General features: G+C 39.7%; 2 protein-coding genes and 1 pseudogene across 4 annotated transcripts; 2 read left to right on the forward strand and 1 right to left on the reverse strand.

Annotated features, from left to right (window-relative positions):
* Positions 1-28,437: 28,437 nt before the first annotated feature.
* LOC148032346 (uncharacterized) lies at positions 28,438-53,102 on the forward strand. Of its 2 annotated transcripts, none has more exons than XM_087682977.1 (5): positions 28,438-28,713; positions 36,225-36,337; positions 50,105-50,685; positions 50,771-50,864; positions 52,954-53,102. In XM_087682977.1, exons 1-5 carry the CDS (start codon positions 28,648-28,650, stop codon positions 52,991-52,993), a joined length of 894 nt encoding a protein of 297 aa, XP_087539103.1. In that variant the 5' UTR covers positions 28,438-28,647; the 3' UTR covers positions 52,994-53,102. The 2 variants fall into 2 exon arrangements, with proteins under 2 accessions (XP_087539103.1, XP_087539104.1); XM_087682978.1 differs by lacking the exon at positions 52,954-53,102 and adding an exon at positions 51,171-52,545 and having other exon boundaries at positions 28,441-28,713.
* A 10,454-nt stretch (positions 53,103-63,556) lies between these two features.
* Positions 63,557-85,064, reverse strand: LOC148032347 (photosystem II 22 kDa protein 1, chloroplastic-like). 2 transcript variants are annotated; one of them, XM_087682979.1, is made up of 4 exons: positions 84,822-85,062; positions 84,567-84,703; positions 64,182-64,466; positions 63,557-63,960 (listed from the first exon to the last, which is right to left on the reverse strand). In XM_087682979.1, exons 1-4 carry the CDS (start codon positions 84,964-84,966, stop codon positions 63,898-63,900), a joined length of 630 nt encoding a protein of 209 aa, XP_087539105.1. In that variant the 5' UTR covers positions 84,967-85,062; the 3' UTR covers positions 63,557-63,897. The 2 variants fall into 2 exon arrangements, with proteins under 2 accessions (XP_087539105.1, XP_087539106.1); XM_087682980.1 differs by having other exon boundaries at positions 63,604-63,957; positions 84,822-85,064.
* Positions 81,776-82,981, forward strand: LOC148032348 (uncharacterized; annotated as a pseudogene).
* Positions 85,065-144,179: the final 59,115 nt, after the last annotated feature.

Raw genomic sequence — 144,179 nt, forward strand, 5'->3', positions numbered from 1 at the left:
TCATATCCTCAACAAAGCATCCATGAGGATTAAATCTGACCTGCAAGCCGTGCTCAACCATTTGACCAATAGAAACCAGATTCTTGGTGATATTCAAGACATGAAATACATCTGACAGGTATTTCTTTTTCCCATCCTGCATAGACAAATGAATTTTTCTAATCTGCACAATAGGATGTGCAGTATCATCACCAGTCTCCACAAATCCTGGTTTTTTCATTTTTCTTGCATCCTCCATCCATTCTGCATGACCTGTCATGTGGTTTGATGCACCTGAGTCAACATACCAGACATCGTTGCTTTCTTCTGCGCTTGTTACAGAATTATTCATGTGTTGCACCATAAACAAATTCTCATTTCTGTCATCACCCTATCTACTAGAAGATGCATAGTTCCCTTGTTGCAATTTTCTATTCATGATGTCATTCTGCTTTTTATAGCAGTCTTTAGCCATATGACCCATTTTACCACAGTAGTAGCATTCAACATTACTGTTTACATTTTGGCCTCTTTGCCATCCACCACGACATCTTTGGCTCCCCCTGCCTCTAGAGTTACCAGTCCTCCTCCATAGGACTGGTTTTCTTGAGTCTACTGCATATTCTGATTTCTACCATGGCCTCCAAATCGGCCTCCTCTACCTCTGCCTCTACCTCTTCCAGCATTTGAGTAGAAGACAACTTCTTTTGAAGTTCCTCCTGAAGAAGATGCACCACCATTTCTCTGCTCCTCAGAAATTAGAAGAGCAATCAACTCCTCAAAATCTGGAAATCTTTCACGGACGGAAATGGATGTTCGGAACTGTGCATAATCCTTTCCTAGACCATTCAAGGTCACAGAAACTAAATCATCATCTTCCACTGGCGACCCAATGGAAGCAAGTGCATCTGCAATCTTCTTCACCTTCATGTGGTAGTCATTGATACTCATACTTTCTCTTTGCACATTATGCAACTCTTGCTTGAGCTGCATTTTTTTGGCTTGCGTATTTGTACTATACATTTTTGACAAAGTATCCCATGCCTCCTTTGGCATACTTGCATCCTGAATATGCATAATCATAGAGTCTGAAATACTGATAGACAGCCAGTACATAACTTTCATGGCTCTCTCATGCCATGCTTTGAATGCCTGCATTTTAATGCCTACAGTTTTCCTCTTCTTAGTTGTGTAAGCCAAAAAGAAGTCAAGTACAAAGAAATAGAAGAACCCTATATATGGGTCTCAAACCAAACTCAACCAACTAAGGTGGTATACTAACTGAGCCACGAACTAGAGTAGATAAGGATAGCTATCATCTAGCTATTATTCATGGGCAGTGTACCAACCGCATCTGCAACTGACACGTCGGTGACATAAATGCACAACGGTCACCCTGGCATATCACGAGTGGAGCTCGATATCTCAACACTTACAACATAAGAGAATTGTTATATCCCCTTCTCTTCCACATCAAGCATGATTGGGATGGTCTTCTTTTTTGCAATGTCCAAGGGGAGTGACGATGCTTCCATAGTGATTGTTGTTTTCTCAATGCTGCACGGGCTCTGGGTGAGGTCTGCTAGGGGGGAAAGGCTGCAACAAAGGCCCATTTCCTTGTTTGACAAGATAGTCTTGTGAGACCAAGGTATCTGGAATATATACCTGGCCAGTCTCATGGTCATTGTTGCAATGGATCAGCATGCTTTGTATTCGTCCATTCGCATGGGTGATAGCAAGAACATGATAGCCATTCCCATTGCAAATGTCTTCCTTCTCAAACCACTTGTGTAGTGCATAATAGGTTTGGCAGAGAGGGCATATGCATATATGTAAACCTCAGTGTTTGGCATAGCACTTGATGCTAGCTCCATTTCCAAAGCTATCTATATACATACGGATACACATGTCAGATATCGTTGATAGTGAAAGACTTAGTGTGGGTGTGTATGTCATATATGAGAGAGAGAGAGAGAGAGAGAGAGAGAGAGGAGGATATATAAAGTGATGTTAAGCAAGCAGTGATCAAAGTCAAGCCTCTCTCACAACCCAATAATGAGATGTTAAGAAGTGCAATATAGGGTATTGACTTTATTGACTTACAACACAAAAACGAAAATTTTTAATGATTTCACAACACTACACAACCCATATATGAACCCAAATGACCAGTGCCTCTTGTAGCTCAAAACAATCCTCGACAATACACTTCAGGTAGAGGATCAAACACAAACTTCAAACAATTGCAATTGATTCTCATACCTTGCCAAATGTTGTTACACAACAAGTTGAAAACCTTTGTGTCTTTGAACTCAAACTCCAATATTTATCATGTCCACAAGGAAGGTGATTGGTCATACCCGCACATAGGTATAGAAAAGTGAAATGAAGTCGAAGATATGAAACATGTGATCTATTATGTCCATCAATTACTTCTCAGAATGCCTACAAATTCATATATTTGATGCTTCGAAAACTACTTTTGGTGAGACAAACATTGCAAAAAATGTCGATTACGATCATGATTATACTTATCAAATCAGACCGCTACTGCGAACTAGATGGGAAATTGCAAACGCCTTAGGCAAGGTGATGGTGGTTGAATTCAAGGAGTACTTGGTGGCATTTCTTCTCTATACCGAGCATCATTGTAACTCAATAAGTACAAGTTTGCTCTTGACCTTTCCGTCTACACTTTCTCTTCACAATCCTCGCTTGTTCTCCTTCATGTGATCTTAATTCTCATTCCCTTCCTCTGTTAACTAGCTACAATAATGAAATGTCAAATGAAAAAAATCATCTGGTTTGTAATCCATGATGATAATGACCTGCTTCTTTGCTATCTTCATGCATGAGCTAACAGTCTACATTGGCCCTCTAAGTAGTTGCTTGTAATCAGCTGGGAAGTAAAATTGCCTCTTCCTGCAATAAATGATGATGGTCTTTTGCAATTTTTTAATGCCATTCACTATAGCAATACTCTAGTGTTATCGCTCAAAACACACTTGCTCCTTTGGTTCTTGTAGTTCTCTCTCGATCCTCCTGGATGAATAAAACTCCGCACCTTCTTTTTCCTACGTGTCTCCCTTCTTGAAACTCATATTATATAACTTGACACCATATCAAGTGTAGAGCCAAAAACTTCGAATTATCAGAGACAAGCATGTTCCATTTTAATAAATCCACAAGTCTTCTTGTCAATACCCTAGGATTAATTCAACTCAATTCCTCTTTAATTTTTTAATGCTCTCTTGCAAGGTCATTAACCCAAATAGGCATGGCAGCAATAAACTTTGCTTTGAAGGGCAAATATTGAAAAAAAAAATCATGAATAGGCTTACCAAACCCAACCACTAGCATCTGATCAGTCTCATCAAAAACCACTTATTATAGCATTGAGGTTCAAAGCACCTCATTTTAATAAGTCACCATTTTGGTAGATGTGGCCATTGTAATATCTACTCCCTTTTGATATTGCACGATTTGACTCACAACCTTCAGACAATTGAGTATTCTCCTTTATGCTACTATCAAGATAACAAAGGCCTAAATCTTCTAAATTTGTCAAACCTCCCGTCCAGTCTTCTAAGAATGTTGTTTTCCATTGTTACCTGCTTTTAATTCAGTGCAATTGTGCCCTTTTCAATAAAATATGCTTCAAGAATGTACATCATGATCAACCAAACATGATTTGAGAGAAAATGCAACATCAAATCCACGCGATGCAATCAAACAAGCAATGCTCCACACGAAAATAATGGATGCACTAGAGAATTTGTGCCTAGCCTATCTACATATGTTCGTGCATCATGCAAAATGCAAACATAATTCCTTGATTATGTTAAATCCTTAACCTCACCTCTCAACACTCAAAAAAGAAAATGTCATACTCCACTCCACCCACCCAAAATCTCACTATCACTCAATAAAATATTGGTCCTCATGATGTCGACCAAGAAAACAACCACCTTTCCCCCTCAACCAGAAATTCCTAACTCAGTGTTGAATATCCCAACTCTTGTGCATGCAAGTAATAGTGTGTCACAATGATAGGTGCTCTCTCAAGTGTGCGTGCAGCTAAGATTTATAACATATAGCTATAGCACGACTTATGCTGTGCTAGTGCTCAATGATGGTGCAAAATGTGCATTAACCCAACCCATTGCATGGAACTAATTGATAATATCATGAGACAACCCCTGAGTGCAGTGAATCCAACAAGTGAAATGTGAAGTGCTTTTGAACCCATAATCCATGTGATGTGCAAGAGTCTTGGCAAGAAAGCATACATGTTTCACGATGTTTGGCAGCTTCTAGCAAACTCTAGCTCCAACAACCTATGAAGAGAGAGGGAGGGGAGGAAAGGGAGACTAAGAGACGTGTCCCATATGAAGAGAGAGCTGGGGGGGAGGGAGGATGTTTGACATATTTTCCTTCATCGAATATAGGGGCACTAGCAACCCCTTCTTTTTTAGCAAAATGATCCCCGCCCACATACACACTTTCTCTCTTCAACCATCCTGGTCCACATGCACTCTCTCTCACATATCATAGACCCTAGACCCAAATAACTAACATAGATGCGGGCATCGATGACCCCACCAATAAAACAATCCTAACCCACACGTGCTCGCACTCTCTCTTCATCTCCTCCAAGCAAAACCCAAATAACTAACATATCACTATACTATCATATTAATTATTATACTAATTAATTAATATCAACATACGTATCAATGGAATAAGTAAATATTCCACAACTTGAGAGAGGGAGTGTTATGTCATAGGGGGTGTGTGACTGGCCTTATATAACCACATTGAGATAGTGGAGAATTTTATATATATATATATATATATATATATATATGGAGAAAGGGAGACTCAGAGATATGTGCCATATGAAAAGAGAGTTGCGAGGGGGAGAGAGGACGTTTGACATATTTTTCTTCACCAAATATTGGGGGTGCCAATGACCCCTTCTTTCGTAATAGAATGATCCTTGCCCACATATTCTCTCTCTCTCTCTCTCTCTCTCTCTCTCTCTCTCTCTCTCTCTCTCTCTCTCTCTCTCTCTCTCTCTCTCTCTCTCTCTCTCTCTCTCTCTCTCTCTCTCTCCAACCATTCTAGCCCACATGCACTCTCTCTCACATATCTTAGGCCCTAGACCCAAATAACTAATATAGATGTGAGCACCAACGACCTCTTTCTCGTCGGCAAAACGATCCCAACCCACACATACTCATACTCTCTCTTCATCTCCTCCAAAAAAAAACCATATAATTAACATATTACTACACTATCATATTAATTATTACACTAATTTATTAATATTAATATATTAATTAATATACAAATTGATTGATATTAATATACTAAGATATCACTTCATACTAATTGATTACTATATTAACATACTAATCAATGTGCTAAAGATTAATATATTAATATATACTAATTAATATTAATCATTATTCATGTGTATATTAATTAATTATAATTAATACAAAGTAAGTACTACTATTAAACTAATTAAAATACTAATTGATTAACTAAATAAAATACTATCAATATAAAGTAAATAATATTAAGATTTAATTAATTATAATAAATTGATCATTATTCATAAACTTTTAATATTAATATATAATAATATATTAATTAATAAAGTAGTTTATATACATTAACTAATAGATAAGCTAATTAATATCAATTAATTAATTAATAATCTAATTAAGATTATTTAATTGATAAACTAATTAAGATTATTTAAGTATGTTCTTCCAATGATCTAAGATGTTGTACTGAAAAACTTGTTGCCACAACTCTCTCATGCAAGCCATCATCCTCCTCCCCTCATCATCAATGATGATGGCTCCTAACCTATCATTGACTAGATATGCATATCCCCCTGGGGTCTGTTTAAGATGGGTCCTCTCCCATCTGCGTCCATGCTCCTGGGCATATCTAGGAGACCCCTGTGCATTCGGTGTACCGATTGGGGTAATATCTCTCGGGTGCTAAAGTAGATCTAGCAGAGCACCCTGACGAAGACCGAGACAGCTCTTGGTCTGCCATATCTTTGAATCTCGCGATCTGGTCTGGAGACATGCGTGTGAAGATATCCTGTAAGTCCTCATCGCTCATTCCTCGACTCATCCTGAAAATGTCACCTGCACAGACAAAAAATGATGTTAGAATAATCAATTTAAATCATACAAAGCACACTAATATAAATCCTAAAAAAAAGATCTCACTTAAAATGTATATCTTTTGTACCCTTATAAGCGATTGGTCAACGAATTGAGTAAGTGGATGCTCCAAGTATGAAGTATCCTGTGGTCCCATTTCAATCTCCTGACACAACTCCGCATACACTGGAAGGTCGATAGACATGTCACCACAAAAGGATGAGTCCACCTCGTTCTCAAAGAATTCTTGGACTCCTGTATTTCCATCATTGTTAGCCGATGCTGGATCCAAGCTTTCGGTGGCCTCCACCCCTTGCAATATCGACCCCTCTATTTGCATATTGTCTTAATATAAGCTTGGAACATTGCTTTGATCATATACTCTCGTACTTTGGGGAATTGAAGGTATAACATACCACCATCGAGGTTGTCAGGGGTTTGGATAGAAGATTACCTGTTCACAAACACGTACAAGAGAGCTTAAATCATTGTGACATGTACCATGTCGTAATACAATTAACAAACAAATGAGTTCATGCACCTGTTCACAATGGGCCGACAACACAAAGGTGTCATGCAAATCCGTCCATTTTTTTTCAGAATCTATTTCGAGAAATCCAGATGGACCTCGTCAAATTGTTGCTCCAACTCCTCCAAGTACCACTTTGAACCACTACACATCGAATAGTATCATGGAGAAGCTACGATAATCCACAGTAACAATACTTTGCAAGTTCCCAAAATACTCCATCTCATCCACAACCGTATTTGAATCCGTTGCTCGTCACCGGCTCTCTTGCTCGAACCTTGCCATGATACCACAGTCCATTGTGGAGCGCATTTTGTCAATACGCTCCATGCAAAAATGCCGTTCGTGTGACCACGTTGCACTATATATTTTGTATTGTACATTGAAACACTCAAATTAGATGTCGCATATAAAATTTAGATATGACAAATCCTAAACACCTCATCACCTTTGGACTATATCCCCTCGAGAATTCCCACTCCTCCATTGAGACCTCTGTCCCTTCGCGAGATGCTGCGGTCAAAGCTCCATGCAACCATCGCGTTGACATGAACTGTGGCATCTCCTCCATGCCCTCGAGATATTGAATGGGTCGATGACGCATACTACATCGGAATTTAGCTCGCGCTTCCTCTCAATCTTGCCTAGCAATCCGGTACTTGGTGAGCCACGTCTCCATAGAGTCATGGTGCAACATACAAAAGCGATTCATCTTCTCCTCCGTTGAGGTATCCATTCTTTTTTCTACCCCATTTCCAACCACCACATCTCCAGTCAGTCTATCATCATCCTTCACTGACCATAGCATTTCGTTGTCTGGATCCACCATTGGTAGCCATTGTGAAATATGCACTAGCGCCTCAGACACCAACCAACCTTCAGCCATGCTACCTTCTGGTCGAGCTCGTTGTCGCACAAAGCCTTTCAGGATTTTCATGAAGCGCTCTAAGAAGAACATCTATCGCGTATGGACAGGTCTAGCAATCTCCACTTCATCTACAAGATGCATAAGAAGGTGGATTTGTATCGTGAGCATGCTGGTGGGAAGGTATTTCTCAAAGTGACAAACCGTCTCCACTGCTCCCCGCCTCGCGAATTCAATAGAGGACGTCTTAATCTCCTTCTGTGAGATCCATTGCACCAAAGTCGACAATCTGTAAATGGCCCTGCATATTTCTGGAGTAAGACATCCTGCGATTGCCATCGATAGTACAAACTGCCACAAATGAGAAAGCATTATGAATAATGGCTATACTCCAAATAGCAAAATGTGCACGCCAATTACAATCCATTCATAGTAAAAACCTAACATATCTTATGCCAGTCATGGGATTTTAGCCCTGATAATTGATCGTCTTTAGAAAATGCAGACCTAAGAGAACGCATCATACCCGTCGGAGTGCGGATAGACTTGACTACTTGCTTCACAATGCGCTCTTCTTTAGTGGACAAAACCCAAGCAGCGCGAGGTAGCTGCATGCGACCATCAGCACTCAACTGCGGCCAAAGCGCCTCCATCTTACCTACCTCCTTCAAATCCATTCGTGCCCCTATAGTGTCTCTCTTTCATGTGATGTGGTCCCATAGCAAGCTGCCCACATTCTTAAAAATATGCATGGGATTCAACAAGTGGTTGACCTGTAAGTGGGTCCAATATGGCAACTCGTAGAAAACTGAGAACCGCCGCATTCTGTTTGGATGTGATTCCGCGTGGACCATTTTTAGCTCGTACCAGCTTGTGGTGTTCATACGTATTGAAGGTCATCCAAAAAAACCTTCCCTGAGTTTATGATCCTCTGGCAAGAAAGCAGTGTGTCCTTGATATACCATCTTCTTCATGGTTCGTGACCTTCGGGAGTCTAACTGTGGCCCGCACAAAGGACATGCATGATAACTTGAGGTAACCAGACCTGTTTCAATGCCACGACCCAGTGAATACAAGCTTGAATGAGATAAAATATAGATATTACCAACGAGAACGGAGGCCTGTTCACCTGAGCACTCTCCAAATCCCGAAAAGCCATGCATCATCCACATGAGAATGGCTCAGGTATGGTATTTACAGGCCCTAATATATGATATTTCAATAACCTGAAAAAAATCATAAACACCTTGAAAAAGCACAAATGTTTTTAATAATAGTGCTGAAAAAAAAATCAACGAAGCGTATATATAAGGTACTTGAACAACTCGATCACACTCGTATCGCTCCACCCGTATTTTGCTTGCACTAAGAGTGCAAGCAGTGGCTTCAAGCGAGATACTCGGCACCCATCATATATGGTATGGATGCTTCTTCTCTAAGCAGATTAGAAGTCTCAACATCCATGGGAATCAATGCATCGATCATTGCCTCCATCTCTGGCTCCAAGATTGTAGGTAGGTCTGGAAAGTTGCATGTCTCCTCTGGCATTGACGATATAGATTGGCCTTGCAAGTGGTGGATTGGCTCATGCACTCCATCCATCGTACGCCCACAAACTCTTCTAATTGGCCGCGAAGAGTGCACTCCTCCTTGGGACGAGACATCACTTCCCTGGATAGAAAATTTGCCAGTGAGACCCAATCTTATTGTATATAGTATTCAATTAGCTTGCAAGTACAATGCATGATTGATATTAACTTTTCTTACCATTTGCTGAAAATCCGCAATCGCCTGATCAATTATCTCAGATTGAAACTCGCCAAATCGTCGTGCGTGTTCTATAGACAATCAACGTTTTCGTCTAATTGCCTGCTTGCATTGAGAGCAAGGATATGGGACACACTGATTAAGATACACCTCACGATCTTGAACAACAGGACTTTCATCGTTTTCCATTTTGTCTACGTTAGAACAAACAATTTGTTTTTGTTATTATTCTTTTTTTTTCTTAAATTGTTATCCTCTCCTTCCATCTCTCTTTTTTTTTCTTTCTTAAATTGTTATCCTCTCCTTCCATCTCTCTCTCTTTTTCTACGTTACGACTACAACCATGACCATGACCACCACGACCACGATGACGACTATGACCATAACGACGACTATGACTACCACCACCACCACCACCATGACTACGACCACGACCACGGCCACGACCACAACCACGACTACGACTACGACTACGACTACGATGACCACAACCACGACCCACGACCATGACCACGACTACGATGACCACAACCACGACTACGACCATGACCATGACCACGACCACGACCATGACGACCACGACACGACTATGACCACGACCACGACCGCCACGACCACAACTACGGATACGACCACGACCACGACGACCATGACTATGGGTAGGTTGCACTCCTACAGATTGCACTCACTAAGAATAGGATTGGCGATTCACCTCATCTTCTCTCCATCATCAATAGAATTATCCTTTACCATTTACAACTCACCCATCTTCTCTCCACACTATTGTACACTACAATCTCTATGAGGGCATGAGATTGGGATCTCCACAGATACCAAAGCATGATCTCTAGCTTGATGATTGCATATATACTACTACTACTACTCATGGAATAAACCTTAAAATAGTTATTATGCTCAAATATATGCTTGTTAGAGCATAAATTTGTTCCTAAGACTATTCTAAGGAAGAAAGAGGGTTAATAATAAAAGAGTGTCCTTCCTTGCAAGTGATTTTATATTATATTTATTAATTAAAATTGATAGTTGAAGATGAGTTTCCTAAGAGATCTTGTGGTGATGTTGTTTTAGTTTTGCGAAGCATATATATGAATGATGCTGTTTTAGTTTTCTGTATTTGTCTTTTTAAGAAGATATTGATTTTTATGGAATATCCAAAGTTATTTTTGGGATTACGTTATGAAAAATGAATGTTTTTCATACTGATAGGCTGATTGCCTTCATTGTATATTTGCATGGTGGAGGCTAGGACAAGCCCCATGTATGAGAGATCTCTTTGCAAGAAGAACATTATGCGAGGAGGCACAAGTATGCTAGGGCTCTCTAGCTATATATCCCTTAGGTTTGTTGAGGATCGGCCTAACCCCTATGAGCCTAGGATGAGCTTATTGTAAGGTCCTATTTACTTTTCTCTCTTTCTCTCCCTCTCTCATTTCCTCTCCCTCCCTCACCCTGACCTTCTCTTTCTCTCTTTCCCTATTAGGTTTAATGATTTTTCTCTCTTTTTCTCTCTCCTCTCTCTCTCATATTTTTTTCTCTCTCCTCTCCATCTCTCATTTCCCTTTCTCTCTTTCTCTCCCTCTCATTTCCTCTCCCTCTCTCACACTCACCCTCTCTTTCTCTCTTTCTCTACTAGGTTTAATGATTTTTTTCTATTTTTCTCTCTCCTCTCCCTCTCTCATTTCCTTTTCTCTCTTTCTTTCCCCCTCTCATTTCCTCTTCCTCCCTCACCCTAACCCTCTCTTTCTCGCTTTCCCTATTAGGTTTAATGATTTTTCTCTCTTTTTCTCTCTCCTCTCTCTCTCTCATTTCTTTTTATCTCTCCTCTCCTTCTCTCATTTTTCTTTCTCTCTCTCTCTCATTTTCTCTCCCTTCCTCACCCTAACCCTCTCTTTCTCTCTTTCTCTATTAGATTTAATGATTTTTCTCTCTTTTTCTCTCTCCTCTCCCTGACCCTCTCTTTCTCTCTTTCTCTATTAGATTGAATGATTTTTCTCTCTTCTTCTCTCTCCTCCCCCTCTCTCATTTTTTTCTCTCTCCTCTCCCTCTCTCATTTCCCTTTCTCTCTTTCTCTCCCTCTTTCATTTCCTCTCCCTCCCTCACCCTGACCCTCTCTTTCTCTCTTTCCCCGTTAGGTTTAATGATTTTTCTCTCTTTTTCTCTCTCCTCTCTCTCTCATTTCTTTTTCTCTCTCCTCTCCCTCTCTCATTTCCTCTCCCTCCCTCACCCTCACCCTCACCCACACCCTCTCGTTCTCTCTTTTCCTATTATGTTTAACATCTTCTCTCTTTTTCTCTCTCCTCTCCCTCTCTCATTTCCTTTTGCTCTCTCCCTCCCTCTCCCTCCCCCTCTCTTTCTCTCTCCCTCCCTCTTCCTTTCTCATTTCCTCCCCCTCTCCCTCTCCCTCTCTTTCTCTCTCTCCCTCCCTCTCCCTCCCTCTCCCTCTCTCATTTTCTCCCTCCCTCTTCCTTTCCCATTTCCTCCCCCTCTCCCTCTCTTTCTCTCTCTCTCCCTCCCTCTCCCTCTCTCATTTCCTCCCTCTCCCTCTCCTTCTCTCTCATTTCCTCTCCCTCTCTCAATATACACAAATTATACAAAAATAAATTAAAAAAAGAGAGAATACACTCTCCCTCCCTCTCGTTCTCTCATTTCACCCCCCTCCCTCTTCCATTTCCTCCCTCTCCCTCTCCCTCTCTTTCTCTCTCTCTCCCTCCCCCTCCCTCTCTCATTTCCTCCCTCCCCCATTTCCTCCCTCTCCCTATCTTTCTCTCTCATTTCCTCTCCCTCTCTCAATATATATACACAAATTATATAAAAAAAAGTAAAAGAGAGAGAGAGAATGCACTCTTCCTCCCTCTCCCTCTCTTTCTCTTTCTCTCCCCCTCTCTTTCTCTTTCTCTCCCTCCCTCTCCCTCTCCCTCTCTCAATATACACAAATTAAACCCTAAACAAGTAAAAGAGAGAGAGAATGGACTCACTGTAAAGATTTGCAAGAGGGTTTGGCGGCTCCTCTTCGCGACGGCGGCTCCTCCTCTCCTTCGCGAATGGCGGCGGCGACTGCAGTGGCAAGCCTTCTTCCTCTCCCTCTCTCATCTTCTATGCAAAACGGTCACTCTCTCTCTCGCTCTCCCTCTCGAAATGTTTCACGAATGCGTGAAATGAAACGCGCTTGGGTTTCAGCTCGCTTTTTTTTCTCTGTGGAGCGTCGCTATTTATGTCGCTATTAGCGTAATAGCGACGCTACTATTCCTGCATCGCTACCCACCACCGTCGCTATTCCTTTGTTTCCTTGTAGTGCACCCTCATGGCCTTACAACAGCCAGGAGCATCTATAACTAACTAATCTAATTAATTAATACTCCTAAATGCTAATAATTTGTTAGTAATTAGATAGTATTAGTAATTAATAATATAATTAAATATTTATTACTAATAATTTAAACTAAGTAAATACTAATAATTGAATAGTAATTAGATAATAATAATAAATACTAGTTAATATAATAAATATTAACTAAATTAATATATTTTAGTAAAATTAATACTAATTAATTAAATTAATACATTATTAATATTAACATATTATAAACTAGTTATTAAGAAATTTAATTAAATTAATATATTATTGACATTGATTTATCTTATCTTATTATATATTATTTGATATTTAAGTAATTAATATATTATTTATTAATGGAATTATGATTTAATACTAATAAATTTGTTAATGTATATATTAAGTAACTAACATGTATATATTAATTAGATAATTAATTTTGTGTGTGTGTGTGTGTGTGTGTGTGTGTGTGTGTGTGTGTGTGTGTGTGTGTGTGTGTGGCGATATGTGTATTCATTTCCACGAGGAAGGGATTGTCAATAGCCCCTTTCTCTCGGTGAATAATAATTCCAAAGGTCTCCTCTTCTAGACAAAGAAGGTTACATGGAATTATTTTTCACCGAACAAGGAGGTTACATGAAAAAAAATGCATCGAGAAGGGGTTGCTGGCAACCCCTTCTTGGGCAACTTTTTTTTCCACCTAAGAAGGGGCTGCCGAGGACCCCTTCTTAGTGAGGAGAAAAAATAGTACATATCACATGGGCTCTCTCTCTCTCTCTCTCTCTCTCTCTCTCTCTCTCTCTCTCTCTCTCTCTCTCTCTCTCTCTCTCTCTCTCTCTCTCTCTCTCTCTCTCTCTCTTTGTAGGAAAGTCTGTACTTGGAATTATTCCTACCTGACTATTGTGTTAATGTATATCACAATTAATATTTGAGTTTAGGAAATCAAAAAAGTAATATATCTACAAGAAGTAAATATTAAACCCTCCATCATGGCTAGATCTGATTTCAAAAGACAAGACCATGTCACCCTTCTCGAGGGTGATGAAATCATAGGAGAAGGTTCAGTCCGTCAAACGTTCCCCTCACTGAGCTTGCTCCTTGGACAAGTGGGAGTTTTTGTCACCGGCCATTCATTGGAGAGGTGTGAAGGCCCATGGCATAGGTAATATTGAGATTGACTTTGAGGAAAAATTGTGCAATGGCCAATGGAATTGACAATTAGCAACTCCTCTCAAAAAATTTGTTATGGTCACTTTATCTCCCTCTCTTATCTTATTTTGGATCGTTGTTTGCAAGAAAGAGAGTGATGATTGAAGGAATCTCCACAGGACTTTGACTTGCCTCCCCGACCTAGAGCAAGACAAGCTATTGTCACCACTAGCAACATGAAATCGCAAGGGTGGGGAGTCACCCTCCAAGAGCAAGTGGAAGAGTAACACAAATGTGATCATTGATATCTGTTGAGATACAAGCAGCCATTGCAATTGCATGTGGGAAAGGAGTGACATCAGGAGAAGATAGACACGCTTCAACGATGCAAATGAGGAAGGGTAAGAGAAAGCTCGTAGTATTAGAGAGTGATACCAACAATGAGAGTAATGACCATCAAAGCATTGAGTCATTTAGTACACAACAAGAAGGTGGTTGCACACAAAGCAAGAAGAAGCAAATGCAAAGAACTGAAAAGGAGCGCATGACAGAGGCTAGCGAGACTACTCTCACAATCACTTGTGATAAATGTATTGTGTAAGCTTGCATCAAAGATCAATTGGAAACATTAACCATGAGTGCTTATAAGAGATGGTGACATAATATCGATTATGGTTTTTATTTCTTTACGTTAATGTGGGTATTACTTCATTGTTTCATACAGATGCAGACATCCACCCCTTTGCCACCCATCCCATTATGTCATTTGGTTTCCATGCCTATCACAAGACAAGTCACATCAAGGTACAAGCAACTCTCAAAGACCTTTTTCAGCAATGGGTCCATTAGGGGATGGGTATATTCATAGTATCATTAGAGACCTCAAGGCACCAATGTAGTGAAAATGATAGTGAGAGAAGATGTTATGCCCGACTCTTGGAGTATTTTCAAATATAATATGCTTTAAATTTCTCATTAATAATTAGCTATTCATTCCAAAAGATTAAGTCACAATAATCTTATCAATCTCTATCTTACTATGATATCTAGTCACATTGGGATCATATTTCCATCTATAAACACTCTCACCATCACTTTCACTACAATGTTAGAAGATATTGTTAGCATTTTCTAGAGAGGAAAAATATTTGAATATGTACTTAGAGAATAACTAGGAAAACAAAATCTAGATATTTAGGAAAACTAGATGAGATAGATCTAGAACATGTGAAGGATACTTCACTAAGAGAACCTACCATATCCACACCTTTATTGTATATATATGTGTACTATCACCTATTCCAATGCAAGTGTGTAAGCAAACGAGCATTACAAAGTGTGTGATTCATTCTCCATCTCATTGTCTCATTGTCTCTACCTATTTCTCTCACAACCATTTTCGCTACAACCAGTGCAAAGAGGTTGATGATACAAATAGAAGAGTGAGACTCCCATTGGCTAAAGAAGTATGAGGAGTTTGAGCTAGAAATTAATGACACCAATTGGGCCTTTTTATCAAATTTCATATTTTATGTTTGGGATGGTAACCATCAACTCACAGCATGGATAAATGAGATACGCACATGTGAGTGGCCCTAAACCATAGGACCTTAATATTTTCCAATGTGTTTGTTGCCTAACATATTTGATTTTTTGCAATAGCCTAAACCATGTGAGTGGCCCTAAACCATAGGACCTTAATATTTTCCAATGTGTTTGTTGCCTAACATATTTGATTTTTTGCAATAGCCTAAACCATGTGAGTGGCCCTAAACCATAGGACCTTAATATTTTCCAATGTGTTTGTTGCCTAACATATTTGATTGTTTGCAATAGCCTTTCCAAATAACGTGGGGTAATATATGCATGAAAAAATAACGTGATGAAAAAATATGCATGAGATCCTAATGTAGAATGTATATAAGCTAGCATAAAAGGGGGTTGTCCATACCTCGTATCCAAACCTTGTTCGCAAAGCAATGATGCTAGGGCGGGCTAACCACACAACTATTTTTGACAAGTTAATTGATTATGCAAAGACATGGTGCAAGCACACAAAAAGCTAGTGTCCATTCTCACATGGTATAAGACACCATTGATTGCACTTACCCATGTTATGTGGAAGGTAGGTAGTTCTTCAAGCTAATTTAACTATTCGTTTCACCCTTTTGCATTTTTCCTCAATGCAATAATGTTGTCCTTAATTACCAAGCACAAGATGAGTATGATATGGCAATGCAACCAATCAAATAGAAATGGACATAGCTCTCTAACTCTAAGTTTAGAACTAAGTGGGGTGAGGCATACTATAGTGTTAATGAAAAGCTCATCAAGAAAACTTGATGTTTGCTAAGAGTTGTAGACCCCAACATTAGAGAGAAGTGGTATCAATGTTATGGCCTCTCAAACCACAAATTAGAACACATAAAAAACATCAGATTGCTTGAAATTACCATGTTGTTACAAATAACTTCCCGAATCAATTCATAACCCTTTTAGGCATTTAATATTCAAGAATAATATGTAGACATAAAAGACATATTATATTAATTAATGCAAAATTATTGTTCTAAAATATATCACACAATTTACTATCATCACGATCATTCTTGATTAAATAACTTGAAGTGGACATCATTAATATTCAAGAGACCAACACATGTAGATAGAACAAAATATAAGTGATCGTATTTTTAGCGCTACCCTCAATGATTTTGCATTTTTTATCACGTAGGATCTGAATGGTTACAACTTCTTCAATCATAGGACATATGCCTAGACTTCAAGTGAAAATAATATGAAATATAAAGTCACTTTACACATGATGATTATAAAAGCCTACATGCATATAAGTACTAAGGTATAAAAGTACTAAATAAACGATATAATTCGAACCCAACACCTGGCACAGCCAGGTGGATGACTGGGACAATTAGGACTTGAACCCACAAGTATGCAGTTAACTATCAAAAAGCATGAAAACTAACTCAAAGAACACAGTTATACCTTGCCAGAGACCTTATATAAAGGACAATGTCCATGCATGTGGACATCTGTACAACTAAATCATCAACACCACGCATTGTGGCAACATCATGATTCCTAGCACTAAACTCATGATTAACTTCATGAATCACCTCTACAAATACATGTTCTTTGTTAACAAACTTAAAATCCTTTTGCTGTAATGATGATGCCACATAAGCCTCACTTTGTCTTTTTGCTTCCAAAGCATTTTCCAACCTAGCATTGAACTCCATACACCTAGTCTCCAACTCAGTCACCCTCTGAGCCAATGCATCTTTCTCTTACACCAATGCATCATGCTCTGTTGAAACAAATATATCTTTAAGCATATTATACGGCTTGGATATCACACCATCAAATTTCTCAACAACCAACTTCCATGCATTTTTAACATCACTCCACAAAGCATTTTTAATATCTTCAACTTCAAACTTCAACACCACAAAGGCATCTACATCCACCTCCACATTCTGCAAGATCCATTGCCCCACCTCCTAAAGAGACTGGAATCTATCTAACAGTAGTTTATGTTCCACTTGCAACTTTTCATACATTTTCATGAAAGTTTCCATCTTTGTTAGGCATTTAATCCGAAGCTCATTTGTCCATCTTTCAAACAAGGCAATAAACATTTTATTCTTATCTATCAATTGTTGCATTTCTACAATTTTCTGAACATGCTGTAATTCCAATGAGACATACTCAACCTATTTTATTTGCAATTGTTTAAACAAATCCTTTGATTTCTTTTGCTAAACATGTAACAAATCATGCAATTGTTTTACCCTATTGCAATTTGAACATTATGTTGATCATATTGCTGAAAATAAGTAATCACTTTTTGCATTACACCCATTGCATTAGAGACACTACCAACAGTCAAATCATCCATCCAAGAAGGCATAGAAGCAGATGGAACATTTTTTACATGAGCAGCCACATGCTCATCAACCAGTGTATCCTTTGCATGAATTTGAGCATCAACAAAAACATATTGATATTTATCATCTAGTGTATGCATACTCGGAAGGCATATTCTACCAATTTTCTACTTTTTCTAAGAATATATGTGACCTTTAATTTTAGAACTATCAATATTACCTCGTTTTCATGCATTAAGTACATCATCAAGACACACATCGTTGTTATCCTCTTTCACAAATTTCGAAGCAATTTGTCTTCCATAGGCCTCATCATAACCCACCTAAAACAAATCCTTATATATGGCTTGCTTATCTTTATCACCATCAAAGAGATCATCAACATCCTTAGCATGATCTGAACCATTAGTTTTAGCATCTGTCTCAACTACATCATGTGAGAAAGAAGATGGATTCAACTTGAACAAATAGTCTTCAATTAATTCAGGATACTAAGATCTAGCATATTCATACAATCCTACCAAAAAACATCCCATCCTAGATTTATGAAAGGCCTTCTTAGATTTTGAGACCTTAATCTCAATCATTAACCGCTCATACAACAAACCAACCAAGTTAGGCATTCCATGATTTTCAGCATAATAAATGATCTTGTATGTCTCCCTAGCAATATTTTCGGTCTTTATGAACATCATAAGGCATTCCATAAACCACCCTAACTACAATTTTTAAATTGCATCAATCCGCTTCAAAACATATACATTCTTGGGACATGTAAGGTCACCAAAAGCCTAATGCATTTGTTCTTTTGAACACCACCATGATGTCGGATTGACATCATAGGAAGAGAAAAAACACAACTAGCTCCTTTTATAGTCAATTCATTACGTTCTGTATTTTTTCCATTGGCTGCCTTAACATATCCAACTCCATTGATGCATGTGCATTTGCAGCCCATCTATCCCAAGAAAAGCAAGCGTATACATACAAGCCTATTTTTCCAGCCATATGCGATGGACATCCTCTTCAATATGAAGAACCAAAGTTGAATCAACAAAAGGAGTACCTATAGCACTCAGATTGGAAAGATGAACCGCATGCTTTGGTGTTGTATCATTTTCCTTAAAATGAGCAAACTTGTCACATCATCAGCCGCATCAAACTCATATTCTTCATCCTCATTTGACTAAGCGCATTTTGATAAAGATAGCTTACATGCTAAAGTGCATCGGGTATGAATCATGGCAAGTGAAACAAATTGAGTTGTGGAAGATAATGGGGAGAAAGATGAGAAAATAAAAGAACTAGTCTCGTGCTCCATTTGAATGTAAAAGTCCAAGTCCTCATTGAGTTCAACCCCTTTTGTGCCAACTATCACATCATGAACATGAACTTGTGCCCTTTCACACATGTAACCATCCTTAACCGATTCCTTTATCCCAATTGGAATATTTAGTTTAATATTAGAATAGTAAGGTTGAACAAGCCTTTAAGTCTAAATCCATCGATTGCAGGTTTCAAAACATTACCTTGCAAATCCTTTAATAGAAATGTGCCTTATCCAAGGTCTTTACTGATTATAAATGCCCCCATATACCGAAGCTTTAGCTTACCAAGAAATTTGCAAAGTCAAGAATTATAAAGCACAACCCAATCCCCTTCTTCAAAAATTTTTCTTTTTAATGTGTCTATTCACCTAGGCTTGTCTTTGCTCCTGAGTAACTCTTGGAACATAGGCAACTAACATCCTATCCTCCTCTAACTTCAAAAGCTATTCCAACCTATGTTGCACAGGGACTTTTTAGGATGCAACTTGTATTCTACAACAACTCTAAAACTTGGAACCACAAACTCCATAGGCACCACAGCCTCTAATCCATATGCTAGCCTAAAAGGTGTAAGTCTAGTTGTTACTTTATATGCAGTCCTGAAATCCCACAATGCAGAATCCAATTTTTCATCCCAATCTTTCATGTTTTCCTTGACTATTTTCTTGAAAATACGAAGCAAAATCTTGTTGGAGCTCGCCACTGCCCATTGGCCCCTGCAGCAGTGATAAGGAGTAGACTTTTTTATGCAATATTATGCGCCTATTTGTTGATTCATGAATAACCTAATTCAAAAAATGTTTACCTCTATCATTGACCAACTATATAGGGCATCCAAACCTAGTCACGATGTTAGAATATAAAAATTTGTCCACACTGACTGCCTTATTATCTTTCAGGGCTTGAGCCTCCACCCACTCATATAGTAGTTAGTGCAAACCAATATATATTGATTACCTATCGTTTTAGCAGTTGGCTTAATAGGCCCAACAAATCAATCCCCCATTTCTAAAATGGCTCAAGTGGTAGTGCAGGATGATCCTACATCCTATCCTTGTCAAGAGGCTAACCCTCCTTCAAAATTTGCAGACATTCTTTAGCATATTGATGGCCATCCCTCAAGATAGGAGGCCACCACAATCATGCCTTTAATATTTTCTTGCATGTAATTTCTCTAGAAAAGTGACCACCTCACACTCAGGAATAAGCTTTATAAAGAACTGCTAGTTGTTCATATTCAAGAACACACCTTCTCAAGAAATTATCAACTTCTCTCTTGTATAAAGTATTCATAATAACCTAAAATTATCTACTCTTCAATGCCAACTTCCTTCTTTGATATGATGTAAGGTGTACATCCATAACCCCTTCTCGCAAAAAATGTAACAACTAATCATAACATGGATCAGGGTCTACCACCTAAACTTCAAAGAGTTCAGCATCAAGTAGCTGATCAAGAACTCCTCCTTCTATATCATCATTCTCCAATATGCTAAGATAATCAGCCACCACTGCATGTTCTTTTCCAGGAGTATGAGTAACCTTGAAATCAAACTCTTGCAACAACAACATCCATCTAGCCAATTTTCATGTTAACTAAGGTTTATTAATTAGAAACAAAAGAGTTTGTGGTCCACATGAAAGATCACTTGATTACCTAGCAATTCTCTCTTTATGACTGAATAATTCTTTTCAGTAGCACTCAATCTTCTACTTGCATAAATAAATTAGTCTAAACCATCTAGGTGCCTTATCTTGCATAAGCACTACTCCCACAGCAAGATTAGAGGCATCCACAAATACATTGTACAATAGGTCCCATACAAGAGCTGTAATATTGGGGCCACCACTATCATTTTCTTGAGGATGTTAAAAGTTCTTTCTTGATTAGTCTTTTAGAAAAACTACATGCCCTTCTTGGTTAAAGTGATAAGGGGGAAAAAAATACGTGACAAGTACCTTAAGTACTTGCTATGCCATTTCACTTAACCCACAAACATCATGACTTCCTACACATTAGTCAGACTTTAGCCTTCTAAACCACTACTAATTTTCTTGGATATTGGAGAACATGCAGTGGTGATTGATTATCTCCAAGATTATCTCCTAGATCTTTCAAAGCATAGGCTGAGGTGCTTCAAGTTCTCCCTCCTACCATCAAAAACACAAAAATCATCAATATAGACCCTCGTAAAGGTTGTCAAATATAGCTCAGAAGTTGTGTGGATAGCTCCTTGAAACTCAGGAGGACCATTCTTCAAGCCAAAATTCATGACCATAATAACATAGGCTCCCGACTATGTGATGAGAGCAATTTTATCCATATCATATCTCCTGAAGAATCCCCCATCTTGGAGTTTTCTTACAACCGACCTTCACATCGGGTTCACCAATGTCGTAGTGCGTAGGGTTGAAGGTCACCATAGGGGTTTGGCAAGAAATCCAGATAAGATAGATGGAGATGTGTCTTCAAGGGATAAGTAGATTCAAGTGAATGTTTATAGGTTCAAGAGGAACCTCACAACCTTCAGTTCACCATATACTTTGGCTTATCTTGGAAAGATAGATTTATACATAAGACGGTTGAATAAATGGGTTAAGAGCTTGAAACTTATGGTCACAAATATGGATTATTTGCAAACAAGAAAACAACTTCAATTGATACAAGAAGAGTCTTGCCCTTCCTTGCCTATGAATACAGCTACTTATTTCAACCTAGGGATGAAGAAGATCTTCAAGACACTTTCTCATATCACTTGATTAGTACAATGAAGATAGAGGTTCAAGATAAATACTGCCTATATAAGCCTTTTAATAACTCAAGGTTATGGAACTAGCATCATTGTTGCTTGCTTTTCAGAAAAAGATCATGAGCTTCATGATTTAGATCAACGTAACATAAATAAAGCAGCTGCATAAAAGCTTCAGTTTATGGATTGACTGTTATGAACAGCCAAGATTAATTCCAAAGCATGGCAAGAATTCACCAAAAGACTTCTTTGAAACCTCCCTTGAATGAAGAGGAAGCAATATACTATGTAGAGGGAATTACAAGTCTACTTTGTACTTGCAATGATTGTAGATGAAGAAGAATCTGTGTTTACAGGTTTCAACCCATGAATACTCTATTTTAGGCTAAGAAGAAGAGGCCAAAATTATCTCATAACAGTGCCAAAAGATGTCCTTGAAACTTTTCTCACAAAGAGTATAGCTTGTAGTTACTCGTAAGAACTAAGAATAGCCCATGTTTTACCAATATAAAAGAAGAGGATCATAAATAAAGCTTCAGTCCATGAATACCATATTTTGGGCTGCCAAGGATAATCCAAGTTGCCACAAATAATCTCCCAAAGAGTACTTTCAATGCTTTAACAAGGCAAGAGTGATTAGATGCAACAATTACAAGTGAAAGTAGAGCATGTTCTCTTCATAAACCATAAGAATAGAAATGGAGCATCAATGAGACATGATTCAGCTCAAAAATAAAAAGAGAGTGTTGGGCTACATATGACAGTCCAAAGTCAAAGCTTTATGTCTCCCAAAGATGTTTTCTTAATAGAGAAGAGAATCTACATCAAGAGGTAGGTACATTTCAACCCATAAAAGAGCAAGATTGGGCTTTTGAGTTCAATCCACAAGCCTTGATTATATAGATCAAGAAGTGGAACAAGAGGCTCACTGGACTTGAGAACACATAGATGAGTGGTGATAAAAATAAAATGATGTTTTTTGGTAGGAGGTGAAAAAGGGTTATGATAAGGTATACATGCCAATATTGTTATGACATGTATGCAGGCAATGCATTTTTATGTGAAGAGGAAGGAGTAATGTGCACATAGAGTATCAAAACCATGTAAGTTGATATATCTATGGTCATGACTCATCAATGGATTGAAAAATTAGACACAAACAATGTTCAAAGCTTCCTTCTTTCTTCTTCAATGAGCATCAATCCCCTTGAATGGGCTGCTGCCCTCCTCTTTTAAACACATTTTCCCTATTTTTCATAGCCAAGAGTGGCCTTCCATTTTCGTCAATGTATGGAAAGAAAGGTACTTATAGTTCAAGTAGAGTCATCTTAAGCTGCTTGTGGTTGCATGGCTTCTTCTCCTTTGTGTGGTAATGTTTGAGCTTCATTCTACCCCATCCAGGATGCGCCCTATTCTTAGCCTGAGGAAGCATTACTTACTTAGCCAACTTAGACAACTCCATCTTCTTTGTGACTTTTCTTGTTAATACACTTGGAACTCTTGAATATCATAAGTACACAACCACATAATAGGCTCCAGGAAAATATAACCCAAGGGAACCTACCAAGTCATATGCTCGTGACCATATTTCTCATGTTTAATGTTCCATGACTCATAAAACTTGTAGCAACTTCATGTAAGCAATGCAAGGAAGGATAAGAGCAAGTAACCAAAATCCAATCATCTTGTCAAGGAGCTATGATGATTTTATTGTATTTTAAGGTAGTGAGCCCCATCTTTATTACACCATGTGATATGTCGGTGGACTTAGGTGTTTAAGAATTATTGCACTTGGCAAGTCTTGATGAAGCATGTCTAGGATACAAGTGACTAAGTGATACATGTAAAGGATAAAAGTTTTATTTTTAAACCGTGTCCATACTCAAAAGGTGTAATGTTTTAAAGTATTATAGCCTTGACATCTCTTGTATTCTTGTAGTGAAAATATTTCACAGTTGAATTACTGAATGTGAATTCAAGCTATTTGGTTCAGAATCAAAGATGTTAAAATTGGGGAAAATAGTGTGCCATTTTTTTCCATAAAAAAGGGGGGGGGGGGGGGGGTGGCCTATTCGTTGTCATCTTCCTCTCAATCTCCTTCTTTTTATAAAGCATTGAGATTTAAAGCTTAAATCTTTTGTGACTTACCTTACTTGCCAAGTTTTAAATGTGTTTTGTCAACTTCAACTTATGGCTCGCAACTCTCGTTCATGCGACAACTTTCGTGACGAATGGCTACAATCCTTGTTAATCTAGAAAAATATCGGGTTATGATCCTCGAGTCATTTTGCTCGAGATCTTCTCTATTTAGTGATTTAGAGTTCTTCAAGTCTATTTTTGGGAGAAGTCTGGAAGATTTTCACTAAACATGAATTGTAACCACTAGACCATGTAGGCCCCTTGATTAATACCATTGAAGAGTAGATCACAATTCCAACAACACAACAAACAATATACTCGAGTAGTAGAGGTAAGACAACTGAAAGTTGCAAGTTTTCCATTTATTACATGTTCATCCATATATGTTCCAAAGGATTGGTATTGTTCCATCCCTTGACATGTTTCCAATAAACTTGAGTTGTAGTGAAAGGCACTTGGATCGAAGGATAGAGCAAGTTCTTTCAAATCTTGCGATGGAGAGGCTTATCTTACACACCACTATAGAGAGACACATGATGGCAATGAAAAGCGGTGAGAGAATAGCCGATGACACGGCATCGCATCCCACTAACACATGTATTATAGAGCACCGAGATGGGACCTTGCTTATGCAGAAAACTCATGATGTGAAAGCATGTAAACCTTGTTGGTTGATAATAGAAGTAACAATAAGAATGCTTTGTACTATGCAGAGGTGAAAGAATTGAAGGTCTTGGATCTACAATGATAGTAGACGTGCCCCTGCACAGAGAGATAAAGAAATGATGCTCATGAATTTCACATGTCGTGATCAAATGACACGAGAGCTTAAAAATATTCTATTATTACACGATATTAATAGTGATGTGTCACCTTATGTAGGGAAGGAAAGAAGGCAAGAACACAGCTAGCCATGCCAAGGGATGTGGCACCTATCAATAAATAAGCATGGCTCATGGTTTTTTTCCCCCACAATACAATGTCAAATAAGGATAGTTTGTCTTTTTGTAGGGGGAATACAATTTGAGGTAATGAACCTATAGTGATGGAGGATGTGCTAGCCACAAACACATGTGAACTAACATGCCTCAATAATATTATCTATATCATTTTGAAATAAGAATATGTTGCGAATTGTGAGGTCATCATGCAAAGGGCCATACTAAAAGTCACGTGGAAGCTCCCTGCAAGACACTGTCTCCCACAAAGCTACAACGATGTAGGATGTGCCAGCCACACACTCAAGTAAACAAATGTGTCTCAAGAATATTATTTATAGTAATGTTCAATAAGAAGAATATGTTGTTAGCTACAAGGTCAATATGCAAAGGTTCATACTAAAAGCAGCATGAAAGACCCCTTACAAATCATCGTCTCCCATGCCGCTATGATGGTGAAGGTGGAGTAGCGTACTATTCTCTGCGATCCATTCAAGATAAGAAATGCATTACAAAGTGATTAGCCAAGTGAGGCATTCTCCTTATTGGTAGAGGCATTGGAGGAGGTCAACCAACACAAGATGGTTGAGGTTGATGTAGAAACCACAAACATAACATGCGATATTATGGTGGTTCTCCTCCTTGAAGATAGTGTTGTGCATGGTTTGGGGGATGGAATTCCATCGTGGAACTCCTGTACTGAGGCAGAGTCAATCGATGCCATGCATCTAGCTGATCATATGCTCAAGGACACAAGGATTTTACTTTTCCTTGCCACAACACACTCCATGGTAGAGCTCATCAAGCAACTTGTGGAGGATGGACGCCAATGGATGGAGTTAAGACAGAAGTGTTGGGCCTTACACATAACACAAACTGTTCATTATAAGACACTTGTCTATATCATTGTAGGTAGAGTGATGAGAGTTTTAAAGTCATGATATGGTCATGCTAGATATTATTTATGTATCATACTAGTTGGCTCCATTCAATGAGTGCAATTGCTAAAATTATTATTTCATGCTTTAAATGCAAGTACATGTGATATATATTCTAGCATACAGACATTTGGATGTCACTTACGATGGAATTATCCCTCTGGAGTCCACAAAAGATGACATTATTGTGAATGAGTGGGTGCTAGATACATCAATATCTCTAATGAGAGGTCAGAATGAGATCCAATATTGTCAAACCATTGCAAATATATTTTGTAGACATTCAATAGATTCCTAATCCCTTATATGAATACCACATATTGCAGGAGGCATGCAACGTAGCAGAGCTTTTTGGAGCCTGTTTTTGCAAACGTATACAAAAGAAGGGGATACCATTTTAGATTGCAATCCGCAAATGTGGTGACCTTGAATCAGGAGTACTAAATTCCAATAGACAAATTGCACATCTGTATCACTTTGCCAAAGATGGAAGATTTCTAAGAGCAAAGGTAACACATTTACATAAACTTATACAATATTTAACTAATATAGTACTCTTTTTGGTCATAGAAATACATGGGTGCTCACATTTCCACTTGTGCATGTACAACTACCTCCACAACTCAAAAATTAATTGTGTTGAATGTGAATGGGGTACTTCTACATAGGTGGCCAAAGTAGAAGGCATTGTTATCATTGAAGCCCGTGGAAGTGGGTAGGTATTGGGTGATTTTGTGGCCATGGCAGCTTGCAAAGATTTTGAAGAAAATATCCACATTGTTTAACATTGCCATTTGGAGCTCAATGAAGGAAGACAACTTGAGCAAGCTACTCCAACTGGTTAGAAGTGAATGTGTAAAGTTGTCAAAGGAAGAACCAACCTTTGTATGTCAAAGTAAGTCCCACAACCACTTCCTTCAGAAGGAGTTACACAAAGCCCCTTTTCTTAAAATTTACTGATAACATTGATTAGTTGCGTACTTTAGCCCGGGATACTATTTGTGGATGATAGCATGGAGAAGATGCAAAGGAACCCACCCAATGCTTTTAATATGTCCACCACCATTTTAGGGAAACCCCATGGATATAGTCTTCCCAGAGCACATGCTTTTCTACTTGACCAAGCTAGCATGCTTCCATAGTTTAGTCCCAAACTTTGCTTGGGATTACCCATTCCACCCTCTAGCAATGGAACTTGTTTGACTGATATTTGATGTGCATGATGAATATGTACTTTTAGAATGATTTTATTGTGTTGATTTTCAAGCACAATGAAATGAGGATGAGAGAGAAGAGGAGAAAGAGAGAGGAATGTGCAAGTGAAGGAGATTGTGTACAAGCCTTTGGTTAATTGCAATACTATAAGATGTGTAAATTAAGCACATGCAAAATATCTAGGGAAGGGTGGAGTGTAGATGCATGAGCGCATGTAAATGCATGTATGCATAGTGGATTGAGTAACAATGAGGCAATATTGTTACCCCGATATTAACTGTTTGATATTGTACCCTCTTGTAATAAGTCCACACAATAATGTTCAATTGCATGTAGTGAAAATGTGTGATGTAGTTTCACTTATGTGTGCACAACGAAAGTGATGATATATTCAAATGTAATAACAAATCACCACATAAAAGAGAGAGGCACATGAATGTATATGCATGTGGGAGTGACAATGTGATATTCTTTTTGTCTTGATGTTAACTACTGAAAGTGTTTAAGACAATGGATCTCATGCAAACCCTTGACCCTTGCAAAAGTAAGAGAGTAGTGAAAAATGGATGCATAACCCTTGCAAAATTAAGAGGGAAAGAAAGAGAGAAGTTGGTAATCAAGAGAGAGAGAGAGAGAGAGAGAGAGAGGAGAGAGAGAGAGAGAGGGGCGCGTGCACACACACACACACACACACACACACACACACACACACACACACACACACACACACACTTGACTTGAGATACTTAACATGGGGAGGAGAAACATGGGTAGGGATGGTGGTGGTGGAGGTGGTAGTGACAGCAGTAGTGGGAGGCGGTGGTGGAGGTGATGGTGGTGGTGATAGTGGGAGGGGGGAAGTAGTGGTGCTTGATATATGCCCTGAAGAAGAGGAATAATAAGTAGACTATGTGGAATAAGAAATGAAGTTTGCTTAGAAAAGCTCGCTCAAAAAGCTTGCTTCTCGAACGCACATCAAGAGGGATGAATATGTGGCCTTTTACCTTATGTGTCGTGTTCCTTTGGAAGATGAGTTTCCTAGGTGGTTCAATTTACGGGTAAGTGTTTTTGCCTTACTATGGTGGACTCTCAACAAGAGTACGATTGGATTTTCACATCAATAGTTGGCTATACTAGTTTTCTGGTCGCACCAAATGAGGGCAAGAGTACATGTCTCTTAGGCATATACAATGAAAGAAGGACCATTATAAAGTTTAAGTTAAATGTCAAATTTTGTAAAATTAACAAATTGAAAGAAACCTTAAGGCTCCTTTGGAAGATGCAAACTTTTAACACTCCACATAATTAAATGAAGAAAAATCATCAGGCCTTAATACAACCATAAAATTTTGTCCCTTGAGATTGGAGGGTATTTGCACATCATTGTAGTCAAAGCAAGCCATGTGTTGCATGTTTGTTGTCAAATCGCCCCTTGTTGGTTTTTGTAAGCAAAAGGAAGCAGACAGAGCTTATAACTCGTATAAACCATAAACGCACTAGTTTGAACTTTGTTGGGAGTGCGGCCAGAAACCCTGCAGGCTGCAAGGGCAATACTCTACGGCATTGGAGGTGCATAGCTTACTCTGTGGACCATTTGGGATGGCCGAGCTATGGGATGATTCAGCTCTCATCACGGCCTTCAATTCAGCCATGGCCAAATACAAGGTATGTGCTTTTTCCCTCTTGCCCTCCCTGCTGCATCTGTATGTTTCGGCTCGGGGATAAACCTGGAAAGCATATTAAAAACTGTCCTATGAGTATGAGTAGGGCTGGAAGGATGAGCACATTCCCTCCACAGTCTTACCCCATCGAGATCGATGCCCCACATAATGCCCTAGGGAAGAGGCATAGATTCTTATGTTATTGGCAATACAAAGTAGTCTATAATCCTCACTTGCGGCATGTTCTTGTCGTCTGGTTGATGTCACAGAAATATAAAGCAGTACAGCTAGCAAAAAACCAGGTAAATCTTGTTTGTTCAAACGACAGAGCTAGTCTTTTTCTCCGCTTTTTGAGGAGAAGCAACTGCTACAGGTTAGTATATGACCACAGGTCTTCCCCTGTATGGATTGCCATAAGTGATTGCAGCATTTGGGGCAAACTGTTCAGCAAGAGAGGAGGCCATTTGTAGGCTGGTAGACACGTTGCCTAACTCCACCTGGTTGCGCTGATTACCTGTTGATTGTGTTGGCTGCAGCTGTGCTCGCCATGTGACCTGGTTGGTACATGTGACTGCCCTGTGGCCTTCCCATTCAGGCTGCCCCATCTAGCCGTCCTTGTGAAGATGTGCTAGGGTTTACTTGTGAGACTTTGAAGCACCCTAAGTGGATATGAGTTTTGGGGATTTTTAATGAGCCATTGAAGGTTTAATGCGTAATGCACTGTTTTTAGCTTAACACCCCTTCTCAGGCCCAAAATGGGAACCAAGAGGGATTACCAAGCAAAGCTCACCTCTATTTATTGCAAGCGATCCCACCCCAAAGGTGTTAAGGCATTGGTCAATGGTGCATATTGGCCACCTAAGAATCTACCAAGACTACAAAAGCAATGGTCATCTTCCCTTGGGAGCGGCAAATGCCACCCTAGAGAGGCCAAGGTGTTGGTGCTAGTTTGTCATGTGGATGTGTATTTTTAATGCTAAACTTAGGCATTATTAAGTTGTGCACATGTGAGGTGCACATTTGCAAAGTTATGCCGAGAAAATACTTGTTGATGCTTGGCCTCATTGGCTAGGCAACTTTCATTCCTGAGTGTCTCTGCGCCATCTTTGACCATCAGATTGGCATTAGGTATCATTAAATGCCACTTCTCTAATGTCACCAATTGACATTTATGGCCAAATGAATGACCAAGGCCAACAACTGGCACTAGATACCACCAAGTAACTTTGCAACATAACTTATAGCAACTTTTGCCTTTGATGTTCTGTGATTTCCTCGGGTCCTGGGCTTGCAAATTTACTCTTACCCCAGTTACATCTCACATGTGCAATATTTACTTAACCATGTCATTAAAAAATTAATCCACATATTAAGTGAGGTTTTAAAAATACATGCCCTCATGACACTTACAAAGGTGCCAACGATGAAGTAATGGGGAAGAGATATATACTTGATTGAATAGCAAGTGGAGATTGGTCAGGATCCTAAGTGAGCAAGAGGCCCATGGGTGTTTTGTTCAATGAGATGCATAGAAGAATGCCACATAATAGAAATGAGAATACTTATGTAACAAGATGCTACTTTAATAGTGTCACTTGTGGGGAAATTGTGCACACTAGTCGTGTGGGCATCGGCATTGGCTCCCTCTCTTCACTAGTACCTGCTATGAAGTCTCCAACCAACATAACCCTCATAGATCAATAAGCAATGTTTGCATGCTAAGCATCAGTATGAGAATCTAGAGGAGCCATGATGAGGGAGATGCAAAGATGAGGAGAGGCAAGGGATCTTGAGGGATAGAGATGTGCCAAGAAAATAGACTCACAACAATTTCAAGAGTTCAAGCAGTAAAGAAAGCACATAGAGAAAGGATCAAGAGTAAGTGGAGTGTAGTGAGAAGAATACAACAGCGGCTACATAAGAACGTTCTCTAAAGCTGAGCAATGTATCACACAGGCTCATCAAAAAACAAGATACTTGCTGCAAAAACAAACCAAATAGGAAAGAACAAAGCAAAATACAGTCAACATTGTCCAAAACACAAAGGTTGCAGCCACCAGAGATTGAAAACAGGCTGAAAACAGTGTCTCCAACCTTGGACAGAAGCAGAAGATCAAAACATAGATGTTGAGAACAGAAACATAGAGTTAATAGGCATTAAAATGATGTTGTACAAGGGAAACTTGTTGCCACAGCCTGTAAACACAAAGCACAGATGCAGCCCTGGAAAATGCAGGTATTGAGGAGTTAGTAATAGGTCCTGATCCTTGAAACAATCCTAGAAATAGTAAACATCAAAGACAGCCTGTAAAATGCAGGCTAAAAAGCTAGAAAACGGGCCGATTTGGCTATAGAGAAGGCCACCCAAGCTGTTAACAGGTTGCAGCAGTCAGATTTTTAGATAATTTTCTTCCTTGTTGGAGAACTCTTGTAGCTTGTGATTGAGATTGATATGTAGGGCTCAATGAGATGACTCCAACAATTGAATGCTAGGGGAAAAGCTTTATAATCATGAGTGAGTGAAACTAAGGAAGTTACCTCTGTATCATCTGGATGTTTGCTTTAGCATTGAGAGCCTTTCATTGACAGGTATGATTAGCGTGGGCCAATCAAGGGTCTTGCATGTTGAGCAAAGAAATGTAGTACAAAAAGATTAGCTCTCTAAAACAGCCCCAAAACATGTTTATTATCAAACTTCCATTAAATTATCAAGCTTTACTAGAGAGTGTATGTGCCCCACAAGCCAAACCCTAATTTGGGAAGATCCAGATCTATAAATAGAGGATGTGCTTCCACTCAGCCCATCTCTTATTATTACAAGTGCTCTCTAGTTGGTGCCTTCTTCCCACTGTTGTCTACACCCCTCCTTGATAGGTACCTGAGTTGATGGTACTTTCAGCCTTGTTCTAGCTCTTGGCAATCAATCATCTCAGCCTTGACACTTGCGTTTTGTGTTGGTGATTCATCTTCAACTTGTTTGTGCAGTCTACCAGTCATCACCATTAGTCTTTGGGCCTCCAGATATTTGCATTTGCTGCATACAGCTTCTCCACTACTTGTTTGTGCAGCTCTCAGCAATTGTTAGCCTTCCAAGGCAGCTTGTGGGCAGTGTTTTGCAGTTCCAAGTGTCATTGTTATCTTCTTGATCATTTTTCAGCCTGTTGTCAATTTTTTCTGAGCTGCCATTGCCTTGATCAACTTGATCTAGATGCAAGACTTGTGTGTTTGTAGTTGCTGATCTCATTTTGGGATCTATATAGAGTACAACATGCTCTCTAGCTCATCACTTGCTGTGGTCCTTTGGAAACATGGGAGTTCAAGATTTTGTATACTGAATAGTGTGTTTATTGCATTAAGTATTGTATTATTCATTATTCATTCTTGTTCTGTTCTTTGTCTCTGAGTTACTCTTCACCTCTGAGTTCTATTATCACTCTTTGCTTTGTTGTACATTTTTGTTTCTCTTTTGTGTTTGAGTATTTATTTACATGATATTAGAGCTAGGTACTTTCGAGAGAAACCTAGGCCCTTGATTGGGAAGCTCAACATTAGAAATAGGAACTCTCAAAGGGAAGAAGACTTCAAACACTTCCACACCACTCCACTCCACTCTCGAGAGTAGCCTATGTTGAGAACCGAGCAGGAGTGGGTCTCATAGCTTGCTCCATGAGATTTTGACATTGTCAAAGAAATCTTTGACTACCATGGCCCTTACTGGTCATTTGAGATTTCACAAGTTGAGTACAATTTATTCTCAAGCTGTCACTTCGAGGCTAGGGCCGATGGTCGTCAGTAGTAGTTGAAACCTTGATTTGTAGGCATTAGAGTTTCTTTCTTGACAATTGATATAACGTTTGATATTAATGCTATTATCGTTTTTAATGTTAATTTAACATGAGATATTATCATATTGGTAACATTTAATGTTATTGTTATTTTTTGATAACATCAATGCTAATGATGATTCAAATGTCAATCCAAACGAAGAAATGATTTGATGTCAAAGAGAGAGAAAAAGAGTATGGTGTTGAAGAGAGATGAAAAGAATGATATATATATATATATATATATATATATATATATAGAGAGAGAGAGAGAGAGAGAGAGAGAGAGAGAGAGAGAGAGAGAGAGAGAGAGAGAGAGAGAGAGCGTGCACGTGTGTGCGTGTGATGTCAAGACATAGAGAGACAATGATGTGTGAAGGAGAGGGAGGGAGCAATTGGTAGGAAGTGTTGCAAGGGAGGAGAGAAGAGAAGGTTGCAAGATTTCTATGCCATATAATGTGCTGATTTGGGAATTTGTCTTGGTGGTTGGCCGGAAGCCAAAATTTCATTATTAGTTTAAACTTTAATGAAACTATCAAATTAAGGTTCATTTAAGTTGAATTAATTATATGTTTGCGTAAACTTACATTTTAATTAATTCATTATTCATTCACAAAACCTTAGCAATTGATGGACTCGCCCATGTCCAACACAACTCAAGCAATGCCTTGGACTTGCCCAAAGAGTGAGCTATAAATCACATCCTTGTGACACCGACCTTGCATGACACCTATTGCATTCTCAACTACTTGAACTCAGGGAGGGCAATCATCCAAAGTTCATCTCCTTTGTAGAAGCACCCATAGGTGGTTGGGAGCTAGCAACATGCAGATGACTTGAAACTTGTGTGAGGCAACATGGTTCTTTTTCCATAGCAATTGCCTTGGAGATGGATTCCTTGGGTGGTAATCCAATTGCTCACAGGGAATATGATATTTGCCCAAACATAGATGTGGAGTTCGTAGCTCTTGCATGTATATAGAATGTTGATGGCTCCTCAAAGTGTGGACTTAGCGCTACTTGAGTAGAACCAAGATAATAAGATAATCATTGAGGAGCATTTGCAAGAAGACTAGATGTGTGCCTTGGAGGTGGGATTCTCTTGTTTATAGCTATAAGCATCCATTTAGAGTAAATCTCAACAGGATTTGGGGGTGGGTCACCAATTGGGCTAGTCGTTGGTTCAAAGTTTTCTTTGTGGCACCTGGTCACATTTGATCATTACGTCACATGGATGGAGGTCTAAGGTTTCACAATTGCTTAGATGAATGCAAGTGTATGAGTTGCTTATTTGGGGTGACTAGGTTGATGTTTGTTGGTTTGCGATACTTATGGTGGCAATTGTAGGTACTCGAGAATTAGGAGTTTTGGAGATGAGGCAACTATGAGAAGTTTAGGTATCAGTTTCCACGGGTGGAGCCTTGTGGTAATCTTCTAAGAGATTACTCGCACATTTGTGGATTCGCGTGGATGCATTGTAGTTGTGTGGAGCCTTGTGGCAATCTTCTTAGAGATTACTTGCACATTTGTGGATTTGGGTGGGTGTAGTGTAACCAACCTTTCTTACATGGATGGGTGGTAAATCCCTGATTACAACTTAATTACAGCAGCAAACAATAAATGCAAATCTGAAAATACAAATTTACCTACTGATCTTGGACAATGCACACTCGATTGGTCCCGAAATTGGCGCTTCTTTTGGTATTTCTTTAGCTTTATTGAAGAAGAAGTTGATTTACAATGGGATTCTCCGGATCCCCTTCGCAATCCAAACTCTGCTTGTTGCTGTCCAAAGTGACTAGCAAGTCTTCAATTTGATTTGCCCCTTGATTTGGGCACTTAATTGGCCTTCACCCACTTCATAGATGATGGAAATGCCCTAAATTCAATGGCTGGCTAGTCCTCCACTTGAATTTAGCTGAAATTCACCTTCAGCCTTGAAAAATCCAAGTCTTGGAGCTTCCAATTTTTGGCACGATTCCCGAGGCTGCTCCGAAACCCTAATTTCTGTTGTAAATCAGGGTTTACAACATAGAAATTTGCAATTTCTTAGTCTCCAAGGGTCCAAATGCTGAGATTTTCAAAGCAAGGCTGTGAAATGGCTAGGAGATGAGAGAGGAAGTTGTAGAGAGAGAAAATTCAGAGTTTTATTGCGAAGAATGATTGAAAATCAATCAAGTGCAGCTGTTGCCCTACCACAACAACATTAAATGCTGTCGCAGCTGAGACATCCAAATCAGTTGTTGTCATCTTGTACCTAGATGCAATCGCCCAGCTGTGGAGGGTCCGAATTTGTAATCGCCTCCTCAAATCTCACTTGTGGTTTGCTGCAATGGCTGAAAATAGGCTGGCCATGGTTACTCACAGCTCTCTCACATTTGCTATAGCAAGAATGATTTTGTTTTCCCTCTTCTTCAGCCTTCCCAAACGGTTTTTCCAACATTATCCATCATTAAATATTAATTTTCAGCCTTTAATTACTGAAAATTGATTTAATAATTATTTTGGTGCCCCGAAAAATAATCTGATTGGCCAATAATTAAATTGGCCAGGCATCTTCCACTCTTGAATCTCTCTGTGTCATCTTTGACCATTAGATCGGCGTTAGGTACCATTAAACACCACATCAATAGTGTCACCAATTGACACTTATGGCCAAATGAATGACCTAGACCAACAATTGACATCAGATACCACCAAGTACTTGTGCAACATAACTTATAGCAACTTTTGCCTTTGATATCCCGTGATTTTCTCGGGTCTTGGGCTCGTAAATTTACTCTAACCCCAGTTGCACCTCACATGAGCAACGTTTACTTAATCATGTGATTAAAAATTAATCCACATGTTAAGTGAGGTTTCAAAAAAATACATGTCCTGTAGTTGGGGACAGCTGCAATTCTAATGGTGGGCAATGTAGTATCTGATGCCATAGAGTAAACAACAGTTCAGCAGAACAACATGTAATTGTGGCAATCTGGACAGCAGGTCAATGTGGGGCAGCAAAATAGGTCAGGCCAGGTCAGACCATGAAATGGCATTGACATATTATGTTTTGTTTGGACTACTTTGATTGTTAAATGAATCAATCAGGCTGAATATTTAAAAAAATGCTATATGAGGCAGCCAACATCATGAACAAGGATCATCATCAGATTGTGGATAGTGCATTGAATGGTTGCAGAGATGATTTGGATTTAATGTGGTCTACTTCAGGCGAGTCTTCAGGAAGATCATAAGTGCCAAATGGCGCAAGCATGAGTGCGATGTTCCTGGAGGGTGAGCAGAAGTGCTTGTGGCTATGCGAGATTGAGTGAAGGTTGATCATGACTCATAGAGGGATTGTTCTGGATTGAGCAGTCATGCTTTGTGGATATAGAGTGCAGGAGGGTGCTGGATAGTTCATGGCCTGGAGTACAATGCGGATACTCTGTTAGCAGCCTATACCCTGTACATATCCACACTGATGTAATATAATAAGAGGATCATTTCTGCCTTTGGATTCTCTTATCATTTTCTTGAGTTGTGCATTTAGGACTCAATGTCTTATAGGAGTCCAAAGTACTTTTAGTGTGTGGACCATTTCAAGTGTGTCAAGTTTGAGAGTTTGGAAATTGGGATTTCAACATCTCAAGTACAGGCTGATGATTGTGTATGCAATTAACCTTATAGCTGATGCGTTTGTTTATAGGATATGCACGGTCAAGGGTGCAAGCTAAAAAACTTCAGCCAGGATGCAAATTTTGAAACTTCACAAGATGCGGGTTTGGAGTCAAATGGTCTAGTTCTCGAGCCAGAGAAAAAGTATATCTCCAATCTTTTTTCTTGATTAATATTGCTATTTTTGTCAATATCAATACTAGTGCATGTGGAGGTTTGTAACTAATTTGTGTAGTGTATGTACAGTGCTCTTTTTTCATATCAATATGTTCTTTTATTCGCACTAACAATACTGTATGTGCAGGTTCATAAGTAATTCACTATTGCAAGATTGTATTGGTTTCGGATTTGGAATAGTACTTCATATGCTCTAGTCAGAATGCAGAGTTACATTTGAAGCATACCATTTTTATCATACTACTAATTGTTAAAAATGGAAGGCATGTGCCATAGCAAGGGCTAGAAAATCACATAGGATGTTGCATGATATATTTGACCCCCAACAATTCACTTCCTCCATATGTATACAAGCTGAAAAAAGTTTAGGCATTTGCCAACAAAAAAAATGTCACTAGCATAGTGTGCTGATTGCTCTTAAACATGCACTCATGAAATGACTTCACTTGAGGCATTAGAAGCTGACATACAAAAATGGAGCAAAATAATGATACAATACTCAGTCTTGGATTTAAAGGTTTTCTAACAAACCTTCTTGTCTTCTCAAACTTGATCTTGGAAGTAGTAGGTTCATATGATACTCGTAAACGGTTTATACAAGTCGTCGAAATGGCCTAGAAGATTTTCTTTGAGAGTAAAACCTAGATTTTCTTGCAGTACCATGATATGTGTAGTGTCCATGAATGGCCAAAACAGATCGATTAAGCATTGGAGAGGTTAGACAATTGGTGCCAATATCCAAATAAATGTGTATTCTTGTCTGGATGTAACCTTATTGTTTCCTTTGCATCCACTTATGTTTGTCATAGTAGAGCCTCGGTTGGCTTTGTAAGTACTTTTCTTTTGAAGGTCACCATATGAACATACATCATAGCTAAAAGCCTTTAAACTCCTCTTTATATTCATATGTTGCCTTGTTATGAACAATGATTCATCCAAATTTAAGAATCTTGTGTTGATCAAATTGTCGAAAGTTGCTTGATCTCAGGCTAGTAATACAAACTTTAGAAACAAGCTAGAATGTATAAACACTAAGAGTGAGAGCAAGGAGTAAAGTGAGGTGGAATAAGTGTTGAGTACATGCCATGATAACATGATAGCTATGGAAGAAAGTTGAATGCGGGAACACACACACACACACACACACACACACACACACAGAGAGAGAGAGAGAGAGAGAGAGAGAGAGAGAGAGAGATTGGGTCGCCAGCCCTGTTGCCTAGGGTTCGCACCTGTCATGGACTGCCTGCCCTGTGCCTTCTTGTCTGTCTACCCTGTGCCCAGCCTTGTTGCCTGACTGCCCTGTGTTTGGTAGCTCCTGACCGTTCGTCTTCAAGCTGCTGTGGGATCTTGTGCCTTCTGCACAGGGTGTCACCCTGCTGCGTCTTGGTGGCAGGGGGAGAAGGTGGTTGGCACTGTTCAGGTGACGACCTGTAGATAGATTGAAGGCCAGACCTGCGCAGCCCTAAACAGCACTGCTGTTCTCAGTTCTGGTCAGATCTGTGTGCATTACAGACTTGGCCTTCAGTCCTCTGTCTGTTCTGGCCTTCAAACCCCCTGCAGTAAGATCAAAAGGCACACAGATGTGCAGGTTTCTGACACAGCAGACAGAGATCTGTGATTCAGCAGCTGTGTGACCTCAGCAGTGAGAGAGAGGCACACACAGGTGCAGATTTCTAACACAGCAGAAAAAATCTGTGATACAGCACACACAGAGAGAGAGAGAGAGAGAGAGAGAGAGAGAGAGAGAGAGAGAGCTTATGGCATCAATATGGATTTTGTCAATCAGCACTTGGCTGCCGTAGAAGGTAAAGACGATTTGGATTCGGATGAGGAGTTTTGGGCTGAGGACATCCCTGAAGATTCTGAAAACGATGAAGTGAGCAAACGTCATAAGATATAGAAGAAACCTACAAATATGACTGTTTTGGAACCTCCGCAGGAGGGTGGTTGCCCTCCTTTGCAGGAGCAAGGGGACAAGTACCAAGTGAAGAGTATGAGCGGAAGCAAAATAGAGTATGCGCGTCGATCGAGGTGCAGCGGTGGTTGAGTGAACAGTGGGTGAGTGAAAGAGTGAGTCGACCGATAGGTGTGTACTAGTGTGGTATACACAAAGAATAAAAGAATGTATTTATACTTAGGGTACGGTACACTTAGACCCGCAAGGGTGAGTTCACGTGTGTAAAGTAATATACACACAGGAGTAGCATAAGGGCCTTTACACCTAACAACCTTCTACTTAAAGGTCATAAGCGAACCTTTAATCAACTTCCACTAGTCGAATGCAATGCTCATGTTGAGCCTTTGCAAGACTTTTAGTGAGAACATCTACAGGGTTATCTTGTGTTTTGATCTTAGTTAGTGTGATTAGATCATTATCAAGAACCTGTCTTATGAAATGATACCTAATATCAATATGTTTGGCACGTGCATGAAATATGGCATTCTTAGCCAGGCATATTGTACGCTAGCTATCACATCCAAGTACAGGTGTTTTGGTGGGCAGTCCAAAATGCTTGACCAAACGACCAAGCCAAACAACTTCTTTTGAAGCTTTAGTGGCTGAAATATATTCAGCCTCATTGGTAGAAAGTGCTAATATCTTTTGCAATCTAGAGCACCAAGAAATTGCCCCACCAGTCAAGGTAAAAATGTACCCACTAGTAGACTTGCGAGTATCCAAGTCTCTTACCATGTTTGCATTAGAGTACCCTTGCATATCTAATGTACCCTTTCCATAGCAAATACATTTTCTTTGTGTGCCCTTAAGGTATTGTATGATGCATTTCACTACTTCCCAATGTGCTTTGCCAGGATTTGACATAAATCTGCTCACAACTCCCACTTCATGAGCAATGTTAGGTCTAGTGGCAACCATAGCATACATAAGTGAACCGCAAGCTAAAGCATATGGGACACCCTTTATAGAGTTGGTTGCTTTATCATCTTTTAGGCAATCTGCTTTGCTAAGCCTAAGATATAGTGGTAAAGGAACACCAAGTAGCTTAGCATTAGCCATAGAAAAATGATCAAGTACTTTGTTGATGTACTTTTCTTGTGAGAGAAACAAGAGTTGCTGCTCTCTATTTCTTGTCACACGCATGCCCAAAATGTGTTTAATTGGACCCAAGTCCTTCTTGGAAAAAGGTTGAATTCAATTGTTTTTTCAATGAATTGACTTGGCTTTTACACTTACCAGCAATAAGCATATCATCCACATAAAGCACACGTATAATAAGGCTTCCATCATCAGCCTTCTTGATATATAAGTAGTGATCTGTATTACTTCTTTTAAACCCATGTGAAAGCATGAAGGCATCATACTTTTTATACCATTGTCTAGGAGCCTGCTTCAAACCATACAAGCTTCTCTTAAGCTTATATACCAAATGCTCCTTTCCTTGTATAACAAAGCCTTCTGGTTGCTTCATGTACAACTCTTCTTCAAAATCACCATTCAGGAATGTAGTTTTAACATCCATTTGATCAAGTTCAAGATCCATAGATGCTACAATGGCAAATAATACCCGAAGAGTGGTCATTTTGACAACATGGAAAAAGACTTCTTGAAAATCATTGCCCTCTTTTTGTGTATAGCCCTTAGCCACAAGCTTGGCTTTGTATTTGGGTTTGCCATCCACACATTTGATTTTATAGACCCATTTGTTAGGAATGGCTTTTCTATCTTTGGGTAATGGAACGAAATCCCAAGTATCATTCTGATACAATAACTTTATTTCTTCTTGCATAGCTATCTCCCACTTTTTCTTTAACTCACATGATAATGCCTCTTTATACGTAAGAGGCTCACCTTCGTCTGTGAGCAAAATGCAATCCAAAGAGGGATCGAACCTTTGTATAGGTCTTTTGACATGTGTAGACCTTCTTACTCAATGATCTGTGTTATAAGGCAATGGATCCACATCCAAAGGAATGTCTATGACCTCATTATTTAGCTGCTGAACTGCATGTTCAGGTTGTTGTAATACATTTTCAGGCTACTGTAATTCATTTTCAGCATGCTGATTTTGTTGCCCAAGCTGGTTTTCAGCATCCCTTTCCTTGCTGCCCATTTTCGTTTGGCTCAATGATGATACACTGGTTATGATGCTTGTTATCATAACTAGTATCAAATGGAGCTAAATTTTCAATGGCTGATGGCTGTTCAAGTGGTTGATCATGCTGACATTTCACTTTCTTTTTGTCTAAGTCATTAGATGTGACATTTTTTAGTAGCTTTGACTCATTAAATACCACATCCCAGTTGCGTAGCATCTTTTGCATGCTTGGAATCCAAACTCTATAGCCCATTTCACCTTCATCTCCATAACCCGTGAAGAGTGTTCCTTTTACCACCTCTAGTGACTAGTATAGTCTCTTTCTGTATCTTCCACATTTCACCAGCAAAAGTAGTGAAGTAACCTTTGTTGTCTAGCTGCCCAATAGAAAGCAGACTCTTCTTGATGCCAGGTATATACCTAACATCATGAAGGATCAATTTTTGACCATTTTTAAGAGTCAGGTCTATGGTGTCCATTCCTTCAATATCACATGCATGGTTGTTGCTTAGATAGACTTTTCCAAGCTTACCTTCTGTATAAGAAAAAAAACACTCCAAAGATGGAGTTACATGAAATGAAGCACCGTTGTCAGCAATCCACAATTGTGACAAACCATCATGAGTTGATAACAAAGCATCTATCACATTTCTTTTAGTGATATACATGTCCTTCACTGTCATAGCATGTGGATCTGAAGATGCAACCAGCAAATCAGATCTTTATCTTCTTCTATCTCCTCAATAACAACATTAGATACCGCATTTACTTTTTTTGTTTCCTTAGGGGTAGAGCTGTCATCCTTTTCATTCTTTTTGCCTTTTGCATTAGCTTGCTTCTTACATTCTTGTTCCTTTTTAAAGTACATGCAATCGGGCTTTTTATGGCATTTATTGTCACATTGATAACAAGTGACATCTTGCTGTTTTTTCTTGTTTTTGCTGCGATTTTTGTTCTTATTTGTAACATTTGATCTTTTTTTAGTTCTTTCTCTTACATTGTAGGCTGATCCACTGTTTTCCCCACTTGCCTTGCGTCTAATCTCTTCATTGAGAATATAATCACTTATACCATTAAATGTTAAGTTGGGGTTGTTGCTCAATGGCACAACTAGTGCTTCCCATAAATCGAGCAAAGTCATGAGCAAGAAGATAGCCCTCAATTTAGAATCAAAAGATGGCAAGCTTGCATCCTGTAACTGACTCAAAATACCGGTGAAAGCATTCAAATGCTTTGAGGTAGGCTTAAACTCATCAAGCTTCAAGTTGACCAACTTTCGCATGAGATGTACGTGATTGATAGGAGTTGTATTCTCATACGTCGCCTTGAGTTTCTCCCAAATTGCATATGCAATAGTAAGTCCCTTGATATAAACCAAGATATCATCTGTGACATCCATTTTAACGTAAGGAATGGCCTTTTCATTTATTTTAGCCCAATCCTCATTTGACAAAGCAACATGCTTATGTTCTGCCAAGGCATCATCACAATCCTTTAGAAAGAGTATACCTTGTATACGATCTTTCCAAAGATCAAAGCCATTGCCATCAAATTTATGAATCTCAAAGAGATTCTTTGTGTCAGATGTAGATGCACTACTGGTCATCTTAGCAATAAAAATTGCAATAAAGTGTTGAATACTTTCAGCCAATTAGCAAAGTTGCTAAGTGTAATAGCAAGTACACACACTTGTACTTCCAAGATGTCCAAGAAGTAGATGTTTTGTTGCAATTTCAGTCTCAAGTATTGATTACAGCATGTGCACAAATCAAATCTGATGCATTTGCATAAATGACACCTTCCACTTCAGTAATACATCACCATAATGCCCGAATGCAATAATCCAAGTGCTGTATATACCATTGTTTCATTGCAGAATGAGCATTCAGCAATATATGTGCCAAGAGAATGTGCCCTTTTACAACATTTGAAACATCCCAAGTTCACATTTCTCCCACTCTGCAGTGAATCTGCTGTAAATTTCACTGTCAAGGCTCAAATCGACTCAAAGCGCATCATCGATGCGAAAAGCTCCAAAATTTTTACAGTGAATCTGTCTCAATTGCATCAATATATCTTCATGAGCATCAAATACGGACAAATTGTCAGAGTGCAGCGATGCGGAAGCGTGGGACCAAGACTGAGAGAGAGAGTGAACACAGAGAGAAAAGAGAGAGAGAGAAAGAGACAATGGAAGATGAAGATCTGCTGTATAAGGTGTGCTGTATACAAAGATATTCAGATATGTACACGGGCGCGGTGTGTAGGACTGCGTGTCTCCACCTCGACGATGCAACCTGCTGTTCACCTCGAAGTACGCTGCAGTCTGCACGAATCTCCAGCCTGAAATCTGCAAAACACAAGTGTGGAATAATGTGTTGACTGCTGGCTATAAATAGCCAGGAATAATGTGAGCAAATATGGCAGGTCGGCTGCATTAAATGCAGCCGACTGGTATAGATCTGTTCGATTGTACCAGATTGCCACGTGGCAGTTGACGTGGCTGTCTGCTCCGTCAGGGGATGACTGACAATTGCTAACACCCCCTCTCGGAGCCTGGACGGGGCAAAAGCCTGAGGGATTTGGCATGTCTCCGAAGTAGAGCTTGGGGAAGCGCCTTCGTAAACAAATATGCAAGATTGTCCTCCGTCTTGCAGTACTCCACAGCTATGGTCTCATCTAGAAGCTTCTCCCTAGGCCCAAGTCATCCTGTTATAGTCATCTACGATCAATATGAAGTACGAGCTCCCTTTCAAGGACTCGTTCCGCATAGGGCCACAAAGATCTGTAGATACAAGCTCCATCGGGGAAGTAGACTGCCGCGAAGCTTTGTTGGGAATCGCATCCCTATGCTGCTTTCCACGTATGCAGGAGACACATGGCTGCTAGGTCACCACTATGTCCGGCAACCCTCGAACAAGCTGTCCATGTGACGCCCTCTGAAGAGAATCATAGTTTAGGTGACCAAACCGAGCATGCCATAGCTCGGACTGTGTCTGAGAGGTAAGAAGAAGAGTAGGGAGAGCGGTAGAAGACGTCAATTTGTAGATGCCGTTCTCCTCATATCCTGATGAGAGAACTTGTCGGGATCCACGATCAAGGACTCGTACCGAATCACTGTCAAACTCCACCAAAAGTCCTGAACAAATCTTATGAATAGAAAGTAGATGATACCCTAAATCTGGCACATGCAACACCTCTGAGGTATGGGTACCACCACGTCCATCTGGAATAAGCTGCATCTCACCCCGGCCTGTAATAGACACCAAAGAGCTATCTCCGATGAGAATCTGCCCACGTGAAGGTCGCAATTGGGCAACACCAACTGATGAAGGAGTCATGTGTCGGGAGGCACCATTGTCTACGATCCACTCTTGAGCCTGGGGGGCTGTCATTGCAGCATCAGAAGCATTTGGGGGAGAGTCCTTAATGACTGCTAGATGAAGAAACGCAGCTGATGAGGGTGCAGTCACCGCTCCAGAATCCTTCGAATTCTTCTTGTTGGTGTCCTTGTCTTTGTCGGGGCAATCCTTCTTCCAATGGCCGGTCTTACCACAAATATGGCATGTGGATTCTTTTTCCTTGTCCTTCTTTGACTTGTTGTCCTCCTTCTTCTTTTGGTCCTTCCCCTTCTTCTGAGAGGCTTGACCTGTCAAAGCTTTCGACTTGGAAGCATGCTGTCCCTTAAGTTGTTCCTCTTGGTCCAAGACCATAGGAACCAACTCTTTCCACCGAAGAGTAGATTCATGCCCCGAAGCAATAAGGGCGGAGTAAAAAGCACCGAATCGTGGCGGCAACTGGGACAAGAGTGTGATCGCCATGTCTTCGGAGGAAATCGGCTTTCCCACATTCTGAACCTGCATCTGAAGCTGTCTAAGCTTGTTGATGTGCTTCCTCAACGAAGAAGACTTGTTCACGGACAAGGTCCGCATTTGCACCTCCAAAGAAACTATCTTCATAAGGATCATCCGGTTATACATCTGGTCAAGCTCCAGCCATATCTCTCGAGCTATGGTCAAGTGCTCGATGTGGGCTATCGCGGCTGTAGTACAAGACAGAAAAAGTCCCAGTGAGACTGTGCCTTGGCCAACTCCGTACGAGCATCGGAAGAGAGTTTGGACTCATCTCTCATCGAGGGCCGGTCGATCTCCTCCTGTACAAGCTCTGCCAAATCGTAAGACTCAGGGATTGCCAATATCATCTCGCGCTGGATGCGGTAATTGTCGCCATCGAGCTTTTGATCTGAGGGAAGAGCCGGTAAGATAGGCACCTTCCGATCCATGATCGTCTGGAACTCCAAGTCAATCTCTGTAGACATCTTCACCTATAATGTTTGCACAAATGCAAAAGCATCCCCCTCTGACTGTGAAAACGCAGCTTGCTAGGGCTCTTTCTTCCGCGTCTCGAGCCTTCTTCAACTGCCGGAGGCGATGAAAAAGTAAAACCTGTACTTGAAAGCTGAAAACACAGCCTTCCTCCTCTTCAAACAGCAGCAAACAGCAGCAAATTCACCAACTGGACTCCTTTCCCGCGCGTCCACGCTCGCTTCAGCCTTGTTCCGATGCGCAGCCCTCTCGCTCACCCTCGAACGCTGGAAACGCAGTCTTGTGTCGCGATGGAATCTCCTCTTCAGGTAGATTCTTCACTCAGTCAGCCCTTCTTCACTGCTCTGATACCATGTCAGAGTGCAGCGATGCGGAAGCGTGGGACTAAGACTGAGAGAGAGAGTGAAGAGAGAAAGAGACAGTGGAAGATGAAGATCTGCTGTATAAGGTGTGCTGTATACAAAGATATGCAGATATGTACACTGGCGCAGTGCGCGGGACTGCGTGTCTCCACCTCGACGATGCAACCTGTTGTTCACCTCGAAGTACACTGCAGTCTGCACGAATCTCCAGCCTGAAATCTGCAAAACACAAGTGTGGAATAATGTGTTGACTGCCGGCTATAAATAGCCAGGAATAATGCGATCAAATATGACAGGTCGGCTGCATTAAATGCAGCCGATTGGTACAGATCTGTTCGATTGTACTAGACTGCCACGTGGCAGCTGATGTGGCATGACGTAGCTGCCTGCTCCGCCAGGGGATGATTGACAATCGCTAACACAAATGTTATAGGAATTTTACGAATTTTGCAAAATTCCCAAATTTTGGGGTCTAGAGTGCACAAATTTCGATGAAATTGGCTCAATCGAGCAAAATCTGACTTACACATGAAAAGCCCAAAAAATTGAAGGATGTTGGCTATTTATAGCCATCTCACTGATGGCTCACTCACTCTCTTACTTTTGCAGGTTGTCTTCAGCAAACTCTTCTCTGATACTCTCCTATATTGGTGCTGCCTTCATCATCTTAGAGTGATCTAGTGTCCTCACTGATGTTGCGGGCTGCGTGCAAGGACTAACGAGTCTTCATCATAGTATTCAGAAAAATACTTGATGTAGTGTATACAGATGTTTGGGGGCCTATACAGAATGTATCCCTTGGTGGCAGCAAATACTTTGTCACATTTATTGATGACTGTTCAAGGAAGTTATGAGTATACTTCATGAAGGAAAAGAGTGATGTGTTTGAGCACTTCAAATATTTTAAGGCAGTTGTTGAAACAGAAACAAGCTTAAAAGTGAAGTGCTTGAGATCAGATGGAGGGGGAGAGTACCTCTCTAATCAGTTTAGTGGCTTCTTGAGGACTCATGGGATAAAAAAACAATTTACTTGTAGGTATACCCCACAACAAAATGGAGTTGTAGAAAGAAAAAATAGGTATATTGCAGTAGTTGCACGGGCATTAATGGCTGAAAAGAATATGCGAAAACATCTTTTGTCTGAAGCTGTCCATACTGCTGTCTATATTATGAACAGGATCCCCACAGCTGCAGTTCATGGGATGACTCTTGAAGAATGCTTTACTAGCAAGAAGTCCGATGTATCACACTTGAAGGTATTTGGATATGTTGCATATGTTCATGTGTCAAATGAGCTACGGAAGAAGCTTGATCTAAAGGCAGAAAAATGTATTTTTATTGGATACTCTTTAGAGCAGAAAGGGTATCGCTGTTATAACCTTGTCATAGGTGAGTTCAGAGTGAGCAGGGATGTTATCTTTGATAAGATGGGTAGTTGGTATGCACCTGGTGGTGATTTATTAGGTGATGATAATAATTAGGATAGCTATGTGCAGAAAGAAAAACAAAAATTACGGAGTCTTAGTGGACCAGAAACATCATCTGGTACTATACCTACAGTGAGCCCTTGGTCTGGGAGACTTAAGGAGTAGCTCCACATCTTCAGGTGGATCTATAAGTGTTACAGGGAAGGACAAAGGAAAGAAAAAAGTGCTGGATGATAATAGTGCATCTACTAGTCATTTAGGAATTGATGGAGATTCTAGTGGTTTGGAGAGTTTGAATGATGAGCTTGGTATTCCTTCAGTCAGGACACTAGGTGTACAAAGAGCTCATAGTAATGTAAAGGATCCATTCAGTGATTCGGTGGTATGCAGATCTAGCAGGGTCAGGTATCCTTTTGAAGGTTATGGAGCTCACCATTATGCTTATATGGTGAAACTAGTTGAGGATGTTGAGCCCACTTGTTTTGAGGATGCTGTTGGTCATACTCATTGGGATGTATCAATGGATGAGGAGATGATTGCATTAGAAGCCAATAAGACTTGGGATTTGGTACCCTTACCTAAGGGTAATGAAGCTATTGGTTGTAAGTGGGTTTACAAAGTCAAGCATAATGCAAATGGTTTAGTTAGCAGGTATAAGGCTATGTTGGTTGCAAAAGGCTATGCTCAAACATATAGCATAGATTATGAAGAGACATTTAGTCCAGTTGCTAGGATAGCAACTGTTGGGTGTGTAATTGCCTTGGCAGTAGCCAAAGGTTGGAGTTTGCAGCAAATGGATGTTAAGAATGCCTTCTTGCATGGTGAATTGCAAGAAGAAGTGTATATAGAGCAACCGGCAGGTTATAAGGTTCTAGAGCATCCCACATATGTGTGCAAGTTAAACAAGGCTCTCTATGGGCTGAAGCAAGCACCTAGAGCATGGTCTAACAAGATTGGAGAATATCTTGTCAATATTGGATTTTGTATTTCTGATGTTGATCACTCACTTTATGTGAGAAAGGGAGATATAGGTTTGGTCATTATAGTCATCTATGTGAATGAATTGATTATTACAGGTGACAGTGATAATGGGATTGCTGAAGTTAAGGACTTCTTGAAGAAGAAGTTTGAGATGAAAGATTTGGGTGAGCTGAGATACTTTCTTGGTATTGAGGTGATCAGATGTGATGATGGTATATAGCTATCCCAAAGGCAGTATGACTTGGATATGTTATCCAAGTATGGTATGGCAGCATGTAAGTCTCTTTCAGTACCATTGGAGCAAAATGTGAAGTTGAGTGCCGATATTGTGGATGAGATAGAAGACCCTACTATGTTCAGGAGGATAGTAGGGAGTTTGATTTACGTAACTGTCATAATGTGAGACTTGAGCTATGTTGTTGGCCTTGTCAGTCAGTTTATACAGATGCCTAGAAAGCCTCATTTGGATGCAGTTAGACGTATATTGAGGTATGTGAAGTCCACTTTACATTATGGACTTTTTTATGAGGCAGGTAAGGACGTACACGTCTTTGGATACATAGATGCAGATTGTGCTGGTAGCATGTCAGACAGATGATCTACTAGTGGATTCATGTTTTCCCTTGGTAGTGCAGTAGTTACATGGTTGCTTTATCGAGTACAGAGACCGAGTATAGAGGTGCTTCTATGGCAGCATGTGAGGTGGTATGGCTGCAAAAGTTATTAGGTGATTTGGATGTGCAAGGAGATGGTTCAGTTGCCATTCATTGTGACAACATGAGTAGCATACAATTAGCTAGGAATCTAGTGCTCCATGCTAGGACAAAATACATTGAGGTGCACTACCACTTTGTGAGAGAGAAGGTACTTGTAGGAGAGATTGACTTGGTATATGTTAGCACACAGGATCAGATAGCTGATATTTTCACAAAGGCATTGGGTGCAGAGAAGCTTCGAAAGTTTCGAACCTTACTTGGAGTTACAGAGATAGAGTTGAGTTTGAGGGGGAGTGTTGAGATGGCAAGCTCAACACGTGCGGACATTAATGATGGACTGCCTGGCTAGACGAGTCCGCACGTCTACACTTAGCACATTGGTGGTCATTATGATACTCACATGGCCATTGACTTATCACGTATTATATTTAGTTTGTTACACCTACCCACAACTGGCAAAGATATAACGCCAATTGATTAGTGTAGTCGGTTATGCACTGTTTGACTTAGAAGGTCACTTTCCTTTATGTTGTATCTTATCTATACTTTGTATATATTGTATAGTGTGTGGAAGAAAAAGAAAAAATCAGCAAAGAAAACGTTTTGGCCTCCATCTCTCTTCTTGTGTTCTTGAGTGAGCTTCCTCTTGTGTATACAATATGTGTTTGGCATAGCAGCTCAAGCAAGTGCCCCACCATGTGATTTTTGACAGCTATGAGACTTTGAAACCATGTCTTTAGAAAGTGGGATGGTTATGTCCAAGCAAGAGGAAATATACTGGCAATATATATTTTCTTCTCTTTAGTGTTCAGTTCCCTGTTGCATGATATGTTTTATGCAGAATTAGCAACTCTTTATTCATAGCTCAATTCACACGAACAATCAAATAACATAGTGGGCACAGTGTGCCACCATTATCTAAGGATGTTTTCTGATCCCCCAATTCACATAAAAGCATGTCAACGTTTCTATTCTGCTTTTATAATGGCACTCTTTGTTTAGTCCAAGACTCCAGTGTCTTTTGTGCCTGAGAAGAGCACCGGAGTGATGTGTCTTGGGCTTGCCTGAGGGAGTTCCATGTGTCAGAAAACTGTGGAGCAATGGAAGCACAGAGACAGACCTGATAGAAGCTATAAATACAAAGAAGAGAAAAGAACAGCATGAACACATGAAATCAAAGAGAATAGACTTAGGAAATGGAATCCATATACCAAGGCTCAAGAGTGTGTCACAGGCTGTGGGCAACCAGCAGAGTGCTGTAGTCTCCCTCTCGCTAGCAAGTAGTATTGTGTGCTTGTATGTATTGAATGAATGGTGGAAGAGAGGAGCAGCCTCAAATAGGCCAAATAAATACAACAAAAATTGCAGGTCAACCAGCTAAATTAGATTCCAGTAGGCTGCATTAAATGCAGCCAGACTCAGAAATGAAATGCCTTCTGCCAGTAAACTCCCTCACCCAGGAAATGTACAATGCTAACACCACCATGATGGCTTGGAGCAGGTGGCTATTTACAGTATTGGATTGTTGATTGACAGCAGGAAATCATGTGCAAGGTGTATTTGAGCTTCTGATTGACCATTGGCATGTCTTGAAAGTAACTGTTTCTTCAACAGGATCACAAAACTAGCAATAGTTTGTGACACATGCTAATGGTTTAATTTGAGCGCCAGGAAAATTGGATGCATCCGTCTGCTCTAAAAGACTTGTAATTTAGTGAAGCTTAAATCTTCTTAGTGAGCACAATAACACCTATTGCTTTCTCTTGTTACTTACTAATTCGTACATCCTTCTGTTCCAGGGAAATGAAGAAACATCCTATTAGTTTGTTTTATTACTTACTAATTCATACATCCTTCTGTCCCAGGGATATGAAGAAACATGAACACCTCGAGAAAGTTGACTTTAAAGTTCTGCCGGAAGACAGTGCTATGGCTTCAACTGAAACTTTAATGGTGGATAAAGTTGATTGCGAGCATGAATGCCTGCCTTCATCAGATAAACAAGCTTATGCTGGTAACCCCACATATGCACTTGAGCAGGAGCAGATAATGTTAGAACTAGAACAGTTGGCAGAACAGCAAAAGAAACTGCAAGAGCGGCTGACATATTTGGGAAATACAGGCTCAGGAACATCCACTATAAGTGCTACTTACAATGGCTGCTCTGTTTCTGAGTACTATTCTGGAGTAGCTCCAGAGCCGACCTATCCAACAACAGGGAGTCAGTGTTATTCTTGTCAGTGGAATGCATACTATGGTTCAAATTCATCTTGGCCTTGCGGATTTCAGTGTCAAGATTGTGGTTATGTATCGAATCCATATTACAATCAAGAGAGTTCAACAATACCTTGTGCAACTTCCACCTCTGCATCTCAGAAGCTCCCCAATACATGCGATTTACCAGACATAGTGCATGCTGCAGTTTCTGAGGCTCTGAAGTCAGTAGGTAATACACTCGCAAAAGCAGCAAGTTACAAGGCTAATTTCCTTGATTTTGATAAACTGATTTTGTTGTTTTGATGCTTTTGCAGAAACTCAAAATTCCAGTGAAGCAAAGGGCAGTACAAACAGTGAGTTCTCAGATGTTGCAGTTGCATGGTTTCTTGCTGGTTTTCATACCTCAAGGTGAGAACTTTATCTTAGGATATATCTGTTGCATATCAGATCACATGATACGTCAATAATCCTAAAATCTTTTGGGTGGAGAAACCTGTGAGGGCAACTAACTCCATTTAGGATGAAAAAAATATTGTAGTTATGCATGAACACTTACGAGGAATGACCGTGGTTTCAACATTTAGTTACACATGTGGTCTCAACATCAAATTTTAAAAGAAATAATCAGTTAAGATGGTAATTTACTTACTGTCAAGTGAGAATGATTTTTTGCACCATCAAAGGAAGTAAGCACTGCATTTTGGCTTCTTTTAGGTACTTGTTGAATGCAAAAGCAGCACACTGAGGTTGGTCAAAAACGAGATTGTAATGGCAATAATCTGATGTTGCTGCTGATGCAACTTTTTAAGGCTACTAGTAGTGTAATTTGCCCTCTGGAACCTACATTTGTACTTGGTATTCTGCAGAATCTGGATTACAATCAGACACCTCTGATCTTGAAGCACTATATTTGATGATGGTACTCTAGTCAAGCTTGAACCGGGTTCACTTAATGAAGTCCTGCAGCATGGGCAGTCTTTTGTCAATTGACCAGGCTTTTCTGGTTTTCATGAATTCTCTGCATTGCTATAGGTTGAGACACTCTTGGTCTCCAGAAATCTAAAGGACACCAGAAAACATGTGCACAAGCTGGAGGCTCAAGTCGTGCTAGTTTCCTTTAGAGTTCTCACTTGCTTTGGTAATGATTCCAAAAAAGATCACATTTTTAGGGATCACTTGACCTAGCACTACATACTTCTGTGAAAAGGATCGTGGCTTTCTGCTTAACTGGTAAGTTCAAGTATGGTTTGCAGCACTTGAAAGGGTTGCCGTGTGCATGTGGGGTTTTGCCTTGGACCCCTGCCCGATTTTCTTTCCGTGAGATAAGACACACTTCCAATGCACAGATAAGATAGCTTGCAAGCCAACTGAGCTATGGAGCTTGATTGCACCATGCATGCTGACATTGTTCCAATGCATAGATAAGATAGCTAACAAGCCGAATGAGCTATGGAGCTTGGTTGCGTTGGCAGACCGATTGTTCGAGTGGGCAACAGTCCCCGGACATGAGCACAACGTATGAACATAGGTGTGCAACCAAGTGATTCACCTCCGGAGACTTGAATCCACAGCCTCATGATTATGAGTCGATCGACTGCCACCCCGTCACCTTTGGGACCCCTCTCTGATTTTTGTATGGTTTAACCTTAGTAGTCTCTAGTTTCATCAAGTTTTGCCCCAATTCTAGATATGCTTCTCGGATCAGATTGCAGAAGCATCTGCACCAAGTTGAGCCCTCCATTCTACATGAGTGGTATTGTTGTTCGTAGAAATGCTTCCACCAATGTTGTTTATGGTACGTAAAAAGTCGAATTAATGGTTCAAGGGATTGGATGCAGTTTTTGGGCGACCACCAAGTATGCAATTTTGTATGAGTAGGTGGTAGATATAACAGAAGGTATCCAAGCTGCCTACTTATGAGTCATGAGGAGTGATTTCTTCTTTATTGAAAGTGTTTCTACGTTACCTGCATGTTGAGTTATGAGGAATGGTTTCTTATTTATTGAAAGTATTTCTATGAGCTCTTCTTTGCCTAAACACCAAGTGTGAAATTACGTCTACTTTATTGACAATAATTTTATGTGAGCTATTGACATGGTGAAATAGACCCTTTAGCATTGCAAGTGCATCTTCTCAATTTGTTATGAAGGTCTTCAAACCACAATTGTTGTAGGGCATATATTTGAGTTGTAGTGCAAACCTGAGACATTGAAGGCAAGTTCTTGATATTCAAACCTTTTTCTCACCATTGGACTGAAAACTACTATGTTCTAAATGAAGATCTCCCTTTTCCATGTAGCTTACATCATGACGAGCTTTCATGATAAATAGCTTAGTTATGGAAATTTTCAAATGGATTGTATTGTCGACAATGGCTACCATGTTGTGCATGCATCCATGCACATGTATACGTGAGAGTAGACAAGTAGAGAGGGATCAATTGGATGCCTTTTCTAACCATCTTCCACCCTTGGTCCATGTTTTGTATTTTGTGCAGGGAAACTCACAATGTCAATGAAGTGAATGTTGCTTTGTAATAGACTACATGGATATTAAATCAATGGTGAGACCATTTCAAATGAATATCATTATTGGATTCCATTATTGAAAATTGTGGGTGAAAATGTTAATGCATGGCGATTGAAGCTTTTCGATTGCCTTGGTCTTCCTTAAGAAGAGAGTGTATTGTTACCATGGATATAGCATTCAAAAGTATTCTTAGCTTTGGTTTACCTTGAGAAGGAAGTACACTATTAGCTTTCAAAATTAAAAGCCAATTATCAAGATAAGCATTCAAGCATGGAAAAGCATCCTTAACAAGGGAAGAAAAAGCTTACCTTGCATAGGGTGTCTATTGCAGCAATAATATAATTGAAATCAAAACCATAACTCATATTGCAAAAGGTGTAATAAGTTCCCCTATGATAAAGTTCTAGATTATCATCACTATAGTAACAAATGCTTTTCTAAAACATTATTCTTTTTTAAAAACTTAAGAGTTGGAAGCAAATGTTAACCATGGTAAATAAATCAAAGTGGCCTATCTATGTGAAGGTCGTGATGCAAAAAGAGGATGGAAGGACCAACTATTGAGAGTAAAGCCAAGCGATTGAATGGTCACTCTTTGTAATGAGTTAAAAAAATAAAGATGCCCCTTTATGCCACTCAATTGTCACTTGGACAAAGACATGGTCTATTGTTCTTAGTGGAATGCAAGAAAATGAGGAAGACCACAATGATATGTCATTGGAATTATGTTAACAATATTGAAGAGGTAGGGAGAAGCAAATATTTTTGGTGCATGTCTAATCTATGATATCACTTTTCATCTCTTAGCTTATTAAAATAGATACAAAGGGAGTATAGATGAGATATATACCAAATGTATATATGGTATATAGATGAGTTGTACACCAAAATATTGGTTAACCTAGTAATTATCATAGTGCAACCCTTGCATTTACCCAAAGAAGATCAATTGAAGACTCATTCCTTGAGGTTGAGTTATGCTACTTTATGCAAATGTTGATGAAAATGCTAACACAAAGTGCAATATATAGGTAAGATTACACAATCTAAATATGTGCTGCAAAATAGAAGTACCATAGACAAACATTGGTAATACTAATAACAAATTCAAAAATTCTAGGGTTTATTTAAAAGTAGAGAGAGAGAGAGAGAGAGAGAGAGAGAGAGAGAGAGAGAGTGTGTGTGTGTGTGTGAGTGTGTATGTGTCTCCATTTGTTTACCTTGAATGAGGGTTTGAAGCATGAAAATCAAGCAATGTTGAGTTTGAAGAGGTGTCCAAAATGGAAGATGATTGAAGGTTGTACACATCCAAGCATTGTGGATGCCCTTTTAGGTGGTAGCTCATTGCCTAGTACCACATGAGAAGCATGTCTCCATCAGTATGCATGGGGGGCATCAAGGCCATGTCCTAGGATCACATATTGACTTGCGTCTAACCTATGGGTAGGCAAGTATTATGTGGAGGACTTGTTCGATATGGATATTGTACAACACATGGCAAATATGAGTGCATCAAAGGAGGCACTTCACATCAAGCAATCCTTGTTGAGAGTGGATCCAGTAATATTTAGTTCCAATGGAGTGCTATGATAGTGTATACAAATCAATGTCAAATCTCATGAAAGCTCATGTAAATGATGAGTTTATTTCTCTCTACCACCAAGTCTTGCAATAATACTTGGCCCATGATAGCCTAGGCTACATTTATACATTAATAGTATTTACACGATGGTTTTGTATGTTCAATATAGCCATATTCATATAACACGCGAATTATTGTACAAGCACTAGTATCATTCTAAACATTATTTGGTATGAAATATTACTCTTATATTATACAAGAGCTCAAAGTTTCAGATTTTCATTTGTATTATGAAAGAGATTTTCCACCTACCACTGTCAAGTTCTAGCTTAGCAACATCTAGCTACTTTCAAGACTCCTTCCGAGGATCTAGGTTTTGGAAAGTTCATCAAGATGCGACTTTCTATTACCTACTGGTAGCATCGTTTATTTGGCTATAAGACTTTTAAACCATGTCTTTAGAAAGTGGGATGGTTATGTCCAAGCAGGACGAAATATCCTAGCAAGAGATATTTTCTTCTCTTTAGTGTTCAATGATATGCTTTATGCACAATTAGTGACTCTATTTGTAGCTCAATTCACAAGAGTGATTAAATAACATAGTGGGTACAATGTGCCACCATTATCTAAGGATGTTTTCTGATCCCCCAATTCTCATAAAAGCATGTCAACATTTCTATTCTACTCTTATAATGGCACTCTTTGTTATTCTAAGACTTAAGTGTCTTTTGTGCTTGAGAAGAGCACTGAAGTGATGTGTCTTGGGCTTGCCTGAGGGAGTTACATGTGTCAAAAAACTTTGGAGCAATGGAAGCATAGAGATAGACCTCATAGAAGCTGTAAATACAAAGAACAGAAAAGAAGAGCATGAACACATGAACTCAAAGAGAATAGACTTGGGAAATGGAATCCATATACTAAGGCTCCAGAGTGTGTCACGAGTTGTGAGCAACCAATAGAGTAATGTAGTCTCCCTCTCTCTAGCAAGCAGTAGTGTGTGCTCGTATCTATTGAATGAATGGCCGAAGAGAGGAGCAACCTCAAATAGGCCAAGCTACATATGAATGTAGCACCTTTATATAGCATCCTTACATCCTACACCAACATGCCTAGGCTAGAAACATCCTAGGACTAGGAATAAAGATGGTTAACCTAGTATATGTAAGATATAAGACTTAATGCCCATCCTCGTATCATCAATGACATGAACACTTAGATATATTGCATCATTGATGGGAAATAAGTAAACAACAACAAACAATTACATTATTGCCATGGTGTAGATTGATGCACGCTAGGAGAGTTACAAATTATTTTATTGCTTTGAAGGAACGGAGTTAATGGTTGAGAACTTGGCTAGAATTTCGATAATTCATATTGTATGGTAATCTAATAAAAAATAAAAATAAATGGTTAAAAAATCAAAACAATGTGCCCATCATTGTATCATTGATGATGTGAACACTTAGATATATTGGTCATCAATAGTCAATTAGTACACAATAAGCATTTACATTATTTTCATGGTGTAGACTCATGCACGTTACGATGGTCACAAATTGTTTTATTGATTTGAAGTAATGAAGTCAATCATCACCAAACTAGAAGTCAAGATTGTGGTGAAAAAGGATCCCGTAAAAACTTATTTTGTGATCTAATTTTTAAAAAATAAATGATTAACAATTAAAGTGTATTTTAATTAATTGACATGTGTTGTCTTATATTGATATAAGATATTCATCTCCATTTTAATAGAACACAATACAAGGTATGTAAGGTATTATTATTCAAAAGACCTATGATGCTAGAGGACTATCTCCAATGCTAGAAACCATAAAGCTTAGTCTCTCTATGTAGCTTGAAAGTAAATAATGTGGTTGTGAACGACTCACTTGCCAAAGTGCTTATGAGCTTAGTAAGCAAAAGCGAAAGCTAGTACTAGAGGTGGCTACAACTATTAAGAGGATTAAGGGGGATGAAGTCAAGGAAATGAAAACCAAAGTGCAAAATGAGGTTTTTAAAATAAATCATACCAAGGAAGAAAGCAAATAAACCAAGGTGTGTCAAACACTATTTTCGTTAGTGAATGAGTGTATATTGCAAAAGAAGATTCCATGCACGTTCATGAGGCTCCCCGAAGGGTGGCATGAAGAAATACAAGGGCCATGTATGCATAGGAGGTCGCCAAGGATATTCAAAGTCATACATAGTAAATATAAAACTAAGGTCAATGAAAAGGATTTGATTGTAATAGACAACTGCCAAGCAAGGAAAGAATCATGAAACTTTGGAGTTTGAGAACATTTAAGATAAAAAGTACTAATTAAATCAAAACCTTTTAAGCGAACCAAAATGTGGATCATAGATCAAGTTACATGAGCATATCTCAAAGTAGGATTATGAGAAATCACCAAGATGAAGGTAGTTAGAAAAGATGACAAATGGGTAGTTTATGAAGGTGGCAAAGCCATCCCACATGAGTTTGGAAAGCCTAACCATTAAGGGTTAGGATTGACTTAGTAACTTTACAAGTTAAACTGTTGGTTTTCTATTTGTGCCAATGGAACTTCATAGTGGATTTCTTGTTGTGTGAATGGCATCTTGATGTGGATTGTAACTAAGAACTTGATGTGTCTCTCTTTTTCATATATGCCTTTGAAGCATCTAAAGGATGCTCATACAAATTTCCTCCTTTTTTTCTTGCCATTGGCTCCCTTGCATGAGCACCATCTTACATGTTGCATTGCTCCCCTTCCCTTCTTTGTATGAGAGGTTTTAGTCCCCTATCAATACTTCCATTCTCAGCTAAACAAGGGCCAATGGAACTTTCTCCCCCTGTTCCTCTTCATTCACATGAGCTCTCTCTCTCTCTCTCTCTCTCTCTCTCTCTCTCTCTCTCTCTCTCTCTCTCTCTCTCTCTCTCTCTCTCTCTCTCTCTCTCTCTCTCTCTCTCTCTCTCCATTGGTCCTTTGCATTTGCACCATCTTAAAATCATGGCTTTCTTTATGTCCCTTGCTCTTCCTTTCTTATTTTATTCTCAATTAATGGTTTTGTATGGTGAAGGGTCTCAATATTGATACCAGTGTTGAATCCCTTAACCACAGAACAACCAATTATTAGCCAAAATTGAAGGAAACACAAATTGAACAAGAAAAAAATAAGAGTGAAGAGAGAAAAGAAATAGAGAAAGCATACATAATACAATATTGGATACAATCTCCCCTCACGCATAGGTGAGCACCTTCCGCATGCACGTATTTATAATATTCAATTAAGCTTTTGTGCTCAAAATACATTGAAAGCATCCTTTTTGAGTTCTTGCTTTTCCTCACCTTACATGACTTGCTTTTATACAAATAAATCAAATCATGCTCTTATTCTAATATATTTACAAAAACAATATGTTATATTCTCTAATAAATACACCAAAATAAACTATTATACATGTGCACACACAAAGTACTTACACTAATAGGCGCATACAAAATATAATGCTTTCGATAATATTTTTCCACATAGTGAAACATATAAATTTCACACATTAAAATGCACATTCCAAAATAATAGTTTCACTTAACTCCATCTACTTATCTACTCACTACAACACAAGACACATTCGTATCTTTCTGTCTATTTTTTAGAAACATTTCGCTTTCCTTAGAAAGATGATAGGCATAGGATGAGATGGCATCCATTTCTCATCTTGTTGTGCTTTATGTCCATTTGTACTTTATTACTTTTTCTTGTTCTCTTCTCACTAGAGGCACATTTACCTTTAAGTAGGAGGTTGTTAGGGGTAAAGGTGCATTTACTTCACACATTGTGACCACATGCTTGATACTATAGATGGCAGGTGTCTATCACTGTCACTTTATTCTTTATTCTTTTAGTGGCTATTGAATAAGGGAAGGCAGGTCACACATTGTAACTATTGGAGTTTCCTAATAGGGTGTCTCTCTTCTTGCTCTCTTACTCTATTCGCCATAGTTCTTGCTTTGCTCGTGCTTCTACTTGTGTGCTTCCAGTGGGGCTCTACCTTTCATGAACAACAAATTTTGTCATTTCTCCTCTTCAAATACTAAAACTTACAACGCTCTAAGCTATAAAGATTCTTATTTTTATTTTCATTGTATAAAAATATTCTATTGTGCAACGATATGCTATTATTGTATGTAATTGATGCCCATACCACATATAGTCACCATTTGAAAGTCAATTGACTTTAATAAGCTATACAAGCTTAATGTTTAAAATTTTAAACTATATAAGCTTTGCAAAGATTATTTCTTTTTTATCATTTTCCATCAATCTTGACTACATCGCATACCTTAGGCCAAAACTACCCATCTATTCAACTGAATTCCGCCATCCATGCCACACCCTGCCACAAATGGTTGTCTCATTGTTCACTACCAAAATCACACGCTATTAGCTTTGAAAAACCTTAAATATTTTTAAGCTTTAAAGCTTAAAGGCTTTAAAATCTCTTTAACAGGTGGTCGCATTTACCCAAAAAAGAGAGGGAGAGTGGTTAGGGGTCATTGACTTAACCCTTTTCTTGTATAATTTATATTCCTCTTATTACCTTGCCACCCACATTAAGGGTGATACTGCATGGTGTTATTCTTATTTTATTTTTGGCATTTGAGAAGATATATTTAATCCTCTGTTTTTGTGCAAGAGAACACATTATCATTTTTTGTTCACACATAGAAAGTGCAATGCTTAATTTTCACCCAAGGGCTCATTCGTACACTGGAATTTATTTTGCAAGTTCTCTAAGGAATCTTTCACATGTAGTGCGATTTTGTAAAGGTGTGTCCCTACATGGAGCTGCTCAAAGACATTGTGGTCTATATTTTATCACATAGGAGCATACTCATGGAAACCTACTCATATATTAAACAACTAAGGACGTATTGATGGACGTTCAATACAATCCAAGTTTTATTTCCTAAGTTATTGCTAGCATTCATTCAACCTAAGGTTAGTTGAATTTGATCTTAATTACATCTTAAAATAGGAAATGCAAATTAATAACTTCAATAAAATCCTACAGTTTACATTTTAAATTGTCTCAAATATAAAAATCTTACCAACATTTTTTATATATTAACCTAGAACCTAGATATTCAAATTCAAAGCTAAGAAAGAGTAGGGGTTATAACCTTAGAGGCTTTTTTTAAAAATGTAGTAAAACTACGCATAAATCTTAGCCTTAGAATCCACTAGCCTAAGAAAAGAAACCTTCCAAAATTAGTTTGATTAGCCTTTAAGACAGAAGCTAAGTCTTGCATTCAGTAGTTTGAATTTCATAACAAGGACTATGAGACACTTGTATTGATCATTGTGACTGGGATAGAGTGGTCATTATACTCTCAAGGGTGTGTTCTTTGTTTTGTTCACCTATTTTATCTAAAGTTATCATATATAATTTGTACGTGCATTGGTTATTTTTATACATGTTTGCATTAATTTAAGAATATGAGTATTTGATACTAAATCTATAAGATTTAACACCAAACAATTGTACAAGATTAGGTGGTTTGTGTTTGTTTGAAGGAACCACTTGGAGTTGTGATAATTTACTATTATGAGGCTAATCTCTAAAATCAATGTATATATCTAGATTAGTAAGTATTCATATGTTTATATATTTAGCTACCACATAACTATTGAGATACTAGTAAATGAACTATGGAGAAAGTTCATGGTAAGAAATTCATGCTCTAGCCATTATCCATGCCAAAATTCTATAAGAGATCATTGCTAAAATCCAGTGACTCCTAATCACAATCTAGAAATAGTTTGAGATTATAGACCACTTATAGAAGTAATAAAGATAGTTGCATTGTGATTCTATTGAAAAAAGAAGACTACAAAAAATTGAAAGGCATCCACAAATCAATTAAGCTTTAAATTTTATATTCAAATTAAGTGTTCATCCTCACTAGAAAATGCATCGTTCTTTTTATATTAGTTTGTTGAAACCATTCAAGAAAATACCTCCACTTCTATAGTTGATGACCCACCTTTGTCTTAGAGGCTAATATTGAAATTTTAGTTCTTAAAGTAATGCTTGACCATGACCACATAATTACTAGAATAAGAAATAAATACCATACATATTTAGTCAAGTATAGAAATCATTATGTGGAAGAATTACAATGGATTTAGAAATCAGCACTAAATTTGCACTATGACAATCTAATTAATTTCTACCACTCAATCACATTAAATATTCCATGGGTACAAATTCACCGCAATAAGGAATGTTTTGTGTGAAATCCATGAAATTTTATAGTGCAAATTCACTCCAATAGGCAATACTAGTATATGGTGTAAATTCGCCGCAATAGACATCACTAGTACATGATGCAGATTCACCGTAGTAGATAGCACCTACATGTGATTGGCCACCCTTACATTTCTCTTTGAGTTATCAACTGGAGACGCATGTTTTTTTATCCCTATGAAATGTTATGGAATTTTGTTTATCATGGTATTTTATTGGAATTTATTATTAGATATTTTATTTATTTGTCGCATGATCCATGATTTATTGTACATGAGGCGCACGTGTGATGTTGGTCGCATTATTCCTGGTCAATAAATAGAAGGATACTAATGTGTGTCGTTGTGATGAGTAGATAGTTAGATGGAGTTAAGCACAATCATTATTTTTGAAGTGTATAATTTAATGTGTGGAATTCATGTGTTGTATAACATGGAAAAACATTATCGAAAGCATTATATTTTGTACGTGTCTATTAATGCAAAGACTTTACGTATGCATATGCACAATAGAATTATTTTAATGAATTTATTAGACTATTATTTTTGTAAAGCTATTTATTAGAAAAGGCAATATTATTTGTGTGCATCTATTAAGATAGACTTTGTGAGTGCACATGTATAATAGAATTATTTTAATGTATTTATTAAAAAATACTATTATTTTTGTAAAGCTATTAGAATAAGGTGTATTTGATTTATTTGCACAAAAGAAAGTAGTGCAAGGTGAGGAAAAGTAAGAAACATAAAAATAATACTTTCAATACATTTTTAATACAAAAGGTTATTCTAATATTATAATACATGCATAGGGAAGATGCTCACCCATGCAACGGAAAGGATAGTATCCAATCTTTCTATTCTCTCTTATCTCTATTTTTTTTCTTGTTCAATTTATTCTCTTTCAAGTTTGGTCGATTAGTGTTTATATTGGTGAAGAGATTCAATAAATATATGTCTTCAAGGATTTGCTAGGCCTACTCCATGTATTTTTGGCTTAGTCTCTAGGGGATTGAGTACCTTTGTCACTTATGATGGATAGTACATGTCAAGGTTTTCCGGTTTTCCTTTAGCATTTAGCTTTTCTTTAATGTTTCTTTCTCAAATGATTGTATCACTTTACATATGCTTGTAATTCATGGTCTCATAAGTCATTTTAGCCTTTTATAAATGTTAATAAATCATTTCATTTTCTCTCCTTGTCTATCCCTCTCCCTCCCTACCTCATCAATTGCCCATTTGCATGAAACCTAGGCTACCACATTTAATAGCCCTAATAGCCCCTCACAACACACACACACACACACACACACACTCTCTCTCTCTCTCTATGTTCATAGCCAACTCTCCACACACTTCATGAACAAACTTCCAAGAAGCAAACTAAGGCCTAAATTGGTGTCGCCGAACCCACACCCTAAACCTTGCACACATACCTTGTGTTGCATCTGAGTGGCTTCTTCTCTTACTAACATACCCCTTTTTTTTGTTTGAGAAAGGCTTGAAATTTGAAAGATGCCTCAAAAGTGTACCCACTGTTTGAACCCACACACCCATGTACACATCCACATGCTCAAAGCACTTGAGATAACAACCCCATAGGCACCAACATAGAGTTGTTTGCAAGAAATTTGAGAGAGACATTGTACCTTGTCCTCTAGAAGAATGTGTTTTTAATAAGTGAGCTATCTTGTCGCGCTTTTACGACACAAACATATGCTTGCTGTTCACTTAATAATTGCAATCAATCCATAGTGTTTCACAGCTTTCACAATGCACTCAAATGTGCCACGTGGGTTGTCTATATCTTCAATATGCAAAAACTTGTTGGAAGGCTTTTGCCAGTTTTGTACACTCTACAGCAAATAACAATGTCATGCGTATTTAAGATATGTATGATTGTGATCAGAGACCATAAGGTTGGAGCTTTTGACTGTATGCAATAGCATGTGCAGCCACTCATCCACATCAAATCATGGTTTCTAAAAGAGTGTCAAAAGCTAATTTGAATAGCTTTGCAATCTTCATGCTTTAATCTTGAGCTTTCCCACTCACACCTCGGGTAATACAAAGGGCATATAGATCTACATATGCTTGCAGACTACCATACGTAGCAAGCATCTACCCTTAATGGGAAAGGTAAAGAAAACCAAAACTAGCAAGATTCATTTCCAAAATCATGTGCCCATAAGTAGCCATAGCTAGATTAGTTGGTCATGATCGATACATAGATAACACACGTACGCAGTGTGTGTGTGATCAATACCTACAACCTGCACAATCCTGTAGAGAGAGAAGAAATTGAAGTGAAAATGGGTCGATAAAGTGAAAATGGGTCGATAGATTAGCACCCTTATAACATAACTCTAGGCTATGCATAAAAATATACCAAGAGTTTTGCAGGACTAAAACCTATGCATGCCATTGAAAGCTTGTGCTTTAGTTAGTCGTATAACAGAAATCTTTATGCTTGCAAGAAGCTGGATTCTCTTAAGGGTGCAGAAAGCTTTGATGATAGAAAGGCCAGCAGCTGCAAAACCTGCTATTTGGTATATAGAACAACCAGAACTTGCAGAACAGGCCGTTCTGTATTTGCTGCCTGACAGATATATGACAAAGTTCTTCTTGTCAGATAGATTATCGTTGCATTAACTATTTCCAACTTTAGGCGGCCAGAGAAGATAATGAGAAGAAATTTACTTATCAATTGGCAGCTTCAAACATTCATGTTGAAAAGCGAGCTCAGATAACTCTACACTCTGCAACTTCATATATACATGTTGAAAAGCGAGCTCAGATAACTGTATACTTTGCAGGCTTCATAGTTACAGGTTGAAAAGTTAGCTAAGATGACTATACCATTGGCCTTATACGGTCACATGGGCAAAAATGTATCGTACTTGAACAACGCTGGAATAATACATAAGCCTGCAATTGTTATGAGCTATCAGTATCAGAGGAATAAGACAAGATGATGGATGGAAGAAGATACAGAGCAATAGTATTTGCTTCAAGTAAGCTTTCAGAGACATGCTGCTACTCTTTTTTCTCCCGAGGCAGTGGCAAATCAAGATCTGATACATATGGCTCACGACCCTTCTGCACACAAAAAGCAAAATTTTATACGGATCAAACTTTAATCATCTTTGAAGCTGTGCCAGGTTGCTCACTATTTCAGCAGTGTGTATTCTATGCGTGCAGATTTTTGCATATTCAAAAAATGCAGAGTTAGTTACCCACCCAAACCCAAAAAAAAAAAGGAAAAGAAAAGGGGGAAAAAAAAAGGAGACATCATAGAGCAGTGGCCTTGGGTAGATTACCTGTCCAGATGGAGTGTTGACCACACCACCACGGGTCCATGTGGTTAGAGGATCAAGATTCTTTGGATCGTATGTTTTCAAGGGGTCTCTAGGCAGGCCAGCCCCTTCATTAGGTGGCACCTTAGAGAAGTCTGGGGGATTGTTTATTACCACAAAACCTCCTAAAAGGCCACCAACAACAAGGAAACTAAGTCCAGCTAAAAATGGGAACTTCACCACAACAGGGTCAATACCCAATTGAGCAAGGATGCCTTTCCCAGTCAGGACTTCCATTACAACACCTGCCTGCACATAGACATAAGCTAATAAAAGTCAATATAAAATAAACACCTTATGAAGTCATAGAACTCATATCTAGACAAATGCAGTCTTAAGTATATAGGATAAATTGGGACAAGCTAGAAAGAAAATTTTGAAAATCAGATATGCACAGCATGTGACATGGGTATGTAAGTGCTGGTAAGACTCAACTAGTTAGATACATAGAAACCATGCAGAAATAATTGGCAATCATATGCCATGGCAAGCACTGCACTCTGAACCGCTTTGGGACCTCCTTTGGCTGGCCGCCACCATTGTTGACTATACAACTCTAAACAAAAATCTTCTGGTAGCCTGTAGTGGGTTATCTCAAAACATTTTAGCTATTCTGATTGTCTCAAGCAAACATGAATTCATACTCTTGCTTTCTTAAGTATACTAATCACTCTCAAGGTACAAGGCACCATATCATCATCATAGTCTGAGGTTCTATAGGATTTTTGTTGCATCCTTTATTTTTCCTTTGAGACTTGTAATTTCTGTAAATATTCACTTCAACCGTCTGGTTGATCTGGCTGATCCTTTACTGACCAGAATCTTGCTGCAACAGTCTGAAGACTGAAGTAGATCCCAATCCAGCAAATGATATCCGAAGCTCAACCATTCTCAGCCCATTTCTTCTATTTCAAGCTTGTGAATTAACCCTGCTAATGGGTTGGTGCCCCTTACCAATCTGCTGCAATAATACAATCAGAAAATCTGTACTGATCTCCATCCAACATGGCAGGAAAGAGAGAGGAAGAGAAAAATTTGTTTGTGATAAATAGGGCTCTTCTAGATATTTGAAATTTTGATATGATGCCTAGGGTCTGATAACAACAGAACTTGGCAAAGGTCTGATACTTTGCCTCTGAGAGAAGCATGTGTTCATCATACATCAGGGATAATTAAAGATCCTCCATCATCAAGCGAGACAATGATGGACATCATCCACCAGACAATGATGGACATCATCCACCGGACTCCAATCCGTTCATCAATTCAAAGGTCAAGATTAAAAACCCAAAGGATTGAACTCTTCCGAAATGCCATTGTCTGCAGATCCTCTTAAAAACTAGTGGTAGCTTGGCTCTAGTCAAGCTTGGTGGAAATGATAGGGCCAGAATCCAGATAATTCACCAACAAGCATATGCTGCCACCCTCCTGTTTAAGCATACTACCACATCAAAGGGAGGAGAGCTCACCCAAAGCATTCTCTTGGCCAGTAACTCCTTTAACCAGCTTTTATCTTTTCAAGCTCATTCTTGCTCCATTTGTACGAGTTCTTTGGACACCCAAAGGGCAGTAAACCACAATTCAGCAAACACTTAATTCAGCAAAACAGTAAATTCAGCATCTTAAAACACACTCAATTGGAGCTAGGGTGTCCCTGCACCACACATGAAACTCAGTGGCGTCCAAGCCTTTCAGTATTTGTTTAGATCACTGAAGTATGCTCCAAATTAGTTACAATAGGCTGGATTTCCAGCAGTTTCTCATGATGCGACTAATCCACAAGTGTTCAATGACTTTGTCACCTTCATTGCTGGTCTCTAGACTCTTACCAACTCTGGACTTCAGAGACATCCGGCTAAAGACTTCAACCCCTCAATTCAAATTAACGACCTATTCAAAGAAATTTCACAATTTCTTTGACATTCTTGCTAAAAATTTTGGGGCTTTTGCCCAATTTGCAATCCCGCATGTGAATCTTCATTGGAAACGCTGACATTGCACAATTTCATCGACATTTGTGCAAGAAATTTAGGGATTTTTATTTTAGAGGCTCCGGCACAATCACGAGGCAAATTCCAACCATTGTTTGCTATTGGCGCACACCTCGAGGTGACATTACTACAGAAATTCAAGTTGTAAGGTACAAATTTTTTCAAATTCTTTGAAATTTTAGAAAGAAATTTGGGGCTTTGCTTGACACGCATTCCAAGGCAGCAAACAAGCGGTACAACAATATTTAATTGCTGTTATAGTCAAATTGAGCAAAGAAAAATTGAAAAATTAAGTAAATTTTGGTAAGAATCGGCATTAGTTGCTGTAATTTGTACTTTTTCATGGCACGCATTACGAGACCGTACAAGATTTGTGCGAGCAGTTGCTCAATGTGGATGAAATCATTTAAGATGCCGAATTGGTAAACATCACATTGAACTCTCTTCCAAAGTCGTATCTTGGTTTCCACACCTCTTTGATGCTGTCTTTGAGGGGGGGATAGCAACCCCTTACATTTGTGGAGTTGGAAGGCCTCTTGTTGCAAGAGAAACTGACTCGAAAGAATGTTGCATTGCGTTCAGGAGATGTGGCTATGCTTTCCAAGTTCAAAGCCAAAGGAAAAGTTAAGTAAAATGTAAAAAATCAACAAAAGGGTGATACTAGATAGCCATCAAATAAGGGTGTCCAAGACATAGAAAAGTCTAAAAAGAAGGGAAAATGTCATTATTGCAAAAAGCCAAGTCACTATAAGCGATTAGCCAAAGAGAAGAAAAAGGACTCCGATTTGGCTATTCAAGAGACATCAACCAACAAATCTACTTATGGTGATGCTTCAGCCAACTTTGTGAAGGAGGACTATTCATTTCTAACTTGCAGTTATGGTTTTTCAATGGTTAATTCAGTATTTAATGCTGCTAAAACACAACAAACATGATATTTTAACAATGGAGCTTTAGAGTACATCACTTCTAAGAAGTATTTGTTTTCCTCTTTGCATTTAGCTCTTGCTAGAAAGCATGTTATATGTGCAAAAAGCAGCAATTATGATATTTGTGGCATTGAAACAATCACTATTACTGCTGTAGATGGTTTTGACTTCATGCTTCTAGATATCTTGTTTATGCTTGGTATTACAAAGAACTTGTTGTCTATCTCTGCTTTTAACAAGCATGGCTTTCAGGTCATCTTTGAGAATGACAAAAGCATTGTCAGAGGCAAGGAGTGGATTATGCACTCAGGCTGTTTGGGACCCTGTATAAGGGTTCGTTTTTGTTGGATACCTATGGTGCACTGTCTCATGATGCTTTGGCAGTCACTACTCTATCACCCGCTATGCAAAATGTGAAGCTATGGCATGCCTGCTATGGACATATGAGTTTTAGGAGTTTGATGACCCTTCAGAGGTGTCATATGGTGGATGCATTGCCTCCAATGGAGACTCCACCTCCTCATGCATGTGAGGGATGTATTTTGGGCAAGACGCACAAATAAGCCCAAAAAACATGGTGGAATGCTTATTGTCTGGAAATTGCAACTTATTTACTTTGATGTTTGAGGTCCCATGAGGATTTGTGCACTTGGAGGTCATCTTTACTTTGTTACATTAATTGATAGACATGGGTATGGGCTGAAATCAAAATATGATGTATTTATGCATTTTAGACATCTTATTGCAAAGTTTGAGGTTGAAACTAGCTTGAAAGTGCAGACACTTCATACAAATAGTGGCATTACGCATCAAGCCATTGTTAGAATGACTCTTTGCATAATGGTGTTGTTGAAAGGAAGAATTGCACTCTTATGGAGATGACTCATTGTATGCTCAAAAGCAAGGGACTGCCTCATAAATTTTGGTTAGAAGGCCTTCAGTGTGCAAATTGTGTGTTGAATCATGCAACCACTAAGGCACTAAAGACAATCACCCCATTTGAAGCTTGGCATGGCAAGAAACCCAAGGTTGACTACTTTCGGGTGTTTGGTTGCATAGCCTATACACATGTTTCAAAAGAGCTTTGTGGGAAGCTTGATGACAAGGCTGTAAAATGCATATTTACTGGCTACAGTTTGGAAAGCAAGGGCTATCGTTTGTATGACCTATGCACCAAGAAAATTTTTGCCAATAGGGATGTCATATTTACTGAAAATGCTGCATTTTCACACAATCAGTTTCAAATGCCAGCCACCCATGACATTGGTGATGTCTTTGAGAGTCTCTTGTTACTTTCTTTGGAGTCCGTGCCTGATGTAGATGGCAGGACAGACACAATACAGCAAGCTGTTGCTGCACCATATGCACCTAAACAACAAGGTATTGCTGATGGTTTGCCACATGTAGTGAAAGATGCAAAACAGCATGAAAGGGCTGTTGTGAATGCACCAAAAACAGTCCTAAGATGGCTATTACAAACTCTCCAAGAGAGTAAAATCGATACTCCTTAAGCTCAATGCACTAAAAGGGTTGCTAGACATGCAGCACGATACAGGGGGAGCCCATTTGGCTGATTTTATGGAAGTAGATGATTGTGGTGAGCATGTATTTATGAGCTCCCTATTGGATGATGATGAGCCTACTTCCTTGGATGAAGCTCAACAAGATGTACATTGGATACAAGCCGTATGAAACCAGCCTTCCTTCCATGGATGGGTGGTAATTTCTTGATTATAACTTAGTTACAACAACAACATTTATCACAAAACTGAGAAATAGAAATTAACTTACATTTATCGGACAATGGACACCCTATTGGCCCCAAAACCAACGTCCCTTTTGGTATTTCTTCAACTTAATTAAAGAAAAAGTAGATGTACAATGGAATTCTCCCAATCCCTTTCGATATTTCAACTCTCCTTGCTATCCAAAATGACCAACAAGTTTTCATTCTGATTTGCCACTTGATTCAGGTAGTCAATTGGCCTTCACCCACTTTGATGGAGATGGAAAATGCCCCAAATTCATTGATTTGTTGGTCCCTCCACTTGAATTTGACAAAAAACAACTTCAGCTCTATTGAATCCAAGACTAGAAACACAGAGTGTACGACCACGACAGAAACACAAAGAGACAGACATAGACACAGAAAGTAAAAGTCAAACCCTAAACGCAAAACTCAAAACTCAAACACAAACAGAAGAAGGGAGAGAAGAACACAACTCTGAAGCAAATGAATACTGCAAATGAATGTAAGAGTGTACACATACTCAAGGGCAAAGCAGTGTGTCAAAGAGTGACATCCACCGAGAACAGATCCCAAGTACTGTGACCACCAATCGGAGTGACGGAGTGAGAGAAACACCAAATGCTAATTACCAAAATGTAAGGAGATTGAGGTGACTGTAGAGAATGATGCCTGATGATGTGGGCAAAGTAGCAAAACCTAGCAATAGAATGCTGCAACAAAATGCTATAATAAAACATCTCAGTAAAATGCGGCAGTAAAACGCAGCAATAGAAAGCCGCAATAGAACGAGGTGATGGCAGCAATCGCAAAGGCTAGGCTACCGCCACGTGGTACGAGACTGATGGCTGAGATCTGCACACAAGGGTGAGAAACCTACACGGGAGAGATGAGGTTGAATGGGGACAGCCTGTCTATTTATAGATGTTGAAGGGTGCCCCAAAGAATTAGGGTTTTTGGGGGACCACTGAAACTCTCTCGGACCTCTCCTTGTTTTAGAGTTTTTCATTAATTAAGTGTGTTTTGAGGTTGTTTAAGAATGCTAATCAACTAACAAGCGTGTTTTAGCTCAAGAGTCCCTCTTAGGCCCAAAACTGAGCCGAAAGGTTAGGCTAGCCACTTTGATTTTTACTTACCCCAAGGCGTTCCATCCCAAAGTAGTCAAGGCATCAAACAAAGGGTGCACATCGGCTACCCAGTGGCCTACCTAGACTACAAAGGCGATGGTTATCTTACCAAGGGAGTCCAAGTAGTCACCCCAGAGAGGATAGGGCATCGGACAAAGGGTGCACGTCAACTGCCCAGTGGCTTACCAAGCCCTAAAAAGGAGGATGAAACCACATGAACTTTTTTTTTTTTTTGGGAAAAGAAGCTAATGTCAAAGACAAAGTACTGAAGCCTATAGAATACCAAGAAGGTAGAAACCCCCTCTCAACTTAGATATATATGCCGAAGAAGGAAGAGGAGCCAGATGTCGATCTTCATGTGGTGTCGAGAACCATAAGGAATGGAAGAAGATGATGAAGATGAAGTGGATGAAGCACCCTCCTGGAAGAGCAAGGTAGAAGTCACCGCCATGATAGCATCGAAAGAGATGCTACACGATCCACCTTGGGAGGGAAAACCACCATGCTGGAAGAAGAGCAAGCACTCCTAGGATGATGAAACCATGAAAGGAACGGTGCACATCTCCACGTCTCTAGCCCAAGTAGGACCAAAGCATTCTGCAAGTTAGCCCTAACTGAAAGACAACCCCCTACAAAAGAGATAAGAATCTGCAAACACAAAGGCCAGTGGTGAGATGCTCCAAAGCAAAACATAACAAAGAGAAAATCTAACTAAAAAGACAATGCAATGAATATGTATGTGTGTGAGTAAATGCAACGGAAGATTGAAGAATGGAAAAGCTAAGGACAATGAATCCTATGGGCCCAACTCTAAGAGTGAAAAATGGATGCTAAATTGACCTAGGCTATCCTAAAGGACCTAGAGACAAGCTAGTTTAAGAAGGTGTTCACCATCACGAACGTCCAGTAGTAAGGCTTTGCCAAGGGAATGCCTATCGAAGTGGAAAGGAAGGTAAGATGAATGTGCACTAAGTGCAACGGAATCGGAACCTACAAACTAATCAATCAATCCCTCAAGGGTAGTGAAAGAGACTGTTTGCTGAGGCTATGCTCGGGCCACATATCCAGTAGTAACAACGGGTGCTGAAGAAGCAGATGAAGCAGGAGCGGAAGGCATAGCCCCATTGGACTATGCAATTGCAGTGGTCTACCGAGGCTTTTTAAGTGGAAAACCTTGGGCCTTGGAGCGACACTCCTCATCCACATGGCCTACTCTCTGACAATGTGCGCAAAACCGGTTTTTCTTAGGGAGTTGCTGCCAGATAGGTCTAGATTCTTTTATTTCATTTGAGGAAGATGGATGTATTAAGTGCAACAGGATTGGAATCTGCAGACCAATCAGCCAGTCCCTCAAGGATAGTGAAAGAGACTGTCTGCTAAGGCTATGCTTGAGCCACATGTCCAGTAGCAACAACGGGTGCTAAAAAAGCAGATAAAGCAGGAGCGGAAGGTGTAGCCCTACTGGACTGTGCAGTCGCAACAGCTTGCTGAGGCTTTTTAGGTTGAAAACCTTGGGCCTTTGAGCAACACTCCTCGTCCACATGGCTTGCTCTTCTCTGACAATGTGTGCAAAACCAGTTTTTCTTAGGGAGTTCAAAGTTGTTGCCAAATAGGTCTAGATTCTTTTATTCCATCTGAGGAAGAGAAGTCACCCTTTGATTGGCTTGCCTTTACATCTTGCGAGTTGTTGCCACTGTTGGTTTTTCCTCTCGAAGAAGAGGCAACCAATCCCCTTTACTCTGAATAGAGCTGTGATGAGGATTTCTTGTGGACTTGATCATGCAGCCTTACATAACGCAAGAACTGGTACTCAAACTCGTAGAAGGTTGGCAATCGAGGCTATGAGATGATGTGCTGAATGAAATTGAAGAATTTTTCGGGCAACTTATTTAAGAGGAACATAACCTGATCGTCGTTTAACTTTGAAGAGTCAGTAGTGGCGAACTTGGCGAGTAACTGCCTATATACAGCCAGCTTAACTTTCAAATCATCCCCTTCCTTAATAGAGAACTCTTGAAGCTCTGCAATAACTGAGAGTGAAACTCAGAAAGCAATCCCTACATCAGCTCAACATTGGCAATGGCATTGCGGCCTCTCCATTGATGGATGTAGTCAGGGCCAGCTAGTCGAGGATCCGGCATAGGCTCTAGACCAATGACCAGGTCCCAAAGACCCTGAGACTCAAGCACTTGTTACTTGAAATTCAGCCAAGTGGTGAAATTCGACCCATTAAAATGAATCTTATTCGTGAAGGCATTCTTAGCCATTGCAACAGAAGTAGTAGTGCTCGGAGATGGGTAGTGTGAAAAAGTGTAATGGGGATAAGATGGGGGAGTGGAGTGCACATGGGAATGGGCTCCAGAGTGCCCACCAAGTATGCGGATAGTGTGCAAGGTGGATCCATAGGTAGGGATGGACTGACTAGGCATGGACATGGTAGCCACATGAGTAACCCAAGGAGGTGGGATGGGAACACGTGGAGCAAAAGATGGGAATCCTTGCGGAGAGGTAACCCAAGAAGAGTGTGAAGACGTACCATAAGCTAAGGATGGAAACCCCTACGTCTGAGTGGTCATGTGAGATGTGAAGTTGGGGATAGTGAGGGGAATGCCCATCACAGTCATCCCAGGTGCTATGAATGTGCTCATTTGCAAAAAGGTGAGAGGCACTATGTTAAAGGGTGGCATTTCCCCTAACGAAGAACCATGGTGCAAAGAGATAGAGAATGGGATAGAGAAGGAAAAGGTGCTTGCATGGAATTAAACCCCATGTACATAAATGACCAAATGGCGCACAAATTTCGCCCAAACAGCAAATTGCATAGGGCCCAATGTGCATCAATGTTGAGAAATTGGGTAAATTTCAGCCCAATTCTTGCATGTACATGAAAAGCCCCAAATGTCAGAGGCAAAATGTCACAAATTCTTGCAATTTCTGAGATAAATATCACTATTTGTCTTGCTCGTATCAAGTCTGGACAAATCCCCAAAATTTTGGCACAAATCTGCCCAAAATTTTGAACTATGCTTACACGCACGAATGCCCACAAAGGAATGGGGGTAAAAGGGATTTTTTAAAAGAAAAAACTGATTTTTGAGAAAAATATGACAGGGAGGGGGTTCGTTGACCCGCCGACCTAGGTCATGACCGTGCAGTTGGCGGCCGCCACGCGCTAGAGCCTCACACGGCGCATGTCTATCATCGTTCGTGCGGCAGCGTTGTCTGCCTGTCGCCTTCTGCAAAACCAGCTGCCATCACCTTCTATAGCCTAGTCACGCCAAGACCAGTGGTCGTCAAAATCGTTCACCTGCAACTACCTAGTCGTTGCATGACCTGCAAACGTTCGTCAACGTGATGCTTGGCACCACACGTTTAGCAGCCCGTTGTAAGTCCGACTCTGTCTACTGAACATCTGACTTTTGCACGACTGTTGGAGCATTCAACACAACCTATGCTCTGATACCAGTTTGAAGTGAGCAATGTGCAGTGGCAATGCAATGTCCGGCGATGATAATATCTGGTAGAGAGCAAAACGTGAGCAAGAGTAGAGAGTGAGAGTCGGAGAGAGATGCACAATGTTCTTGGGTACAATCTGTTGTGTGTACCTCTTTAGGTTTTAGATAAATATATATTTGAAAGTACAAATGTGCTAAGGGTGTGTTCACACCCGTGCACATATAAAAGGCACGATGACCCTTTATTCCCAACACTATCTACATTATTATTTGGGGATTGAGTTCACCCAAAATCAGTATGGTATCATCATATCACAATCACAGCATGTGGATAAGATGTTACATAGGTTTAGTATGCAAGATTGCAAACCTATGTGCACTCCTATGGAGCCAAGCTTAAAGCTATCTATGCATGATGGTGAAGAGATATCTGATGTTGCAATTTACAACCAGGCTGTTGGCTGTCTTATTTATCTTTGCAACACACACCCTAACATTCAATATGTAATATCGATGGTGAGCAAGTATATGCATAGCCCACAAACTATACAAGCTATTAAGCAGATCTTTAGATACTTGCAAGGTACTCAACCACATGCATTATTATTTCCCACAAGGAAAGACTTGCAATTATAAGCTTACAGTGATTCAGATTGAGTTGATGATGCAGACACTAGTCAATCTACTAGTGCACATAGTTTCTTTCTGGGCTGTTCATGCATTTCATGGCTAAGCAAGAAACAGCCTACAATGGCTACCTCATCTTGTGAGGCTAAGTACAGGGCAACCTTCATGGCATCAATGAAATGTGTATGGTTGAGCAGATTGTTGGCTGATCTACATTTATACCATTGGACTACATCCATTCTTTCTAATAGTCATAGTGCTATTACAATGGCTTCTCGTGACCAAGTTCTCAGAAAGTCACTTTCTCTACAAAAAATTGTCCAAAAAGTATAAGACCAAGATCTCAAGACTCAAAGAAGAAGAGAAGATCTCAGCATGAGGTGCTGTATACCTTGTTTCAACAAGGTTTAGTTCAAAATCTTCAGCATTACCTAAAGAGAATGGAGATTTAGAGCTGCCCAATGGATTCCTCGTGATTGGAGGAGAAGATTGGCTCCCGTCAAAGCATTCTTCATGGCTGAAACTCAAAATGTCTACATTAAAACTGATTTAGCAGCCATCAAACATGGCATGGGTTGCTGAGAGAGAGAGAGAGAGAGAGAAGCCTTCATTCTTGGGTGGTAATTTACTTGATTACAGCACACAATAAATTCATATAAACTAAATTTAACACTTTTCCACTTCATAATAGACTATTGACAATTGATTGGCCCCTAAATTGGCACCCCTTGCAGTGTTTCTTTAAGCTATATTTGAAAAATCTTGTAGTGAAATTAGGAATTGGCTTCAATCCCCAAGAAGTGTCACACTTTGTCCCGGATTCGAAAGATATGCTCTCAAATCCCCACTTACTCTATTGATCGGACTAGTCTCTCTACAAATTCTGAAATTTAGGGCTATCGCAATGACCAGCAATAGAAATTCTCAAATTGCCCCTTGATTCCAAGAACTTTCTGGCACAAATTGGGTCTTTAACACTTGCATGAAAACTGCTTTAGGTGTAGATAGGCAATCCTTTTTAGATTTTTTTTTTTTGCAAGTAAAATGTGGCTAAATATATTACTCATAAGGCTGATTACAATGGAGTGCTCATGCTTAATAGACTAGCTAGAGAATCCTTTTTAGATATGTTGTAATTTCTAAGAAATACAACAAATCCCTCTGTCACAAAGTTGAGATTTATTGGCATGCTTCCCTAGATTGCTGAGAAATGCTAATTACAACAGTATTCAAGTCTGACTTTAGGCAAACAATGCTGAATTTCTTCAGTTTTGCTGAGTTGAGAGAGATGTGTTAGAATTTGCCAATTCTATGGACAATGCCCAATGTAATTTGTGTGGTGTGGACACTTATTAAAGTGTCAATGTAAGGTGTGTACACCTAGTGTCTTAGAAACTTAAAGTAATGACACTAGGCTCTAGAGTAAAATAAAGCTAACTCTAGTTAGTTGGTGGAAGGCTGGTTAGGTCAACCCTTGACCTAAACATAAGTTGTACTTTTACTCTATCTTTCATTCTAGCAAGTACGCTCTACTCTCTTTGCTTCAGCTCACTCTCTTGCTGTCATTGTCTCTCCTCTCTCTCTCCATAGCTAGCTGCCATTTTCCAACATCTGGTTTCAGAGCAGCTCATACACGTGGATTCCGTTTAGCCACCGTCAGCCGATGCCATCCCACCCAAGGTCCTACTGCTGCCAGCTTGGTTATCAGCTCAAGGAATAGTTTTCAGCTGCTGTGAGGTGCTGCTGAAGTGGAGGAGGAGCTATAGCTGAGCCGTCTCTTGTCTACTCCAGATCTGTCCAGTTCAGCCATCAGCTCCAAATCCGTCCATTTGCTCCAGATCTGTCCAGCTCAGTCATCTGCTCCAGATCTACTGTTTTCAGCCTGCGCGCAGCCCTGCACGCAGTCCAATGTGCAATCCCACACGCAGCCCTGCACGCAGTCCGAGGAGCTGCTGTTTTGGAAGAGCTGCTGCTGTTTTCAGCTCTGCTTGCCATTTTCTCAGTCTTACCTGCCAATTTCTGCAAACCCTAAAAAGTGCAAAAACCCTAATTTTCAGATTTGGGTTTTTCTCAAAATTTCTGGAATTTCCAGTCTATTTCAGCCATCTCTTCTCGAATCTCAGCTCGTGCTACCCAAAAATTTGGGGCTTTTGCTAAGTTTTAATCCCGGAGTTCGAATTGACAATCAATTTGAAGAAATTTCTCAATTTCTTGGACATTCCCACCAAAAATTTGGGGCTGTTGCTCGATTGGAGGCAATTTGCGCAAATTGTTACCTAACTCATAGACATTGCACAATTTCTTCCACATTGGCTCAAGAAAATTTGAGGCTTTTCAAATTTTTGGATCCGGCATGCATCATAAGGCAAATTTCAGCTGCTATTCATTGTTGACACACATCCCAAGGCGACATTTTTGCAAATATTCCAACTGTAAGGTAAAATTTCTTCAATTTTGTTGAAATTTTAGAAAAAAAAATTTGGGGTTTTTGCCCGACACGCATTCCAATGCAAGCAACAAATAGTACAGCAACATTTAATCGCTATTACAGTCAGATTGGGCAAAGAATTTTGGGAAAATTCAATAAATTTTGGTAAGAATCAGTATTAAGTTGTTGCATTTTGTACTTTTGTGGGCACACATTTCGAGATGGGTATGGTACAGCACTATAGTGCTATAATTTATTGGCTGAATGCTGATTTGGGTGGCATTGTGCACACTTTGGCACTTGTGTTACAATTTGATACTTGTTTCTTAATCCTGTGGGGGATTTTGGTACTCTGAGTATACTCTATACTTCAATATTGAAGTATTTGGCTGCAGATTTTTGTCTATCATTGACAGCATGGCACGTCAAGGGAATCACTTAGGAGGACAAACTTGATGGCTCAAACTACCCACTGTGGAGTTTTATGGTCCGTAACCTTCTTGTGGCGAAGGACTTGTGGAACTATGTAACAGGTAATTTGCAACGACCAGGAGGTCTTGCACCTTAGACACCTCAGTGTAACGCTTGAGGATAGGTTACTGGTGCTGATGGTAGTGGTATTGGTGTTGCTACTGCCACTGCCCCTCCTCTCCCTCCTACCAAGGGTCATAGGAAATGAGACTCAAAAGATGCACATGCACTTTCTTTGATTGCCTTGTTAGTAAAAAGGGCACCTTACTCACATACCGAATTTGTGTGAGCAGCTACTCAATGTTGATAAGGTAATTTAGGATGTTGAATTGGTAAACATTACACTGAACTCTCTTCCAGAGTCATATCTTGGTTTCCACACCTCTTTGATGTTGTCTTTGAGGGGGGGCAACAGCCCTTACATTTGTGGAGTTGGAAGGCCTCTTGCTGCGAGCAGAACAAACTTGGAAGAATGTGGCATTGCGTTCAAGTGATGGAGCTATGCTTTCCAAGTTCAAAGACAAAGGAAAAGTCAAGCAAAATGTAAAAAATCAGCAAAAGGGTGATGCTGGACAGCCATCAAACAGGGTTGTCCAAGACACACAAAAGACTAAAAAGAAGGGGAAATGCCATTATTGCAAGAAGCCCAGTCACTATATCAATGAATGCAGAAAGAGATTGGCCAAAGAGAAGAAAAAGAACTCCGGTTTGGCTCTCCAAGAAACATCAACCAGTAAATCTATTAATGATGATACTTCAACCAACTTTGTAAAGGAGGACTATGCATTTCTCACATGCAGTTATGATTCTTCAATGGCTAATTCAGCATTTAATGCTGCTGAAACGCGGAAAACATGGTATTTTGACAGTGGGGCGTCAAAGCACATCACTTCCAAGAAGTGTTTGTTTACCTCTTTACATTTAGCCCCTGCTGGGAAGCGTGTTACATGTGCGAACAATAGCAGTTATGATGTATGTGGCATTGAAACAGTTACTATTACTGTTGCAGATAGTTGTGATTTCATGCTTCTAGATGCCTTGTTTGTACCTGGCATTACAAAGAACTTGTTGTCTATCTCTGCTTTTAATAAGCATGGCTTTCAGGGCATCTTTGAGGATGACAAATGCATTGTTAGAGACAAAGAGATGGATTATGCACTTAGGCTGTCCGGCACCCTGCATAAGGGTCTATTTTTGTTGGATACATATGACATACAGTCTCATGATGCTTTAGCAGTCACTACTCTTTCACCCGCTATGCAAAATGCAGAGCTATAGCATGCCCGCTACGGACACATGAGATTTGGGAGTTTGATGACCCTTCAGAGGTGTCATATGGTAGATGCATTGCCTCCAATGGAGACTCCACCTCCTCATGCATGTGAGATCTATTTTGGGCAAGATGCATAGGTTTGCCTTCAAAAAGCATGGTGCAGTGCGTGTTGTCCAAAAAATGCAGCTTATTCACTCTGATGTTTGTGGTTCCATGAGGACACGTACACTTGGAGGTCATCAGTACTTTGTTACATTTATTGATGACTACTCTCAGTATACATGGGTAAATGGGCTGAAGGCAAAATCCAATGTGTTCATGCATTTCAAACATCTTATTGCAAAGCTTGAAGCTGAAACCAACTTAAAAGTGCAGACACTTTGCACAGATAGAGGGGGGGAGTACATATCTCGTGCTTTTGAGACATATTTGCTTGATCATGGCATTACGCATCAAGCCACTATTAGAATGACTCCTCAACAAAATGGTGTTGTTGAAAGGAAGAATCGGACTCTTATGGAGATGACTCGTTGTATGCCCCACACACAAAGAAAGTCTTTGTCAGTAGGGATGCCCTATTTGCTGAAAAATGTTGCATTTTCACATGATTAGTTTCAAATGCCAGCCACCCATAACATTGGTGATGCCTTTGAGGGTCTTTTGCCCCTTACGGAGTCTGTGCCTGTTGTAAATGACAGGACAGACTTAATACAACCAGCTGTTGCTGCACCATATGCTCCCGAACAGCAGGGTATCGATGATGGTTTGCCACATGCAGTGGAAGTAGTACAACATGAAAGGGCTGCTGTAAATGCAGCCAAAACAGTCCCAAGATGGCTGTTACAAACTCTCCAGGAGAGTAAAATGGATGCTCCTATACCTCAATGCACTAGAAGGGCTACCCGGAGATTGTCTGGTCTTTTGAGAGGCCTTGGCTGGTTGATAGCGGAGCTTCCGGTCATATGACTCCACGAGGCAATTTTTTGCAAGATCTATGCCCTTCTGAGGGTTCAGTCATTGCTAGTGACATTATATCGGTGCCTATTTGTGGTGTTGGTACTTTGTCTTTATTTCCCAACCACACGTCAAGCTCCCTTTCAGAGGCTCTTTATGTTCTGGACTTGGGCTTTCCACTCTTCTTAGTTTATGGCCTTACTAGGCTTGGTACCTGAGGTATCTTCACCAAGCAGGCCATTTGTATTGAGGATTCTACTACGAGGGCTGTTATCAGGACAGATTGGCAGGAGAGCAAGCTTTATAGACTCCATTAAGCATTCCCCTTCTCTTATGCAAGGTTCTCCGAGGCAATTGTTTAACGTTACACTTGTTCTTGCTTGTACACCATCTTTTCCATAGGTTCCTTCCATCCCCCACCTGCTCCTCTGGTGGTTCCCTCATACCTCCCATCCCTTTCAGAGGGGGATAATCTCGGTGATGTGGCTGTGGATTTCCTAGCCCCTAGTGTTCCAGGAGGGGTTTCCCAAGATTGTAAGGAGCTTCTTCATTGGAAATCTTCATTGATGGACTTCATCAACATTGTCATTCCTCTTGCCACCCCAAGATCTATTTCTCCCTTGGTCTTCCGCACATCCAAGATCTAAGAGGAGGTATTAACAAAAAATGTTTGTCATGCCTTGTCATCTCCTACTTGTGAGCCTCAGTCTCAGTCAAATAAGGACTTTAGGAGCTCTAATTTGTCTATCACTTGTTTTGACGGTGGAGGTAGCTCATTTTGGAATACTCAATTTATTTCATTTTAGTACATTTTCTCCTCCAATCGGGATTTTATGTGCATTTCCCAAGCAGTTTCTCATTCTTCAGCCTACCTCACCTGTCGAACGTTGCCCAACCTTTCTGGGATTCTACTAAGCATTTCTAGCCTTTTTACCAGTATTAAATATTGGTTGGCCATATTTTTTGGCCCCAATTTCAGATCGGCTAGTTTTTGGGATACTTGGCTATTTATAGCCATTTCCCACTTAGTAATCAAATATATTATCATCTTTCCTCCTTCCTTGGCACGTACACTCTCCAACTCCGTCATCCTTCTTTCGTCTCCGGTGCTACTATCATCATCAACTTGATCTGGTGCCCTCACTCACATCGTGGGCTGCGAGCAGGGACTGATTAGTACTCCTCCTATATTCAACATTTGTTTCTTGTTCATTGCAAGTTTCTTTTCTTCTTTTCTTGCACATTGTCTCTCTCTCTTCCTTGATGTTCGAGTTCCTTCTTCCGTTGCGCACTCTCACAATATCAACATTGTACTTGATTCATTATTTCATTCACTCTATGTTTTTGAATTTTGTGTCACAATGTTTGCCATACGCACTTTGTGTTCCTCCCCAAAAAACCTACCATCTCTTTGTATGCTATCCATAGTTTCCAGAAACGGAACGGCCGTTTCTGGCCGTTCCCATTTCTAGGAAACGGCGTTTATGCCAGACAAGGGATGGGCAGGATAAAACCCCCAAAACAAGCTGCGTTTCTTGGTCGCCTGCATATTTCGTCTCTCCCCCTGCTCGTTTTGGACTCTCCTACTACTGCACCTGCTTGAACTGAAGCAATCGTGCTTGAATTGCTGCACATCAGCCTGTGGTCACTCAGTAACGTTGAAAGCTCTCTTCTCGAGAGGTGACCTTCAGCTGTGAACATTCAACTTGTTTTCCTGTATATTTCAAACCTGAATGTCTGCAATTTTCAGCCAAGATATATGAAATTGTTTATCCTGCCAATTGTGTGTGCACTATTTCAACCTTGTGTGTCATTTGTTTGTGAACATTCAGCCTGTTTCATGCAAATTTCAGACCTGAATGTCTGCAATAATCAATTTTCAGCCAAGATATATGAAATTTTTGGTCCTGCCAGTTGTGTGCACACTATTTCCGCCTTGTGTCATCTGGTAAACATTCAGCCTGTTTCATACAGATTTCAGACCTTGATGCCTGCACTAATCAATTTTCAGCCAAGATATATGAAATTTTTTGTCCTACCAGCTGTGTGCACACATTTCAGCCTTATGTGTCATTTGTTTGTGAACATTCAGCCTGTTTTGTCTTTGCAACAAGAGGGTAGCACAAGTGTGGTTGGACCGTCAAAGAGAAGTAGGGCTACATCAAATCCTATTGCAAGTGCATCCGCTTCAACCTCAGTCTCTGATTTACGTGCGACGAGGACTCCTTTGCCTCAGCCTAATGTTTCAAGTGCTCCTAGAGGTCTATTACAGAGGGCTAGCATACATGTTACTATACAAAAGCAAGCCATAGCTAAGGCAACTCGAGAGTTGATGAGATTGTTCATTAGATGTGTTATTCTCTTCCATGTGGCTAAAACAAAGCAATGGAGGCGAACCATAAAAGCCATCAGCCACATTGGATGTGAATGGGAGGGCCCATCCTCAGAGACACTACGCACACGGGAGCTCAAGAAGAAAAAGGCATACATTGAGGTTCAATTAGAGCCATTGAAAGATACATGGAAGAAGTATGGGTACACCGTTTTGTGTGATGGATGGTCTGACGCCCGTAGGAGAAATGTGTATAATGTCATGGTCTCATGCTGTAAGGGCATTATGTTTGTGAAGGCCATTGATGCCTCTTTGTCACACCTTATAGTGACAGGTGCATTTCTATGGCAACATTTGCGAGATGTCATCTTGAAAATCGGGCCTAAATATGTTGTGCAGGTTGTGACCAATAATGAAAGCAATTGTCTCCATGGACAACATGTTAGAGGAGGAGTTTCCAAGCATTGTATGAACACCATGTACTTCTCATTCCATTGATCTTTTGATTGAGGATATAGGTAAAATTCAATGGGTTGAGGCCATATTCAGCACGGCCACAAGTATGGTCAATTTTGTGAGGAGAAGGCCCAAGGTTCTTACCATATTTCGCTCATTTAGCCACCTTGAGCTCTTAAAACCCTCCACCACCAAATTTGCCTACATCTTCACTGTGCTTGAGAGATTAGTACGCGTTCACAAGGAGTTGGTGCACACTATATGGTCTGATGAGTTCACGCAGTGGAATGAGTATGATTATCCAAAGACCATGGCATTTCAGTGCAACGTCATGAATGATACTTAGTGGAAAGATGTGGAGGCTATGGCGAGAACTCTCAATCCTATCTACACAGTGCTATGCATTACCGATATGGAGGGTAGCACTATGGGTCTTCTTTATGAGTATATGGATAAGATAGAAAAGGCTCTAAAAAAAAATAACTTTTTGCTCTCGAACAAGTAAGTAACTCTTGAGTCTTTATTTTACAAATTGATATTGTATGTGTGAATTTTGAAATTTAAATAACTATTCTTGAGACTTGAATTGACATTTCTTTAATGTTAACATCTTAAGAATTGCTCAAATCGTAGCTATGTGAAAGAGGAGATGGAATTGGTTTCATAGACCAATTCATGCAATGGCCCATGTCTTACATCCTCTTTGGCGAGATAATGAGCAGAGTGAGTGTAAGGAGCTAGAGGAGGGATTCATGGGGTATATGACAAAGGTGACAGGTGGCGATGTGTCAATACTTCAAAGGATTGAGGATGATCTTTTGACATTCCGCAATAAGAGCTTGCATTTTGGTAGAGAGACTACGAAGTTGAGAGAGACTCAACTTCAACCTGTCTCATGGTGGGAAAAGTATGGAAATTGTGCACCCACATTGGTAATTTGCAACCCCAAGATTTCTTTTAATAATTATACATAATCACATATTTGTAATTTATTATCACTGGCATTTACAGCATAGTTTTATTCTTGAAAGTTGAATCTTAGATTCTTATGGCTCCGTTTGTGTTTCTATTTGAATGATGATTTATAGAAACACATTGTTATACGGGTTCTCACAAGATTGTAGCTCAGGCCCTTGTGAGAGAAATTGGAGTACTTGTAGCTCAGGCTCAAGACGGGTGGTGATAGCAGTGTGATGGTCATTGTTTTATTGGGTTTAGGTTCCTTGTCAAACTCGACATTGGATGTTTGAGAGTGCACAAAGGAAGCAGTTTATGAACATGGAGAAAGAGGGGAAGAGAGAGACAAGAGAACACAAAGAAGCAGAAATAAATCTGCAATGATTAGAATGATGAATACAAGGCTGCTACAGTCAGCCCCCCCATGCTGTTGGGCTGCATATGTGAGGGCATCGGAATGTGGCAGAAGAGTGTTGAGAATGTGGGCAATAAATGAGAGAATGGAGGCAACTGATCTATAGCCCTGATAGCAGCCTTGAGATGGGCAGCACGATAAATAGGCATGTGAATCAAAACTGGCCAACCTGCTGCCCATAAGTGGCATAAAACAATCAATCTGACCTGCTGCACAAAATGTGAAAAATCAGGCAGCCCTGGACTGCCATGCGGCAATGCAGGAAAGGCATACAAAATCAGGGCAGTAATGACCACAATCAGGCTACAAATTACCATAAACGTTGGGCTGGACAAATGTACACATGCACAAACTGTCAGAGCTAATCCATCTCCATCAGACTTTAACAGAGCTCACAACGAGGAGATGGCATGCATGAAAACATTAAATGCTAACACCCCCACTTAGATCTTGGAAGTGGTTGACTCTCCAATCAAAAGTAGCAGTTCGGGTCATGATCCAATCTCCTAAAACCATGCTTGAGAAAGAAGTGGTCAATGCTTTAGGCCGTAGAGAGCCTTACAGAAGTGATATACGTTACCCTCATTGCCTGGCAGACTAAGACCTGGAGGCTTGCCTAGCTGCTACAATCATTCTTGACAATCCTGATGCCAATAACTGCAGGGTCACCACCCACACGAGGTCTTGTCCCAATGATGAAGTAGTAGAGCAAGGAAGCTACTGTGTTTCCAGTGTCTGTTTGCATGGCACAAGAATAAGTTATAGCAGTCCTCAATGGGTGCATAAGCCTATACCTCATATGAAGACTGTTTTCCTACATGAACAAGGTCCCCAGCCCAAACATTAGATGCCCGACCGGTGGCCATAAAATGCCATGAAGAGCATCATTACATGGCATTTTACATCGTTGCAAAGCTCCCCTTGTGCGTGTTTGGGTATTTTCGACTTATCTCAGAAAAAAGAAAAAATTTGCAAAGAATGTTTATGCCGAGATGTTCACGGAAAACTGTTCTGGGAGCTGATTCAAAAAACCTTCAACTTGGGACGTACAGGAATAGCTTTCATGATTGGTTTCCCCATTTTGATAGCTAAAGTGCCTTCTTATCTGAATGTAGTCTGATTATAATCTACCATTCATTAGTGCTCTTCTTGCTTCCTTTCATGATTTCATCAGGGGACCGACTTACCACAAACCCGACCATCGCGAGTCTGCCCACTTCTCTTTCTTGCTTCTTACCGAATCCAAACCATGTCCCTGGCCCTCCTAGCCCAAATTTTGATTGCCCTTCCTCGCCGGGCCCATTGTCGCTCGCTGTAGCCTCGACTGAAGGGAAACAGATTAAAAAACGACAGACACATACACACAGGGATCATTCAGTACAGCATATGTAATACTGAAGAGAATTGGAAAGGTGAGAGAGTGAGAGATGCGGCATCTATACTTGCTCTCTGCCTCCGTCGTGTTTGCAAGGGGCAGAGGCCGATGGAGCGATGGAGACAGGGGCGAAATGCAGGTGAGGCTGATGGGAGCAGGGGGGCAGACCAGAGAGAGCTGCAGCCGCAGCAATGCACCACAAGGGAAGCCATTGTTTTACACGCACACACACACACACACACACACACACACACACACCGGTCACAGCAGGGAGTCTGTCTCTCTCTCTGCTCCACACTGCAGATGAAAACAGGGTGTACGCACCTGAGGCTCTTTATGTGCCACGTGTCCGCCGCATCTCGCTGCATATAATTTTTAATTCCTTTCCCACATCCCTCTCTCGGGACCATGTACATATTATTCCAATTCAGAAAGATGGGGGCGAGTTCCTTTGTCGAACGTTAAGAGCCTCACCAGATATAGCAGGCTCAGGTATCGCACTATCAAAATCATCCCAAACTTATTTCTAGATTTCAAACCTACTTCAAGAGAGTTTTTTCATTCTCTCTTTTTTTCTTGCAATCCTGGGGATACCCTAGTGGTAAGCCACTTGTTTTTAACCCACCGACTCAGATTCAAATCTCCCCTTTAATATTCATATACAAAATGACCACACAAATGTAAATACTAAGAATTGAACTCAAGACTATCTAGTTACCATGTGTTCAACTTAACCAACTATATTACATCCATTTGCTCTCTCTCTCTCTCTCTCTCTCTCTCTCTCTCTCTCTCTCTCTCTCTCTTGCAAGCTGGCTACGCGCTAGGCTATGGCCCCTAATACGGTTAGGGCTATAGGGCGGGCCTCCAATATAGTTGGCAAACAACTCTCTCTCTCTCTCTCTCTCTCTCTCTCTCTCTCTCTCTCTCTCTCATGTCATGGCCTCTCAAGACCACAACAGAAACACAAAAAACACCAAATTGCCTGAAATTACCTTGTTGTTATAAATAACTTCCTGAATCAACTTACAGCCATTTTAAGCATTTAATATTTAGGAACGATATGCAAACACAAAGTACATATTGTATTCATTAATACAAAACTACTATCTTGAAAAATATCACACAACTGAGTGTCATCATGACCATTCCCGAATGAATAACTTAAAATAAACAACATTAGTTTTCTGAAAATAAGCATAGATAGATAGAACCTGACATCGACAACCATACTCGGGCACTATCCTGAATATTTTTCGCATTCGTGATCACAAAAAATCTAAAAGGTTACAACTCCTGATACCATGACAAGCACATTCACTTTAGGTGAAGTCACATGACATTTCCAAATCACTTTACATATGTTGATTATTGATGCCTACATGCATATAAGTACTAAGGTAGATAATGCAATCCGAGCTCTAACACCTAGCACAACTTAGTGGATAGCTGCATGGTAGCCATGACCTGGACCCACATATCTCTTCATCCAAAGTAAAATAATGATGTATAGCAATGCACGGCACAACTTGAATTTCGAACAAGAAATAGCATCACCAAAGAATATATGCATGGTAATCCAAGAAAACCTACAAAAGAAAACAATAAAAAACTACATCTATGTCTGCATCTACATCTTCCACGACTTCAATTTGCATCATGGCATCTACAAAGTATTGTGTGGTATTGATCCAAACTGATAGGACCTGTATCAGCTAACTTTCAAGTCTATTTTTAGAATCCTCAAACTCCTGATCTTTAGGTTGTTATTGTAAGTATTGTTTTTGAGTTTGTTGTAGTACGTCATACTGCATATCATGCATTTTAAAATGTTGCAACACTTTCCATTGTTGTTGCAAGAACTCATGTTGTTGTTTCAAGAATTCAAGTTGCAAGAATTAAGGCTTCTACAATCCATCTTGTAATTCTAACACTACCAACAAATAATAAATTATTGCTACATTTAGCTTTTGCTTTTGTATGATCAATTTGTCATCCTTCTTCAAATTAGTTCTATGCTAACAAACCATTGGATAAAACCCTTTCATATCTATGTAATCGCAATCAAATATGTCTTGAAATTGCTTACACAGCTTTATAAGATCTTGCTTGAAGTTTTCTTTCACAAAGATGCTAACCTTAATGGGTTTAGCCTTTCCTTCTACAATTAGGTTAACTTCTTGAACCTCATCTTCAACTACCCTTGCAAATCTTCTCATCATATGTTCATATCTTTGCTCAACCTAAATGATAGCCTTTTGTCCTTCCGCATCTAGTACATTAGAGCTATCCATGTAGTGGTCCACATCACTTTGCTAATTTTTAGGTATCCCTTTTTATTGAGCAACTTCAGGATGACTAGTTCCCGAGTCCTTAACTATTTTATACTCCTCATTCATCCTTGATCTTTCATGAAAGTTAAAATGTTCCCAATCTTCAGGAAAGCCTTCAGGATGCTGTCATGACTGAGTTTGTTCTACAAGTAAAACAGTTTGTTGTCCAAAAACTCCATTTTCTGCACTTTTGGGCTACTCCTGATACCCTTGAATAATGTTATTCATATCTATTTTAAACATTGGAACTAGTGAAGGATTTTCTTGAAGAAATAACTCATTTTCATCACCCTCTAAATTATCCACCAAACTAATTGTTTGTGCATACAAATCCTCAAGAATAACATCCTGACCTGGAACATGAAAAATTTCTAATTGAGTATGCAAATCAATACTTTCATTACCCTTCTCCAAAACAACTTTCTCAAGAGTATTAATAACCTTAAAACAATGTGAAACTTGCAATTTCATTGCATTCTTGACATGAGAAACCTCTCTTTGAAGCAAAGCTTTCTCTTCTTGAAACCAATTAATAATAGACAAAGCCTCAACTATTGTAATTTCTAATGCATTCCTTTCCTTTTTCAACTCAAGAGAAAGCCATTGAACCATCTTAGTTTAAGATTGATCCATAGAGTTATATCCCTTCCAAATCTTCAAGAAAACCACATAAACTAAGTGATTTTTGTATTTTCTAACATTTAGCATGCTTTTGTAAACCTGAAAATTGTTGAAAACTAATCATTTGTTGTCCTGAAACTTGTTGTCTGCTTGTTGCATTATCCTTCTCAAAGCCACTAAGAGAACCAAGAAAATCATCCATAATAGCATCTTCATTGAGAAAACCATAATCCTCGTGCTTTTCCTCCATGACAACATCATCTTCTTGAACACAAGACTGATCTTCTTGATCATCAAACTGATCAACTTCTTGATGATAACTTCATTACCTCTTCCTTCTTCATTACTTTTTCCTTCTTGATGATAACCTCATTACTTCTTCCTTCTTTAGGAAACTTCTCTAAGCAATCTCTGAACATACTTCAAGCTGTCATTTATGGCCTTCATGGTCATCATGTCACTCACAAGCATCATCAAGTACATTATCAAAAGAAAACTTTTCCCATGCACCTTTCTTTGTCGTTGAAGAAAGCTTATTACAAATACTATTGAATTTGTACATAAATCAACCATGCAAAAATACTTGCGAGATTTCCCTCTTTCACAAGACTCATAAATATATGGACAACATCTTGAGGTATGTCCATGTGCAAAGCAAACTTTGCATGTCTTTTGCTTCTTCTTAGATTTACCCATGATGGAACATGCTTGTAGTTTGCAAAAGAACTACTTTTCTTTCAATCAACCTCCTAACTTTTGCAATGATGAAGTAACAAGTTTTCAGCCTATGATATTTGGGTTATTCGTGCAATGGCATTTTCTTAAAGTTGAGTTTGATCTCATTCTTTATTGGTAGCACTTTTCTGGCAAGTCTTCTTTATATTCTTTTCCACCATTTCTTGAACATCCAAATTACATGAATTTGTCTAAATTACAGGAAACTGCTTGAGTTGCAAGAATCTACATGAATTGCAGGAATCTATCTGAGTGCATATTTACCTTGAAACTGCATGAATCTCTATTTACTTTAAAATAGCCTGAATATAAGGCTTTTTCAAAGAAGAGATAACCCGGTACCCTCCATTTATAGAAATGAATAATGTCTTCCTAGAAAAAATGATTACATTTCTCTCATTGTCTTAAGTTTCCTCTCAATAGAATGTGCCCTCTTTTGCTGCTCTTGTATTTTCTTCTAAGCAAGAACTTCAAAAAGGAAGATGAAACTTAAATGATCTGCCTTCTATATACGACAAAAATCTTATTTGAATAGATTTGAATCCTTTGTTGTACCCAATCTCATATGTTATAGCCCTCTGCTTTCACATGCTACTCTTGCAATTTTCTTCTTTCCAGGCATGAGGCCTAAATCATGAGAATTATGCCCATAAAAACTAGCAGGATTGCCAAAGTGTTATCACCTCTCAAGACCACGACAAAAACACTGAAAACACTAGACTGCTTGAAATTGCGATGTTGCTGCAGATAACTTCCTAAATCAAGTTACAATCATTTTAAGCATTTAATATTCAAAAACAATATGTATACACGACATGCATATTATATTCATTAATACAAAATAGTTGTCCTAAAAAATATCACACAATTTACTATCATCACGACCATTCTTGAATGTATAACTTGAAATAGAAAACATTAGTTTTTTCAAAAAACAACACAAATAGATAGAACTAGACATTAGCAAACCATATTCAGGCATTGTCTTGAGGATTTGTTTCATTCATGATCATGAAAAACTTGAAAGGTTACAACTCTTGATACCCAAGGCAAGTGCCTTCACTTGAGGTGAAGTCACATGGCATTTCCGGGTCACTTTACATATGTTGATTACTGATGCTTACATGCATATGAGTACTAAGGTAGAAAGTACTATGGTAGATAATGCAATCTGATCTCTAACACACATATCTCTCTCTCTCTCTCTCTCTCTCTCTCTCTCTCTCTCTCTCTCTCTCTCTCTCTCTCTCTCTCTCTCTCTCTCTCTCTCTCTCTCTCTCTCTCTCTATGTGCATAATGTGGTGGTGAGTAGCATTTGCCTTGCGAGTAGAGGATAGAGCAGCGACAACATTTGCACAACTGGCAAGACGGCAGATATTGCATAACAGGAGGCATCATGCCTCTCTCTCTCTCTCTCTCTCGTGGAGAGATGGGGCAACAATAGACATATGGGCAATTGCGACGCAAATCCTAGGGCAATAGTGGCAAAGAGCGAACATGTTTTTTGAATATAGAATTTGATTTTCTTTGTGTGTGTGTGTTTAGAGAGGGAACAAAAAATTCAGAGAGAGGTAATGGAGAGGAAAAATTTCTAGAGAGAGAAAAAGAGAAGAGAAAATATGAGAGAGAATTTTAGAAGGGGGGAGAGAGAGAGAGAACATAAAAATTAAAAGAGAAAAAAATGAGAGAGAGGGGTCTAGAGAGAGAAGAGAGAGAACATAAACATTTAGAGAAAAATAATAGAGAGAGAGAGAGAGAAGATATTTAGATAGAGAATGAAAAACTTAGATATGAAAAAGAGAATAACAAATTTAGAGAGAGAGAGAGCAAGAATTTTAGAAAGAGAAGGAATAAATTTGAAGAGAGAGAGAGAGAACATGGAGGGGAGAAATCTAGAGAGAGAAAGAGAGAGAGGAATTTAAAGAGAAGAAAAAAATTGATTGATTGAGAGAGAGATCAATTTAGATAGAATAATCAATTGAGAGAGAGAGAACAAAAAATTTAGAGACAAGAAAAACTTTAAAGAGAGAGAAAAAATTAAGAGGATGGGAGAGAGAGAGAGAGAAAGGGAAAAATCTAGAGAGATAATAAGAGAGAATGATTTTTTTAGAGAGAGAATGGGGAGAGATAGAATATAAAAGAGATGAGACAAAGAAATATTGCATGGTAACTTCTCTTCTCTCACAAAGCCACTTTGTGGCAACTTTACACATGAAGTGGCCTAGCGTTCCTTGCGCGCAAGGAATGCTAGTGCTTGCAGATTCACCTACACATGGGCAACGAGAGTAAAGGAGGAGGGATAAATGCAAAGACAAGAGAGAGAGAAAATAGAGTTGAAGTAAGAGAAAGGAAGAGCAGGTCATTCAAAAATCTCCATGTCAACCAAGTCCATGGAGGAATTTGAAGCTTCTCCATTTTTAGAGCTACTTCATTCAATCTATGGAGTTCCCTTTTCATAGGGTTGTAGTCTATATTACCAAGACATGCACAAGTCGACACAGCAATCTAGGCGACTTATGCAGGTCAATTGACTTATGAGTGTCCCAGCCCTAACTAGCTAGCCTAGCCGACAAGCCATTGCATGGATGCTTGTGACACTTCGCATTTTTCTCCCTTAAAGTCAAAGATAGTCCACATGCTTCATGCATGCTTTGCACAACGTAACACACTTTATACACCACAAATCATACACAACTAGTTGGCCTAGTTGATGTTGTTGACCAAGCCTGCTAACCATGCTTCGCATAGTTGGCAACAGTGCGCTTTGCATTTTGTTTAACAAAGGGAAGCAATCGTACTATTACCTTTGCTCACCAAAAGAAAAAACTCAATAATGCGCTATCTATGTCAAAAAGGAACACATGTCAATGAATTGTCATTTGTAGTTTATTGTACTTCAAGCATTTGCACAATTTTCATATACACAAAGCAATATTTTTTGCACAGAAAGAACAAAACACATTTGAAAGAAAACATTACAGATGTTTTTTCAAAACACATTGCAAAAGAATCAAACAAGTATTTATTGGACAATATAGATGGATTGCAATCATAAAAAGCATAGTTTTGAATTAAAACATTACAACCATAACCAAGTTGCTAAGCATCAAGTAAGTCTAATAACAAATATACAAAGCAAAAAAAAGCCATCTGAAAAAGTTCTCTCTTTCATAAATAAGCATTGTCAGATAACAATGAAATATTTGTAACATTGTGCAATGGAGAAGCTAGAATATGTTTCTTTTGCATGAATGGTAGCCAGCATTGGTCTATATGAACTTCCTTTTACCTAAAAAGCATACTTAAATCATTTATCAATAGCAGACTTGCATAAAAAAGAATTGGAATTAAAGAGAAAATCTAGCTATAATCATTGAATTAGAGGTAGGTGCATGTACCTCTATTCAATTGGTCACAATCACATCAACATGCAATTGATGCACCTTAATCAAGGTCCCAGTATTGAGGGACACTTAAAGAATAGGATTTTAAAATCACAAACGAGTCCAACAGGGATAACACATAAAAGCATCGGGATGTAACCCTCGTACCAAACCTCTACAAAAGTCTGACTAGAAGAGTCCAAGTATGAGAGTGTAGGTAGGCACTTAACAACTTGAGTAAGGATTCAACACATAATTGGATCTCAACATAGAAAATGACTACTCTTGCAAATGCAATTGAGTTCTTGGAGCACGATAGTATAGGTAGTACACATAATTGATCTGTCAACGTAGAAAATAACTATTCTTGCAAAGGCAATTGAGATTTTGAAGTGGGATAGTATACATAAGTGGGGTTAGACATCTAAAGAGTTGATTGAAAAAGGGGAGGTATTCAATACATTAAGGAATGTAAAAGAAAGCATGAAATCTTCCAAATTAAGAAAAAAACAATCTACGTTTATATACACATTAGAACCTCAAAGTTATCACAAGCAAGTTTAGAGAGAAATCCACAATGCGCAACACACCATTCAAAACAATCACTTTTCAGATAAAACATGTGACTCATCTCAACATTTATCACAATACTACAACCTTGAAATCAACAACCAAATAGAGATAGTCTAGATAGTACAAAGAGAGAAAAAAAGTATCGAATGACATACTTTGCATCTTTTTGAGAACACCAATATAGTTGCACAAAACAAAATACTAAATTCATGATTTTATTAGTAGAATAAATGAAAAATTACAAAAGTATGTCTTAACAAGCCTATATCATTACTCAAGTGGAATGAAGATGCTTGCCCATTTGTGTCAACAAACTGTTGAACCTTGTGATAGACATCCTTAGAGGCAACACTTTCTTCTACATAAATGGCATTTGCTCTACAAATGTAGAAAAAGACATCTTATAATTCTCCATTGAGTCAATAGAATTGTTCTCATTTTCTATTCTCTAAAAAAAAAGACTAAAGGCTTAATCTAAACATTCTAAAGATTTATCATGTTAAGATCCAAATGACTCCATCATGCCATCATTTGCATGACTTCAAACTTTTAGGCTTTTCCACATATCCACAGCTAGAGGCAAGGCTATATTTATTAAAAATATATCACAAATAGGATTTTTGGATATGATCCAAGCTTGAGAAGTTCTTGATTAGAGTGCTTATACCTTACCTGCTAATCTTTTGAAGAATCCCCATTTCAAGGCTATAAGACACAAAAGTATCTCGTAAATAACAAAGAAAGTAGTCTCTTGCAAGAAAGAAAAAGATGAGAAAAATATAGAAAAAAAGGCTCTTTGATTGAATTCTTTGCAAACTAATGTGATTAAAATCACATGTTTTGTACACACTCTCATCATATTAATGAGAAAGTTCATATTGAGTAGCATCTAGATCTTCTTCTATGTTTCTTCAACATATTACAAGCTTTTATTAGCATACTACCACATTTTCTAGGTTGTGAAGGGAAATGTTGTTATTTGTGGTTGTGGATTTCTCCATGCCTCAAGTCCCATATGCACATGCTCCCTAATTATCAACAAAGAATATTCCATACCTTGATAACATGGTGCTGGTAGTTGCATAGGAAAAGAACTTTTAGGAGCTATAAGATAAAATACTTTATGAGCTCAAGCTAAAAGATAAAATAGTTATTAAAGAAAATGTGATGTATTTTTACAACAAGCCTTTACTTTCTTGACTATCTAAAGAAGTCATTCACCCTCTTTGATATTATTACTCCCCATAAAGATCCCAAACACATATTTTACTTTATTCTCCTATATGAGCTTTTGTAGCCGGATCTTCACTCCTTGATATTATTGCTTCCCTTAGAGATCCCAAACATATATTTTACTTTGTTCTCCTATATGAGCTTCTGTAATTGAATCTTCACTAATTGCAAGTTTATCTTTGTATCAATTAACTTACTTGCTTTTTGTTTACTGTATATTTTTCTCCCAAGTATAATCGTTGTAGTCAAGCATTTGACTCGCTTTATGAATATTAATTTCGTGTTGAGAGTGAGACAATTATAGTATCCCAATAGCCCACAATTTCTACCTTGAATAAACCTATATGTATCGTAAAATGTACAAAATTTGGCTAGCTCACCTATTGTAATGTAGGGATAATTAGCCTTAGTCTTTAACCTTCGAAGAAAGCAAGAAGCCTAGGATAGGAGGGAGTATAAAAGGCTTACATGTGACATGGTTGATATCTATTTACCAACTACTCAAAGCATTCTCTTGAGGCTTCCTTGTTTTGGACCTCCCACCATAGCTAAGGGGTGAGTTCCTTGCTGTGCCAATTACATTTTTACCATTGTACTCCACTCATATGAAATCTAAGCATTAGCTATGGTTGTTATGATCATGGCTATTTCCATATTTTATTGAGTATATTTTGTAATACCTGATCATGAGAAACTCGCTCTCTTACATTGGTATCAAAGCAACTCTTTGATTTGAGTAGGAAGTCATTTTCATGTTTTTTGTGGTTTTGTGCATGAAAGTTTGGTTATAGTGGTTAAGGATATAGTCATTGTCTAGTTATTTCCTATAATTGTTGACTAGGCATGTTCTACTATAGCAAACCATGGTTAGTTTTTTGGAGGCTATTGACAAGATCTTAGACAAAGATGACAGTTGGGTTGCCATTTTAGTAGTAGGTTGTCATCAAATATGATCCTATTTTTTATTATTTTTTAACAAAAGAAAGGCTATGCAAGGATGGAGACCACTAGAAAACTCACTACTTTTGAAAATAGGGTTTCTCTTTCGTCTTTGCAAGCTTTCTTTGAAGTTTCCATGGAGTTTGTCTCAAGAAATATCTACTTTCCTCTCTGATCTCTACCTTTCAACAACATTGGAATGTTTTGAGACCTTCTTGGCAACACCTTCAAGAAGTAAAACACCCTTTTGATAGGGTTTCTTCCATGAAAACAAGTTTAGAGAGCATAAGATCTGTGTTGATTACAAAAATTGCTTCTTTACAAAAATCATCACAACTTGCTTACTCTATTGCTTCTAGTGCTTATTTACAAGTCCATACTCCATTTAGAGTACCAAACTTCAAGTTTTTGGCACATGTGATGTTTCAACATGCTTTAGTTTGTTTGCACTCTATTTGGTACTTCAATAGTAATTCGTGGCTTCCATAATGACATGAAGTTTGCTAATGCTTCATTTTGCTTCAAGGACTAATGAATAGTAAGCATTGAAGCTCTCTTTCATTATATCTCATGGATCTTGTCTTTTAAAACCCTAATGTGGAAGTTGGACAGTAGGACACCATTCTTCCTTCTCCATTTCAAGCTTTAGCACTTTCAATAAACTTGCAACTAGCCATTCTTGGAGCATTCTAGGCATTGCTACACTTTTCAAGAACATGGTATATAAAGTCCTTGAGGCCTCATTTCATTCTTCTTGGCATTATTCATCATCCATAAGGGGGATTTTCATGATAGAGACAATAGGAGACTATTGATGGTAGGCATTCAACACCAAATGATTTAAGGTTGAGCCACACAATACCACTTGGAAGGTCCACTCAAGATATTGGGATGTGGAGAGGGAGAATAGAAGACTCAAAGCTTTCCAAAATATAAAGAATGCATTTCACAAAGATGATTCTTTTCCCTTGAGCTTGAACACAATCAATAGAAAGGATTTGTCCTCCCAAGTAGTTGAAGACCTTGTGGAAGTGAGTTTGAGTTTCTTTGCAAGCGTAAGACTTTGGTGAAACTGTGAGTCATTTGGAATCTCTACCTAATGCAATAGTAGAAGAACAATAGGACAACATAGAATCAAGAATAACAAGTACTAAAATATAGGCATATGCTAGTGTGGCTACACATACTGTACATGAAGATTCAACTCCTATTTGCAAGTGAAGATGAGGTAGCAATGGTGCAACAATGATTAATGATTTGTGAGAGATCTTGGCCACAATGAACTTTACCGCAACATAGGAAGAGACAACCCATGAAAAGAAGTGAGGACTTGCAATTGGAGTAGTGTTAGTGCACGCTTAGTAATTTTGGTTTGGGCTTGTAATCAGTACATGTCTAGGTAGATGTTCTTCTTTGCATCATCTTAAAGGCAATAGTGCAAGTCTAGGCAACATCCTAGTTGGTAAACTTGCATTAGTGGGAAGCTCATTCTTCTAGTGGTTTCATTTTTTTCCATTATAGTTTTGCATTCTTGTAGGTATATGCTTTGATCTTTCACTAAAAGCATACTCTTTGTCACATGCATATGTTGCTAGCAGCACTTGATGCAACCCCACATGGGTCCTACCCTTGGCATACTTTGACAACATACATATTCAAAAGTGTTTGGATGAGAACAATCAGCTTATTCTAGCAATATTGGACAAAGGAAACATTGGGAAATTGAATGAATGTACATATTTATTTATTGCAGGAGGTCATGTTTAAACTTGGTCTGGAGAGCTTATTGAAGCTCTAGGCAAGGCAACTTAAGCTTCACATGAGCTATTTAGTAGTCATGAAGGTGTTGTGAACCTGAGCAAATTCTATGTTGGCTTGAAGCAACAATGAGGGCTATCTAGCTCTATCAATACCCAACAAGAGCCATGGATCTGCAGTAATAGCACAATTGTGGGCACTTTCATTAAACCACCAAGACCCACAGACCGCTTATTGTTTCAAGCGTTCCAAGCCGAGCACTAATGGCTACCTCTCACATAACTGACGCACCATCCATATCTACGGGTGTAGTGAGCTTACCTTCGCGCTGTTCGAGTTACCTCCTCTCCCGCGCACTCCGGTAGCTCCACGATCCAAGTGCAAGCTTCAAGCAAGCTCCATCCTCAAGCTCCACGCTCCAAGCTCCATTGCCACGAGCAAGACAAGACAAGAGAAGAGAAGAGAAGAGAAGAAGAGAGGAGAAGATGGAGAGCTTCTCCTCCTCAGTCCCTCACCCTCACACACTCACTCCCTCACACTCTCACACTCCCTCTCTCAAGCACAAGCTCAAGCAAGCAAGAAGAAGAAGAAGAAGAAGAAGAAGAAGAAGAAGAAGAAGAGGAGAGACACTTTTTGCCACACACAAGAATGAGCTTCTCATTCACTTTTCAACTTTATATACAAAACCCTAAATCCCTTTTGGGCGGTCATCCCCTTTTCCCATTTTTTACATGGCCGGCCATAGCCTAGGCCCTTTTTCCCATTGTCCTTCTATCTTCCTAGCTTCCTTTCCACCGCCCGTCTACATTTACAAATTGCATGGGTGAGAGCCCGGTGCTCCTTGAATTAAACCATGATGTGCTTGCGCTCTTTTACAAAAGTTTTGACTTGCGCTTTTCCTTGTGTGCCTTTCTCCCTTATTTAGGACTCTTCTCCTTGTGCGTCTTTGTCTTCCGTTTCTCTTTGCCTTGGCCTTTGTCTTTGTCTTTTGCTTTAGCTTTTCCGGATTTTCCACCTTCGTTCCTTTGAGGGTTAACATTACCCCCCTCCTAGACAAGTGCCAGTCCCATGGCACTCACCGTCATAGGTAGCAAGCTGTAGCACGCACCGAAGACGTGGGTGACAAGGACGCCTGTGGTTTCCGTGGAGGAATGTTGGTGGTGGTGTGGCAGAAGGTCCTGGGGGCCTGTTGGTGGCCAAGGTGGCTGGTGGAAGGTTGTTGGAGTTGGTGGTAGGGCTATTCTGTGTTGGGGATTGCATTGATGGCTAGCACAAGTGTTGGTTTGTTGGGGATTCTGCACATGATAATTCTTTGTGGGCTTGTCGGATGGTAAGGGCTAAGCATTTAGAGTTGGGTGTTGATGAAGAGCGAACGACACTTTTGTTGGAGTCTTCAACACCTGCAATTGAAAACCTCTCATGTGGTCTCTCCTTAAGGGTAGTGCTAGTCTTCTCTATTGTGCACAAGACATAGTGCAATCAGTTTGGGAGACAGGTCGAGCTATAAGCAAGCTGAGAGTATTGTCCTGCATTTGAGGACCCAAACTGTGTATATACCTTGGTGCAGGTATTATGTGAGTGCTCGTGCATATTTAGGTATTACTTAGTTAGAAGACCATGGGCTAGTTTCTTGTAACAATGTGTGGATGAAGCAAGGTTGTCCATGTGGAGAAGAAGTACACGTGAAGGTATATGAGACATCCTTTGCATTGTGACTGCACGACGTAGCATAAGTGAATACACGGACACCGCACTTTCGGTAGCTGGAAGCTATTGGACTTGCTTGATGAGGACGGTGTACTTTTCATGGCCAATCGTGCAGTGCTTAACACCACTGATTGCAATGGTACTAAGGCAGAGTGCAAGAGAGAATTGTGCAAGTGTGTCAGGGTGACAGGTCTAACCATAGGCGAGACATGCTCCCTAGGTATGTCCTGCCCTTGATGTGCCCTGAACAATTGTGGGTGATGGTAAAGGGCTAGGGGACCAAGGACAGAGCCAGTCGACCAAGGTCACTAGACGTACCTAATTTGAGGACCCCTAGGTGCTGTGCTATGATCGTGGGTGCTTCTTATCTTTTCATTCGTTTCTTTTTTCTTTCTTTCTTTCTTTCTTTTTCTTGTGCTTTTTTTTTTCTTTCTTTCTTTCTTTCTCCGGACTTGCCTGAGTACAACCATTATAATATGGTGAGGCTATCAGCCTTTCAATGGGTTGGAAAATGTCAAGCTTCGAAGGCTCAGGAAATGGATATTACAATGATGATTGTGCCCTAGCCTCGTTGTTAGAGAAGTAGTTGTTGAGATGGGGAGATACACTTGAGATATTGCAAACCTCCTTGCGACACACGCGATGTTGGTACAAGTGAGGTAACGACTGCCATGAGCCAACTATAGAGCTTGACCCAGAAAGGGAGCGTGGCTCATGAATGTGCGTTGGGCCATGCGATGTGGGTGGTCGGAAAGGGTGATTTTTGCTTTCGGCAGCGTGGCTTTGTTGCGGCTCTTTGTGGGGTCAATGGTCTGGCGGTGATCGGGCATTGAACACTTTCGCACAAGGACCTATATTATCCTGCATCCACTTGTCACTTCGTGAGAGTATATGCTCGCTTGTGTTAAGCACATCGAACAAATGCAATCATGATAAGACATAATTTTTCAGAATGCTATGATGTCTATTGGGATGCCTATTTCATTGCTTGTTAAGGTCACATACATTAACAAGAAGTAATGAGAATGTGTACAAGTGGGGATGTTTTGGCATGCTGACTTGTCGAGCTACTTGTATATCATAGGGATTTAGTTGTTAGGTACGAGGCGGGGTGAGTCTAGTTGGCTAGGCGACCAGGGCGGTGCTAGTGCGGGGCTCCCGTGAGGCTGGGCAGGGAACATGTCGGCCGCGACATGAATGGTGTAGTCCCGGGCTGCTACCGTTTCCAGAATGTCTTTAAACACTTCATTAAATTCTACCCTATCCCTGGCCGCCTTGTCACTTCGTGAGCACCTGGTGCCCGAGCGTGCGTTGGGGGTCTGTGCAACTGGCGTTGCCACATTTTGTGTGCCTCCCTGAGTGTTCGCTCCCCTGGCCTGCGGATTCTTCGGCCTTCGTCTGGGGCGGTGTCGCTTGGGGCCGCGTTTCTTGGCGTACCTTTTAAGAGTGGGCACGTAGCGCACTGGCAAAGGGGCGTGTGCTGCATGTTCCCGTCGGCTGCGTAGAGCATCCTTGCAAGCTAGCTGCCCTTGGTTCTCCATGTTTTCCTCGCGAGGGGCCTGTAAGATGCGAATCAAGGATTAGGATTTATCACATGATAAGACCATTTATATGTAAGGGATTATAGTGCAGATTATCAAGCGCATAGGACGAGAAGGGGAGGGGTGGGGCATGCAGTGCTTGTTGTAGAGGGATGGCCCCCGTGATGTATATTTAGCCTCCTGCCATTAGCAGGTCTTGGTTCACGCTGAGTTACCTCGGCTGGCAGTCATGGATTTAGGCAAGGCTCCTCCTTGGAAGGATAGACCGGAAAGGGAAGAAGGTGTATAGAAAGGGACTATACCCTGTCTACACCATTAGAGTTGTTGGTCAAGGCTTCCTATGGCGGTAATGTGGGTTGCATGCCCTTCACTTGGAGGTGGGGATGGTCACACGGCTTTTAAATGCATGATGAGAGGAGGACTTGAGAAGCTTAGCATGTTAGACCCAACTCTTCTCCCTGCGCTTGACTATCATTGCTTGTGTGTGTTGATATTGTTTATACACGGTGACACAAAATTCAGTGTTTATTTATATACATATTTATGAATCCATGTCACTTCACAAGGATAAGAACCAATTGTAGAACTCGGGGTTGTACTGGAGAGTGGCACACACATCCAGCACTCGTGGCAGCTTACTTAGTACCGATAGATATTTTGCCACATCGAGCAGCATGGAACCTTGTCCGAGTCTACTAGCAACGTGTAACTCCTCCTCAGTGAGAACCTTATCAAACATAGAGTTTTCTTGGCTAGGTTCAGCCAAGTGTGTACCTCGAATGGCAATCAACACTCGAAGGGAAATTGGTGCGACATAGGTTGGGTCCCTTTGGGATTGCCATTTGGCCAATTGCTCCTCAGAGACTGTCATGATCTGAGCCCCTAGTTCGGTCATTGCAATGCAGTGTTCTCACCAATGTTGCTCAAATTGACTCTGGCCTGGTGACAGTCGCTTTAGTTGCTCTATGTCTACGAGATTTGGTCGACGGAGCACTTCATTGAACGTGACGGTTAAGCACAGTTCGTCAGCCTCCTCGTCAGAGATGAGTCACATGCGTTCATGTAAGAGCTTGTTATAGTGCTCGTCAAGATGTTCTTGCTCTTCCCAGGATAAAGGGAAGGGCAAGTAATCTCCAAGCTGCTCCTTGGGGATTGTGCCCACGTCCGCAAGGACGTAAACTTGTGTGAACACCTTGAGCTTAGCATCCAACTCAGCTAAGCATTCTACGATACTTCTATGTTCAACGAGGGATTGCTCGGTTGCCATCTCATGCAAGGTTCTAGGAGTTTGTCTAGGCTTTAGCATAGCTGGGGGTTCAGGCCTATATGAGCAAGATTGGTCAACGCTAGGATTGCTCATGCTCTTGGGGTTTCCATGTTTCTCTTGAGGCTTCGTTATTGCGTCATGGTTCTCCTTGGGTGTGACTGGTGTGAATTCGTCACCCCGTCGTGGCAGTGTTGTATCCACTCTTGATTGGTCGATGTGAGTTCTATTGTCGGTGGATTGAGTGTTGAAAGCAACTGTTGATGGCAACAACTGCTTCGATTTTTCAGAGCACACGGATGTGTCTGAGGTTTCACCGCTATTAGGAGAGACATCAATGGATTCACTGGTGGATGGACTTGATGCTTTATTCCCCAGCTCTCCAGCGCTCTTGGTCTCAATGTTCTTGGGGTCCACAACCACCTGTAGCTGCTGTTGTTTTTGATGTTTTCTCCTCTTTTTCTTGGTCAATGAAGGTGCATCTCTCAACGACTCAGGACCCTGGACTAGGTCAACTATTGATGTGCTTGGTCGGGCCTCAGCATTTCCCTTCTCTAGAGGGTCCTCATGGGACCTAGTCATGGCTTGCGGAATAGCCTTGCCAAGTTGCATGGGTACAACTGTCTCCCTTTTGGGAGAGTCTAGCTCTTCAGCCAACTCCCTTGTGTTTAACTCCTCCAGTCCATGCTTTAGGCTCTTTGGAAGTGTCGGAGTTATTAATGAAGTTGGTTGTGATACCTCCTTCACAGGTAAACTACTAAGGACACGTTCCGCCAGGGGCATTGTTACGGCCAAGTGTTGTGACTGCTGTGTTCCCTGATTGGAAGTAGTAGCAACTAGTTTAGTGGGCTGGCTACCCTTGGTGGATTGCGGTGTCAAGTCCCTAGGGCGATCAGAAGTGGTTGCATCTCTTGTTGCCCTTTGAGCATTCATCTGTATAGATCGAGCATGAGTTGATCTGATCACATTGGGTTGCACAGGCATATCCTTGGGCTAAGGGATGTGGCCAGTGTCATGTTTCCCCTCTTGGGCATTTGGAAGCTTTAATGGAGACATAGGTTGGGAGTGAGCAACCGCCATCGATGATCGCTGTTGTGCTTCCTGTGTCCATTTGGAAAAAGAGGATGTAGGAGATCTAGGACTCTTAGGTGGACTTGGCACTGGCTGAATGATTTGCTCGAGGCTATTAGACGATTGTGCCATTTGCTTTGTTGAGCGATCAGCCTTGCCTTGAGCAATGTTGTGCCTATGATGCTTGTTCTCCCCTTGGGAAATCAAAGGCACTTTGGGCACTAACAATTTTTGTGCATGCTCAATGGCTACATATGACATCTGTCTATTTAGCATGCTAGGCTGAGGCTCTTTCCTTCGAACAATCATGTCTGGTTTCTTGCCTCGAGACCTAGAGTTTCTCTTAGATTTCCTCCTGTGCTTCATTGCTTTTGATGCACTCTGGCCTTCAGCTGATAGAGGCGGTTTAGCAAGGGATTTTGGTACCCAAATCCATCGGTTACCTGCGTAGTACCCTTGAGCACGTAGCAATGCTTTGGATATCCATCGCGGCGTTGTGCTAACCCGCCATTGATGCCTGCATCTATAAGGCTTGGGCTTCTTTTGGGGTCTTCTACAATATTTGTAAGTCCCAAGCCCGTCCTTGGCATTGTTTCTTGACCTTCTTGTTTCAAGCCTGACCTCACTCACTGGTTCTCGTTGTTCGACCTGTGCTTGTATCAGTTTTTCCAACAAGTCCTTGCTCTCGTTAGTAGGCTTGACTGTTACGTCAATACCTTCCTTGCCTTTCCCTCGAGGTTTGACGAGGTCACCCTTGCTAAAGGTTGTGACTATCCTTACACCCGGTAGTGTCAGGTGTATCCTCTGTGCTACATAGTCGGCCTCACACTTGGTCGCCCTTTTGAAGGGTCTTCCTAGGAGGGTTTCTTTCCCGCAGCTAGCATTGTTTGGAGGAACATGAAATAGGATAGGCAAGCTTTCCGTTTCAATTGTTGCAAGGATTTTGCACTTCCCTATGAGTGCTTGTGGGTGTCCCCCATAAGGGCTAAGAGTTGTACTAGTCGGTGTTAGCTCTGGTTGGCCTAGTAGGGTCCATGATTCATAGGTCAAGATGTTAAAATCTGCTCCTTCATCAATCATAGTATCAATAGTATGCTCTCTTTTTGCGGTGAGTTTGACCCTAAGATAAGCATGTGTTCTATGTCTTCATCTTCTGGGTCCTGGCTTGTAAATTTAAGCCTTCTGACAGATGCCCTTGAGTTCCCACTTGCATGACCAAACGTGGATTCTCCACCAATGTCTTGGGTTGTCTGTGCAGTGTTGCTCAAGGTACATCTCTCGTCAAGAGTGTCATGTCTAGTCATCTTGGCATTTGTAGCTTGCTGATGTTGCATTTCGCTCTGACTAGACATGGTATGAACACAATGTCTTTGTGTTATCGTGGTGTGGCCTTTTTGCCCTTGATGGCTAGATTGGCCCATTGATGTTCTAGGGTCTCTGTTTCTCTCTGTTCGGGTATGGGCTTTTGGCTGCTCTTTTGCAAGTGAGAATCCATGCTCCTGTAGAGCCATTACTTCACTAGGGTCCAATTTGGAGGACTTGTCGCGACGCGCGTTTTCCCTTGAACCTACTTGGGGGAGGTGTGGAGGGGACAGAGCCCCCTCTACGGGGGTTCGGGGGGGGGCAGTCCCCCCGGCCCGTAGGGCCGTTACGGTAAAATCCATGCACAATTTGGAGGACCGTTTATAGCCAAATTTTGAACTACGTGCTCTAAATTTTAGCCCAGTGATGGATCTGTGATGTGCCTTTAGCTCTACGTAGCCTTTGGGGTCAATCTCAGGGTTTAGATGTGTCAAAATTTGTGTTCTAGATACCCGTCCGATTTTGACAGTTTTGTGTCCGATTCTCAGATGTCCAATTTTCAGGAGTCCGATTATCAGAATCGGACGTTCGATTCTGGGTGGTCCGATTTTGGGAATTGGATCGGACAGGGTGGTTTGATTGCCGATCGAACAGGATGGTCTGAGTGGTCCGATTGGACAGGATGGTCCGAGTGGTCCAATTTCCAAAATCGGACGGGTTGGTACGAGTGGTCCGATCAGACGAACGTCCGATTTTGGGTGGTCCGATTATGGATGGTCCAATTCTGGACTGGTGCGATTATGGACTGGTTCGATTCTGGGACTCGGACGGCCTGGTTCAACTATGCGGTCGACGGCCTGCGAGTTGCACGCGATGCCTCTAGACTGAGGTCTACTACATCGAATCGGCCAGCGCCTTCCAGATAGGTACAAAACACTACCAGGAAGTGCCAGACATGCTTGGAATCACTATGGTGCTCGAATCAATGGCACTCCAAGGATCTGTGCCCCTATTTCCCTGTTTTAGCTTGTTATACAACAACAGAAAACCCTACTGTTTGCTTCTTTTTCTTTGTTTTTTCCTATCCTAAATACATCCAAATCACAAAGTAAATACCTACACTACTCCATCTCACAATATAAATCTCAAAAAATCAAAAAACCTACTTGCCAAGGAGGTCGAATACCATCTTCAACCCCCCTCACTTCCTACCTATCTCAAGCACCGGTTCGGGGGAAAACCCTTACTTTGATGCTCGATTCGAAGCGCGCAAGCGCTCAAGGCTTGAATCCGTTGGTCTCGGCAACAGAACCAAAATGTGGGTGCTTTCACTCAACTGCCAAGACCCACGGACTGCTTATTGTTTCAAGCGTTCTAAGCCGAGCACTAATGGCTACCTCTCACATAACCGATGCGCCATCCATATCTACAGGTGTAGTGAGCTTACCTCCGTGGCGTTCGAGTTACCTCCTCTCCCGCGCACTCCGGTAGCTCCACGATCCAAGTGCAAGCTTCAAGCAAGCTCCATCCTCAAGCTCCATGCTCCAAGCTCCATTGCCGCGAGCAAGAGAAGAGAAGAGAAGAGAAGAGAAGAGAAGAGAAGAGAAGAGAAGAAGAGAGGAGAAGATGGAGAGCTTCTCCTCCTCGGTCCCTCACCCTCACACATTCACTCCCTCACACTCTCACACTCCCTCTCTCAAGCACAAGCTCAAGCAAGCAAGAACAAGAAGAAGAGGAGAGCCACTTTTTGCCACACACAAGAATGAGCTTCTCATTCACTTTTCAACTTTATATACAAAACCCTAAATCCCTTTTGGGCGATCATCCCCTTTTCCCCTTTTTTACATCGTCGGTCGTAGCCTAGGCCCTTTTTCCCATTGTCCTTCTATCTTCCTAGCTTCCTTTCCACCGCCTGTCTACATTTACAAATTGCACGGGTGGGAGCCCGGCGCTCCTTGAATTAAACCATGATGCGCTTGCACTCTTTTACAAAAGTTTTGACTTGCGCTTTTCCTTGTGTGCCTTTCTCCCTTATTTAGGACTCTTCTCCTTGTGCGTCTTTGTCTTCCGTTTCTCTTTGCCTTGGCCTTTGTCTTTGTCTTTTGCTTTATCTTTTCCGGATTTTCCACCTTCGTTCGTTTGAGGGTTAAGAACAACAACACAAAAATGAGGATTATAACAAGTTCTATGAGGTTTTTGTTTTAAAGAACATCAAGCTAGGCATTCATGAAGACAGCTAGAGCAAAGCCAAGCTTGTGGAATTCTTAAGGTTCCTATAAAGATTGGAATATTTCCATTACCACTTAGCAAGGTGTTACCTCACTGAGAGATATATTAGTTGCTGCAAATAGGGCAACTCTAATCTTCAGGTGTTGACTAGATTAATAGATGATGCCCATGATGATGAGTGACAACAAATTGGAAACTACATAGAACCTCAATAAGGTTCAAAGTTTGCTCTAGAAACAAATCAACATTTTCATCTTGAATTTGGGATCTTTCAATTGAATAATTGTGCTTGTGCCTTCAACAAAGGCACACCAAACTTGGAGCATTGGGCAAGAAAAATAGGTGTTTTAGACTAGTGAAAACTACTAGTCCTTGCCCTAGAACCATATGCACTTGCAACATCTACTAGAACATTGAATGAATCTAGTGATTGAGATAGCTAGAAAACCTAAGAAATAACTTTCAATAGCATATGATCATTATAATATATTTCATTTAGAAGCTCACCAACACTAATATTGGTTAAGCTATCAATGCAGTCAATCTCTATAAGTAATACTAAGCTATTCACATGATCATCAATAGCCCAAGGTGGAGGAGCTGATGGAAGAAATATAATGAAGCATCACAATAACGAAATCCCTTCATGTAAAATTTCTTGCCCTACAAGTTGAAAGGCTATATGCTATTGCCATACTCCTAGACATAGAATCTAGAATTAGCATTGAAAGTAGTGTGTTGCGTAGGCATAGAACTTATGAGAGATTTAGATAAATTGTGAAAGTAGCATGTTGTGTTGGTCTAGTATCTTAAAGATTTATATAATTGTTTTCTAGGAAAATATTTAGACCAACTTATGAGAGAAGTTTCCAAGTTAAGATATGAGACCATATTGTTCTTTGATGAACTTATGCCCTTGTCACTTGTTAACAATATGAAACATGAAGAAAGAAAGGAGCATGGAAGGGTCACAATTTTTTGCAAACTACTATGTTTTATCATTGTATTGAAAGATGAAAAGAGAGCTGGGCTCCATCTTGTGCAAATTGTTTTGAAAAATGAGTAGCACTTGAGTTAGAGGCATGTAAATCAATAGCTCTAGGTGCATACAAGTAGGAGTGACCAATCACTTAGCCAAAAACAAGGTTGGAATGCCCAAGGAGGATGGGGAAACCCCTAAAAACTTGTATAAAAAGGATGAGAAAGAATGGAACATGCTATTCTTGATCACCGACTCCAAAATATGCACACAATAGTTAGGATTGTTGTTTACTTTGGTTAAAATCATAAATTTTATTTGTGATTAAAAGTAGAACATATATGGTCACATGAGACTCATTTTTGTACGTACACACTTGAGTTGACAAAAGACTAATGTTTTATTTACTCGAATCTTGAAAATTTTTGCAAGAATGATAGGATACATAGCTCTAGTATTATGGAAAAGAAGCGAGAGCTCAAGGCCATCATGATCGTATGAGTGCATGATCGTATGAGTGGGTAATTGTGAGAAGGGCTTTTGTAGAAGGGAGGACGAGAGTCAGGAGAGGGGGTGAACTCCCTCTTGCTTCCTTTTAGGTTGGGTTCACACAAGCGGTGATGAAGATATATCAAAGGGGCATGCTTTTGACGAGGCATCCCCCAAATGACTGAGACTTCCCTCCTCTTTCCATCGGACGCACCCTCTTTCTACTGATCCCTCCTCCTCGGAAGCGCCTTGGCACTAAGAAAAAACCTCTCTTTATCTTCTTGTAGCACATTATGCCTCTGGCTTCACTGTTCACACAAAGGAGATGGAAGGTTGGTCATATTTTGTAGTGTTGCGGCCTCCATCTGAACCCAACCTTAGTTTAGTTTCTTAAATAAAGCATGCAACTAAGCTATTCTAGGAAAGCTTAAGCTTTCCATCATCATCATCATCATCACCACCTTCCTTCTCTATCTCCACCACTGCCTCTTGCAACTCCCGCTCGACCTCGTGTTGCAGCACGCCATCACTGTCATCCATCCCACACCCTCTTCTTCATCATCATTGTCATGTGGCTCCATTCCGCACTGTGCACTCGGCAAGAACGATCATTGCCATGCCCAGCCCGCGGCGACCTCCACAGCATTGCTTCATCCCTCCATCATCGTTGCCTCCATGTCTTGCCATTCTTGCAGTGCAAGATCATCATCATAGCACCCTGCTCGTGTTTGGAGTTGCAATCATCACCTCGGTCACCTTGTGGTGCCTCTTGCCATGTCACGCTAGCCACCGTCGTTGCCAATAGTGCTCCCCAACATTCCCGTAGCTCCACCTTGGATCTCCTCCTTTGTCATCTTGACCTTTATCAGAATTGTCATCATCATCATCAATATCATTGGTATCTTCCATTACATCTCCATCCTCGATTTGATCATCAGCTCTGCTCGTCAAGGCAATTGCCACCACCATCATCATCATTACCTTCAGCTTGTTCATCTTCGGTACCATAATAGCACACGCCCTATGCTGCCCTCATAGTGGCAAGGAGAATTCATTGATCGGAAAGACCAGAGCCGCCATCATTCGAGGACAAGCTATCGCAAAGGAGGAGGAGCCACCTCCATCAAAGCACATCATGGTTGCCCAACATGTATGCTCATGAAATCACACTCACTTCATGCATTGATTCTATTAGGAGAGGTAGTACAATGTTGATTGGGTGGGAACCCTCCCTACAATCCCAAGAGTGACTCTCTTCCCTCTTGGTCGAGTGAAAGTGCACAAGGGAAGATGAAGAGGGGACCTACTAGTCTCACACTAACAAGGTAAGTACATTGTAATAAGGGATGCACATGAGTTTGATTATGTTCTTTTCGTTATTGAGTGATGAGTACAAGAAAGTGGGCTATTGGTTGGTTAATGAAGAAAATCAAAGTCATATTCATACACCTCCATCTTCCCTAGTTTGTGTATATTATACGACCTTGTAAAGGTCCATGTGTTGGTAGTGATGAATTTTTAATTGAGCTCTTTTGTTCTTTTAAGTTGTTTATTTTTTTAAAGGGAAAAGTTCTCTATCTCTCATATGTGCACCATCTATCTCTCTATGCACTCTGTCTTCTCAGTGTCCACTCTTTCTTTTGGTGTGCACTTGTGTGCATCATGTGTTTTTGAGTGTATCTTGGGAGCATTAGCTTTGCCCTCTTGCATAATCAATAATCCAACCTACTTGGAAGGAAGGATTGGTAGGAGTGGCAAGATAGGGAGGAGGGCTTGATGCACCAAAATCATGTGTGGGTGCATGGGGGCACACATGCACTACATTAACACACATTGACTCACATGGTATCACACATGCACCACATCTCTGTGACATGCACCACATCCCTGTGTATGCTCACCCTATAAGTACCTTTGCACCACATGCACACATGATTGCATCACACCATCCTCTTGCACACATAGAAGCAGAAACTACGCGTGCATGGATGCATGTGTAGACACCTCATCATAGGTGCACACTAAGACCCTCTACTCCCTATCACAATTGACATCCTCCTAGTGGGAAGGGAGGATCGTAGGGAAGTGAGAGAGATAGAAGGTACTTTGGTTGCACTTGTGTGACACCACCATACACCTATGTGGCACACTTACACACATTGTGCATCCATTGACACATGCACTATGCACCCATAGACACATAATGCATCCACTCACTTGCCCATATACACATAGTGTAGCATATCCATCAACTCATACACTCACACACTGTACGTCCATTTATACATTGTGCATTCACAACCCATTGCATACTCATATAGATACACACAAAGTGCATTCACCTACATGTATAGATACGCACACTACACATCTGCACACATATGTATGCACACATACACAACAAACCTTTGTACATCCACCTCACCTACACATACATTGTGTGTCCACAAACGACATATAGTGTAGCCACATCCCATAGTGCATCCATCAACATATAGTGCATCTATCCACTCACACATACATTCACATAGAGCATTCACTTGTGCACTTAGTACAATTAAAATTTTTGCATGAGGAGACTCCCTTTCCTGCCTCAACTACCTTAAGTCTACCCTACTGGGAAGGGAAGATTGAAAGATAGAGTGAGAGAAAAGTAGTGTCTTCATAGGTAGGTATACATTGTGTACTCACTTGCACACACACCATGCATCTAGAACACACACATTGATCACTTAATTGCACACACTCATAGTGCATCCACTTAGACACATAATCCTTCCATTGTGCATGGTGTATTTTCCCACATACCCACTCACTCCTTCATCTTGCACAATAAAGCATTGCAACCACTATTGCACACATGCATGCTCTGCACCTTAGGGTGCATAGACATAGTGCATGTGGGCATGACACAATTGCTTGCATGAAGTCTTTCCTTCTCAAGCTCTGTGACTCCCACCCTAGCAGAAGGAGGGAATTCATAGGGCATTGAGAAGGAAGCAACATCTTGATTAAGTAAACTATAACACCTTGCAGCACATACACACGAATCTCGAAACACCATAGTCACATCAACTTGTCTAGGAATGCTCACATACACATACACCATGTATGCACACGTGCATTAATAACTCACTCTCAACACCATGTTAGGCCATGTAATCCATAGGATACTATCACCTAAGTGCATCCTAGTGCACTCATGAATTAGATCCACTATGTGTGGTGTCTTAATCCACTCTCACTTGACCATAAAAGGCACTACCCCACACCATAGCCCATAGATTATGCATTCACATGCACTATGCATTTAAAACACATTCACAATTCTATTTAATTACTTCTACCCTAGACTCATGGGAACTTGTGCTATGTTTCTGGTCAAGTGTACATGTGCTATAGTGCACACTTGAGACACCTTGTGCACCTGTATGCACTAATATGCACAAGAATGCACTCCCACTTAAACCATTCTCATGCACAAAGATGCACACTCTTCTTAGACTCCCACACTAATCTAATCTAACTCATTACAGCCATAGATTCATTCACTCATACTTAAACAATTCACATAGTGCATCACTAGCCCCACATCATATCAATAGCACACATGCACAAGATAGCACAATCATCTAGTAGCCTTGAATAACACACATATGCACATAGCATATTACAATTGTATAAGGGTGTTCATTTCTCATGCATTGTGTTGTTGCCTTTTGTGAAACCACAATCAAAACAAAATTCAGATACAAACAAGAACAAAAATAAATAGAAAATACAAAAAAAAACACAATAAAGCCTCAATCAACACACAAAAAAAAGACCAAAACAAGACACCTCACTAGCAATACCACAAATAAGAGAAACTTTCCCTAGGGATGCGGAACATGGAAAAATCATCCTGAGAAGTATCAACGAAGGACCAAAACCAAAAGCACAACCTAGAAGGGAGGTGCACATAGTTAAGAGAGTGGACATGAGCATCAAACTCCAACCACTAGTAGAGGTACTAGTCGTGATTGAACTCTCGATCTTGAGAATATACCCTTAGGGACCTCATCAATAAAGTAATTCAGCTGCTCAACATAAAGACCAAGGGGACCTCAACTACTAGCAATATGAATAGATCTAGAACTTAAAACAATGACTCAGATGACTTCTATGCCGCCCAATCGATAGCTTTTAGCATGCTACAATCTTTGACATAAAAAATATAGCCCCAAAAGCCATAGAACGTAAACTTGTCAAATTGCAAGCACAAGGAATGATCATCATCAATTAGTTGGTTGATAGCAACGATGATACCAACGAATAGTAGCTTGTAGCTATGCTAGCAAAAATGGATAGCATCCAAAGGATGTTGCAAAATACCATAGTTGTAGGTTCATTGCAAGACTCCCTCTTGGATCTTATGCAAAGGTGTCTATTTGAACACATTGATATGCTACAAGTAGGAACCCATATTGCACAGTCTATTTTGACAAGAATGGGCAACACACTAGGAAATAGAGACCAAGTATAAATTCCCTTAGTAGTAGGTAAGTAGATAGGCAAATATCAAGTTGGTGATAACTCCTATAGTTTCATAGAATAATTGGAGCAAGCATGTGAGGCAAACAATCATCTTGGTGATGCTAAGTAAGCACAAGGATTTGGACTTTGCTTAGGATAAAGGGGGTGAACTTGGTTTATGATGCCATAGAGAAGGGTCTTGTCTTGACTATCAAAATATTTGTTCATCAAACAATTTAATGAAGCTGGCTATGGTGATAACCTCATCTTGAAAATAATGAACATAGAACAACTAGAAGGGGAAAGCATGAGGGACTATGTCTCTAAGGTCTAAAATGTATTAAAGCGTATTTCACTCGTAGAGAGACCTATTGCCAAGGTAGTCACCAAGGCCTTCATCAAGGGCATTTGCAATGAAAGGATATATGAATCTCTAGCTAGAAACTTTGAGCTAAATTGCTCCATTATCAATGATGTCCTCAATGAGGCTATCCACACGTGGATGACCTCAATAGAGAATGAAGTAGAGATAAACACATAATGGGATCTTAGCAAGAAACCCACTCACATAGAGAGTAAAAAGACACTAGATTTGATTGCTGATGTCAAGAAGCAACATCAAGAGCTGCTCAAGATGGCTGAGTCACTAAAAATCTCAAGCCCATACCACCAAAACATGCAGTGTGTAAACTTTGGTAGAGACTAACTAACCTGCTTATCCACATGCATCCCCAAATTACTAAGTAGATTGTGTAACCTAGCTACCTCACATGCCGTAAAAGTAGCACCTCTATACTCGATTTCTGTAACCTAGCTACCTCACATGCCGTAAAAGTAGCACCTCTATACTCAATTTTTGTACTAAACAAGGTAATTGTCAATTGTTTCTTGCTACTCCAAGTAACAACACCACTGCCAAAGTAGAACATAAAACCATTGGTAGATCTCCTATTTGGAATACTACCAACCCAATTTGCATCTATGTAACCATACAAGTCTAATGATACACCTGCACCATAGAATAAGGCATAGTCCAATGTGGACTTGACATAGTGAAATGTGCACTGCATTGCATCCAAATGTGGCTTCCATGGATGTAGCATAAATTGACTCTCCAAACAAACTATGTAGTTTAGGTATGGCTTAGTAACCGTCAAATAGATAAGGCTACCCACAATCTTTTGATGCATAGTGATATCCTCAATCAAGTCACCCTCATGTGCACTAAGCTTAGCATTAACATCCAAAGGTATAGAGATAGGCTTGCAATCAACCATATGATACTTCTTTAACATATCCAATGCATATTGTCTCTTTGACAACCATATACCCTCTGGAGGATAATCTCTATACCAAGAAGATAGTGCACCTCTTCTAAATCCTTCATCTCAAATTCAACCTTGAGAAGACCCTTCACATTGTTAATCTCTGTCTTAGTATCACCCATACTAATTAAATCACCCACATATATAGTAATAATCACAATACCTGTATCACTCTCACATACATAGAGTGAGTGATCAGTCTATGCTCTATGAAATCCAATATTGTCAATGTATTCTACAATCTTGTCATGCTATGCTCTAGGTACTCACTTTAGCCTATATAAGGCCTTACGAAGCTTGCATATATAATCTAGATGATTCTCATTCACATAACCAGGTGGTTGCTCCACATAAACTTCCTCTTGTAATTTCCCCTACAAGAAGGTATTCTTAACATCCATTCAATGCATGATTCAAGCTTTTGATGTAGCCACTACTATGACAACCCTTATAGTGGCCATTTTAGCCACTGGAGCAAAGATCTCCTCATAATCAATACCATGAGTCTATACATATCCTTTGGTAACCAGCTGTGCCTTATAGTACTCAATAAATCCATTTGGTTTATGCTTGACCTTGTAAACCCATTTGCCACCAATAGCTTTCTTGTCTTCAAGTAAGGGCACTAACTCCCACGTGTCATTATCCATAAGTGTAGCCATTTCTTCATCCATAGCATAATCCCAGTACTCATCATTACCCATAGTAATTACTAATGAGCTACATAGCTATCATATGCCAATTGCTATATAACCTTAGCCATGTACGCATAGTAATGAGCTACATAGCTATCATATGTCAATCTTAGCAATAGTTATCATATGTCAATTGCTGCATTGGCTTTCTCACTCTACTCGACTTGCATGGACTTGGATCACTACCAGATGCCTTAGCATCCTCTTGTGCCTTCCACACACAAGGTGTTTTAATAGATGGAATTCCAAACTACTCATCCAAGCTCTACTTAGAGTCATCTGAATCAACATCAACATGAGAGAAACTTGATGATACATCTGTCGTGATAGGTGAGTCCCAAACCTTCTCTTTACCTTTTCTTGATATTTGTGATGTACTTGGTGGAGTAACCTATGACCTTGATCTGCCGCTCCAAGCTCTATCAATAGAACCATGACTAGGAGACTCTTATGGTCCACTCAATGTCTATGACTATTGACCTATTTTTGCACAACCACACTCTCATGGTCATCAATCCCAACTCCATTCTATATATTACTATACCATCTACTCATTTCATAAAAAACAATATCCTTGTTAACTCTTAACTCATGTGTAAGAGGGTTGTAACGTCTATATCCTTTCTACTCAAAAGAGAATATCCAACAAATATACATTTTTCTACTTTGGGATCCAATTTACTATGCAACTCATCATGAATATGTACATAATCAATACATCCAAATACCTTCAGATGAGACATATTTTTCTTTCTACCTGTAAGCTTCTTTTCAGGTGTCATACCATGTATAGCAACAGTGTGTGTCCTGTCATAATGTATATAGTAGTAGCAACTGCTTCAGACTAATAGTAATGGGGCAAGTTTCTTTCTGACAATCAATGCACAAGCCATCTTTATAATATGCATGTTTTTTTTGCTCAACAACTCCATTTTGCTATGGAGTATATCTACATGTATATTGTCTCTATATACCATTTATTTGCAAAAAATAAAAAAACTCATTGGAGAGAAATTCTCCCCCTCCATTTGACCTTAGGTATTTAATGTGTAGTCCTATCTCCTTCTCAACTAAAGACTTAAAGCTCTTAAAGTGAGTAAACACCTTACTTTTCTCATGCATGAAGTGAACCCATACTTTGCGAGTATGATCATCATGAAGGAAATATAATACCTGCAACCACTCAAAGTTGTAGTCTTTGTAGGACCCCGCATATCGAAATGTTATCAATTCAAGTGGCTTCTTATATACATGCTTTGTAGGACCCCACAGATCATAATATATCAATTCAAGTGGCTTTTTACATACATACTTGTTATGTGGAATGTGTGCCTTGCTTGTTTTCCAAGTTGACATGCTTTATATACTTTGTGTACCCCATCAACTCTAAACTTAGGCAAGCCATCCACAATGTATTTTGACAGCATGTCTTTTAGCTGCTGCACATTCACCTGCCCAATTCTCTTATGCCAAATTTCAATATCAACCACAACATGTGAACCTTGTGCAAACATGGCAGCATCCATCTCATGTAGATTTGCATCAAGAGTAAATAATCTGCCAATAGGTTTTCCTTTTTCAATCAACCTGCAATCATTTTTTAGATCTTCTATATAACAACAGTTAGATGTGAATCGAACTTGCAATCCTTGCTCTACCATATGACCAATAGAAACCAACTTTCTTGTGATATTTAATACATGTAGCACATCAACCAAGCACTTAGTTTTGCCATCTTGCATACTCAAATGAATATTTCTAACATGAGTAATGGGATGAGATGTATCATTCCCTGTCTCCACATAGCCTGGAGACTCTGGATTGTGTATCTCTCTAAACCACTCTCCATGAGAAATCATGTGGTTAAATTAACCTAAAATGATATATCATACATCATTCTTTGATGAATAATCATCAATCATAGTATTCATAAAGCATTACATAACAAGCAATTGTTCACTTCTGTCATCATTGTTTTTGATATTAAATATACAATTACCTTGCTTCTTTTATCCATTTCTAATTTCAACCTCCATTTTTTTGAAGTAATCTTTAGAAATATGGCCTTTTCTACCACAATGCCAACATTCTCTGTTATCACCAAAATTTTACAATCTATTAGAATCTGCAACTTGTCCTCTTTGACTCATCCTTCCTTGGGATTGTCATCCTCTATTTTGTTGTGCATCATAACCTTGGTCATGACCACCACCTTGGCATCTTGAAAAATTCTTCCATGCAATAATGAGGGTTTCAGATTTGTGCAAATAGCCCATCATGCTATCTATAACACTAATAGACAGCCAATACATGACTTAGTGTCTACTGCCAATCTTTCTTAAGCCTTTAATTGTTATGTAGTAGCATTTCGTGCAGAAACTTCACGTGCTATTGCCATGCCTCCTTCAATGTAATTCCAAACACCTTTGCCCTTCAAGAAATTTATCATCTTGAACTTCTATGCTGAGTAATTGTTCTTAACAAGCTTCTCGTTGACAATCTGATTGAAGCTATCAAACATTTTGACAAAATGGAGAACCTTGTCAAAACTTGCAATCTACAAGCAAGCTGATAGCAGCTGCACCATAACTAAACACACAACCTTTTTCAATGATTGCACAATAGTAACTACAATCTACAATCTATGTGCAAATGCCTTTTGTGTAGTAACTACAATCTACAACACACACACACACACACACACACACACACACACACACACACACACACACACACACACACACACACACACACACACACACACACAGACACACACACACACACACACACACAATCAATGGAGACTTGAAAACACAAAGAGATAGGGCTAAAATCTTCTTCCTTTTCTTTCTTCTTCTTTTACACAAAAGAATTAAGTCTATAACATGATAAAAAACTAATATGAAAGTGCCACAATGTATGTACACGTGGTTACTAAGTGTGAACATGCTAGGAAGAGGTGGCACAATAAACATGCCATAACAAATGATAGACTATGTGGGTGTAGTCCAGTTCTATATTCTAGTGTATCCTCATGTCGATCGGTTAATATGCCAATAAATAATATTGTGCCACATCAGCAAGGCACATAGTGGATGCCAGCTCATGTAGAGCTTGACATCTCAACAACATTGTCAGCAAACACTTTGATGCAACTTCTATAGCACGAAAGGTACTTCAATCCCAATTTTGATGGCCTACACTCTTCAAGGATACAACCCGTTTTATCAAGCACTGTGACGAGTGCAAATGACAAAGTTGTTCATCAGGAAATATAAATGGAACTCACACTAGTGATCACCCCCAACCCTTTGAAAAGTGGGGTATTGACTTCATGGAACCCATCATCCTAGTTGCACAATATTTACAAGCTTAATACATAATCATTGCCATCGACCACATGACTAAATGGGCTAAGGCTAGAGCAGTTTGCAAAAATAATGCAAAGACCATTGCTCAATTTTGATGGCTGTAACTCATCTCACGCTTTAGCTGTCCCATTGAAATCATTAGTAACCAAGGAACACACTTTTTGAATGAAGTGATTGAGCACTTATTGTCCACATTCTTATTCATCTACAGGATTTTCGGCCCTTATTACTCAAGCAAACGGCCAACCTGAAGGTATTAATAAGGTTCTCATTAATGTCTTGACAAATATTGTATTAGCATCACACTTGGATTGGGTTATAAACTCATGGTGGCACTTTGGGTCTAATGTATAGTCTACAAAACTACCATGGACTAAATCCCTTTTAGACTTACATATGGCATTGATACCATCATGTCGGTAGAATTCCTTATTCTAAGTCTATGGATCACTATCCAAGAATGATGGAATAGGTACTAAGGTATGGCAACTTTGCTTAGCCGAGTTGGAATGGCTAACAAAAACCTGATTACTAGCCACCCATGCCCCACTTACTGAGAAGACCTGATGAAAAGCCTAGTTTAACAAGCATGTCAAACAAAGATCCTTTGATAAGGGGGATTTGGTTCTACTCTATTCCATAGAAGTCTCAGATCCTTTAATGTCTATGTAATTAGTAGGATAGGGAGTGTGGAGCTAGAAACCTTAAATGGCTAGCCCATTGCTCAATTCAATGGCACTAGGATTAAGAAGTACTACCCACCTAGACATCGCTTGTATGACTTGTCCATGCTAAATATCCCTTATTGGTGCATATCGAATAAACCTTCTACAAATAGTTTGAGCAACGCCATCAATATCGTGTGCTACCATTCTCCAAACCTCATTAGGCAATTATAAATGCTAGAGTTGTTACCATTAGTGACATAAAACTAGATGATGAGCCCTTGATCCCACTCACATACCTTTGCATTCACCTCATTGCTGCACTTGGCTAGTATTGGTGGATGCTTTTATTGACAATGAATGGTAAGATTACAACATCCTTTCTTAATGCTACCAGAAAAATCTAGGGCAGCCTCAATTGTAGCTAATAGAGGTAAAGTTAAATCCCTATGGAAGACAACCTTATTCCTTGTTGGGCCATTATAAATTAATAGTTACTATCAAGACTAAGAGCATCCTACTCCTATTCTGGGTTCTCCCAAATAGTAAAGGAACTGGTACTAAAATTCTCTTGGGATATGCTTTCAAATTTGAGACCAACTACAATGGCAATTATATTGATCACTGCATTCATGTAAGTAACTACTACCTTTTTCCCAAGAAACACAAGTAGATTTCACTTAGATTCATTCTATTTCTTAGTCTAAGCCACCACCCAAAAACCTGCCATTATTGACCTAGCTTTTGATAGATCAAGCATTCCATAACAAAGGCAATGGAAACCTAATAAGCCTCCTCCCTCGGTGCTCCACCTCTTGCACCATGAAAACTTTAGCAAAGCAAACCATGTTGATGTCACCATCCTCTTCATAAACCATGTATCATATTGTGATGGATCCCAAAAACCCTCCTAAAAGCGCAAGGGTATTATGAAGGTTGTTGCCAACTTTGGCTACCCAAACTACCCATGACCACCCACAAACTAGCATCTTTGACTACATCAATAATAACTAAAGTCACCATAAGTAGCACCTACCAATTTTGCACTGAGTTCATGCACCAAACTAATAACCAAGATTAGGAATCTTCCTCAACATCTTCTCTCCCTACCTCTCCATTCCTTCCTTCTCACTCCATATAGGCTGAATCCACCTACTAGTCCCCTGACTTGGCCACACACTCAAACATTGGATATCCACAATCAAAGGATGAGATCCTTGCCTATGTCTACAAACTTTCCCCCTATAGAACAAGCAACTATAGACCTCCTCCCCCAATGACCTAGAGAGTGCCTCGACAAGGCCACTCTATTTACAAAAATGGTTGAGGACTTGTTTGCCCTAACTTAAAATCCAATCCTTTATTGTTTTTTGTAATTGGGCTCCATATTTGGCACCTTTGCCAAACTATTTTCAATGATGGATTTATGGTTTGTCAACACGGACATGTTGTGGCTCACTTCTCAATGGCGCCCTAGATGGGAGGAACAAGAGCACCTCTTTTGCAAAAACCAATTAGCTCTAGAGATATCACAAAAAGTAGTTAGAAGCATACCAAATCCTTCCTTCTTATGTATATATTTTGCCATGAGGCTACCATGTTAAGAAGCAAAGTGGTCACGATTACTGGACATAGAAGAATTGTCAGCATCCTAAAATATAACTCGACATACTATGAGACCTCTTCATTGAGGGGCAATCATCGAATCTCATACGCTAATGCCTCCAAAAGAGATGTTGCATCACCCACTCTTCGACAAGCTTCAACAAGGTAATGATTGTGGAAGAGCTCATGTTGCTAGTTGATTCAATAAACCTTCCCTCCTAGATGACCTCACATCATATCTTTGCGAGTTACTTGTTTGATATACTAATTTGGATGCTCTCGCTGACCTAGAGTATAATCCCAACTTTTATGACTATTGGATTTTGTACCCTTTTTCTATTATAGATAATAAATCACTCCTTCAATTGTACATAACAATAAAATTATAAACCTTAAAAACTAAAAGCATTTTGCACACACTATGACCTTCTCTCCCAAGCTAGGAAGCTTTCTCCTATTTTGTAGGGGAGGGAGAGAGACCAAAGATACAAAGTCCTCAAGATCTTTGCAACCTCTAGAGATCAACTTCCTAACTGAGAAAGCAAATTGCCAAGACCAACAACTAGGATTACCAACCAAGTAAAAATATGTTATAATGATGGTAAGAATTATGGATTTCATCATGCAATGGTATCCAAGTATAAAATAATTGAAAACTCAAAATTTTGAAGAACATTGAATATGAAATGGTTTTTCAAGTATTTTTGAAGAACTCGCAAGAATTTTCTTGACCTTGTAGGAAGTAGAACAACCATGAGCAGGAAACAAGGCCCACAAAATCTACTCAAGGAAGACCACAAATAAACTAAGTTGCATAGAAGCTAAGAATTCTATCATTAATTATGATAGTGCACTATCCAACCTCATAGCCATTCACATGGGCAACTTCACAAAACCTAACATGGTCTCTCTTCCACCACCAAGCTTACAAGAACAAGAAAAGGAACAATAGGAAAAGGAATTAGGAAGGCGAATAGGGAAATGAAAAAGACAAAGGGAAGATGATGAGGAGGAGACCCTCAAGCAGTCCAAAGGTGAATATGACAAGAGGGAACAAGAAAAACAAGACACAATGATGAGAAGGGAACTGAAAGAGTATCATTAGTTTATAAGGCTTTCCTTTGAAGAGTCCTTATGCAAGAAATGGGGTGAATAATAGAAAAAGAAGAGGGCAACTTCAAAAAAGGAAGGAGAAAGTATAAGAGGTTCCACTACCATACCCAACTCTCTTTCTCACCTTGTATAGCCAAATGGAAAACTAAACAAAGCAACTATAATAGTTGTAGACATAGATATCAGAGGTAGTCAACATCAGACCTAAAGTAGAGACCATCACTACAATACAACAAGGAAAGCAATAGCAAATCGAGAGCACTCAGAACGATCCTAAGCAACAAGGCATAGCGGGCACTCTAGAAACTATGGAAAAAATGTCTGAAGAGCTCAAGGGGAGTAGAGCAATAGCAAGGAAATCCTGAGGACGTAGCATAGAAATTCCAGACATAGGAAGAATCTAGGAGTGTAGTGATTTTCAATTTCAAACTAGATAAAGGAGACATGTTCAAGGAATCCCCACCCCTATGGGTAGTGTGGATACCCATTTGAGAAACAAAAAGTATAGTAGAGAAGTGGACATGGCTACTTGACATCAAAGCCTTCAAGAGAGCTTGTGAATGATGCACAAATCAGATGCTGGATGCATATGTAACGAGCGCTGAAAGGTCCCCAAGAACAAAGAACTCTACTTTAAGCTCAAAAATCAAGAGAATAGACTTGCACGACATGAGGCAAAAAGACCAATTGGATACAATCTCCCCCCATGCCTTGTGTGAGCACTCCACAAAGCATGTATTTATAAATTTATTCATCTCAAAGCTAAAAAATAGCTCAATTTCACAAGTAAACATGCTTTAGCTTTTGTGTTTGCTTTTGTCCAAATAAAGAATAAAGCAGTTGGGTGGCCCAAGAGTCAGGCTGTGCCCAAATACAATGTCCAATAATGAAATATCTAAACCGTGCGTCCATGCATATACAAAATAATAAATATTTATCAAGCGCTTCAATAAATAAGCATGCCCAAATAAATATTAGCGCCACGTCTTTAATGATAAGATGTCCGCCCATAAAAAATGGTAATTTCTTCTAGGTAATTTGAATGCACGCTATCGCCTAATGCTTCCCAACACCACCGCCACCTGCTCTACACATCAACTGAAGCATTCACAATTGTTAGAAAATAATAAAATTAAACCGACGAAAGTAAATACCTAGCAATCTTTAGCTACAAAATAAATAAATAGGCTGGAACTCTGTCCTAACCTTACTTTAATATGTGTGCACTCTAAACTTAAACACGTCCATTAATTTAAATATGTATTTTGCAGAATCACCCACTGTGGAATCACCCATGTGCACATTAAATTAACATGACACTTGAAAAGGACAGGCATCCCCGTCAACTTCTCGCACAAGGAATCCACCTTGTGTACAAGCCTCGACAAATAAATATAGTTTTGCGGAATCTACCACAAAACCTCACGGAATCCACCGTGGTCTCACAAAATCCATCGTGGAATATGCCTTCTGGCATCAATACCCGCAGGATGGGATAGCAATTGTCCTCAATTGCTATTAACTCAATGTGGAACGAGTAGTGAGGGGTAAGCACTTAGGTCACGGGCGTGCATCCATTGGGCCTCTTCAACAGGATGATTTTTAAACTTAACCAAATATCTAGAGTATTTACGACCAGTTCGAGTGGTCATAAAGTCAGTGTCTAGAATAGTTTCAGGTTCAAGGAGTTCAAGGAGTTCAATTTCTTCTTCTAATAAAGGAGGGTTTTCATAGACAGAGTAGACATGTAATTGGCCTTTGAAAGGTCCTAACAAACTGATATGAAAGTATTGTGGATTTTCCAGTGTGGGGTAATTCTAATTTAAATGCATTGTCATTGATTTTGTGAATGATTTTGAAAGGTCCATAAAATCTAGGAGCTAACTTAACAATAGGATGTTTCTCAACACTTTGTAATCTTCTCTTTTCAATGCGTAACCAAACATAATCATCAATTTTGAAACTCATAGCTTTTCTTTTCTTGTTAGCTTGTTTTGTGTCTGATTGCTGGGATTTCGCAATCATGTCTTTGACTTCAGTAAAAATAGTAGCATGCATATTGGCAATATCATCAACAGCTTTAACTTTGTTTGACAATGAGGTAACAAGTGTAGGCAATCTATATCCATAAATGATTTCAAAAGGTACTTTCTGTGTAGCTATATGTGGTGTGCTATTGTATGCAAATTGAAGTAAATGCAAGTGTGTATTCCATGTTTGTGGTTTTGAAATTGTGAATGCACGCAAAAGATCTAAGATTATACTATTAGTAGCTTCTGCTTGTCCATTTTTTTAAGGATGAAATGTAGATGAAAAATCAATATTTGTACCTAAATTAACAAACAAAGTAGTCCAAAAATTATTGTAGAATCTAGAATCACGATCAGAAATAATAACTTTTTGCAAACTATGATTAGTGAAAACAGTCTTCAAAAACAACTGTGGAGCTTGAGATGCAATTAATGTTTCTTGCATGGAATGAAATATGCTTGTTTGCTAAATCGATCTACAATAGTCCAGATCATATCATGATTAACTTGGGTGTTAGGCAGACCAGTAATAAGATCCACTGAAATATGTTCCCATGGTCATTCTGGAATTGGTAAAGGCATTAATAAACCATATTGCTTATCATGGTGTCGCTTAACTCTTTGACAAATTAAACATTCAAATACAAAGTTAGGAACATCAGATTCCATCTGTGGCTAGTAAAAATCTTCAACCAATGTACGTAAAGTAGAAATAATGCCTCTATGGCCTTGGTATAAAGAACAATGAATTTTGTGCAACACAAATGATTGAAATGGAACAGTTACACACAACCTTTTTTCATAAAACATAAATCCATCAGCATAAGACAATGAATCAATTGGAATCCAATTATTTGTAACTAATTTATTCCAATCAAATTGAAAATTGGGGTCTTGATCATAGGTATCTTTCATAGAGGTAAGGGAATCCAAAGATATCACAGAGATATTATGGATAGTCGGTCTTTTACTCAAGGCATTGGCAACAACATTCTCTTTTTCGGGTTTGATATTGGATAAGTGGGTGGAAACTTTGAATAAAAGCAGTCCATTTAATATGACAGTCAAAGATTTGTGGCTGACTAAGGAGATGCTTGATACTTTGTTGGTCAATTTTGATCATGAATTCATATCACATTAAATAATGTTTCCATTGACGTAAAGCTTGTACTACAACTAGCAATTCCTTATCATAGGTAGAATACTTGAGTTCAGATGGTTTAAGTTTGCAGCTAGTGTAGGCTATGGGATGTGAATCTTGCATAAGGTTAGCTCCTATTCCAGATCCATTAGCATCAATGACTACTAGGAAGAATGGTCTATTAAAGTCAGGTAGTTGCAATACAGGGGCATGTGCTAAGGCATGTTTTAGTAAATAAAAAAACTTTTGTTGATTTTCAGACCAATGATATACAATACCTTTATTTAATAATTTTGTCAAAGGTAATGTAAGCAATGAAAAATTTCTCACAAATTTTTTGTAAAAGATAGCAAGACCTAAGAAAGAACGTAATTCATGCACATTTTTAGGTATCGACCAATTCAAAATTACTTCTATCTTTTTAGGATCAACTTTAATACCGTCAGATGAAACAATATGTCCTAAGTATTCAATGTGGGTTTGAAAAAATTCACTCTTTTTAGGATTAGCATATAATTGATTCTCTTTCAATAATTTGAAAACAAGGATAAATGTTCATAATGCTCATTCTCATTTTTACTAAAAACCAATATGTCATTAAAGAAAACAATGACACAATGCTGATGCTTCAAAAATATGCGATTCATCATACGATTGAATGTGGATGGTGCGTTAGTTAAACCAAATGGCATAACAAGGAATTCATAATGTCCAAATTGTGTCCAAAATGTAATTTTGAAAATATCAGATGTATCCAGTTATACTTGATAGTATCCAGATTTAAAATCTATCTTGCTAAATATTGTGGCCCCTTGTAGCTTATCCATGAGGTCGTCTACCCTAGGGATCGGATATCTATTCTTGATAGTGATCTTATTTAGGGCACAATAATCAATGCACATCCTATAGGTGTTATTTTTCTTCTTGAATGATAGGACAAGTGCACCAAAAGGAGAACTATTGGGCCTAATGAGTCCTCGGGTTAAAAATTCTTCAACTTGGGTTTGCATTTCTTTTTGTTCAATTTGGTTATGTCAATAAGGTGCTTTACATGGTGGTTGAGAACCTGGTATTAAGTCTATTTTATGATCTTTAGGACGTGTAGGTGGTAAGTCAGTAACAAAACAATCTTTAAATTATGAAAGAAATTATGCGTGCCTAGGATGCATATGATTTTCCTTAACTTCAATTTTATTCACCCATACTAAATAGGATTTGCTATCTTTTCCTAATGCATGTTTAGCATGGGTGTGAGTAAGCAATGGAAAATTATCAAAAGTGTGAGTACCATGTAATGTGATTTGTTTCCCATTAGAATGAATTTTCATTGAATGCGTGGAATAATCTATATTGGGATTATATTTATGATGCCAAGGCATTCCTAAGACAATGTCACTAGATTGCAAAGGCACAACTAAGATTATGTTCCATTGTATCTAGTACTTAAGAATGCAGCCTTGATGCGATAATGAGTTGAAACAGTATGTAAATTCAATTCTTTGACCAATTTTGCAGAAATAAAGTCGGGTGTGCTCTTGTCATCATGTAAAACAATCTTTTCTCTACCATGCACAAGACATTTCATCGTTAATAAAGAATGAGGATTTGGCATACCTGGTAAAGTATCTGAAGTAGTACTGATATCATCATCGTCTTCTGTGAAATTAGGCATTTCTTCATGGTTTTCATCTTCATTCACTCCCAAGTAGTTGATGTGAATAGTTGGCTTTTTGGATTGACAATTCACTACTAGATATCCAAGTTGATGGCACTTGTAGCAGACTATGGGTTTGGCTTTGGAAACATTATTGATAATGGCTAGGAGTTTAGGAATGTTTGGATTTGGCTGGAAAGATTGCTTAGGATTTGGATTTGTGTTTGTTGGTAAAGCGGAGGGTCGTGTCGAAGATTTATGGAAAGAAGATGGAACAAAGCGATTTTGATTGAATCTTCGAAAGTTAAAATTGAATTGCTTTGTACCGAAGTTACTGTTGGTTGGGAATTGTTGTGGTTGCTTCTCTCATCCTCGAATTTTGTCTTCAGCATCATGGGCCAAAGAAATCGCATCCTCAAGAGTTGTTGGCTTAAACATGTTCACCTCCGCATAGAAGTGACCAAGGAAGCCATACATAAACTTGCACTTGTGGATCGCCTCAGGTACATCTTCAAGCATTCGAAGTTGTAATAAGGCATTCCAGAAACACTCGGTATATTGTGAAATAGGCTCACGATCTCTTTGTTGCAGAAGATCCCATTGTTTTATTGCTTTTTCGTAGAATTGAGGTGGAAGAAAATTTTGCAAAAAATTCTTTTGAAAAGCCTCCCAAGTAGTAGGACAATCAATACTTTTGCGGACAACAGTCCACCATAGTGATGCTCTGTCCACTAAATGGTTAGTGACACACTTGAGTTTGTCTTTTTTGGCATATTGTTCTTCATGGAAGTAATCATCAAACTAACTGATAAAAGCAATGACAGTCTTTCCATCACATAGCCCATTAAAAGTACGGAATTTGAAATTTCTTTTACTTATTTTGGCTTCTTTTTGGATAGACTGTGCTTTGAGTGTCGCATTAATCGTACGTCGTATAACATCTTCGGGTTGTGATCCATCTTGTTCAACAGTAGATCATTGAAGAGTGGCCAATTAAGCTTGCAAAGTTTGACGTGCTCTTCATTCCTCTTGAAGCTGCATCATAATTAGGTCCAATTTTTGCTCCATTGTTGGTTCCGATAAATCACATTCGGCTATAAATCTTCCATATTTTGATCAGTCATCCTGCAAAATTTCAAACAACCTCACAGACTCAAAATCTTGTAAGTGGAATGAGCATAGCTCAAAGTTGGGTATACAAGGCTTGTTTCTTTTTTTAAACATAGATTTTTTGTGAACTTTCTCCTTTTTGCGGGTACAAAAATTGATAAAATCCTTCTTCAACGAATACTTTGCGCGTGTAGACTGCGTATAGCAATTTGTTTGCTGGAAATTATCTCTGTCACAGCATGGGTGTGAACAGAGGTTTGTAGGGAGTTATAAAACCAATTTTGGTTTGATTTGTAGAAGTACTCTGTGTGAACATCCACTAGAGGGAAATTTAAAGATTGAAATTTGAAACTTTAGAAAGCTTGGTAATCCTAAGCTTTAAAGAAAAAAGCTTTGACTATCCCAATCATCTGCACCAGGACGATGGCATGTTCTTGTCGACCTCAACTACCATGAGTGCATCCTTCCGCTATAGATGACTGAATTAGGGAGCCTTAAGCTTTTTATAAAGCTTATTAAACTTTATAATCTCCAAACTAATGAGAATTGGCTTCTCTTCTTCTCTGAGAAAAGCGTCTTGATGTAGGAGCTTGGGAAAGTGGTCCTTCGCCCCATCAGAGACTGTTCCTTCACAATCCAACATCACAACAGGTTGTCCTTCATTGCTAGGAACATGCTAATATTGATGGATTAAGACTGACTGTAGAGCCCGTTCATTCTACGAGCTTTGCCTTCAACCCTAGATGTGTCTTTACAATCATAAACCATAGGTTTTCTATCACCTGGACTCCCAATAGTTGAGATGGTCTCCGCATGATAGCATGCATCAGCTATGTTTTGGGGGGTCATCTCATTCACATAATTTTGTTCTGAATTTGGACCATTTAGGGGTTGCTTAACCACTCTACTTCCCTCATTAGGTCTACACCTAGGTCATGGCTTTGGAGCATAGGATTGGCTGCACTAGGATGCCACCATTTGTGGGCCTCTTGTCTATTCTTTTTCTTCTCTTCCATCTCCTATCTCTACTTCATTCTATCTCTAGTCCCTGGTGGATACGACCTTTCGACAAAAACCCCTCCGACATTGGTGAACCCGACGTGAAAGGTCATCAAAAGGAAAGACAAGATGGGAGAAGCTTCAAGCACAATTTCCAATGATGTTTTGCAACAGTTGGTGCAAAATATGAATATGCTTATAGAGGTACAAGAACAACAACAAGTGGTGCAGGCTTTTGCTCAAACAGAAAGTATTGTGATAAAAGCTTTGCTGGTAATAGAGTGTGATATGAAGCTATTTAATGGCAAGAATGTACCTGCATATGCACATACCTATGCTCAAAAGATGGAATTTTTTGGAGTGGCTCAACTTGCATGGAGCTGGTATTTTGTTTGGATCACTGTGCATGAACTAAAAGTGTGAATTACTAAATTATACATGCAAGATGCTAACTGGGTAGCTTTCAAGAATACACTCAAGGAAGAATTTTACATTGAAGATACCAGTTTGATTATGCGCAAGACCTTTTAGGAGTAGGTTTTACAACCCAATAAGGGTCTGGTGGCTATAGAATTGTTAAGAGAATTAGAAAGTTGATTTGAGCAGTTAGATCTTGCAGAATAGCAAGCTCTTGCAAGTCAAAAAATTGAATTGTTTCTACAAGCAGTAGATCTTGAGGTTCAAGAGAAGCTTGATGATTTTCTAGAGGATTAGACTATAGAGACAGGTCTTAAAACAAAGTGGAGACATGTCAAGGAAGCTGTTAGTGCACTTGTGAAAAAGCATAGAAGAAGAGAAAGATTGTGTGCCTCTAGCTTATACCCATTGTTATGGGCAAAATAGTTGATGCATCCAATAAGCCACCCACTTCTATGGCTAACCCTATGGCTGTATCTACTATTGTTTGCAATGTTAGGGAGAAATATTTATTAGATGAATTGGTCAAAGTCATGCGGGATCTTCAATTGAAGGTCGAAAAATTGGATGAGAAAGAACAAGAGGAAAGGGGATAGGCAATAGCCCCTAAACCAAGAAAAAGATGTATGTGTATGATAATTTGCAACACGAAAGGAAGGATTGTGCTGCTTATCAAGAGGCTTTGGCATGACAACTCATCTTTTGGAAAGATGGCAAGATCCATGCACAAGAAACGGGATTGCCTCTTGCTTTGAATTTTGGAAAGGGAGGTATGTAGAAGTTGTTGGGAGACTTGGCTATTCGAAATGCTTATGTGGCTGTACACGCTTCTACTTTTGGTCTACATTTGGAAAGAAAGTATGTCCAAGTCATGGTTGGTCCAAAGGCTGAAATATGGACACATTCTTTGTATGCAGCTAAAAAGAGGAAAGTTACTATTAGTGAAATATCTCATACAAGACAAGAAATTGGTGACATAACTGGTTGGTAATCATCGATAGATGCAGATTCAGTGGATGCATATTTAGAAAAAGAGAAAAACATGGATGTACTTGTGAAAGAGACTCTTGTTGCTTCTAACATTTTGGTGGCATCCTGGACGTTTTTCATCTCCCCTTATAGCTCTTTGTATAACACTACTAGCTCTTCACTCAGTCGTTGCATGCTCATGAAAGCCTGTGCTTCTTCAGCAAGCTTTGCTTGCCACCTTTCTTCTCCTCCTTCCTCGTCCTTGAGCTCCTCCTTTAGCTCATTTATTTCTCTTTGACACATGGCCACTTGGCAGTTTTTTCTAGTTGAAAGGATACCATAGTCTCCTTTTCAGCCTCTAACATAGCAATAGCTATTTTCTTTTCTTCTTTTGCGCTCTCAAGCTGTGACAAAAGTTTCTTAACATAGTCGTCATAGTTCGTGGACAACAGTAGTGCAGTGGGGATAGTGGTTGTGGATGTTTCAATTCTTTATCTTTTAGGATCCTACCTTGACTCAACATTTGCTACTACCAGTCTCTTTGTCCTTGTCACTGGAACTCCTTCACTTCCCTCTTAGGCTTGACCAAAAACTGCACCCATGCCATGATGTTGCTAGCATCGAATTTAGGTGTAGAGCCTTTGGTGGTTGTGGTGTTGGGGTAGTCGGCATTAGTAGGCTGGCTGGAAGTGGGTGTAACAGACCTTCACTCTTGCCCTCTGTAATTGATAGTATTGCAACTTCTAACACTTGGGTGCTAGAACTTGGGCCTTCATATCTAAATGGCAGTTGGCTCTTCTTCCCTTGAGGGCTGCTCCATTGTGATAGGCAGATGGCCAAGGCTATGTCTTCTTTTTCTCTCCTCCTCAGCTCCTTGGCTTCTTTCTCCACTTTCCTCATTCTCTCCTCTTCAGCCCTCTTAGATTTCTCTTTTATCCTTTTTTCCTCCTCCTTTTCTTTTCTCTTTCTTTTTTCTTCGGTGTTTTTGGAATCTCTTTGGGCTCTTTCCAGGTCTGCTCTCTCTTTCTTCCTGCTCTCTTATTCATCACTCTCCATCCTGTCACTAGATTGTTCAATTGGTGGGGAGGGGACTTGTTTGGTGTTTTGCAAACTTCCTTGTCTTCTTGTGATTCCCCCACTGTCTCTCCGATGATGGGCATCAATACCCCTCCAAACCCAATGGTCGAGGCCTTTGACGATGACTTCTTCCTTGCCTTGGAGGCTGGAGACTCACCTCCCATTGCTTGTCTTCCACCTATGCCCAGTGCTTTTGCTAAAGTTTCTATTATCTTTCCCACGAATATATTTAGGTTTACTTTATCCAGGGATTTGGTTGCAATTCTTTCCAACATAGGTACATTGATCCCACTCAGTAGTGTATTGTACCTATGACTGGAGAACAATGCATGGACCATCTTCGCTTGCAGCTAGATTTCTGGATCCATGATGTTGGCGACATTGATGTCATCATTGGTGTGGACTAGGATCTTGTCAATTCCAAGCATATCATATACATCTCTTTTGGGCCATCTCTCAACCTTGTTGGGCAAGCCCAACGCTCTCTACACCAACTCAAGGCTCAGCTTGACCTCTGCCTATGCAAATTTCCTTTTTTTAATGCAACATTACAATGCCGCAGTTCCTATTGAAGGTTCGAAGGAATTGTGCGCACTTCTCATAGTCCACAACTTGCCTGAATTTCTCCATGTACTTTTGCAGATTGCATTGCTTCACAATCTATTTCACGGCCTGTTTTTCCATGGTCACATCCTCCAAGTTCAAGACATGCCTGAACCTAAACTAGTTAAAGGCCCTCGTTTCAACTGAGAGGCCATATTTAGCTTGTTCCTCATCTGAGAACGAAATTTTGCTACTCTTCTCCTAACCTGCCATTGTGGGTCCGTGTAATAACACCATGGTTCATCATTAGTTCTCTTAAGATAATGAGTAGAGACTGATTGTGCACTTATAGAAAAATGAAAAGCTTAAGTACAAAAAGGGAAATTTTCTTCACAATTTGCACAATCCAATGAAGGTCCATGAGAATTTTCTTAAAGTGTATGTTTTTTCTTAAATTATGTTTTTCCACCTTACCCCCCTCCCCCTTTAGAAATGAGAAAAATCCTTCCTAGGATTAGAGGCTGAATGGTTAAGGTCATTTAGCACATGCTCACGATATTTCACTTTTGCATGAGCCAAGCGTATAAGTTCGAGTTGTACTCCATATTAGCATAGTGGTCCATGTCGACAGGTAAGATGCTTACATGAGTGATATAGGTTAGGACATCCATTAGGAAATTGGTAGACTCTATTTTGTTGGTAATATGTAACTCCTCCTTTGTCAAAATGAGATCTAGTAGGGGTGAGTGATGATGTGCACTTCGAGGGGCCGATTGTGAATGGTGGTCAACACCCTATAGGAGGTTGGGGCTACATAAGTTGGATCATATTTCAAGGTCTTGATTACAGGTCTCTACTCAGCGTTGGCCATGATTTGGTAGCCCACTTGCTCCCATTGAAGTCGAAGAGCATACTATTGTTGCAAGAAAGAGGATGTGTGATCAGCTAGCTATTTCAAATCCCCAATATCTTGGTTGATGGTAAGGACCATGCCCTTGTCATAAGATGTAATGAGGCATTGCTTATGTTGTTCACGGGAAATCTCGATGGCAATGAGTTCCTCAGCTACCTAGGGAGCCTTAATGAATACAAATTATGATTCTTCCCATGAATAAGGCAGTGTGCGTACCTTTGTTACTAAAGGCTCATTTAAAAGACCTAGGTCTAGTCGCATAACTTTTAGCAAGTTTGGTAAATGTGGCATCCAAATGCCGAAGGCAAACAACCAAGTCATCCCTTGTATTTTTAGCTAAGTTTGTGGTCAGGTTAAGAATCGATCATCATTCATAAGAGGGTTTAAGGCCTGTTGGAGGCTGGGGTTTGACTGAGCTTGACAGCTCAGCAACTGACGTTTGCAGTTGCGGTTGCTCCTTAGTGTGCAGTTTAGCCTCTTGTGTGCTAAGCATGGCTTGAGATCCTTATGTTCTATTGCTATATTTTTGTGAGGCTTTAGGGGTGCACTAGCAATTCTAGGTTGGGTCGCTTTGGAGTCAGCAAGCTACAGTTTTGGTCAATAGACTCGTTAAGGCGGTACATGCTTAATACTCTTGGGCTCTATGGGCTTGCAACTTGAGTTTTTTGCGGCTTTAGTGATTGATCTATCATGGGGCTTTGTGTGGTCGAGTTTGAGGGTGGCGTTTGAATAATGCCACTAGTCCCCTTGGTTTTAGCCACCCATATCAAGGCATGGACCTCGTAATAGCCTTGTGCTTGCAATAAGGTCTTGGGGACCAACACGACTTGGTTGTTTGTAAGTGCCTATAGTTTCTTTGTTGCCTCTTGGGTTTCGAGTATGAGTTCTTAGGCTTGTGAGGTCATGGTTGTATGCTCCTAGACAGCAATCCTTGATGTTTAGCCACCCAATTGAACTATGGTTCAGGGGTTTTAGCTTTGATCTCAGTGGTTCGTTGGCGGTGTGGCTTGGCAGGTTGTGATAAGTCTCCACCCCCCTCCTTAGGCTTGGTGGTAGTGGGTTTCTCTACCAGTGGCCTCATGGACTCTGATGGAGCCGCACTAGCCTTGCTAAAAGCCATGACCATTCGTACATTGCAAATAGCAAGGTGAATATGCTAAGACTCATAGTAGTTGACATTACAATGTGCTTTCTTTTTAAATGAGCATCCTAACAACGATTCCTTACTAGCACCTTTTGTAAATTTGGCAACACATAAAAAAGTATGGGCATGCTTTCAGACTCGATAGAGACTGCGACTTTACACTTTCTTGAAAGGGCATACGGTCCACCTCGAATGGACTAAGTTTGGCATTGGTAGGTTGTTGTTGTGGGTGGCCAATTCAAGTCCAATGATCATGAGTTAATATATTAAAATTAGTTCACTCTCGATCAATGCATCGAAGGTATGTGTTTGTTGGGCAGTGATTGTGTTATGTGTAGGTAAGTAGGTGCTATTGCCTCTTCCTCCTCCTCATCAATTTTTGTTAATGCGGCAAATCAGACCTTCACAGGGGGCTCTAGCATGGGAGGTTCGTGCAACAGTGGATGTATGGGAGTGTAGTACTTATTTATGCGACTACTGTTGAAGAAGCATATGCCCTCTCCATCTAACGTCTCAAGCTCTACATTGCCAGTTCGGCTAATAGTGTAGACTCGGAAAGGTCCTAATCCCCTAAACTTCTTCTTCTATTTATGCCTTTTTATTGATTATAACAACACTCAGTCACAGTGCTTGAATTCTCACTACTTGAGGTGCTTGTCAAACCAACTCTTGCAGCATGACTTTTCGCAAATGAGTGCATGGGTGGCTAGAAGTCAAGTATCTTATAAGCATTCTAGCTCAATTAGGCACTCCATCTAGGCCTCCTTTCCATCCCATCTCTCTTGGATGGCTACTCTCAGGCTCAAGACAAAGAACTCTATAGGTAGAATGGGTTTAGTCCCATAGGTTAACTTGAAGGGAGTCTGTCCTATTGCTGTTTTATAAGCTGTTCAATAGGCCCATAAGGTGTTTGCTGTCCTAGTCACTACGCGAGGCAAATACTACTTTAGTTAGGACGTTCACTAAGATCTTATTAGTAGACTCAGCTTGGCCATTTTCTTGAAGGTAGTAGGGTGAGGATTTTTGATGGATGATCATAAAGGTCGATAGGAGGTGAGCGATCACTTCATTAATGAAGTGTGTGCCTTGATCACTAACTAGTTCAATGGGATAGCCGAATCTTGAGATCACCTGCTCCCAAATAAACTTAGCAATTTTTCTAGAATCTTTTTCCTCATGGTTGGTGCTTCTGCCCACTTTGTGAGATAGTCTGTAGTAGCAATGATGATGTACTTGGCCTATGAGTACTGAGCTGCAGGGCTAATCAACTTGATGAAGTCAATTTCCCATTTCTTGAATGGTTGTCTTGCAATGATTGGACTTAGCTCCATTTTGTCCTTTGTGAACTGATGCCTTGGTTTGTTGGCACTCCTCATAGTGCTTTACAAATCATGCTGCATCTCAAAAAAGAGTAGGCTACCATAGTTGAGGCTACACCACGTTGCACACCATTGTATCTCTGTTCAAGTGCCCTCCTGCAATTCTATTGTGTGCTTCGGTAAGCACATCACGCATCTTGTGTTTGCATATGCATCTACGCAGCGACTCATCTTGCCCTATCAACTGATATCGTTGTATTTCAAGGATGAATTACCTAAGTTGGGCATTCTCGATGGGTCTTTCAAGTAGTCCATACACAAGCACTTGGACTATGTTGTCTTGCTATCAACTGATATGGTTGTATTTCAAGGATGAATTACCTAAGTTGGGCATTCTCGATGGGTCTTTCAAGTAGTCCATACACAAGCACTTGGACTATGTTGTCTACCTAGTATGGCATCAAGTTAGCTCTAAACAAGTCCCTTTCACTAGACAGGTTGAATAGATGCACATTAGGCAAGTCTTCTATGATGCCTTATCCAATGGCTTCTCATGTGGATATGTGAAACATATGGCCAAAGACATATGGCCAGCCATGTAGTGTTGCTTTCCTTTGCATACAACCACAGAGAAGTCAAACTCTAGAAGTAGAAGTAACCATTGAGTAATGTGTCCTGTAGCATAGGGTTTGTTAACAAGATGAAGCAAGGCTTGATGGTCAACAAAGAAGAAAAAAGGTGTAGCCAAAAGGTAATGCCAAAATTTCCTTATAGCAAACACCATGGCTAACCCTTCCTCTCCATAATGGAGTAGCTCATTTCACTATTCATGAGTTGTGTACTAGCAAAGCTCAGTGGATTGTCTAAATTGTGTTCACTAGGCTGGCACAACACAACTCCCATGGAAAACTTCAAGTCATCAATGTAAACGTGGAAGGTTATGATCCAGTCTGGGGCTCTCAGGATTGGTGCTGTGGTTAGAGCCTTTTTCAACTCTTTGTATGTGCGTTAGCATTCCTCGGTCCATTCAAATATCATCAGTAATTTGTATAGGGGTCTAGCAATAAATACATAATTCAACACAAAGTTTTGATAGTATCCTATATCTGCCATTCTTTGACACCACATGTCCTAGGATGCATCCATGCTTTACCCAAAATTGAAACTTCTTCAAGGGGTTCAACGAGAGATGATACAATCTATATCTTTCAAAGACTGCTCTGAGCTTGTCTAGGTGTTTCTTACAATTAGAGTGAACACATAAATTGTCAATGAATACCTCTAACTCTCACTTAAGCATGTCTTTGAAAATGGTGCACATGAACCTTTGGAATGTGGTTGATGCATTCATCAACCAGAAGGGCATGATTATGTAGGCAAAGATGTCCCACTCGGTAGCAAATGCGGTCTTGTGCCTATCATTAGGATGCACTTGCATCTGATTGTATATGGAGAAGTCGTTTAAGAAACTTTAGGCCTATTTACCAACCACCCTCTTGAGCATATGATTAGTGTACAATAGTGGATAATTGTCTCTCTTCATGGAAACGTGAGTTTCTTGTAATTGGCGCACACTCTGATCTTTCCATTCTTCTTCATTGCAATCACTATGGGTGACACCCAGTATGTGTGCTCAATTTTATAAATGAATATTTCTCTTAATAGCTTATTGATTTCCTCTTTGACAGTGTGAGCATGTTTGGGATTCATCGGAGATGGTCGCTGCTGCTTGACCAATGCTACATCAGGTGTCATCGGGATGTTATGAGTCACTACACTTGGATCTACCCCTTTCAGCTCATTAAGGACCAAGTGAATATATCTATGTACTCTCACAAGAGAGAAATAAGAGTTTCCTCCTCTTCCTCAGTCAAGTCGTTAGTCATGAAAATAGGTTGGTGTGTCTCCCCTTCCTTCGCTAGATTTATCTTCTTGACTTTGGCGGGTCCTTGTATAGGCTCACTTGCTTGCCCTTGTCTTTTGGATCCTCACAAGATCACTACCCTATAGCCTTTCTTAAATATCGTGAATCATTTGAGCAGGTCTTGCGGCTCCCTCTGCTCCTCAGCTTGTGGATCCCTACGCTATTTCCTTCTTTCCTCCTTCAACCTTTGGCACCTTAGGTGGACTAGTAGGTCTCCTTTGGTGCATTTGGTCTTAGGTGGTCAGGGTATCTTAGGATCATTTTCTGAGCTTACTTCTCACTTAGAATCAAACTCTCCATCTTTGCTAGAAGAGAGAGTCCCTCGTGGAGGTCATAGCTCCGATGGTGATTCCGTTCTGAGTACTGGTGTGGCACTTGGTTAGGCAAGACCCGCTCCTTCATAATCAATCGCTCATATGTGCTCCAACTAGGTGCGATCGCAATCCATTCACATAACTCCTTTCTTGATTTTGAATATGCTCTTCTTCTGTAGTCTGGAGTCAGCTCGTATTTGTTCAATCACATGCCCCTTGGTGTTGTACTCTATCGTGTAGATCTCTTCTTTGCTCTTGTCTCATTGGAGAAACAACAATTGTCGTAATCATCCTCTAAACTTTCCTCATCCAACTACTCGTCATCTCCTAGGTCTCAATATTGTGTTTCCTTGTCATCGATGACTAAGGTCCAATTGTACATCAAGTTTAGATTGTGCACCTTAGTCCATTGCCACGGGTTCATCCAAGAGATCCTTGAGTGGTTTAAGATTTGTGGCTGGGTTACCAACTAATTTGTTCGTCAGGTGCTCTAAGATCATGTGGAGGTCTCGTTTGTTGTTTAGGATGTGAACTGTGACAGAGTGGGTTGCCCATGTGAGCTTCTAGTCATCATATAGACTGGTATTGAGGGCATGTCTCTGGGCTCATCGACTGCATTAGCTTCTTGCTCGTATTTCACCTTATCCAAGAATGGCAGATAGATTGTGACTAGCACATGCATCCAATCTCGCTCATCCTGAGGGAAAGGGATATACTTGGTTAGTGGCCCGTAAGATTTTCTAATTTGAACGCTGCTCTTTAGCATAGCTAAGATGGTATCTAGGTCAATTGATGTAGTCTTCCAACTATCCATCTCCACTATTATCATTTCTGTCCGATCACCTAAGAAGATCGGATTGTTGCCCTAGTCTTCTATGACTCGTATGTTGTGCATCTAGGGTTGGCCTAACAAGATGTCATAGTCCACTTCCTTCATGACTATGAAGTGCACAGAGAACTAGGCTCTTGCGATCTTTAATGGCCAATTTTTTAGCACTCCGGATGGCTTTACTTTTGTTCCGTTAGCCAATGTGATGTTGAACCTAGCATTCTCAATAGATGGGTTACCCCAAACCTAGAGTACTACGTGGCACCAACTTCTGCCCTCGTGTCTACAATTCCCTTTCTCGTGGTATCACCTAGAGCTAGGACCAACAAGACTGTGTGCATCTGTGTGCCTTCCTAGAAAGCGTTATACAAGGACTTGGGGCACTGAGTGCAGAGTCAAGCTTGGTATTTGCATTAATGCATCATGGTCTTGCAAGTCAACTTCCATTTTCTCTAGCAGTCCTTCCACCCATTACTTTAGCTCTTGCCATATTGTCAGATGTTGCCTAAGCAGATATCTTAGGCTCAGAGTTACAAGGGTAGTCACTAGTGTTGTGAGGAGATGCGAGCTCAAGCAACTTCAAGCCTCCACCTCCAAGCTCCATCCTCCATAGTCGTGTGTGAGACAAGAGAAGAAAAGAAGAGGAGAGGAGATAATGGAGAGCTTCTTCTCCAAGATCCCTTGTCCTTACACACTCACTCCCCCACATTCTTACACTTCCTCTCTCAAGCACACACAAGCAAGCAAGAAGGAGAGAAGAAGATACCACTTTTTCCACACACCAAAGAATGAGCTTCTCATTCACTTTTTGAGTTTATATACAAGCCCTAAATCCCTTGGGCACCTAGCCTCTTTTTTACATGATCGGGTATCTTGCCAAGGCCCTCTTTCCCTATTTCCTTCTTGTTGCCTTTATCCCTTCACCTATGCTCGTTTAGACTTTACAATTTGCACATGAGGGAGCTTGATACTCTTTTACAAAATTTTAGTGGTGCCCTTGCATTTTAAGATGCACCTTTGTCTTCAACTTGCCCTTTGAGATCACCCTTGAGCTTTTGGTCTTTCTTATCTTATTCCTTTGCATGGATGCCTTTTTTTGCATCATTCCATATTTTTGAATTTTCTTTTTTCCGCCTTGCATAAGGATTAACAACTATCAATAGCAACATAAGAAGTAGAAAATAGTGATGTCTTAGAAGGAGAGAAAATGACAATTGTGATTGTCTGGATCTCCAAGAAGAGAAGTACTTATTTAAAAGATAGCCATTAATTAGAAAGGGATCATCAGGGGCGTCCATGGCCTATATCTGAACAGAGCTGTTAAGGTTGACAGCAAGTACCTTATAAGGGCCCATCCAACACTATTGTAGTTTTCCTAGGAACTTGCCAAATATCAAGTCATAGGTCAAGACTAAGTCACCTTCCTTGAATTCCTTATGCTTGATGAAGCTGTCATGATAAGCCTTTCATCAAGCCTAGGTAGCTTCCATACACTAAAGAGCCATCCTGTGAGTCTCATCTAGACATTCCAAGTGTAGAAGATGGCACTATAGGGACTCATCATCGCCTAGATATTCTTTGATAGCCACTCGCAGCAAAGAAGGCAGCTTTAGCTTGACATGGAAGACTACTTTTGTACCGCATACCAATTGGAAAGATGTATGTTTTATAGCAGTCTTATGTGCCGAAAGGGCCTTTGTAAATCAATCATACTAACGAAAGAAATGTGCAATAATCATCCTTGTTAGGATTGAATAGAGGATACAATTGGTAACTTCGACTTGGTCATTGACTCTAGGGTAGTAGGGTGGGGACGTGTGATGTTATATCTTATACAACTCTATCAGTTGTTTCATAATCTTGTTGAGAAACCGAGTGCCTTTGTCACTAACCAACTCTAAGGGACTACTAAAGTGAGTGATGATGTTCTCATGCAGGAATAGGGCCGCGATATTGCCATCATCCTACTTCAGATATTTGGATTCACACCACCTTGTCACATAGTTTGTTCAGACCAAAATGTATTTGTTATCTGCTTTCTTCTAGTTGGTGGATCAATGGGACGAATGAAGTCGATGCCCCATTTCTCAAATGACTTTAGGAGAAGGATGGGATGCAAGGGCATAGTGCTGATTTTGCCAAGCTTTCCCAATTGTTGACAAACATCACTACGTTTGCAATAATCATAGGTATCCTTATGGAGGGTCGGCCACTAGTATCATGTGACGAGCAGAGCCTTTCTAGATCTTGCTTCTCCTATAAAGTGTCCTCCACAGGTCTCTTCATGATATGCTTTAGAACTATTCCAATCTCGTCTCCTACAACACATCTTCTCAACACTTTATCTTTGTCTTTCTTGTATAGAATGTTGCCTAACAGGGTGTAAGGGACTGATGCCAACAAAAGCTTCTTCTTCTTATGGCTAGAGATACTAGGAGGATATTGTTGAGTTGCCAAGAGGTTGGCAAGGTGCATCATCATCGTTGTAGATTAGGGCGACAAGAGCCACTATTATAAGAAGACTTATTTTTATTAACCCATTTCTTATAAAGGTTTTGCATATGATAAAATCCATTTACCAATCCAAAGGATACCATTGTCATTTGTGCACAGATCGGATGCTATATGCTCGTGTAGTGAATGTCGGAAGGTCCCTAAGAACAAAAGAACTCTACTTTTTGCACAAAACTCAAGGTAGAAAGCATGCATGACATGAACAAGAGACCAATTGGGTGCAATCTCCCCCCCATGCCTTGTGTGAGCGCTCCACAAAGCATGTATTTTATGTATTAATCATCTTCAAGCTCAAATAACAGCCCAAATTACAAAATAGCACGCTTTTGGCTTTTGAGTTTGCTTTAGCACAAAATAGAAATAAAGCTAATGGGTGGGCGCCCAAAGAGTCAGGCATACCCAATACAATGTCCAAATACAAATATCATAATCGTGCGCCCATGGGCATACAAAATAATAAATAAATATCCAACGCCTTAATAAATAGGCACGACAAAATATAGGCGCCATGCCTAAGGTATGTGCCCATCAAAATATAAGTGATAACTTGAATACACGCTATCCTCCAATGCTTTCCTCCGCCATTGTTGCTGTCTCTACACATCAACTGAAGTATTCACAATCTTTAGTAAAATAATACAATTAAATTGACAAAAGTGAATACCTAGTAGTCTTCAGCTACATAAATAAATCAAGTGGTTAGAAATCAATCCTAACCTTAATTTATCACGAGTGCGCACTCTAAACTCATAAATGTTTATTAATTTAATATGTATTTTGTGGAATCACCCGCTATGGAATCACCCATGTATACACTAAATTAATGAAATGCTCGAAAAGGATAGGCGTCCCCATCAACTTCTCGCACAAAGAATCCACTTTGTGTATGAGCCTCGGTCAACAAAGTTTACGGAATCCACCGTAAAACCTCACGGAATCCACCGTGGCACGAAATCCACCGTGAAATATGCCTCCTGGCATCATATCCCCGGGGTGGGATAGCAATTGTCCTCAATTGCTATTAGCTCAATGTGGAGCTAATAGAGTGGGGAAAGCATTTAAGTCTCTAGCGTGCATCCATTGGGCTTCCTCAACAGGATGGTTTTTTAAACTTGGCCAAATATCTAGAATATCTACGGCCAGTTCTAGTGGTCAGTATCTATGATAGCTTTAGGCTCAAGTATTTCAGTCTCTTCATCTAACAAAGGTGGGTTTTCATAAACAGGGTGTACAGGTAATTGGCCTCTAAATGGTCGTAATAAACTAATGTGAAAGGTGTTGTGAATTTTCCAGTGAGGTGGTAGTTCTAACTTGAATGCATTGTCATTGATTTTGTGAATTATCTTAAATGGTCCATAGAATCTAGGTGCTCATTTCACAACTGGGTGTTTATCTACACTTTGTAATCTACGTTTTTCTATTCTCAACCAAACATAGTCATCAACTTTGAAATTCATGGCTTGTCTTTTCTTATTGGCTTGTTTTGTATATGATTGCTGGGCTTTGGCAATCATGTCTTTAACCTCATAAAAAATAGTAGCGTGCATGTTAGCAATATCATCAGCACTCTGAATTCTATTTGATAAAGATACAACAGGTGTAGACAATCTATAACCATAAATCACTTTAAACGGTGCTTTCTTTGTAGCTGTGTGTGGTGTATTGTTATATGCAAACTGCAGTAAATGTAAATGTGTGTCCCATGTCTGTGGTTTAGAAATAGTGTAAGCACGTAAAAGATCTAAAATAGTACTATTAGTGGCTTCTGTTTGTCAATTAGTTTCAGGATGAAATGCAGATGAGAAATCAATCTTTGTTCCTAGGTTAGCAAATAAAGTAATCAAAAAATTATTACAAAATCTAGAATCATGGTCAGAAATAATAACTTTTGGTAATCCATGATTAGTGAAAACATTTTTCAAAAACAATTATGCTGCTTGAGATGCTGTTAAAGTTTTCTTGCATGGAATGAGATATGCTTGTTTACTAAACCTGTCTACAATAGTCCAAATCATATCACGGTTAGCTTTAGTATTAGGTAAACCAGTAATAAAATCCATAGAAATCTGTTTCCATGGTCTTGATGGAATAGATAAAGGCATAAGTAATCCATACTGTTTACCATGATGTCTCTTAACTCTTTGACAAACCAAACATTTAGAAACAAAGTTAGATATATCAGTGTCCATATGTGGCCAATAAAAATCTTCAGTCAATGTACGCAAAGTAGATATGATACCTCTATGACCTTGATATGGAGGACAATGAATCTCATTCAAAACAAAAGATCTTAATGGGACTGTAACACATAATCTCTTTTCATAAAACATGAATCCATCATTGTAAGACAGTGAATCAATAGGAATCTAGTTATTTCCAACTAATTTATTCCAATCAGCTTGAAAAGTAATGTCCTGATGATAAGTATCTTTCATAGGGGTTAGAGAATCAAATGATATAACAGAGATATTATGAATGGTCGGTCTTCTACTTAATGCATCGGCTACTACATTTTCTTTACTTGGTTGATATTGGATAAGGGGATGAAAACTCTGAATAAAAACTGCACATTTGATATGTCGGTCAGATATTTGGGGTTGACTAAGGAGATGCCTAATACTTTGTTGATCAGTCTTAATCTTAAACTCAGAACCCATTAAGTAATGTTTCCATTGTCTTAAAGCTTGTACAACAACTAACAATTCTTTATCATATGTGGAATATTTAAGTTTGGAGGGTTTTAATTTACAGCTAGAATAGGCTATAGGATGATTATCTTGCATAAGTATGGCTCCTATTCCAGATCCGCTAGCATCAGTAACTACTAAAAAGAATTGTCTATTGAAATCAGGTAGTTGTAATACAGGAGCATGGGTTAATGTATGTTTCAATAAATTAAAATATTTCTGTTGATTATCAGACCAATGATAAACAATACTTTTCTTTAAAAGTTTAGTCAAAGGCAAAGCAAGTAATGAAAAATTTCGCACAAATTTCTTGTAAAAACTAGCAAGACCTAAAAAAGAACGTAACTCATGCACATTTTTGGGTATAGGCCAGTTCAATATTGCTTCTATCTTCTTCTCATGCTTCTCTCGTATCCTTTCATGGCTCCCTTAATACCTTCTGATAACACAATATGACGTAAATATTCAATTTTTGTTTGAAAGAACTCACTCTTTTCCGGATTAGCATACAATTGATTATCTTTCAACAACTTGAAAACCAAAGACAAATGTTCATAATGTTCTTTCTCATTTTTACTGAATACCAAGATATCATCAAAGAATACTATAACACAATGCTGATATTTCAAAAATATACGATTCATCATTCTACCAAATGTAGCAGGTGCGTTAGTCAATCCAAATGGCATCACTAAAAATTCATAATGACCAAATTGTGTTCTAAATGCAGTCTTGAATATGTCAGATTTATCTAATCTCACCTGATGATAACTAGATTTAAGATCTATTTTACTAAATATGGCAGAACCTCGTAGTTTATCCATAAGATCATCTACCCTAGGAATTGGATATCTATTCTTTACAGTAATCTTATTTAGGGCACGATAATCAATGCACATACGATAAGTATTATTATTCTTCTTTACCAAAAAACAAATGCGCCAAATGGAGAACTACTAGGTCTAATTAATCCTCTATTTAATAATTCCTCAACTTGATTTTGAATTTCTTTCTGCTCTATCTGGTGCTTTACAAGGTGGTTGTGTACCAGGAATTAAATCTATTTTGTGGTCTTCAGGACGTGCAGGAGGTAATCCAGGTGGTAGATCTTCAGTAAAACAATCTTTAAATTATGCAAGGAATTCTTTATGCCTAGGGTGCATATGTTTTTCTTTAGCTTGCAGTTCATTCACCCAAATTAGATAAGATTTACTACTTTTGCGTAATGCACGTTTAGCTTGAGTATGAGTAAGCAGTAGGAAAGCATTAGATGTGTGCATACCATACAATGTAATGTGTTTTCCTTGAAAATTAATTTTAATTGAATGCGTGGAATAATCTATGTCAGGATTATGCTGATGACGCCAAGGCATACCTAGGATAATATCACTGGACTGTAATGGTACAACTAGAAAATTCATTCTTTCAGTGTATTCACCAATTTGAATTTCTAAATCATGCACCTCTTGTGTTCCATTATACCTTGTGCCTAAGAATGCTGCTTTAATGCGATAATGCGTATGAACAGTTTGTAATTTCAATTCTTTCACTAACTTTACAGAAATAAAATCATGTGTACTACCATCATCATGCAAAATAATCTATTCTTTTCCATGCACTAAACATTTCATTGTCAACAAAGAATGTGGAATTGGCATACCTGGTAAAGTATCCGAAGGAGCAGTAATGTCATCCTCATCTTCCGTAAAGTCAGGCATTTCCTCATGTTCTTCATCTTCCATTGCTCCAAGATAGTTGATATGGACAGGTGGCTTCTTCGATTGGCAATTGGCTGCTAGATGTCCAGGTTGATGGCATTTGTAACACACTATAGGTTTGACTTTAGATACATTGTTTGTAATGGCAAGAAGTCTAGGAATATTAAGATTTGGCTGTGAGGATGGCTTAGGGTTTTGATTGGTATTTGATGGCAAAGCAGGTGGTTTTGTCCAAGACTTACGGAAAGATGATGAAGGAAATCGACTTTGATTGAATCTTCTAAAATTTGAATTGAATTGCTTAGAACCATAGTTACCATTTGCTTGAAATTGTTGTGGATGCTTGTTTGTTCCTTGAACTTGTCTTCAGTGTCATGAGCTAAAGAAATTGCATCTTCAAGAGTTGTAGGCTTGAACATATTGACTTCAGCGTAATAATGCCCAAGTAATCCAGACATATACTTGCGCTTGTGAGCCACTTCAGGTACGTCTTCAAGCATGCGTAGTTGGAGTAAGGCATTCCAAAAGCGTTCGGTATACTGGAAAATAGGCTCACGATCTCTTTGCTAAAGAAGGTCCCAATGCTTTATGTCTTTTTCATGGAATTGTGGAGGAAGGAAATTCTGCATAAACTTCTTCTTGAAACTCTCCTAGGTAGTGGGACAATCTATGCTCTT

The sequence above is a fragment of the Lygodium microphyllum genome, chromosome 8 (genome assembly GCF_053477565.2).
Source record: "Lygodium microphyllum isolate KBCC chromosome 8, Lygodium_microphyllum_v1.1.10, whole genome shotgun sequence".
Taxonomy (NCBI): domain Eukaryota; kingdom Viridiplantae; phylum Streptophyta; class Polypodiopsida; order Schizaeales; family Lygodiaceae; genus Lygodium; species Lygodium microphyllum.

Excerpts from the sequence above, each read along its gene's own strand:
- LOC148032346 (XM_087682977.1), top strand. The coding sequence starts at position 28,648 with ATGGCCGAGCTATGGGATGATTCAGCTCTCATCACGGCCTTCAATTCA. Across the intron at positions 50,686-50,770 it reads TGAGGCTCTGAAGTCAGTAG|AAACTCAAAATTCCAGTGAA; the intron begins GTAATACACTCG and ends ATGCTTTTGCAG. Across the intron at positions 50,865-52,953 it reads GCTGGTTTTCATACCTCAAG|GGAAACTCACAATGTCAATG; the intron begins GTGAGAACTTTA and ends TATTTTGTGCAG.
- LOC148032347 (XM_087682979.1), bottom strand. The coding sequence starts at position 84,966 with ATGGCTTCCCTTGTGGTGCATTGCTGCGGCTGCAGCTCTCTCTGGTCT. Across the intron at positions 84,704-84,821 it reads ACGACGGAGGCAGAGAGCAA|TCGAGGCTACAGCGAGCGAC; the intron begins GTATAGATGCCG and ends GTTTCCCTTCAG. Across the intron at positions 63,961-64,181 it reads TCAACACTCCATCTGGACAG|AAGGGTCGTGAGCCATATGT; the intron begins GTAATCTACCCA and ends TTTTGTGTGCAG.